We start from the raw sequence: 144,179 nt of genomic DNA, 5'->3' as shown, positions 1-144,179 counted from the left end.
CTATTCAAATACTATCATCCTACGGCATTCTAGGACTTGAGAGAAGCAGCCACTGAAGAAACAGCTATGGCACCAGTGCCATAGAAACACTGAAAACTAATAACTGTTGAATGAGTCAGGCAGTTAAAGGAGTACATTTTCCCAGTACAAAAGGAAAGGGATGACATACAATTAGAATGAAGGGAGGTCTACAAGAGACAATGACAAACAGAAGAAGTAGCTTGCATTTTATAAAATAAGAACAATTACATCGGGCCACATCTATAGTACCATCTTGCAGGAAAAAAAAGACTTAATAATACTGTTGACCCAGTAGTTACACTGGTAGATCAACACTTCATCTGGATAGATATTATTTCAAGTATAAATACAAATAAATCACAATCCAAGCTGCTGAAATGGAAAAAAAAATATATATTTTTTTTAATACAAATCCTGAGTGTTCACCATTTTCACTGCTGGTTTGAGGAAATTATGCCTCCACCGTGCTGTGTTTAACAGCCACTTGCAAACATGGGCCCAGCACTGACCCCACAGCAGTGTCAATACAAAACGGCATGGTGTAGAAGAAATTCTGCAGTGATTTGAAGTAGCATAAGCTTGGAGAATACCTAGAATCAGATGGTTCAAAAGGAGAGTAAGTCCAAAGCTTTCTTCCTGACCAAAGCCATTTTAAGGTTTTGCTAGATCTTTCCAAGGTCCCTACACTCTCAAAGCCTAACTTTCCACCACAGAAGCTCCCGTTTTTACCTTCTGAGCCTCTGCAACTGAACAGAACAGATGCAATTACCTTTTCTGCATCCTCCTCCCCTGGCTTTATATTCTCCTGCTCTGCCTGTGGGTAAAGAAAGGAATGGGCTAACCGTGAGACCAAACATTTCTGGCTAGTGGATTTTGTAAGGCTCAACAAAAGCCAGGGCTACCCAAGTCCAGCCAGCTTTGCTGATGCTGTGCTGTGTCCACACGTTGATCTGTCCCTAACAGCAAGCACTGACTGCACACAAAAGGCGAGGAAGCCCTTTCAGCTGAGCTCCTGTCTCAGGCACAAAGCAGTTAAACTATCACTACTAGCAACAGTTAGCTCTCAGAGAAAGGTGACCTATTTGGGGAAAGGAGTGATCGGTTATTTAAATCCTTTCCTGCACAGTATAACAAAACACATTTCAACAGAACAACTAGGTTATGGATTTGACAGGTTTTCTGGTACACCACAAGTCTCTCACTGTTCATCAGTTCTCTACCCGTAATACTTATAATCAGTTTTTCTCATGAAAACGTGGATCAAAAGAAGTTGAAATGAGGCATGCAGTAAGGTGTTGAACATAATAAGTAGGCTAAAGTAATTAAAGCTTTAGCTAAATATTTTTCATTTCTATCAGTTCACTGTATGTGGAGAAAAGTAACTTACAAAAGAAGGAAAATATTTCATGTGCCACAGGAGAAAGCTCGTAACCTGAAAAATGACAAAGCAAAAGATTCAGACTCCTGCAAACACTGCTCCCTGTGATGGACTCCCCTCCGTCACCAGAGTTCACGCTCAGGCACCCCCGCTCAGGATCGGCATCTCTGAAGTTCGGAACAGCAACAACTTCTTTCACCAACTTCAGACATTTGTGATTGAGATTTTTGGCCATGCGCTCTATATAAACGCATAATTGAATGACAAAGTTCCGCGGTAATAAATGACTCCTTGCAATGGTGAATGCTAGAGAGCAGATTGCTTATTTCTAGAAGTGAAATGTATAGTACTCTTTCAAGGATAATCTGATAATAGATCACAAGGGTTTTCAATGCTGCAAAAGACTAAGCAGAACCTTGGGATTTCAGTGAGAAGGGGAACATAACTAACCTACCATAATCTACTGATGAAGAATTAGAGATTCACTGCAAGCTGATATACTCAGCTATACAACCTTCCCTTGTCCCCCACATCCTAATGAACTGCAACATCTTCCACAGTGGGCCATAAAAACTCTGATTTCACATCCAGCAAAAGCCAACAGGTTCTACTTGTAGGAAAGAAATCTGCACACGCGCTCTCAGGCTCAGAAAACAGACCCCTTCTTCAAACTATAAATTAATGCACCAACAGGAATTTACTGTGTCCTACATAGGTAAATATTCCTCATTAAACTCTGCAATAACAAGTGCATAACCAGAGAAGATTGTAATGTACCCTAGCAAAGTATCAGTTCTAACCTGTTATTTTATTCAGTATCACGTATTTGTTTGGAGGGGTACGGGGCAGATTTGCCAGGGGAGGCAAGGCTGCTGGGGCAGCAAAGTCCCCAGAGCAAAAACCTTTTATATGAGCTATTTCAGAGCAGAACAGACTATCCCGAGTTGGAAGGGAACTCTTGTTCCGTTGGCAAAACTGAGTTAATGGTTGATGGATTTGGGTCAATGATACTGGTTGTACTAAATACATTGATCTCTCTCCCTAGAGTGGTTTGCAGTGTATGAGAAATGTACTCCACAACTTGCTTTCTTACACACATTGGCTAAATGATACATGAGAAAAGGTAAAAAGGTGCAAGTCTTTGAATCACTGGAAAAAAGAATCTGAGGCAGCTTTCTGGATGTTCCAAAATATTCAGCATATGAGCAGTTGATGGAGATACACAATTTTAAATAAGAACAAACAAAGAAAATAAAGCCCTACTAAATATAGAGAAAAGCTGAAGTGCTATACACACAGAAAGTTCTCAAAAGAAAAAAAAAGCATATATTACATTTTTTCCCCTTTCTCCACAGAGGCCTGCAACGTCATTCCATAACGAGCAATAGAAAAGCAGAAAGTTCAAATTGATATAAAACAGTAAGTATCAACATGCTGGCCTGGACAGCTTTTTCTTTCTGCTCCTGAGAACATGTGTTGGCATTAGGTAAAACCTGCATGACAGTTTATTCAAGACAAGCAAATTTGTGTTACACTTTCATAAAATCTTTTATCTTTTGCACATTTACCAGAAAGAGTCTATAACCTCAGACTGATAGATGAGCTTTTTAAAACTATGTTCCTGGCACTGTCACCAATCCAAATCATAAGTGACAGAGTTTTCCAAGATCTAGCTGAGTATTATAAAACTTTTGTATCGGGGGCAGAAGGTTTTTGGTGTGATGTCACCCAGGAGGTTTCTGTAATAGCCACTCTCTCCCCTGCCCTACAAAGTAGAAAACAACTGGGATTATGGATTTAATTCAAACTTGCTTCTTCCCATCTGTTAACCTGCTTCAGAGTTTAGAAGGATTAACTGTATGAATTTTGCTATGGGATCTTAAATGGAAAAAATACTTGTACCTATTATTTTCATCCAAGTATTTTCATCCAACAGAAGTAGTTTAGTTTTACATTCTTCCCCTCCTTTTCCCTGATCAAATATAACTTCATGTGATTTTACAGGCTAAGAGAGAAGGAAGAATCCAAAGAGTTTTAATGATTGAGGAATTGTTCAAATAGCTGTTTCTACTGCAACACATTAATGAAGTTTGCCTATGATATTTTTTTCACTACACTAATTGTTAATCTAACAGCTTGCTTGTTAATTTAAATAGCTCATTCTGCTTTGTAACACTGAGAGTCCCAAATCCTCTTTTACTATGTTCTTCTAGAATTACTTACCAGCAATGCTGTAAAGTTTCAAACATAAAGTTCATTACCATCTAAAGTAGAGAACCTTAGGTAGTTAGAAGTGATTTATGACATAAGTCAAGCAATTTTAGCAAAGATTAAGGAAAGAGAATTTTTGAAGTACTATAATTTTCATGAAAATTCCCTGTATTTGTAGGAGATATTGTATGTGGCTGAGATATACTCTTCATACAATCTTCTTCACTTGCTCGAGAGGCTGTGCCTTATTCATTTATGATAATAGGCCACTTTATATAAAGAGTCTTATTATTCTGAGTGAGTAATTTTGAAGGAGAGCATTTCCAATGACCTAGCAAACCGCGAGTTCAGAATTTGAGAATTAGAGAGGAAATTTTTGTTGAAAATATTTCTTAACTAAAAGAAAAGTCTTAAGCACTACTTTGAGAACTTCTTTGATTACCAAGTTCTCAGCTCGGCAGCGCACCCGGCTTGATGACTAACTCTAAGCCCAAATAGTCTGACTGACATCTCATGTGCTTAATGCTAAAACAGCACTGACGTGCTTTAAACCAGGACCTAAATATTTCATACAGATATGATCAGAAGCATGTATTCATCTTGAACAGGGAATCAGTTACATTTACATACCTCCTTGTCTTTGAGAATGTGGTCTGAAATTCAGAGCCTTAAAATATCACGTTGATTTCAAAGGGCACCAGATCTGGCATTAATTAGTAACTCTAGCTGCAATAATATTTGAAAATATTTAATTAATCTCCTAAAACTCCTTGGGATACTAAAGCAATTTTCAGTCCAATGTGACTGAGCTCAATGGCAAAACTTTGTAAAAGTGATGGAACGAGTCCTTACAGAGCTGAAATTAGAAGGCTTGATGGCACAACCCTTACTGCAAGAAAATAAAGCACCAAACTGTATCCACTTTGTCTCTGCAGAGACGTTGCTTTCATTCCGGTGTTATGACTTATCTTGAACACAGTCAATGAATTTGCTGCCTAGGAAGCAAATAACAGCAATAAGCAACACTGGCACACTACTGCAAGTTTTCAAAGCTAATTGAATCAGCATATAAAAATGTTTTCCCTGTGTAATAAATCTCATTATAATCAACCTCTCTATGGCAGACACTTCCCTATGATATGCAAATTCCAATTATTTATTTAGGATATATTTAGCATTTCCATGTGACTCCAATTTCTATTTAAAAAACCTTAGAGTTGTATTAAATGCCCACTCTCCTTTGGAAGCTGTTATTAGTAACAATGTGTGCCAGTAAAACAACCAAGCTTTTCAATATTTGGACCACTAACATAATTTTGAATGTGAAGAAAGGTTTTCACTCAAACTCATTTTAGGAGTTTCTTGACTAAGTCAATTGTGCTGACTTCTTTACTACATGGAACATGAAAGAGATCAAGGTATATTAGCTAGATGAAGGCATTTACAGACATCTTACCAATTCTTCCCTCAAACATGACAGCATAAACTTCACAATATAACCACCCTGTATTTTCACAAGGAAGTTCAGTTCAGTCTCAAACTCATGCTGGATTTCCAAGTCTAAAAAAATATCCTACAGCAACATCTATTGAGGAAGAAATACAGACTGCTGACAAAAATACACTGACGTGATCTACTGATGCTATGAATCTGTCTCAGACAGAATTGTTAAACATTTTTGAGAACAGCTAGCTGATGTTTGACATTCTTTAAATCCTAGCACACACAAACAAAGACCTTATTCAATTAAAAAAAAAAAAAAAAGAAAGAAAGAAAGAAAGAAAGAAAGAAAGAAAGAAAGAAAGAAAGAAAGAAAGAAAGAAAGAAAAAGGTTCATTGCTTGCGAAAGTACTAAAATAATGACCTGACCTGGGAAAATCCAAGCAGGCAGTGTCTCTTGACATTTGTAAACCCTCTGGCCTAAACATACCCCTTCATTTTGCTCTTCTGGGAGCAAGCAGAAGTGGAAGCATAAGAAAACAGGTATTGTCTAGTGGAACCCTTTCACTGTGTACTGAGTTTCTTATTTGTTTCCAGCAAGACATGAAGAACGTGGCAAAAAAAGTCACATATAAACCACACACCGAGATTAAAAGTTAAAGAGAGGTGGAGATGTTCTTATTCCCTCAGTAACAAAAGCTTCCCTTACATCACAGTCACTGCGAACACAGAACAACAAGATGAGACCAGGAACAATAAGATGACACTAGAATTTGTCCCGTGGATAATTACTATTTCATTCTGCAAAAAGCAGCTTCTCAGACATGATTCTCATCATGTAATCTGCCAGAGGCACTGGGAACTAAAGCCCTTCTGTGATGATGGCCATCTCTCAAGATGGCAAAAGCCCACTTACATAGCCATGTGAATTTCTATTTGTCTTCCTTTTTATTTCTTTTGCAGAACATTTTGTAGAATAATACATTGCTCCAACACAGACTAGACTGTCACTAATAATGATTTCCAAAGAAACAATAACATTTAATAAATACTTAATGCTTGTTTGTTTTGGGGGATTCACACGGAAAAGTTAAAGTCATATGAAAGAAAGAACTGAAATATATGTATCACAGGGCCAAAGAACTGATCAGTAAAACATACAGGATAATATAATGTCAGCAGGGAAACTAGTATTCATAATTAAAAGTATATCAAACCATACGTTCCACTGAAACGAGGCCAGGAATTAAGAACTTACACAGAAAGCTTGTATATAGTGTCTGCTGGATAAAGCATCTCTAGGTATCAGAGGAAGTTTTGATTATATGATGAAACCTGAACTGTGATAGAAAGATATATCATAAAAAGATACTTGAAGGTCCCTACATAAACCCAGGCTAAGAACTTCTAGGTTCCAATATCTGACTGTTGATGAACTAAGGTTGCATCCATCCTAGGTGAATTCCCATACCAGATATTTCTCCTCTTTTTTTCTTTTTCTTCACGGATCCCTGAATATTTGCTTACTTCAGCCAAAACATAAGAAATTCAAAAGTAAAGAAAGAGGCAATGTAATCACAGAAAACCCATATGACAAATACAGCAGATACATAGAGAATATAAATTTAAATCTCTGTTTTATACGACAAGCTGAGGTCAAATAAGCAATTGCAGAAAAGTAGAGAGCCTGTTAAGAAGATAAAACAGCTTCTGAAGTTGCTTAAGTATATTCATATCTTCAGCATTTGCTATTAACTGAATGTAATTGCCCTCTGCTCTCTGGATCCCATTCTCATGCACCTAACTCTTCCTGTGTACAGTATAAGGAAACAAAGAAGAGATGGAGGTTTTAGACATAATGACTGGGTTTGAGCATAGTCACTACCATAATGTCATGCTGCTCAAATGCCTTTTGGATACAAACCTGCGTGCCTCCCTTGGAAATATGTATAATATAAAACTGGTACCACAATTCAGCCGTAAGCATGAGGATACTGACACTCTTCTCTTGACCTAGCCCTAACAAACTACTTCCAGAAAAATAAAAATGTTCAAATCTAACTGCTATGAGTACTAATGTAAGAGCGTTAATGGGCAGGTAGTGTTAGTAGGTTACATCTTTCTTAATGGACAGATGCCGAGAGGAACTTCTGATTGTTGCTGAGATATTCCGGCAATATTGACTGAGCTCTTAACTATTGTGAAATGTCTCACAAACTATTTCTGAACACTATCCCTATGTTCAATTTGACAAAGACAAAAATACACTCAGGATTCTAGTTTAGGCTTATAATACCTCTTTCTTTGCAGATCAAAGTGCTGTCTGTGCTTTTTGCTTTTGTAGAGCAAGGGAAGTGATCGGTTATTCTTGCTGTGCAGCTCTGGGGTCTGCCTGCTTTCTTTCAAAACTAATAAATAAAATAGAATAAAAGTGCTCTGGAAAGCATGAGTCCTGAGAGAGACATAATCTGACTTTAAAAGAGAAAAAAAGGCTGCATTAGGATGATAAATGACAGAATATAATTAATTAATTAATTAATTGTTTTTACAATAAAGTATTGGAAGTAGATGCCTTGACCCATGGTTTTATCAGATAAATTATACTCCATCAAAACCCACAGTCAGCAGATATTTATTATGTAAAGTTCCAAATTGGATCTTCTACTTCTGAATTAATTTGGATCCTAAGTATTTTGCATTTGTATTGCCAGCCAAAAGGATTCTTGTAAAAATCATGTTTAAAAAAGGGATATACAATATTTACAGTAGGAACATGCTTGACTTTCTATGATATTAAAAAAAGCTTAGTGAAAGGGAACAATGCTCATCATCTAAATGTCTAGTCTGGAAAAAATTACTCCTGGGATAATTTTAGGATGCTGCTCTCCCTGGATTCAATTTATGTTCTGCATCTACAATAAAGGGCAAATGTCTCTGCAGTTCCCTGCTGAAATCAGCGTTGGGCTTGTACTGACTTCTCAGTCTCACAGCTTGGAAGAAGGCCATTACAAAGAAGCACGGAGAAGGGAAATGAGCCACCACAGAGAAAGTCAAGAGTGAAGATATACTTCAAATCAGTTTTGGCATGAAGTTGAGTTCTTGTTATGTCTGGTAGGAATGGATTTTAACAAATAGGAGAGAATAACCTTAGGGCTACTCTTCTCCTAATCATACATACATACATATATATATATTTGCTGAAAATACCTAAATATTATAGATTTTAAGAAGTATTTTATTATTTTAAATTATTTTAAGGGTGCTAAATGTATAATGAAATCTCAGAAAACTGTTTCTGTGGTTCTGTCATGCCAAAAGACATTATTTGCCCTATGCTGAATACATTCATAAAGTGGGTCTGTGTTATTCTGTCGTGCTGCCATGTTCTTATGTAAGCTCTTTCCCAAAAATGTTGGAGAAAGAGACAAAAAGAGTGTCGGTCTGATGACATATTAGAAAGAAATCTGAAATGCTATTTTACAGCTTATCAGATAAAGGGCAGAATTCAAGCATTCAGTATTATTTAAAAGACTAAATCGTTTTAAATCCCACTAAAATATGTATTTATAAATACCGTCCCAATGCACAGAACAGAAATTGAGGAATAACATTTCCAAATAGCTGAAAAATCAGAGGGTGCTCATAAACACTCTAAGGCTTTTTTTACTATTAACTGAAATATAGGTCATAAGTCTCAGAAAAATCCAGTTTCAGATACTTACCATAAATCCATCACTACAGTTGCACACATCAGCATCTTTGAGTTCAGCTTGCAGCAGCATACATTTAGAGTTAGGTATAGTTGGGAAAAAGAGAAAGCTATGTTTGTTGCTACAAATTCTTGGAGTACCTCTAAACTGTCCTGGTCCAGACTGTAGCTTAGAGCAACTCCCTGGTCAGTTATGTATTTGGAGTCTGTTATTGTTTGGATAAGCATGATAGATAAGATCTTAACTACTGTCTTCTAAATATACACAAGTTTGCTCACACTCGGTACAGTGCTGTACTGATTCTTATCTGTGTGATATTCTTCCAGGCTAATTCACTAACAAAATGGTCACAACAAACATACACAAAGAGAATGAGCTTACAGACATTGAGACAGTACCCCCTCAAAAAAAGGGTATTTTTATAACTGAAAATTGTGCGGGGTTGTTTGTGGTTTAGGTACATTGCCAGAAGAGTTTTCAGTGAATTGCCACTTCTTCACATTGCAACAGCTCTCAAATTCACTTCGTCTATTTGAAGAGATAACATTTATGCTATCAAAATAAATAATATAGGACCACTGAAACATCTCAAAGATTTTGCTGTTCAGAATGACATCAGCTCCTGCCAGGGAAGCACACTCAGCACTAGCCACACTTCAGCTTTCAGCCATCTATTTTTGACATAAATAAAAATGCCTTTCCTCCGACTACATGGCTTCTCTTCCTCTCTTACGTCAGTCTACAAGCCATAGAGGGTAAAAGATGTATGAGCCTGTTCAGAATGAGAAAGCCTGCAACTTATTCAGTATATATATATATATATATTTTGAGTATTTAATACCTCCTGACTGTGGTGGATTTAGTGTTCTTGAAAGTTAATGCTGGAATATTCGGTCTACCACTGTGCCAGGGACAGTGACTGCTGAGACAGGACACACAGTCAAAATTTTTGCTTGCCCTACTTTTAAATACATCATTAAAGAGGAAGGGTATTTTCTTCCCCAAAAAACTTCACACATCAGGCAGTGCCGCTGTGACTCATGCATTGCTGCTTACTAGACGTGGCTCCGTAACCACAGCTGCTCACACTCCTTTGTGCATGCCTACAGCTTGCAGACTGAACATCTGAAAATGAAGAGGTAAAAAAAAATAAGGATTACAGATGATCTGACTGGATTCAGCCTGAAGAGTCTGAGGCAGCTGCTTAAAGCTTGTGTAGGAGCTATCTAACTAAACCGAAAGGATTAATGCATGACTGTTCATAGATAACCTATCAATGAAAGCATTAACTAGGAGTTTGTAATGCAAGTAAAAGCATTCACCACTTCTACTTCTGCAGGTTTTAAAATTGCAGCCAGGCACCATCGGACTGCATACTGACATCAGATCAGTCCTTTCTAAAGATCTATACAAAACTGCATGGTTTCCTGCAAATCAGCAGTCTGGGGGCAAATTCTATGAATCCCAATGACCTTGTCTTTCATCAAATAAAATGTGAAGCACTGGTGAACTGAATGGAGATTTTAACCAAGCTGAATAATAGCTTAAGCATGCCATGCTGGGATATGCAAAAGAACAGGCTATTCTGTAAAAGTACAAGCAGCCATAGAGTAGATTAGATTGTCTGCACCAGCATCTCTGAAATTCAATCCTTTCTTATATCATTTCAAAGGCAGATGGACAATGTTTTGCCAAGTCTGCAGTTTGGTGGTGATGGAATTGCCTCGTGAATGTGATGGGAGTTAGATGACTACTTAGAATTTCATATATTTGTGAGAGAACAGAGGAAGAATTATCTGAGGTCTTCTAAACTGCAAGAAAAGAGAGGAAATTGGCTACAAGCTGAAGCATCGGCAAAAGGACAAGCTGAATCTGTTTATAAGAATGCTGGCGAAAGATTAAGTGCCTTACAATTTCAAATCAAAGGCCTGCTAGTGGAGAAAAGCTGGAGAGCACAAAGAGAAATCTGCTAATACATTTATACTTTGCTTCTGATATGAGATTGGAAATAGGAACAGAGGAATTAAGAGAGGGAAAAGAAATTAAGGAAATTTTTACAGGTAAGTGTTTCTGAGCTCTAAAGTTGAGAAAGGATAGGAGATACTGGGCATAAAAATAATATAGTAAATACTGGTATTTGAAAGAATCATCTCACATAAATTTTACAACTATTGTGTCTTGTATGATAGCAAGAATATCCAAATGCCTAACAGACAGATTCTGTTTTCACGTGTTCGAATACATGCAGTATAAGCTGCGCACACTGCTTGCAGCTCACTTTGCTGTGGTACGTTTCAGTTATTTCCTGTGTTGTACTTAAAAGGGGGGGTTATAACTCATTTCCCTATGCTTGTTTTTCCTTGATATAGAGTGCATACGTGCAAAATATCACAATATTGGTAGAAAACATATTAAAAATGTACCCCTACCTACACTGCAATATGGAAGTATTGTTAACTCACGCTATGCTATGTCTCCTTTCTACAGCAGGGACAGAAAGGCAGGACATCTCTAGCCACCTCCCCGTTCAGAACACCAACATCCCCACAGTCACTGAACGTTAATACGGGAATCCAACAACGGCAGCTCTGTTCTGCGAGGGATGAAGAGAAAAGGCCGAAGTATGTCTGTAAAAGGACTCAGACCTCTAAACCTGGCACAGCTTTGGACACCTGACTGCAACCATGTGATCCAAGTAACTTCTGCTCATTCTCTCCCTGAAGAAGAAGGTTTTGCAGACACTTAATGCCTGGTTTTGATCTGAAGCTTCTTTTTACATTTACTTGTTCAAGTTTTGCCCCATTTAAGCCAGAACACAATACAGAAAACGGGCAGGATGGTATTTAGGACTTCAGGTTCTCATTCCAGTGTGTGCTCAGGGCACATTCATACACATGTTCATGGCATGTTTAATCCACTGATAATTCTCTTTAAAAGGCAGTCTCAGGTGGTTTACTGGACTCTCATCTTATATAATATTCTCTAAATGAAATATGCAGGTTCAGATCCACTTGAGCCTCATCATAAGGAAGTCAACCCCTAACTTCTCTCTACTATGCCTTAGCCAGAAAGTAGGGCAGGATCAGAGTAGTAGAGATGAGCATGGGAAAGCCGTGATTCAGTCTGTCCTGCAGTACCTGGGCCTGGAGATTTTCATCCTCCTCAGGAGGCAGAAGGACCTCTGTCTGGTGATTCAAGAAAGATCTATGACGTTTTTAGAACTCCTTTCAGTCCTCTCCATTTGCTTTCATCACAAATTTTGTCTTTTCCTCCGTGCTATTTACTTTCATTTTTTCAGTCACAAATCTGGAACAATAATTCCAGCTTTTGCTAGCATTTGTTCTTATACCCTCTTTTAATCTTTGCCTTACTTTCCCATCACAGTAAAAACATGTTTGCCTCCCCCCCACCTTGCCTTTTAACTACCATTTCTCCTGTCTCTTTTCTCTTTGTACATTCAGGAACAGCACTCCGTATCCTGCCTTGAACTGCCAATGCCAATAAACACAACTAAGTTGGCTTCTCTAACTCTGTGTGCTACAATCATTTTTATGGAGGGTTCCCCCCTATTCTTCTCCCTATTCCTCCCCTCCCAAATCCTCCAGATTTTATTGCAGTTCCTGGTGGGAAATCCGAAATACAGAGAACTGAAAAGGGTAAAATTCATGGGCTGAGACAAAGGCAGTTTAATAAGAAAGAAAGAAAAAAGAAGAAAAAAAAAGGAATACACAAGACAAGCGATGCACAGCACCATAGCTCACCAGCCAGGCGACGCCCAGCCAGCCCCAGCAGCAGCAGCCCCCTGAGCAGCTCGCCCAGCTGTCATTGCAGAGCACAGCGCCATGTGGTACGGGATGTCCACTGGCAAGCCTGGGCCAGCTGTCCTGGCTGTGTCCCCTCCCAGCTCCTGGGGCACCCCCAGCCTCCTCGCTGGCCGGGCAGCACAAGGAGCTGGAAAGGCTTGGCCCTGGGTGAGCACTGCCCTGCAACAGCTAACACATCCCCATGCTACCACCACTAGTCTCATCAACAACCCAAAGCACAATATCATACCAGCTACCAGGAAGAAAATTAACTCTACTCCAGCCACAATGAGGACACCTTCTCTCCCACCTTTAAATTATCTAAGGATACTCGTACCTGCAAACTTAGATTTAACTACCATCTTAAAGCAACTCACAGTCCCAACTCAGCATCTCAGACCTATCACCTTCTCTTCTCAGCCTCTTTGACATCTTCTTATGAGTTATTAGCTATCATTTTTTCAAGTGAAAGAAAAAGTTAAAAGAGGCATCTCGATATCACCTTGCAACATTCTTCCGCTGTTAATCTCTCTGGATATCACTCTATCACTCCAGCTACAATCCCAAGGTAGTTTTTTAATTCCACCTTTCATTAACACCTCTCAATCTGGGAATAAGTCTTGCAAATTCTTCTATTTACCATCTCCTAGCAATGCTGCTCCTCTCTCTCACAGCAATTCCTTTTCTAGCTCTGATGAGCCACTATTTCACTAGCACACGTATTTAGAATTACAAGATATATTCAGTCTCTCCCCATTACTCAAAATGCTGCAGCAAAGACAGCTCTTCCACTATGATGTTCTGTCCATGTTACCCATCTCTTTCCATTCTTCCACTATTAGGTCACTTCTTGTAGGAAATGCAACGTGTTTGTCGTTTTTCACAGCTCAGTACAGCATCCCATCCTCGTAAATTCAAGTAATTCAACAGCAGGAACTCCAAAAGACTCATCAGCTCAGCCTGCACATTTCAGCTGTTACTTTCACACTTTTTCTTTCATTGTACTTCTCACACGACAGAGGACAATGAAAGCATCTTCCTACTGTGAAAGTAGGAAGACAGTGAAACCCTTTCCGGCTCATAGAAGGGCTCCTAGCTAGAAGTTACTTTGCTCTTCCCCTTTGCTCTTCTCACTGTCCTGGGCTTGCAAAGGTGAATTGCTCTGAAAGCAGAGGTCATGCTCAGGTTTAAACCGATGAAAAGAACTTTCTATAACACCAAATGATTCCTTATAACTAAACAGCAACAAGAGAGATGAGCTAATGTTCCTATTTCTGTTCTACAGATGTGGTCATGGAAATTAGTTTATTTTAATGGTTTTATTCTAAACTGATGTTCATATCAGTACTGCTCCTGATACTGCAAGCAATTACAGAATCCGTTCAATTCTCATCAGTGTAGCTTTGATTCTTTTCAGTTGGATTTACCATACCAATTTTACCTCCTATTGCTGTCTATTTTGAACTAAAAGCTTAAGGTATTTTTATTATTCCTCACGAAGCAGTATTTGTGGTGCCATTTTGGTACATGGTAAAACAGTAGAAATATCTCACATAGGAAGCAAGTGTGTTTATACTGAATTACCTGATTTCCGTCTTTTGCAATTCTGCATATTTAGCATCATCTTGTTTAGGATTAGAGACCAGCAGAAATGACTGATAAAGAATTATAAGTATACTTCATCCTATTTTATACTAATGTCTTTACTGAATTATGTATTTTAAGTTACACTCACATGAAGTGCAGGGAAAGGCACACTGAACTGGTCTTATATAGCAATTAAAAGCCTTCTTCAAATGCTAATCATTTATAATTAGTCTACTTCAATTAGTAATGAAACCAGAAATTGCTCTCTCCAAGAAAACAGAATATGTTCCATGCAATGATTAAAAGGGAACAGGGATCTTCAAATTGTGAGGCAAGTGATTGATGTGAAGCAAAACTCTCTCACAATGTTGTTCTTTTAACTCTTTGATGAACTGATCAACAAAGACAAGTTTCCCAAAAGTCTCAGAAGCATTATTATCAATTCACATAAAGAAAAGCACATCTGCGTTCACAGTTTAAATACATCTTTCCTTTAGAGTTATTTCATGCCATCTACTACACAGTTGTTACCTTCCCTCTGGGAATCAGATTTTAATTGGCTACCTCCTAATGTGCAATAAAATCAAGAAGCAACTGGCTGGTTGGCAGCTGTTAAACTTTGTTAGGCAATGGCCCCAAAAAGGCTTTGGATGGGAAAAGGTGTCCTGTTAAATTAGTTAATTTAGCCTTGAAGGCTAAAGAGTGGTACTCTGTGTCACTGAGGACAGTGATATTTCTGAGAAAACACCAAAGCTGAATTTTGATACAAGACTTAACTGAGTTCCATCCTGGATATTCACCTACTCAGCGTCAACATGCTCAATGGCCAAGAACTGTGTTTACTGGAAGAGTGGGTTTAATCAGTGATAACGTACACATTCTCCAGGCACTGGGGTACTTCATGCTCGAGCAGATGCACATAAACAGTATTGAATCAGCTATAATGAAACAGGGCAGGGACAAGGGAAAGAAAATTAGATAATTAATTCAGAAAGTAAGTTTCTGCTTTCTATTGATATCCCAACTGGTAGATTACAGAAAATCAATTTTCTGTTCTTTATGTTCTGTTATTAGATGTTTTGTTTTCAGATGTTTGGAGGGGTTTTGCATAACTGGTGTTTGGCTCATTGTTTTTGATGGCATTTTTATTTTTTTTCAGGAGCGTGGGGGGGATATTAAGTGAAAATATACCGGATATTATATCTGTCCCATTAAGAAAAACAGAGAAAAGCTACATCACTCACATGAGCGTGTAGGCGACTGCAGTAGGGGTGGTAAGCAATATATTAACAAAAAAAAATTGCAAATGGAAAAATGTGGACTTGACAAAATGAGATAAAATTTTGTCAACAGCAAATCTGTCTCAACAAGAGCAGCTGACCTAGGTATAGTGCTTCTCTAATAAAATTAATGGAATTTAGCAGAGATTTCCAGGAGCTCATTTTAGCTTTACACTCATTTCAGAAATGAAAACTTCTACGTAATTCTTCCTGTAAGGGCCCGCAGTGTGGTCTCTGAGGTCCTCCTCCATGGGCACTTCTTTTGGGGAGGCAGAGGAAGGCATAGAAGCATAGCTTGGAAACAGGTATAAAATGTAAATTATCCCAATATCATACCATCATTTGAAAAGATGTAGACCTGCATAATTGTAATTACTCCCCTGTATTTGTAAATAAGGAAAGGGACTGTCTTCTTATGTTACATAAATAAATATGGTTATTGCACTGATTAATTTCCTGATTAAGTCTATAAATAGCTTTGTGAAATAATTAGGAATAGCTTCATAAATTATTAACCAAAGTATCTAGAATTCAGACAGTAAACCCCAGTTGCTCTAAGAAAATGGCTGCTTCCCCTGTTAGCCTGTTTCTTCATTCGCCATCAACCACATTAATAATATTATGGTGAGCTTACAGCAATTCCGTAAATGTTCCATCAGATCTGAAGAATCACCATTATCCCATAAAACATCAATGCAAGTATCTGTTTGATTTCACACACTTAACACTTTGTCTGAGTTCAGCTGACAACCTGCTGGTTCTGGAAAAGTTATTTATTGTGTATAACAAAGAGAAAATTTCAGAGAATTTGCCGTTTGATTGCAAATGATCTCTTGACCCTATTAAGATGATTGGAGCACTATGATCAGAACTATCTTCTTTTATTTTTCTTTCTTTCAGACACACTGCAGCAGTAAAATGCCAATAAAACATTGTACACAACACCCATAAACTAGCTAAGTGAGAAAATAAAAGTATAGCATCTATTTGTACTTTGTTATGTGGCATAATTTACAGAATCACTGTTTATTAAGGGATTATTCAGGAGATTAGTTAGAGATAGCTTATGGGTCAAGTGCCTTGGTTTTCTCACACTGAGTTACTTTTAACTTCATCCCTAGAATTATATCTGACTTTTCTGAAGGAGAAAGTTGATGAATTAATGCTGTTAGGAAAATAAGATGGGTATGTGTCACTGTGTTACCTCCTCCTTTTTTTGAAACACAACAATGAAATTAGGAACTGCGGATATAATGCATTTAAAGAAATAAATCTATACTGTTCTTAGGACTTGCCTTCTCTCTGGCCTTCTGATGTGCATATTGTTTTGTTTGACAGAAAATGTAGCATTATCATTAGACTATTGATGGATCTTCAGAATTATCAATATTACTAATTCTGCAGAAATGAAAAATAATTTCCCAGGAGTCACTCAATTTACCATTTATAACGGACAAAGGACTCTGAATAGAAAAAGGAAAAAATTCTTTACAAAACAGAGGTTTATCATAAAAATTAAATACTGCCTTTAATTAAGGGCTTTTCATCTAAGAAAAGCTCTCACAGCACCAGCTTCAGAATCCACACCTTGTTTCATGAAAAAATATAAAGAATATTAACTGTGCATACACAAAATACCCATTAGACACTGGGTTTGTATGTTCTGTGAACATAAATCAGGAAAGAGACATAATCCAAAGAATTAGTAAAAGAATATGTGGGTGAAACAGTGAACAGGCTGCCTGGGAACTCAAGTTGAAACTCAGAATAGATTTACAGCTGATCAAGCTTATATTCAGCTAGCAATGGATACAAGTAGCAGGAGATGGTGGTACATGCACTCCAGCCACACATAACTTAATCAGCTGTTTAAGCAGTGCCCTGTTGTAGGGAACATCCTTATGGAATCCTTTTTGGGTTCTTCCTGCTGCAAAACATCACAGAATACCATAACACAGCTGAAAAATGTCCTTGTATCTGAACCGCAAAGAAGTACACAATTAAGGAAATTGTAAGAATGTAATACAAATTGCCAGCAGCTGGATTTTTGTAGAGGGCAGAAAACAGGACCGCAAAGAGAAATATTATTTATTTGGGAATGATAACCCAAAATTACAGCTAAGTAGAGTGAAAAGAAAGTGAAAACACAGAGAAGAAATTTTCTCTGATAATGAGTTCTTCTGGCTTATGGGATGTGACTTTGATGGAAGCCACAACTCTTGGTATTTAGACAAAACACTATAAAATCCACTGTAGGAAATACTGATCAACTGGCAAGAACAGGAGCTGGAAGAACTGTTAGGATTTCTCCTCTTCTTTCAGACTTCTCTACCCTTAGCATTGACAGCATCAAGTATTTCTAATATTTTTGTCATCTCTTCTACAAAAGGAAAGAGTAAGTTAATTCCAGATTTTTTAGTGAAGGGACTCATATAATTTCTACAGTAAGATTTTGCAGTGAGCTAACAGATACAAGCAAGGTGAGAACTACCACCATTTAGCTGAACATCTACTTAAGAGCTATCTGTGCAGTGCCACTTTATACACAGTAGAGGCAAGCACTCATAGAGCACCCATCATTTTATCTTGCCAACAGCTTATGTTCAAGTTAGCTCCTAAGAGGTCAACAGAATAGCTCACAGGCAGAGAGGATAAACAATAAGTAAAAGTTGTACAGGCTAGAATATGAGTTATAAGGTTATTAGGATGCAACAAAGTTAAACGGGCATCAATTGCTTAGCTCCTGGGCGGATGACAGGGTGCTTTGGTGTTGGTGGTTTTGGGGCTGGGGTTTGTTTTTTGGAGTAAGGCAAAGGGATGAAGCAGAACGTAGTGATGGACAAACAGGTGACTGGAGAACCTGAAAGGATCCTTCTGCCTTCGCACAAACCAACATCATTGTCAGCAGCAACAGGGATCTCTAGAGAAGTTCAGAGACAAGAGAGAATCTTTCAAAAGACACAGGAGCTGTCTTAAAGAACTGCGCTTCTCAGATGAAGGTACTTTGTACCTCCTATTCTCTTCTTAATAGTCTGTGATTTGGAGCATATTTCTGCTGGGATATTTCCAGTTACTTCAAGAATCAAACTTCCTAATTTGTCTCCTACTTGTTCTTCAGCTATACCCAGCTGTGTAACAGACGAACAAGCAGGCTCCATCATAAAGGAACTGTCTGTTCTCTGCATAAACTGGGATTGATGATTCCTAATAAACCTGTGTTTTGAATCGTACACATTCAAATTCAAAAACGTATACGCAGCTAAGACTGCTGACTGTGAGCCCATCATACAGCAATCTGCTTGTGTTCTGCTAGCAAGACATTTTATGTAGTTATCTCTTCTTGTCACAAGAAAAACTGAATATGTAAAGTAAGCAAGTATAAGATACTGAAGCTTCACTGATTTTTTTTGCAGCACTCAAAACTCTTGATTACACAGCAATGAATGTAGGTATCTTACTGAATACATGAGGACAAGTACGGCCAGTCTTTGAGGCAGGCAGGGTCTGATTTGCCCCTTGAACTGAGCTGCATCAGCCTTGAGGCTGCTGTTACCTATTCTGAAAGCTGCATATTCTTAGGATACATTTTGTAGCCCCAGATTCAGAGAATCAAGCTCTTTTTCCCAGAATATTTATTCTTACCTTTTCATCATATAAAGTATTTTTCACCTGATGTTTTTCTGGTTATGTGTATTATCGGACATCAGCTAAGGTATATGGTTCTTTAAACGAAAATAAATGTCTTTTCTTTACAGAAACCTGCACTAAAAAAATGAGTTCTATATTTATGGAAAACAACAGCTAACTCCTTCCAACTACATATTTCAAGTCAATATCATTAAGCTCAAGATGCAAAAGCAAGTCCCAGTTTACCGGTGTGAACCACCACAAGAACTAAGCTCATTGGCATTGCTCCAGATTATCTCGGATCCCAAATGCCTTGCGTTCCTCCAACATAAGGAACGAGGCCAAGCAAAATGAGGTGGACCCCCGTGGATGTGGATGCCCTGTGACTCCCAGCAGAGTGGCCGGGGCCATGTGCAGCCAGACACCATGCAGGGCAGACTTCGCCCAGCTCTGCTTCCAGCCTGCACCTGGGATCTGGCTGGAGCCCAGCCAGCACCAGGACTGAGGCCATGACAAGCTCTTTTTGCTCGCGGTCCCTTTTGTTGCTGTTGTTTTGCCAAATAAAGCTTGCACACCAACTCTTCCATTGATGTCCCTGCTCCTACCCGTACCAGTAGCTCCGCAGGCTGGTCAGAGGACATCCACTCATGGCAGACACCTTGTGGATGGGCAGAGCGCAGGGAGGCAAGGCGAGGCAGCCCTGCTGCCTCCAACCCATCCGGCAAGCTACACAGTGCTCCTGCCTTCCTTCCCTGGGGAACCAAGCAGGGAAGCAGCGTGCATGAATCTCCAACTCACCTTCAGGTTGAGCGCAGCGGGGTGCAGAGGGGCACTGCCAAGCGGGGATTGCTCGTGTGCTGCTGCTGAGATGTAGCCACAGAGATCCCACCTGGCAAAGCTACATGGACAGGGTACATGTTTCCCCTTTGAAAATCTAGAGTTTCTACAGCTAGAAGGAACAAAATAATAGCAAGCCCAAAGGAAAGAACAGAGCTCATGTTTAAGGTACGGTTTTCGCTTTCCTAATGGGGAGGTATTTATAATTTACCAACCCTGCGATGATAACGAGGATAACCTGACAAAGCAAAGCAATCTGACTTCCCTGCTTAGTCTTGCTTTCTCAGGTAAGCGAGCAGGTTTTCATTTCTCAGTGGCTACCTAACAGCACAAGCAGGCTGCTTGGCAGAAGACATTTGCTCTGTGGGAGTTCCTCCGCACCAAGGCAGGCTCGGAGCTGCACAGCCCAGAGCTAACCAGGCTCCAGGCCCACGTGGAGGATGGAAAGCAGCTATGAAGAAGAAACCAACAAATGTTTAGGTCAGAAACAGCCTAAACAGATAGAGCCACAAAATGCGACACTTAAAGACCAAAGAGTGTTTTTTTGGAGGGTGGGAATTTCATCCTGTGCGTGTGTGCAATTACACAGGATAATCCGGCATTTCACACCAATATATGAGAATTACTGAAAACAATCATTCAGTGTCTTGATGCGCATGTTATTTTCCCTGCATTTAAAACAGAAAATAAGCCTCTGGTCTTATCTGGACAATACTTCTAAGATTTCCTTCCCACTGTGCCCAAACAACCAGCGTTCCTGTAATAATTAGTGCCTTGATATTAACTAAATCTCCAAGGTATCTTTTCATGAAGTTTTCATAGCATGGGCTGATTTATTTAATTGATGAATAGCTTTGTATGTGCTTATTTTTAATCCTACCCATTTATCTTATGAATAATTGCTATGTTTGTAATTATTCCAAAGAAATAATACCAATATTTTTAATGATGATAATGAACGACAAGGCTTTAGTGAGCTTTTTTTAATGTTTGTAAAACAATACTCTGATTAGTTAGAATGAAATATTTGCTCAGTTAATACATGAGTGTGATTTTTTTACTTGATCTCAAGTCAATACAATGCATCCAACAAGCTGAGTTACTCTTTGAAATCCATGACCAGATTTTTTAATCACACACCCATACTTCAAAATCTGCAGAACACTCTTGAAGATCAGTACATTACTGGTTAAAGAACGGGAAATAGGAGTAAAAAAGAACCCCTATAACATTGTACCTGCTTTCTCATCTTCTGTATCCAACTGTTGTGTCATGGTGAGAATTTAAATCGCCTTTGTGCCCAGGGAGGGGCTTGTTCCACCTAGCCGAATGGTGCCATTGTCCATAGCAAAGGTTCTTCATGGTAACGCACTACAAAGAATGCTTATAATTTAATGAATACCTATCGTCTCCAGGATGGTTCGCTCAGGTTTTCATTGTAAGTTATATTTTCTAAGGTTATATTAAAAGTTACAGGAATAACTAACCCCTTGTTCACTAAAGAGAACAGAAGTTTTTACTACTTAAGCAAAGAGCGTGCATAAATACGATCCAGAGCCGCAGTCTGATGAGTTCTTAAAAATAGCACGGAATCCATCTTTGGGTGCCTGGCCTTCAGTCTTGGCCTGTGACCCAAAACTCATTTTTAGGCCCTTAAATAGGCAGAGGAGTTTATAAAACTGCTCATTATCTAGTCACAACATCCAAGTCACTGCCTGCCAGTGAAATCCATCAGCCCCATGTCACTGATTTCTCTTTTGCCAAGTTCCCAGACTACGGAGGCTACATTTGGTAATAGCAGGCCTTCAGGTGTTTCTATTTTGACGTCTTTTCAGAAGACTTCTGAAGACTTTCAGAAAGTATTCAATCTTAAATACGAATGGAGCCCCCCACCAGTTGAATCCCATTCTCCCCTTTTTCCCTTTTGTTTCTTACAGAAAAACTTAAATGAGATTTGCATTTTCAAAATTTAAGAGAGGATGAAACGCATGCTTTTAACCAGTTCATTTTGAATCAGCCCAGTTAATATTTACAATACTTTAGCTTATGAAATGAAGCATTTTCTACATTCAACACTTCTCAGAAATTACCAAGAAAAAATAATCACAGCACTTATGAATTTCAACAAACTTTTTATTTTCCCAAGTTTGGAAAAGTTCTTCTGCTTCACTACCCCCATCCTCCTTGCCAGATCAGTGAAAGCACTTTGCTGCTCATTAAGGAGATGATCGTTAACCCTGCATCTGATATCTTTTTCATTAATGTCACAACGGAGGCTTTTCTGAGCAAGCCATACACTTTGTATCAGTTTTGCTTAAAAAAAGCAAACAAGGACGAAGCACATTTATTGTTGAATTTTATCTCTCTGTCGCATACATGTCATGTGCAAACTCAGAGCAAGAAGTGAGGTGGTCTGAATATCACCACATACTAACAACTGATAAAACCAGTATGGAAGTTCTTTCAGACTGTGGAAAAGCATTAAGCAAATAGCTCATTGTGAGAGAGCACTGTAAATTTTGCCTCAAGTTTTCAAAGACCTTGCATGCTTCGGAGCTTTGCTTCCTTGCTTTCTGTTGTCTTGCTTTTACTGTGTACGTACACAAAAGCAGAGAACACAGGGTGTGTTTGGCTTAAACAGAACAGCAACTTTAAGCAAGTTATTTCAGTTTAAACACTCCAAGTTTTCAGATTATCATGTCTATCAAGCTAAACCCCACCTAAATTTTGCTTACTCTAAGCTTTGTACCTAAATGCACCTTCTCATAAAAGCTTTTAGGTGGAAATACCAGTACTTTATCTCCTAGGTTATATGAACTTCTTCCTGCCTCTCCCATTAAAAAAGAAAAGACTGAAAAGCCATAACTATTCATCAAATTCACTGTGCTGATAATCCCCTAAATTCCAATTTCAGTGAGGTTTTTATTGGTTAAAAACTTACTTAAGCTCTACTCATGAATTATTTATTTGAGAATTGAGGACAGACGGTATCTTATGATCTATAATTACAAATCAAGTCTCATAGAAGAGTCTCTTCCTATATCATTCTGCTATTCTCTCAGCAATATAAGTATAGCTTCGTTCACGTTTTGTACCTCTAATATTAGTTCTTTATTTCCCTAGGGATTGCATGTTGCTAACCAAAAATCAATCAGAATATTTTCACAACAAACTCAAGCTGACACAGCTGCGAACACCTCCCTGTAGATACAAAGCCATGGCTTCTTTAGGGTAAATAATGCCCTTATTATTGTTCTGATAAAGGCTATACTCTCTGTCCCTTCTCAAGGCTAGAGTTTCATCTCCTCTTATACTCAGGTGTTCATACAAGTTGTTACATGGCAGCTCTATGAAACTTAATACTGCACCTAGCACATCAAGAGATCCACTAAAGGGTCAAGTGGTGAAGGCATCTCCAAGCCTGTTGGGTTTCAGTCTGTACTGCTCAGAGTTACAGCCTGCCTCTTCAAAACGCACAAAATGAGATTACACCCCTACGTTCAAGTCCTTACTCACAAACCAGTGACAGAACACAGAAAAGTTTCCTACATTTGAAGTTCACGTTTCAGCTGAAAATCTGTCTGTGGGGAACATTTTGAGAAAAACAACTGAAAGAATGAGGAGGAGGCATGGAGAGAGAACAAGGCAGCGGCAAGAGCAATGGGAAAGCATCGGGATTAAGCACTGGCCATAGGCTCAGCAACGCTGTACCATGAAAATACAGTGCATCTGCCCTCAGAGCTTTTACGCATTTAGGAGTTCTCTCTTTAGGGATTATGAGGCGTCTGATCCAAATAATCTCCAGCTTCAGTGCTGAGCACCTGCCTGCTCCAGACCTTGTCACTCTCATTATTGCTAAGCTCCAATTTTGCGACAGAATTTTTTTCCAATTTTTCTCCAATTTTTTTCAGACAGAAGGGAATTCCTGGGGGCCTGTGCGGTCTCCAGCATCTGTTTGACACAATGTCTCTTGCAATTTTTTTTTATTATTATTTTTAACAAATAAATAAATTAAATCCAATATCAGATCCTAAAATCAGGCCAGTGCTCCAAGAACATCCCCAAACTCTCTTTCATCTTACATTTTTTTCATTGCCATATAATGTTATTCACCACTTCCTATGTCTAAACAGTGCCGCAACTTAAGAGGTCAGACAAGTAACTAATTACCCTCTCTTCATGAGTGATTTCAGTTCTTTTATAGGTAAAGCCCGAAGCCAGAGAAAATACATCCTCAATGTCATGTACAAATAACCTATTATACAATAATGTATTCTTTATAGGAGTCTAACATGTTTCTCTTTGCATGCAGAGTGATTTCTCAAAGGAGTTTATAACACTACAGTTCTGTAGAAATCTATATGCCTGGCTCTTGTACTAGTGCTGTGTTTACTCCTTGTTTGAATAAACACAGCAGTCCCTGCTCAAAATTAATTACTGTAACTAGACAAATAACTAAAAAATCTGAATGTATATTTCCATTATCTTTACATGTCATTTACTTTAGAATCCTCCACAGCCTTTGGATATGTGGAGAGAAAATGAATGCAAGCCTGCTGTTATTTTTAGATATATATTATCATGATGATTGAGGGCATTTATGGCTGTTTCAAACTAGAAAGCTCATCTCAACCTTCCAAATCTGCGAAAAGCGACTAAAAGGTGTCTGACAATGTTAAAGGTAAATATATGATTTTTAGGGGGAAAAGTTTTGAATATTAATGAACACTCACTACAAATATATTAAAACCTTATGAAATGATAACTCAAATCACAACATTAACAAATTTGTTTGAGTTCTCAGTAATGATAAGAAAGTAGTAATTCCATCAAAGGCTTTCAGTAAAAGAGAAGAAACAGACATACTCTCTAACCCCAACGTAAAACTACTGTGATGCCACTCCGGATCAACGTATTCTTAGATAACAAAATACCAACGAAGCATGAGATTTGCATCTTCACTTCAGATTTCTCGCACAAGAACTTCTCTCCGCCTTATCAATGCGGCAAGCACAATGCTGAGTGGCAGCGCTCACTGGAGTTCTGCTGGAAAACTTAATTGTTCCTGCCCATTTCGAGCAGCAAGTCACGCCTGCAGACTTGTGATAAATTCAACTGCAGAACATGAAAAAAATGGGGATATATGCAAATAAAATATTAACCTACATCTGTAAGAATTAATGTGCCAAATTATATTACCCATATTACACACGTAACTTAATTTTATTTACACTTTAAATCAAATGGCCTGATCAAAAGGAGAAATACACTACCTGCACTTCAAGCAATATGGGTCAGTTTAAACATGCTTAATGTTACCGTGTCCTTAGCAAATTTATTTCTGTCATTTAGATCAAAGGCATGTATTTGCAGCATTTTCTATGCCTCCTCTATAGAGATACAGATACATTACTTTCATAAGAACCTGGTACTAATGCAATTGTAATTGTTCAGAAAAATACTAAAATCACAGAATTTAATTTCGTGAAAGATTCTCTTTAATAAAATATTGCTGTTTTTTTTCCTTACAACTATGTCATTATTTATTCTTTTCATGCAGTTCATTTCTGAAGTTTCAAAGTGTCTGACAACAACAAAAAAAATCAATTAAAAGCCCAAAGACAACACTGCAGTAACATGAAAAGAAATATAATAAAATTAAATACAAAGTTCTAAATTATTCTAATTAAATTTTTTATAGGTGTCCATAAAAAAAATAAAAAATAATAAAAAGCCTTCAAAGGAAGAAGAAAGGCAACAAAGGGTTTGAAGACTGATATTTGTTTTAATATCTGTAATTAGCTTAATAATTTGGCAATACTTTTGCCTTGCAGGATAATGGCAGCTGTCTATAGAAATTAAGTATGAACTTGCTTAAAACCCCCTTTATTCTTTTAACTATCTGTGCACCAGTTTACAGACCCTTCCCTCTGAAACCGCATTAGCACAGAAATATTTTGTGCTTTTGTGATGCCTTTGATCTATGAATCTCAAATCAAGGTGAACAATCACAATATTCTGCAAAATTAATATTGGTTTTACTTTATAACTGGGGAAACTGAGGCACCACGGTTCCTGTCTTCAGACTTTTGTATATTCCTGAATAAGAATTAGCAGCCAAAGCCGCAGAGGAGCCAAACACCCATAATGGCAGTGATGTATGTATGAGCTATGAAGTCTCGCTATGTCAGCAGCATCAGTCAAGCTGCCCTCACTTCAGCTCCAAAGCCTGCACCTGCCATTCCTCGCTTGGGGTGCCCGCGTTTATAAATGTTAGGCTGCAAGATTTATTCCCTGATTACGTATTATGGCACAGTATCCAGAAACCCGTGCTATGGAGAATTCTTCCATCTCATCTGATGGCCTTCACCGTGACACAAGCTGGGAATCTCACAGATGGTGCATTTGCCATCATTACTTCTAGTGACAGCATCTCAATTTTACAGACCAAGGACCTAAGAACAAAAGAATTAAAGGCTGAACGTAGGACTTATCTATATTCACCTGGCTCAAGATGATGCACTACCCCAGAGATTATGCAGGAATTAGCATAATGAAGCAAAAAAACGCTTCAGAGTCATAACTTCCCCTCCAATGCCTCTACAACACTTCCTTTGCTCTGCTGAGTGCTAATACCATCTCAGGGCTGCTGACAAGCGAGCGATAAAGGAAGAGAATAAAACTCTGTCGTAGCATTGCCCGTTCCCTTCACGATCTCTACACACATGATCCCGGGCACAGGGAAACCGGCTGCCTTCCTGGGCTCAGCCAACATGGTTAAACCCTGCCTTGCCTACAGCTGCAGCCAGTACCTGCAGGAGACACCACGTAAGGGTGACTGAGCCTTCACATCAAATACCACCACTTCTGGCAGTCACAGCTGGGAGGATTTCCCCACTTGTCTCTTCTCCATGAAGAACCCATTCACCCGACACCGAGTTCCACAGTTTTGTTATGAATTTTATGAAAAGAATGCTTGGTTTTGACCTGCTGCTTGAAAACAGAGACGTGGGCTCTCTTCTTTCCCAAGTAAACTGTTGTTCACCCTCACCTGAACGCCCACCTCCTTAATGACATGGTTTTACCGATCTCCTGCTGTGATCCCTCCATTTCTGGTACCCTCCACGTCCTCTGTCTCACAGAACAGGCACATCCCCATCTATTTGTAACATCCCCCTACGGTAAAACTCTCCGTAAACCTCTGCCTCACCTTTAAACCTGCCATTAATTGCCACAACTGATAATTACCGTGATTCAGAAACACTGAGACTTGAGCAAAAACATCCTCTCTCCTTTCCTAACAGTTCAGCTTCCTCACAGACCTGCCAGAGTTTCCAGCCCCAAGCTCCCCAGCAAGCCCAGCACGCCAAGGTGCCGGGGAAGAGAACCACTCGCAAGATCCCGTCCTGCTTTATTGCACCAGGGACATGGGCCTTGCCACCCCATCGGCCGTGCAGCACTCGGGGTTGGGGCCATCTGACCGTGGATGCCCATGGACAGCTCGGATGCAGCCCCTCCTTCGGCTGCTGGGGGGTTTTAATAACATGGACGGGGCCCTGTTGGCCCCGGGGCCGGTGAGTACGCACTGGCACTGCTCGGTGCACTGCCACAGATACAGGCCGCATCTACACCATTACCAAAAGGGAGCACTGGGCAGGATTTCCTTTCACGTTGACCCCCACTTGTTGGAGTGGTTGTAGACAATAAAAGCACAGCCCCACGCAAATGAAACCCCAGATTTGGGGTATTCCTGAGGGAAGCTCTCACAACCTTCTGTGGTCACCCAGCTCAAACACGTGCTATCTGTCGACACTTAACATGCAGAGCCACAACCTGAAAATGCACCACAAAATGAGAGCAGCTTTCCTCCACCTCAGCCCACTGTCAGAATCACATCTTTCCTCTGTTTTGGGCTTAAGGCACTCTACAAATTTTATGTCTCTGTTGTTTTGTTTGTTTTGTTAAATTAAACAACCTATTTAATTATAGTTTAGAAGTTCTACTGGTAGAATGCTCATCCATGTGATAAATCCTACCTTATTTCTTATTAAAGATTATGATACTATAATTTCTTAATTTGCATCCTTTGTTCCAGGAAACAGGTCATCACAGACAAGCTATTTCTTCTACTTCTGAACATGAAAATGTAAAATCGCAACCTTTTCCTATGTGTTGTCTTCCCAGGTAACCCTTCATTAAAGCCATGTTTTAGCTCGGCATACGTCCTCACACTTCCTTGCTTATTTGTTAATACTACCTGGCTGATTATCAGGTTTTCAGCTGTTTTCTCAAGTCACACAATGCCTCGTGTGGTTGAATTGAACCGAGAGCTCATTGAATAATGACACTGTGGGTCTTCTGATCAAGCATCATTATAACTTAGCCAGGTTCCATTTAGGAAAGCTAATCATTTTCTCGTTGAAACTTGGGCTTTCGTGAGGTTTTTATGTATTAGTCAGTGTGAACTTTACCCCTATTAGCACGTTTACATTTTCCTTTGTGTTTTTTCCATGCTCGTTGGTTCTTTGCAGGGTTTGATGGCTGCATTGCTCCAACTAGTGGGAAAAGCACCCATCCTGTTAACCTCTGCAGAAAGAACACTTGTTCAATTTAACTTCAGGCAAGATTTATCTCAATAACTTTGGATAGCTACAACATTGCCATCTGAGTTTGCATTGGTCGGTGGACAGAAAAAGGTACTTCTCAGTCCCTGCAGTCTAATGAAACCACAAGAATAATGCCAAGATCCAGCCACTCAAAATGTAGCCACCTGAAGTTAGCTGGTATCATTCCACTTCATTTACATGTTTTTTAAGACCACTTTCCTCATAAGTTAATGAGGAGATCTAATTCTTTGTCCTGAGCAGCAATGGAGGGATAGCAGCGGGGAGCACAATGTACTGCAGTTTCCCCAGTGCTTACCAACTCAAGAGCGCCAACCTGCAAGCACAAACCAGACTCAATCACTATTCCTTTAGTGTAGACAACAGAAGCATGCTTGCTTGCAGAGGTTTGGTGTGTCATTCTGTCTGTTTCAATGATTTTTCCAGAACATACCATATACTAATGAAAATCTTCCACAGACTTAATTTATAGTGTGGTCTAAAGCATAAAATTGTCCTCTCCGATGAGTTATGATCAAATACGTTGTCAGCCTAAGACAGAGTGAATTGAAGCAGCAGCGTGCTTACTCGAGCCACGAAGATGGAAGTGGTAATAAGAGATAGCGAGGTTTATTATGTGCTCTGGTTCACTGTGCTCAAGTTCAAACAAACATTTAACTCTTCTGTGACTCGATTTACCTTGCTGTAGAAATGAGTATTCACATTTTAAAAAAAAAAGGTTTGGGGAGCTTCACAGCTTGGAATTAAACTTTGCTTTCAAAAGCACAAGAGCTGCTGTTCAGTTCACATCTGGAACTGAAATCAGAGCTCAGCCCTCAAGGTCCATGTAAATAACTCGAGACCCTCAGCTAAAATGAGCTAGGAAAATGCGCATTAATATTTAAACTTGCTGCGTGAGGCATTTTCTGGGACATATTTTCTAATTATTGACATTATCCAAACACACCACATTTCCTCTTTAACAAGGTTTTACTGTGGGATTATCTTGATGGATATGGATAACAGCACTGCTGTGAAGAGTGGTCTTTTAGGCATGCATTCCAGTTCCTGTAAACAACCATAAAGCTCAGGGGTTTATACAACAGGTATTAACTGACTTTGCCTGTTATTAATCAGTGAGGTCAGTATTTTGCTTTATATTTTGTTCAGGAAGGCTTTATGTTTAATTATTCAAAATGTACACCTATTTTATGACTCTGCATTCTTTCTCTTGTTCAAGTTATTGTTGGACAAGCTTACTTAAGTCTTTGTTCACCTTTTCATATTTGAGGAATTCAAAAAATCTTCAGGCTCCAAGAAGGTGAACAGATGATATCTCTACTATAAGGATGAATGTAAGATGCATTTCCAAGTTATTTTTGTGACTAAAAGCTTTCCAGTGAAGTCACCGACTTTATTAAAATAATTTGAAAAATTATATATGTCACATCTTGGACATAGCCCTCACCGGGCTCAAAAGCAGCCATTCACAGCTGCACATATGTTTAATGCTGTGAACAACACTGTGTGACAGAAGGAAAGGTAAGCGTCACTCTCAAATAAATGACCACAGACAATCCCAAGATTTAAAACATCTTGTACCTTGAGTCCCAGTTTATAACATTCCTCTCACCCCTCTTTCCCCAAAGACCTCTATGAAGGGTATTTTTATTTTTATTTTTTGCATTTGTCAGAAAGCTCAGAAACCTTTTGTACACTTGTCTGGAAGCAAATGTTTCCCAGCACCTTCCCCTACTGTCTAGGCATTTGAAATTTAATGGTACACAGATATTTTTCTTCATGATGACAGAAATATCAGAGGGTTAAAATGAAAAATTTAGAGCTATAACATTAGGCTGAAATAACAGTATTCACTCTGCTTCAAAGCCTGGAGCTTCCAAAAAAACTTGGTGTTTGCATGATAAAAGGAATGAATGCTCAAATGAGAAATTTTACATGTAAATAGGTTTCTTACAAATCACATATGTATATAGCTTATAAAGCATCCCAGAATCTTTATGGTTGTAAAATGTTTAGCTGTTGACCTCACTTCATTCTTCCTAAGGAGAAACAGATGGCTGTAATTGAAATTATATGTGATTTTAAAGTTGTGCCTAATGTATAGACTTTGATACAGCGCTTCATCATTATACAAAAAAAGCTTGGTATTTTTTTCCTCCTTCCTTCCTTCTTTTATTTTTTATTTAAATATATATATGTATTTAAAGTCTGGCCATTGCTACAGGCAAGTGCTTTATTTTGGCACCAATCTTTGCTCTGGATTATGTCCATGCTGCGCTTGGCCCCAACACAGCCCAATGACACTGTCTGCAACCGAGCCGACAACTAACCCCGCACCTGGGCTGCACGTCCCTCTCTCACCTGGGAGCTCCATGACCCAGCTCAGCTCCGCCCCAAGCCAGCCCCGGGCTGAGCCACCCAGCCCCTTGGGCAAAGCGCAATGAGACTCAGTGCCACCATCACCCAGGTCTTAGCTCAGACCAGAGCCGCTCAGCTGGGTCGAACCCAGCCACCGTGACTGCCCTGCTACCATGCTTGAATACGCTGGGGCAGGAGGGTGCCCCTGATATGCTAACTAGAACTGCACAAGTGTTATTTCAGAAGCGCGTTTCCTTCACACAAAGGCAGGGAAACATTTGCTGCTGATGCATTATTACGTGCTCCTGCTTTAAGCTACGTAAATCATTCGAGCCTGTTTGGCAATTAATTAAGAACGCAGCTTGCTTTCACAATGTAAAGAACAGTTAAATAATATCCAGTCAGCACAACTTTTATTAGATTCCTCTACAGGTGATAAATTTCCTTGCTATACCTGGAGAAGAAAACTCTTTCCCATGTGATTAAATCTCGCCTGTCTGTCCCATTCATATTGACCTGTGCTCTACAGGATAAGTAAACTCAACAGAAAAATCGTCTTTGACCATATTACACCATCTTTTTTGGAAGATCCTTCCTTGTACCCTACTGTACTAACACTCTGGCAAGTCTCAGGATATGCTTTAAGATAAGGTTAAACCCTCGGAAATCTTACCTAATCTACTGAGCATTTGCAAATAGCAACATGCACAAAGACAAAAAAAGACCTACCAAGTATGGGAGAAGATATATTTAGCAGAACAAAGTACAGTTCTTGAAAATTAGAGACAAAATTGGAAGTAGCAACATACATTTGATCACTTAAACTCATTTTTAGATGACCCTGTTCATAAGGTTACCATAAGATCATGCGTCTGGGGTGAACAGTATGTTTTAATAATATCTAAAGAAAATTAACAAGCTTTCCTCTACTTTCCTGCTCAGAAAGCAACTGAAATTTAACCCATGTGTCCTTAATCACATTACTGGGGTACAGGCAGAGCTGCCAGAAATGTTGTTCTCATGTGAACTGCTAGGCTTCTCCTCCCTGTGAGCTTTCTGTAAGGGAGGAAGAAGATTTGGGACCTTTGGGACCAGTTGGGCAACCTGACTCAAAAGAGGAAGTCCTTAAATTCTTCAAATGTTTTAAAGTTATTTTTAACTCAGTACAACTGCATAGGAACCTTCCCCTGCTCCGCTCAAAACCAAACACGGCACTGCAAGCGAAGGAACACTCACAATTATACTTCCCTCTACACCCGATACCTTGCAAGGGTAAATTTTGCTTATGCAGCCTTGGAAAAACACAGCCAGAGAATTACGCAGAGTTGCTGTTATTAGATTTCTATAGCAAGAGTGAGAGAGCTGCTTGTGACTTCACGTCAGAGGCCACCCACATGAAAAGGCTGAGAAAATTATCCTAGAACATGACCACAAAATTTAAATGAAGTGTTACACAAGGGAAAACTGTCCAAACACTTATATAGCATTGAGTTTAAGCACTTCTACACACATTCTCTTAAACATCTCCTGCACTGAATACTGCACTCAAACTGAAAATAACAGCAAGGCAATAAAATTTTCCATTGCCCTTTTTGAGAGAGCCAAATGGAGGAGTTTTGCTTTGAATTCTTTCTTCTGCTGCTGAAGTGACAGCCTTTCCTTTTGAGAATCCCCCTTTGAAATTTTCAGGCAATCCTAATATACAGCATGGTAAATACCTACCTCCTACCTGTCCCAATGCTTATCAAAACCATGAGTTTGTCCACTGACCTCATCACATTACAACAGACTACTCGATAGGTTAACACTTGGCACTGACTTTCCTCAGCAAAGGAATGGATAAAATAGTAATGCTTTTGTATGATCAATTATATTGTTATCTTTAGTTATCAGGTTTACTTTCGGGAATATTTTCAGGAGCTAATTCTCGAAATTTTACTACGACTTACTTTAAGAAATATGTGCCCACTTACTGCATTTAAAAGTGAAAATGGGTCCAAAAGTGCAGCACAGAATTCTGCATAAATTAAAAACTGCAGCACCATAAATTTACAATAATGCAGAAAAAATGTCATTTTCCTGACCAAAGAAACTTTCAGATACACTAAGCTCCTAAACTGGAAGGTATACTTATTTTGCTGTGTAAACTCAAGAAAAAAGAAGACCAACACAAGTCTCCACAAAGCCTTTTACACTTTTGGTCAAACAGCAGTCGTCTTTGCATACGTGCCCTGATTAATGGACACAGTTAGGCCTTCTCATAAAACGCTGCAGGTTTACAGTGCCACGCTGCATGCCGCAAATAGCGGCAGACATCTGAGATTGAGAGATACAGAGTAAATGATAATGCATGGCGAGACTCTCATGACAGCACAAACAAGCGCAGTGCATTCAGAACAGGGGTGGCTGTGTCATACGATGTGATATTTTCCTCAGCTCAGATCATTTCCTCTGGGTTGCCTCAATGCTTGAGCAGATTTTTATCTGAATTAGGGAAAGAAATGCCACTTGTTCTGGCTATGACCCTTCCCTTTTTTGCCAGGTTTTGATGTCCCTTCTGCAAGGATACTAACTGCAGCGGACTCCCTGCCTTAGGACACAGAGAAGAGAGGTGAAATATGACAAGAAAGATGCCTACATCCTCACCCACAGGAAGTGATGCTCTCACTTCAGCCTGGTAAAAACTCTTCTGCTTGACTGCAGATTTATGGCTTTGCATAATAGATCTTGGAATAAAGGGCAAAACGTGTCTGTTAGGTTTGGCTTAATTGTTTCAAAGGTAGCTACTTTGAAAATACAGTTTGGGAGTAGTCACACTGCATTCCTAACTTCAGTGAAATAGTAAATAAATAAATAAATAAATAAATAAATAAATAAATAAATAAATAAATAAATAAATAAAAGCCCTAATCATGCCGGTAACTTCCTGTTTTTAAAGTGGCTACTTCTTATTTTTCCACATCATTTTTACTGTTTTTAGTTTCACAATACTTCACATGAAAAGAAGCTTTCTCCCTTTGCAGCCCAGCAATTACAGTGGGCTGTAAGAGGCTCAGATTCAAATCTAATCTCTCCCTGAATTAAAACAAGCATTTAGGAAAATACCTTCCACACAAAGCAATAAAGTATTGTGTGCTGGGGCCCCCTCAGTCTCTCATTTTTTCTATTAGGCACTTAAACATTCATTAATGCAGGAACCTGGGCATCCCCAGAGAGCGTTCTAAGCAGCGGGCTACAGAGTTACTTTTTGTGTTGCTGACCAAAATAGATGCTTAAGCATTTTATACATAGTGGAGCTGTTCCAACAGAAAAGCATGACATTCTGTAATAGCACAGAGCTCCACAGTTAGGCCACTTTCTTCCAAGTTAGGGGAGAAAAAAAAAGCACATCTTAAAACCGGTAGAGATTTGTACTGGTCCTGATCCAACACACATAAGAAAGCTGCAGCACCTGTTCTGCGATAGCAGCTCTACCCTCCTGCAAATCTAGCTTTTGCTTTTATCTAAAATGTCTGCAAATGCAGTTTTGGTTGAAAAAAGCACGTTTCTTTGATTAGCTGGAAAAAAGGGGGAAGGAAGGGAAGAGATCTGTTTCTTGTCAACTGGAACCATTTTTATTTATGTTTTAGTTGGTCACTGAACTGACAAATCAATTTATCGTGCAGCCCAAGTGCAGATATCCTGCCCTGAAGTCAAAGCAAGCTGCACACATGTGGGCAAAATTTGGCCTTTGCTTTTTTTGCTGGGGAGTCTGGCTGCTATTGTAGGCAGGGAGGATTCCATGGCAGAGAATGCCAATGGGCAAATGAAAAAGAGAGAAGCTTTATACAGATTAACAGATTACAGTTTCTCTGCAAGATATAATTAAAAGAGAAGGAAGCTTAACTTCTCTAATTCCTAAAATGGAATAAATCAGAGCAAAATATCTTGTATTTTTATTTTCATAAAAGTAAGTATATGTGTTTCACAAAGCATTGTATTAGTACCCATTTATTCCAGCAGTAACAAAGCAGATGTATCCATTAACAAACACCTGCTGAGATAAGCACTTTGCACTGTACTAATTCATACCGCTATCTATTATATATTGCTTTTTATAATTTCATCTAACTTCTTAATTCATAATCATGCAACAATTAAGAGGTAATGTAACCAAGAGGTGGAAATGTGGTAATTTTCTGCAACCTAAAGCAAAACATAAATCCCTGTAGCAGATTTACTTCTTCGCCATGTTACTGCGACCAGTCTGAACCTATACAGAATTACTACTAGGTACTTCCTGGTGGTAAGTAGGAAAAATTTTCTGCTTGCTATTTAAATCCCCTATCATAACTGACCAAAACTGGAGGTTTCTGGGGAGCACGTGGACTGCTTCTGGATTAAGCTTCTCTGAACGTGTTGAATAAAAGGATGCAACAGAAGTAGCACCAGTAATGCAGAGAAGCCCCTATCCACTGGGATACCTTGGGGCTGGACAGCATTATCACGTGGCCACAGTGCTTGATGGACCAAAGATCTCTGGAAGGTTTTTGGGAAACCACTGGCACACACTCTTGGTAAACGCAGCTTGGTATCACCCCTGAAGCAACACAGTGCATACATGATCAAATCTACAAGCTTCCCACCTCTCTCCAGCTGAGGAATCCTTGGCGGGGCTGTGAGGGCAGCCTCTGCCTCCATCTCTCCTGGAGCCCTTGGGTTTAGTGACCCAGTGGCCACATCTATCTGTCGCATTGGACTCGAAGAGTTCTTGCACTGCAGGATTTCAACAATCAAAAGGCAAGAAAGTACAAGTACATTCACCTAGCCTGACCTCCACTCTGTAAAATTCCCCTAAATTCTGCAAATTTCTGCATCAAACCAAGATATTCCAGTTCAACTGCTGTGTCTTTTAGGGGGATATGCAGACTTAATTCCAGGGTTCCAGTGACAAATAACCAACCACCACCTTTTAAGACATATTCTTTCAAATATGAATTAGGCTCATTTAAATACATATAACTTATTTTTACCTGATTTTTTTCTACCAAACGTAAAATCTACCCAGTCCACTCATAGTATAGTTCATTTGAATACAACCTACTCTTCCATTTGAATGAAAAGATAAATCACACAGAGAAGAAAAAAAAAAAAGTAAATTAAATAAGAACATGACCAATTCCTTTCTTTGGAACCGGCTGAACACTCTGTCCTCCACTGATCCTCACCTATTTTTAAACATGAATTTTGTGAGGAGTCAATCTGACACTAGAAGTTATTTTTGTATCCCTAGAGTGGAGGAATTGTAAATATTCAAGAAAAAATTATCAGGAATCATCAGTAAGATAATCTAACCACAGAGTTTGAAATCTGCATCTAGCTGTAGGTTTGATTTCTCAGAAACTGAAGAGGTACAGATATGACTTTCTATTTTAGATCCACTGATCATATACAGAGAGAGGTTTAAGAGCTAATATTCTTGGCTCATTTCTGCTCAAACATTCACTGCAGAAAAAGATGAAAACAGGAACCATCAGACCATCCTTCACCTTCCTGCTCTTGACCCTGAACTTTCTTGCAAGGAATAGGACCTGTAGGATGTTTCTCTCTCACCACTCCAAAGCAGTTTAACCTGTGTTTAGTTAAGAAGACCATTTGAGACTCTACAGAACAAAGCAACTGGTGCTGATGTGGTGACCACACGGCTGCCAAAGGTTTTCACGTGGGCCATTTTTCCATTTGGCAGCCACCCCTCATGTTCTTCATGCACCATTTTTCCAGCTCTCCCTCTTCTCTACTCACCGTGCCCTCTCTTTTTACAGTCCTTCTCTTCCCCTTATTATGACTAATGAATCCTCCTTGAAAAATTTATGAAAACTTTTTAAAAAACTGAAAACTCCCTAATCCCTGAAAGACATCTTCCCCAGTAAAGAGGAGAATAAAACACCGCACTATAGATAACAAAGTCCCAGGGTACAATTATAATATCTGTGCTCAATGTATTTGTCTTTCCTTTTCGTTCCGTCCCTGCCTTCATACTCCGTTCACACTGCTTAGTTAGATACTATTGCTTTGTCGTCTTACTGTATAAGGGTAGTTCTTGTTCCCCATCTATCCTTAAAACACATCTATAGTGATTAAATAAATAAGCAAGTATATTAAATAAAACATATCTTTTGAATTCTGTCTCTATCCCTGTGTTAACCCCCATGCTATGCATATCCTTATCCTATCAAAATTTGTGAAAAAATTCATGTATAAGACCAAATGAGTGCTTCCACTATGGATATAAATCAATTTATGTAATTCCATTGCAGGGTTTAATTTTATGGTAAATTTGAACTCTATAATAAAGAATGTTAAACTCGATATTTCTTTTTTCACCTCATGCTTCCATCAGTAATAAAAATCTGTTTCATAACAAGTAATTATGAACAGAGCATATGCATAGAAGACATTCCATCTATAGCAAAAAATACTGATGTTTGCAAAACCAGAACATCACATTTGGGGAAAAAAATCACCACACTGTAACCAAGACCCTTGCATGACATTCCCATGCTTAGGTTCAAACACCTTCATTAAGTGACTGCAATCTTCTATGTTGCTGTAACAGTGAAATCCAAATACCTGAACTACCACACTTGATAATGCTGTCATGCATATGTAAAAATGCAAGAATGGTCAAAAGAAAAGAAGCTGAAACTCAAAGCTCTACCAGAACTTCATTTCACCCAAAGTGACCAGTATCTGCTGCTCCTGGGGGATCCCATCAAAAGCAGAGGCCCACAGACATGATCAAGCACTGGAGTGGGGTGGCTGGAGCACTGATGGCTGGTGCTTAGCGCAGCTGATGCTGGAGCTCCAGCGACCAAGGAAAATCAGCAGGGAGCTCACCTGATGGGCAGTTCATAGCAAAACTCACAGGTAGCTGCACTGAAGCAAAAGCAGCAGGGGATGAGCACAAAACAAAGATGCTATAATCTGCAATCAACCAGAAAAATGTGGCAACAAACAAGAGCAGTTTTAGAAACAAGCCTAAAGCCGAAGCAGACAACACATTATGGAACAGCACAAAGCACAGGCGGCTCCTCACACCCCACAAGGCAGGCAGGAGCTAGCGGCGGGTTTCAAGCAGCTGGTTACAAACAAACCAAAATGTAGAACCCATTCAGCAAATAGAAATTTTCTTTTGGAAGGAGCCCTATTTCTTTCCTTTAGTCATATATTTTACACTTGTCCTAGTACTGTCGGATGGAGATTGAAAATTGTCAAACTCCTTCTCTCTCCAACAGAGGAAATGACAGAACCAAGCTGGTGAGTGCAGCTGCCCCGTTTGGCAAAACGGAATTGGAGTTAACTAACGAGGAATGGGGAATTCAAGCCCCTGCCTATATGAAGAGGCATATCCATTGGAGGCATTCCCCATTCTCCCTATGGACACTCTGAAACTGCAGAGAGCAATGCTCAGCTGGGGCAGCTGCAGCACTTTGGCCACCTTAGCCAGAAAGGGAGCATGGAATCCCTGATCCAAAAGCTGACATGAGAGCTGAGGCTGTCCTTAACGCAGAGACTGGAACCCTCACGTGAAGGCAAAGCATTAAACCTCGTGTTCGCATATATTTTCTCTCTGGCCCACTGAATCACAAATTATTTCCTATCTAAAACAACCAAGATATATGAGGTTAAGGAAACTCCTTGTATGTCAGAAGAGATTCTGAATTAGCTCAGGTCCAAAGTAATGTGGGTGAATGCTTTAACTGTAAAGCAAGTGCATGCACAGGGAAAATTTCATATCGTCAGCCCTTTAGCTTACTTCCTTAAATCTAAGGATTTTTTTATTTTTTTTTAATCAACCTCTATTGAGTGTTCTTGAGACCAGCAAGCTAGGCAGAACATGAAGGAGAGGAGGTGGTGTTCTGCTTCTCAGATATCTGCCATGACACGTGGCAGAGGAGAGGTGGCTATTTCACCCCACACGTACATGACAGCCGGGCTCACCCCTTCCTGCATGTCTCCAGGAACAGAGAAAAGACCTGAGGGAAGTGGAGACACTGCTACTGCTGGCCTTTAACTTAGGCCTCGGCATTGCTCCCTCCTTATCTGAACAGACAAGTCTTTATGAAGGCAGAGCTCACACATATCTCTGGGATCTGAAAGACGCTGTTCCTATATGGCAAAATTTGCCAGTTACCTTGTTATCTTTGACATAAAAGTACACATTTTTACCTTACATATGGGATGTTCTACCATCAACAGTGAGCTAGGAAGAGCCGTTAATGAGGTCTCTGTAATCAATAAGCTGCCTGCATGCAACACTTCATCGCACCATTGCAAGCTCAGGGAGCACCTTAATCAGAAGTTAACTCTCTGCTTCGAATCTTCTATGGGACAAGAAGAATCAGTTTAAGCTTCTGGACTCTTCCCAAGGCACAGCAGTAGACTGAGGATGGAGAGTGAATATCACCTGTGCATACTCCAGGGCCATCAGTGCCCCGTGGGAATTCAGAGAGCACGGCTGGGCAGCCTGGGCCATGGCTTCTCACTGAGGAAGAATTACTGAAAAAAAAAAAGAATCTGATTTTTTGCATTTAACCATGTTATGATGATTTTTATGCCAGATTCTTTCTGTGTTAACCACAGCAGCGTGCTATGTATGCTATCCACGCTGAATTTCTTAATATGTTTTGAATACAGAGATTCCACTTACTACTTCAAAAAATTAACTGTTAGTAGTGGTTATTCTGTAACAAACTGCCAAGTGACGCAATTAAAGAGAATTTCACTGCGGCATCATCTCTCCTTTAAAAAAAAAGTGTGGGGTGAGAGAGAAAGAGAGATGCCGTAAGTTCAGAAGCAAAACACTGTTATTATTCTGAAGCGGGAATGACATCCTTGCATTAACACAGTATGAAATCATAGTAGCAATTTTCATGCCATATTATTTCGTTTTTGTCAGGTCACTGATTTTCAATTTCATCAATACTACATAAAACTAAGGAAGATAATAGAATAAAAAGCATCCATTTGGACTCCACTACTGAAGCAAGAACCTGCTGCTGCTTCTGTGAATTTAAACCAACTGATCCACCCACAGAAAATATGGGTTACTGTTGTCCTGGGATAACAAGTAAATCAAACTCAGAGGTTACAGAAAAGGCAATATACCAAAGAAAAACTGATATAATTCTGAGTAAGTGTACCTTACCACAGTTTATAAATTCATCTTTACATTCTTCTAATACGTAACAAAGTAACCCAGAGAACATATGAAGCAAAAAACCAGAGTGCAATTTGTTTACACAGTCATCTGAACCCATGTTCTTAACTTTTCCCAAAAACTATTCATCTAAAGTGAAATTAAATCTGGGGTGATTTAAGTGATAATGTACTGATTCCAATCTTTCAGCTGCCTTTCTGTGTTTTCACTATATCATCACAACTGACCTAAGGGCTCCCAGTCCACGAGATACAACAACATACTGAAGATATACATAAGCCATTGTCAAAGTAATCCTGCAAAGACACCACTGGGGAGGACTATAGCTCAAGAGGAAAAGCTCATAAGACTGCACCTGGGTAGTAAAAAAGCCACTGGAGATGCACCTCTCCAGTCAGAGGCATTTAGGCTGGAGAGGGAAGAAGGAAGAACAAAGAAAGAGCAGCCATTGCTTACAAAATACCCAAGCAAGCTTGAAGTTGGGCACCTTGGATGTGAAGTACGTCAACGTTTGCTTCTGTATCTCATGGCTGCGCCACCACTCTCCTTGTCTGAAGCTCTACACATTGCCTCAACCCAACCAAGAGAACCGTTCTCATACAAAGTAACCAGACCTCCAGGTTTCCTCTCGGGCATACGCCTGTGCAGATCAGAGATGCCCTTGCAAGGACAAATGCCCGACTTGTTTCTTCAGAGCTGACTGGAAGCCCCTACAGACTTCCAGCAGTGGCGGGTAGCAGTGGCAGCGGGAGGGATGCAGCCAGTCCTCCTGCCTTTATTCTCTGTTTGCATCCACAGCAGGTGTCCCTCACTGACTCTAAGATGTGGGGTTTGGGTGTCCTTCCCAAATCTCTCACCCAGCTAATACTTTGGCCACATGGAGTCCGTGGGGAACGTCACCTGGTGCTCTCATGCCCCAATACGCTTGTTTAGGAACAAAAGAGACTGAAATAGGTTGGCTGGAAAGGACCTAAAGCTCAGTCTGGCCAAGCCCCTCACCTGGATGTGTGAAGAACCAGGCCACGCTACACAACCTACCCACCCACAGTTTAGGTAAGCTCCCAGGATGACAACAATACGTCTATTTTCCTCTGTAAGAGTTTACACATGGGCAAATGCTGTTATGTGCTCCATTGCCCTGCCAATACAGGCAGTCATGTATTTGCCTGTGAAAATACTGTGGATTAAAATGGACACTCCATGATTTTTTATAAAGCTTGATTCTTCCCATCTCTATTTGAAAATAATTAGTCCTTCTCCAACTCTGGATGATTAAAATGTAACTAACACCACACTTATTTTACATGATCAATGTCGGTATAATGAATAGCACATGAATTAATAATGTCTAGCCACTTTTTCTAATTGTTTCCTAATGTTCTGTTATTATATATTCATTTGATATTCACTGTAATGCTAGTTATCACCATTTTTTTCATTTGTTCCATAAAATCATGTAGTTTGCCTTTACTTTCTGCAAAAGAATTACAACAGTGAAGAACAGTCACCTGATTTCTCTATCATTCTCATGTTTCCAGAAGATGCACAGTCACTCACAGACGGTGTTTGTTTGAAAACAAACCAGCAAGCAAACAGCACTTTGCACAGGGTAAATGCTCACTTGGGGAACCGGGTCTCTTGAACAGGATGGTCAGTCACTGCCCAGAGGTCTAAAGGAGTCTCTATTACAGCATCTTCAACCAGATTGGGTTAGATTCCCCTAAAAAACCCTTCTCTACATCTCTTATAATCTATCTGGCTGCTGGGCTTGTGCGACCACTCCAGGACAGGCATTATCCATCACTGCTGGTTGTCTCAACACACAAAACGTATCCTGTCTACCTTAACTAGACAAAACCACTGTTCTACGTAGCCATTTCTGCATCCACAGGAACAGTTTCTACTGACTGCTCCCAAGGGTCTCATCTACATGTAATGTTTGACCCTGCAGGAGGAACCCCCAGGAAGCCGGCTGGAGCAGCCCAGTTCCCACCCAGCACGCAGGCAGAGCCCGTCCAAAGGTCCAGGCACAGTCAGAGGTACAGGATGGTCCAAAATTCCCGACCAGAGCCCTCCTACACCACACCAAGTACTTCAATGGGGGGTCTGGGAGTTCAATCAGTCACCTTGCCTCAAGCTGACCCATCATCCCAATTCTGCTGGGCACGGAAGGGAAGCTCCTGTGGCACCCAGGGAAATGGCGACTCCACTGCCCCGAGGGGGCACGCAGCACCGTGCTGACACCCAGCCACACCACAGCCACCACCACGGTTCAAAGTTGAATTTCATCCCTACATCCCACTTGTAACTTCAGTACCATAAGCTCTTGTCACAAACCTCTCAAATCTGGAAATCTGGTATTCACTCTTTGATGCTTTTTTTTTTTCCTGGATATACTGAAACTAACAGCTGAACGCCCCACATCTGCATTAGGAATTTACTGTCATCGCTGATCTCTGGTTAACATCCCTGAAGCCTCTCTTTCCTGTTGGCAAGCAATGAGCAGTATAACGTCACCGAGAGAGACTAAATGAGCACATACTTCTGGTGCAAATGTACAGATATCCTATCCTGCACCATCATCGCCCATTCCCAGAGAATCTTGAAAGCCATTATTTGAGTCAAAATCAAAAACCACGCCAATTCCAGTGCATCTGTTCACAACTGCTTATGTCCCTGAGAACTGACTTTTTCTCACTCCCATGGCGTCCCAATTTTCTAGGTTGCATCAGCCTTCTTCTTATGAGGTTCCTCTACTCATCTGTTCTTTGATTGGGAGGAGCCATCAAAAGGAAATCATATTAGATTGGTCACAGATTCACAAACTTGCCATTAAGCAAGACAAAACATTCTAATTACATGTATTACTATACACACACACAGGAGAAAAAACGAAATGTGCCGTGTAGGAACACATTCTTTTAAAGCATGGCACCTGAATGTGGTGGCAGTAAGCAGTGCTGTATTCAAAGGAGTGTGTACGAGTACTGGTTTCAGTTGTTATTAGGTTTTGTTTGGCTTGATCGTAATTCCAAGCACAGAATCAACTAAGACAGACTGCTCGAGACAATACCACAGACTATTTTCTTATTATACACAAGAAAAAAAAATGCATTTTGTGGCTATTAACACTCAGTGAAAAAGCTCACAAAATATAAAATATGATGCAGGATGACTCTAGACTTGGTTTTGTGCCCTCATCTATGTCTCCAAAACATCTTATCATGCAAAATAAGAAAAGTACTTCACATCAATATTTTATTGAAATTCTTTCAGAGAAGACTTATATACATTATATTTTCAAGATGAGATGCAGACTATTTTAGTAGCAGGAGAGAGCAATATATTGGATAATAGCTGACATTTGACTCCCAGGGATTTTGTTTTATGAATCAAAATTCATTTAGTGATAGTAAAGTAGAGGAGTGTGGCTAAGAAATCGATAGAAATGTTCTGTATTCTAGTTATGGAACATAGAGATAACCCTAAGTCAACATTAATGATGCTGGGCTGTGTAAACATTGACAAAGCCAAAGAAATGATTTTAAATAATAGACTTCAACAAGCAGATATCAACAAGCTGTATTAATGGAGATTGCTGCCATACTTTATGATGGCTTTAATTTATTCAGAATGTGGAAATGATCAGTGGCATCCAATTGATAGCTGTAGCATGATGTAATTTGAACAAATTTTTCAAATGACTTTACAATGGTCATCTCCTCCTTTCCTCTAACAGCTGTGAAGTAACAAAATCTCTTTTTAAATGCATAACATTTATTTACTGGCTCACCCCAGCTCATGCCAGTTGCCAAAGATGGCTTTGTTTTTTATTTTCCTTATTACCAATGAACACACTAAGATGACACTACTGAATTTAAGCATCCCATGCATTAATAAATCAGGTAAACATCCAAAAAAGAAGTAGAGCAGGGATCTTGTATTTCCTGACTATCCTTAATGTGGCTGCTACTGGAGGAGACTGTTTATGTTCAAAGAAAGAAACATCAAAACAGAAAAGAGGGATGAAGATGTGAGCTGTCTATTCTATATACGTCTGATTTAACCCATCTTCTCAGCTCAGAAAGAACTGCCAGTCACGACTGACCCAAGGAAAGAGGTAAAACAAAAGGAGGGGAAAAGAGTCTTTAACAAATATATCTCCAGCAGAAACAAAGAAGCAATATCAAAAGTAATGCGGATAAAGAGCAGGATACATTCCAAGTAAATATATCAAATATTAATTCTAGGAACAACTATTCTTCAATTTAAACATTTTTGTTTCTGAACCCCAGAAGCCTAATCCAACTCTTTGATTAGGCTTCAAATACAAACAACAACAAGAAATAATCTATTGCTGTTCTGTTTTTACTTTAGGGAGTTTATTTTTATTAACTCTTCACCTCTTTGGATATCACAACTAATTTTTCCCTGATTTAACTAGCTGCTTGAAATCAGAGGCATTCGTGAGATCTGTGAGCTAACGCTTTAGAGCATCCCCCTAATTTTCAGTTTATTCAAAAACAATTCCATTTTACTGCTCTAAACGATCGAGTGTACAGCAAAGAAAGCTGTCAGATATACCTACAAATATGCAGTGCAGGACTCTGCAATATACGTCTTTTTTCCTTAAATCTAGCAGAAATCAAAGGTTAATAGTGAATCGTTTGTAAAATGTGGCAAAAAAAGCCATTACTACAGTGCATGACAGTAACTATGTGAAATTAATTAGAAGTTTCAGCCAATGTCACAAAGGCAAGAATAAATACACATTTTGGGTCATAATTTATTTACTGAATCTTCCAATACTTGTGAGCAAGCATTACTAACAAGGCCCTAGCTCCTACACTTCTGAGGGAGGAGCTGGAGGGGGGGAGCAGATATCTACCTCTCATGGTTATAAAGACAGGCTCAAACATGCAACTTTAATGTGCCTCCAAAGACACAAATGAGAAAGAAAATAAAGAAAAGACATTCTGGATTCTTTTTTATTTCATCTTTTAAGCAAAACTCCTGATTCCTGTACGTTTAACGTAAGCAATACCGTATATTCAAAGTGTCAGTAAGGAAAATCTTTGCCAGCAGGATCAACACAAGGAGAATAAAGAATAAAAACACCCTGACAAAAGAAGGTGTCTTCTCTCCCCTTAGTTTGATTTCTTACTAAGAAATCAAAATATGCTTATTACTGTCTATTGGGAAATGCATATCAGTTCCACCTTTATTTTATTAATATTTACTTAGCTGAATACCTAGCACTGCTAATCCATATTTTATGAATATCCGTACACACACACACGGAAATTGTTTCCCTTGTAACACAAAAGAACTTTTTCTCTTGGTGAGCATCTGTGGTTTTTTTTTTGGACAGGGAGAATGAGTGAAAGTGGAGAAGTTCTTAAGACTGCTTGCAAGCCATGGATTTTTTTTTTCATCGCATACCGTTTGAGCAGAAAAGGAGAGAAACTTTTCCTTTTGTCCTTCATTATGCCCTTACCTACGTTATCTTTACTGAATAGTAATACATTCCATAAAGATAACCTAATTGTTTTTAGGAGAATAAGCAGCAAAAAACCTCAGCAACCATGAATAAAAATGCTTCCATATTCACAACCATCATCGTCAGGTATTTTTACATCTGCTATTTTCCTTTGCAAGGGTGTGGGGAGAAGCATTGGGAGTATTTTCTGTTCACTTCGGAGAGAATAACTCAATATATGTGTTTCAGAAACCATTTCTCAGGATCTTTCAATTCTATTTATTTCAAATACCAGTGCCTCAAGAGTAATAAATATACAACTGCCTGGGGACAAAACAAAGTGTTTAATCTTGATGCAAGAGGTTGCACAGTTGTTAAACAACAGAACCTTAGAATTTGTTTCTTTTAGACACAAGGAGAGAAGAATTTGATTCAGGATACTTTCTGATACCCAGATGAATTAAGAAACTTAGGCTGATTTTAGCAGTAAAGACAGATTAAATGAATGTTTTGTGCATTTTTGTATGCTGACCTTACAAACAGTTATTCAGCAAAAGGCAGATCATACAGGAAAAATCAGTCTATTTTGCAATAGGGCTATGCATAGACACTAACGTTCACATTTTTTCACTCTAGTTTGGGAAAATATGAACATTAATAGTTCCTTTACAAAAGCCTGATTACTAAACCGTTGCAGTGTACCAACACCATAAGCAAATCTAGATGTTCTTGCTTTGTTCAGCTCAAAGAAACATGCTGCTTTTTGAATTGTTGCTTAGTTCTGCCTTATTTGTATTCATGTATTCAGGATTACCCTAAAGTAAGTAATTCTTTCTGGAGTATTATAGTGATTTAAACAAAACATATCTTTGATCTTCATTGGAAGTGAGATCATTCATCTTCAAATGGAGAAGACCGTTTCACAAGACAGGACAAGCACCTATGCTTTGGCTTAAGAGATGTCTTTAGAAGCGTTAACATTATGTCTAGTCATCTCAGAAGACAACTTTGGTCTCAATAAAATAGCTATGCTAACCACAGATAGCAAAGGCATTAAACATTACTAAAATGGCAACATTATAGTTTGGCTGGGTAGAAACATCTCAAATGATTTCTCTAATTGTATTCTGGGCATCTGAACAATCTGTAGAACTTTTTTTTCTCTATGGGAAGCAGATTTCAACCCTACTTTTTCTGATTCACTGCTTTAACTGTAGATAACACACTATTTGGTATAGCAAGACAGCAGTGCCCAAGCCTGATAGAAACGATGGCCTGTAAGATCCTGCACAACGATACCAGACAGTCAGGCATCCCTGCTCTGTGTCCAGCCCACAAACTGGAAACCCAGGTTCTGTCCAGCAGACAAAGAAGTCAGCAACTACCTCATCTGGGAAAAAAACTGTACTGATAAAATCCAATAAATTTATTTCAATGTGACATAATGAGTCACAAGAAGATACTTTGTTTTTAAACAGAAATATGTTTTGTTTTGTGTTTTTTTCCCCTAGTAAGGATGCCTAATTGCAACACTTACGCAACTAAAGCTAAAAAGAACATTCATTATGATGTTCCTAACATAAGGCTTTTATATTCAAGCCAATCTTAGGTTTTCAATTCAGCCATTACAAAAAATGGTACAGAACCTCTGATGAGACAACAGGGAGGCTATACATAATCCTTTAAAGACAGATTAATGAATTCCATCGTAATGGTAATGTAGGCTTACAGAAATGAAAATAAATAAATAAAATAAAATAGAAACCTGAGAGCTTCAACTTCAGCGTGCAAAGACAAGAATAGTTTACAAGCATTTCTAGTTAAAGAAGACAGTATGACACAAGGCACCTAAATACTAGGACTGAGTATTCCTTACCTCCCTTACAGACAAAGATTTGGTCTTCATGTTATAGTGCACTGCTGAATGAGTACAGAAAACAAAGCTTCTCATTCATATGAAATATACTCCCAGGACCAAAATGGGAATATAGCAGTACAAAGACTCTGGTTTTGTTCTACATCCACCTAAACTGTAACTATTTGTTAGAAAATTTCTGTATAAAAAGACTGGTATTAGATAGTGCAGTTTTGGAAAACTATTATTATGAAACAAAAAGTTTTCCTTTTGTAACAATGTGTGTGTGTCTATCTATATATAGTAGAGAAGAAAGTCATCAAAATGGCCTTTTATTTTATATTGGTAAAAAAAATCAAAAAAAATTTAAAAACTCCTCTGGAAGTCAAAGGTAGATGATAAATAACCTTTAGAATAAGGACAAGTTGTAGATTGTGAAACTACCATGATCCAGGGGAAAACAAGCAAACAAAAAAAAAAAAAACAACATGCAGCACAAGATATTTTTTTACAGGGTAGCAGCACTACTACTAGCACAGTATCAGCATCTCCATCCAGTCCAGAAGAAAATCAGCAGATGATCTTTAGCAGTAACACAGGCATGTATAGACTGTCAAAGAGCAAGTACAACTGCATTACGTCACGAAACAATGATAGAAACTGGTCTTACTTGGAAGTGATGCAAGTGTAAATCCAGACTTACCCTCAGTTTTTCAAGCTATGACATTCTCAGCATCATATAACCACCAAGCACTCAAATCCTAGAATAATTTCTGATATTGTGCTAGGTCCATATCAGCAGTGAAATACATAATTATATCGCACTTTCTACATTTTCAATGTAAGAGGTAACATGAGAGAACATCTGGACAGAGACTTTACATACATGAACTCGAATTCCCTGTGACTGTGCACCAGCAGGACTGGCACTACTCCAGATTACAGCCTTTGCACAGCTGTGTAGGCTTTTCTGCACCACCACAAGAAGGAACCACCAGGCACCCTCCTCTGCATAAAATTCACCCACTGCTGTGAGCACACATTCACCCCGCTGCATTTGCTTGATGACATCAGCCTCAGTCCCGAACTGACAAACCTCCCACCTGGCTTGCCTGTTGCCTTATGCAAAATCCAGCACAAGTCGAGCAGCCAAGCAGAGAAACCTGTCCAGGAAGGGACCCTTGCAGCCCAGCCACGGGGGGTACCCTTACACGCAGTGCCCACCAGGCTCCTCTGAGTGCCTGCTGCTCCCGCAACAAGCCTCAGGGAACACTTCTTCAGCACAGAGCAGAGAACCGTAACCCTTAAAGGTGTTTACTTGTACCCCTATTCACTTAATCCTGCCTGGGCAAGAGCTTCCAGCCACCTCGGTCAGACCTGCATGCACCTGCAGGCACTGTTCACTTATGTGCCTACAGTTCGATGCCATTTTCTAGGCCGCGCATCTCACTCCTGCCCTGCGCGATGTCCGCTTTGCTCTTCCCTGCTCTTCTCTCCCTAAACGGGGATTTCCTCTCTGGTGACTGCCGTGTGGCAGTGGTTGAGTCAACTTTCCTAGACGTAAAGCTTTTCTGTATGTTTTGTGTGACCAAAAAGAAGCTACAGGCATTGGGATGGATAATAAACACAGAAGTCTTTCTCCTGCTTCAGCTCCAAGGCAGCTACTGATCTGCAGATATTCAGACATTTCCCTATAGAAGGGCTCTATAAATATCTCTGCTGGTGATTTCTAACTTCCTTTGAAGTGTCAGACACTTGACATTACCAGAGATTCCTCTGCATTAGGGAGACAGATGTGATATAACATATTAATCCCAAGAGGTATCTTGCCATATCCCCTCCTGGCACTCGCCTAAAATTCATCAGAGAATAGCAAATTTAAAGCAAACTGCTTTGAAGAAGTTTGTTGTCACTTTATCCATTTAGAAAAACAGTGTCAAAGGCAAATACCATATCAACAGAATCTGCAGAACAGCCTACAACAGCACTAAAATGCTATTTCTTCTGCATTGTGCGGTAATTCAAAGGCCTTTGAGCAAGAATAGGTCAGGACCATGACACATTAGATCCCAGTACCTTTATTTAGGAGGGAATGCTTCATATACTCAGGATCAAGACCCTGCTGTGTAACATACCACCACAACCAAGGGGTGACCCAGGCCAGAAAAGCCTTCATTACAGGTAAAGGATCTGTGGTCCTCTTGCTGTGGAGAGAGACGGAGTATTCAATTGTACAAGGTCCCCAAAAAGGAGCTGGGAAAGGGGCAAGACAAATGACTGTTTACCAGAGAAGAAAGCCTTCCTCGCTGTGGTTGTAGTATACTTCCACAGAATATCTGCTAAGGCATAGCTAGGTGAGACAGGAGGGTAGGAAGGACAAGAAGTTCCCTCCACACCAAACCCATCCTTGCCTGCTAACACAGACAAGGAACATAGCATGCCAAGTGGAGATCACCAGGGACCCAGTGAGAGGGATTCACCGGCTTTTGACCACTATTATTTGTGGAAGTAATATACAGTTTTGTGCTACAACCGCAGACAAAATTCTAGCAGACTCTAGCAGACTCCATTGAATTGTAACCACTATACTGAAAGAGCATCTGTTTATAAAATACAAATTATATAAGGCCTTTGTCTCTCTTTTTTTTTTTTCCTTGAGATATGAAGAGCCACTTAAGCCCATATCTCCAAAGGTGTTTCTGTCTTGTATATGTCACTTAACTCCCACTGAACTTGGTACTTAACTGCCTTGGAGAAGCTGACATTTAGGTTTTATCTAGACAGTTTTTGAAAATACCTTCAACTCCCAGGGAAGTAAAGGAGCAAACATTAGCAGCATCTCTTAAAAATGGAGATTATTTGAGGAAGTCATGAATAATCACAAGCAGTCGAGCCTTGAGCAAGGTTTGCAGAATGATGCCCTTTTAAGGTACCAAGAAGACTTTAAGTAGTACAGAGATATGATCAAACCAACCTAGAAAATGAAAACAACAACAGGTGAGCTCACCTTATTTAAAATTTAGCCTGGCTATATATTTTGATTTTGGCTATCCACACAAAGCAGCTGTAGTCTATTTTTTATATTTTAATTTTCTAGTGATACTTAAAAACACATATAATTTTATTATCTTGATCTACAGAAACAAAGTAGAATTTAAAATGTCATAGTCAATTTCCAAAGGTCTTCACAGCTGTTTTTAAATACCTTTCTATTCATATTTCATTTTATGAATCATTTTTGACACTTCATCAACTCTGTTTTGTACTAATAAAAAAAAAAAGGGTAAGTGCCAAGTTTGTGTCACACAGCATCAGATGCATCTAACTCTGTTAACTTGCATGCAATTGAGTTCAGTCCCTATGACCTTCTGTCCTTCAGTTTTAACCAGGATAGCACAGCTCGTTCCCCACAAGTCACCTTTACAAGACATTCAAAATGCTTATGAAACAGATATCCCTCTCCCCTACTCCTCCTCATCCTTGTTTGGAAATTATTTATAACAAACTTTCCTCAATACATGCGTGTGATGGGAAGACAGGAGGAAACAGACTCAAGTAACCACAGGAAATGTCATTCATCAGTTAATCAGACATTATCACCTCCCAAATTAAAATAACCCTTAAGTTGTTCCAAGGAACAACTTTGTTTTTCCTGATTTTCAATAATAATAAGAATAAATTATAATGTTCTTCCGCCAAGCAAAATACTCCCCCAAACCTGTCGCTTTACAAGTGATCACTACCACAGAGAATAGTGTGCCCTTACGTACTCTGCTGCCAATTTTTGGCTTTGTCCATGGACCCTGTTTTTGGAATATAACAGGCAGGATTGGTATCAGTTGTATGTATCAAAACCTGATGTTGTCTACTTTGTTATGCTGAAACAACATGAGGAATTTGACCTCTTCATCTCTTTTTTCTAACAGGCATTCAAAAATGAGCAAGAAAAATGTTACACAGTCCCTCAGTTCATCATGGGAAAATAAATAAATAAATAAATAACAGCACTAGTTTCCTAAGGTTGAAAGTTATTTCATGTTAGATTTATCAAACATTAGAGGAGACAAGAAGTCCTTGTGAACGGATCAGTAAACTCATTCCAAAAATTCAAATCACTTCTACAAATGTCAAGTTTTAGAAAACAAGAGCCTGTGCAGAATACACCTATACAATTTTACTTAAAAAATATGCTTCAGAACACAATCCTCTCATCCTGTTTTTATTAAAACCACGGCACTAGCAACCACTGCCAATAAACACTGCTGATTTGAAGGCTGCAGCTGTATGAAGCAGTACCTTTAACAGAGAAGAGGAACTTTTATTAATAAAAAGTGCTACAAAACCTTATGATGTTTTAGAAGGAAAGCTGCATATCTTCTTAGAGACAACAACCCTAATCCTACTGAGGAACATTAATCTGTGCAGCTGAACTATCCACACGAGGCTGGTAAAATATTTGACTAAATTCTCACAGTTCTTTATTTCCAGGCAAAACTCTTCTGTAAACTGTTCTTAATGTTATCCAGGTGTCTAGAAGCAGATGAAAACCCTTCTGAAGAGTCCTTTTAATATAAGTTTAAAAGTAAACAATCATTCTGAAGTACAAAATAAAGAGGGTTTTCCTTCCCCCCTAAAGCAGAGCTCTGTGCTACTCAGAAGCTGCACTGAATTAAGGAATTCAGGGTTGGGGTGGGCATTGCAGTTGTATTCAAAAACAATTTAGACTACTGATACATTGATGGGAGTGGTCTTTTAAGAGAGGTATATATTTTAATTGTGAACTGCAGAAATTAATTTTTTTTTTAATATTTTTTTATGCGAACCTAAAATGCTCCCATGCCCAACAATGCAAGTTATACTCAAAGCATTCAAAGCACAGAAGAAATACAGCTCTCAGAGTCTAGGATTACACAGGACAAAATAAAATACGTAAACTATTTTTCAAGCACTAATAACAAAAATTTCTGGCTTCGAGCCCAGCCACAGATGTGCAGAGTGCAAAAGCCTCATGCACCCAAAGCAGGGGGACCAAATTCCCCTAAAGACTCCTGGTAATTCATGGCCTGTACCCTTCAGGAGCAAGGCTGGCTCCTCCTATTCCTCCCTATCTCTCCAGAGGGACACAGCTCCTCGTGCACTTTCTAACCTCTTGTGTCATCAACCTGTAAGGTCAGTTATGCTTCAGATGTATTTGAAAATACCTGCCTCTATTTGTTTCCAACTTCTTAATTATGACAGGCCTCTTAATGGGGTTTTCTAAAGAATCTTTTACTCGTTTGCTTTAATTTTTGGATTTAGTATAATCCAAACAGAAACGTACCTAAGTATATTGCGCTGTATGCTTTATTTAAATAAAACCTTTTCACATCTTGAACCAGCCAGCCAGAACAAATATGGCTTCCAATTTAAGCAGGGAAGCCTTTTTCTTGTTCACTGGCTTACTTATGACTATACAATTTAATTAACATTTTTGTAATACCTTTTTTGCCAGATAACGACTTCTTTCTTCAACTTTGCCTTTCAAGCACGCTATATAATAAATCACGAGGGAAAAATCTTTATTTTTAATATTTCCATTTATGTATTTAATGAACATTATTGAATTTTTGCCAAGTACTTATTGGAAACTTAGAATAAATATCTGAACTACTATTTCATTTCTGTCTGTGAGGATGAAGTGTTCTGCTGACACTAGAATTTTAATAATAATTAGCTCCTTTATTAGAAATCTGCTCTTCATTTTCAGTAACATTGTAAAAGGCTGACTTTTAAACTAAACTAGAAATCAAAATGCTTCTTTTATTGAAGATTTTCCATCCTCTGAATACAAGTTTTGAGGAAATCTTCAAAAACAAACACAGACTGCAGAATACCAGGCTGTGCCCAGCTCCGGTAGCAGCCAGCACTGAATGTGGAGTTTTCAGCAACGAACACCAGCCTGCCCTTTGGAGCTGGCATAGCTCTGCCTGCAGCTCTCTCCGAAACACAGGCTGTGCTGGTCAACTTGTTGCATCTTTATGTGCAGCTTGTTACATCTTTCCAAACTTTTCTACCAGGAGACCTCATTTCCCAGCTGGCTCTTTGTAGGTGCACCAGTGGTCCCATCTCCCACCTTTGCCAAGGATTCAACAGTCTTTGAAGCCTCTGTTCTCATTTGTTAACCTACTTCTCTCTAAAAAAAATTGTTCATTTGCTTCCATTTACAGATATGCATTTCCTGAAGATAGCAAAAAGTGAAATGCCAGTACAAACACCAGAAATCTTATAAAAATTTGGCATCGAGTATTGTGTCATACACCCATGGAACAATTACTGTCAGTAAGTTCACAGGGGTGCACTGAGTGACAAATGGGATCTCCTTTGTTGCAGATCTAGCTCTAAGGAATGGGATCTATTGTTTAATTATGAAATATAACAAGCTTTCTTTAGAAAAGTGACTTTCCCAAGAAACTGTGTTATCCTCAGTATTTCAACTGTAGTGTGAAATAGAACTCAATATTTAGACGTAATATTTCTTGCATGTGGATGCTTTGACAGGATCAGGTCCTTTAAAATAGAACTTTTAGTGCACAGTCCTTTATGTCTCTGTGTAAACTACCATAGTTATCTGAAGTTTTCACACTTATAATATATCTGAAGCATCAATTATAAATCAAAGCATTCAATGTTCAGTCACTTTCAAATTATGAATGCTCTTGATCATATTTCCTCTTACAGCTTTTTTGACAAACTATAAGACAAAAGATTTTTTTAAGCCTAATCTTTACTAAATAATTGGGTATGTAATTGTTATGTTTTTGCATTTATAAAAAGGAACCATATATTTTCATTCTGAACTCTTTTTAGGCTAAGGGATCAACAAAACCAAACAAAAATCTTTTTGAGACCAGACTGTGTATCTCTCCTGTTAGCAAAGATCCTTCTCACAATATCCACAGATTCATCAGAGACAAAAGTTAAATGAAATATGTCAACACAGAGACATTATTAAAAAATTACAATTTGGGATACACGGCATATATGAAATTTAATGTACCAGAAGAACTGTAATGGGAAATTACAGTTTGGCAAGTACCGATGCCATTCTGATTCGATACACAGTCCTTGCTAGTGTTTTAAGAAGCCATATTATTTCCTTTTCTAGCCATTAAAAAATTCCTGATTCAATAGGTGAATATTGACTATGACTAAGCTGTAGGCCAATATTTATATGAGTGAAAAATAAATCTTGATAAGGAGTAAAATAAATGTCAGTATTTGGTACAAGTCTGTGCATATACACATACCCTTTGGCTTTAAATCAAGGTAGATGCTTCCCTGCCTCAGAACTGCTCTGTACCTCCCTGCAGTACGTTTCATCAATGCAGACCCACGATGAAGACCCAGTATGAAATACTATCCTCCCTTCTGCAACCAGAAGGAATAGAAATTGTGGCACATTCCTGTAACAACGCACTCCTGTGATTCATTAGCAGCAACGGCATAACAAGCAAGATGACTTGTTCAAGAAATGTGTTCTTCATACATAGTTCATGCAGAGGCCGTTCTTCACTTTTATCGACCAACCATAATTAACTCTGGATTTCTTCATCTCTAAGATAAATAATAACTAATCCCCAAGAAGCCTCCTCTTCTGGACTGCTTTCCTACAATTAGTTCATTTTTTTTTTGCTACAAAGAGCGATGCTTTTACCAAGATGTTCCCTGTCTCTCCCAGTCTGGGAGAGATAGTTACAACAGTTACTATATTTTTATGCCATTCTCAGCTGTGGAAATCTTGGACAAGATTCACTGTTTACTGAAGTAAGTGGACAGCCTGCCATTGATCTCAACAGATAAAGTATCTGACCTTTTATGTGCAAGTTTTTGTTCCTAAAGAAAATCCAAGAATGACTAGAAAAGAACTATTGGAGGTTACCAAGAGCTAGTGCAGTCAATTTTTTCACTTGTGACTTTTTTCCTTTCCTCATATCCTGGTAACTTTCTAGATTTGTGGGAAATTCTTGAATTTGAAGACAGAACCTTCTACTATTTTTGTAAGAGACAGGCATGAAAACACAACCAATTTTTCGTACAGAGCTCTCCTGCAGCGTGAATGTAGAGGACAGCATGGCAGAGAGAGATGATGAAGGACACTTGGCAGAAAAGGTGTCTTTTCAGGAGATGCACTTTCTTCACCCTGTTTTGTTTCTTCCTTCTTCCTGCACTGTGTAAGAACTATAGAACAGATTTCAATATAATAATGAATATTGTAATAAACCTTTTTAAAAAACTTTTACTTTTCCAAACATTAATATTTACCCACTATAAGTGATATTCTGGTTTATCTTTGTTGGTCACTGGAAAATTCCATAATCATGGTTTTGTAATTACACGCTGTATCTTCTCATGGCACACCTTAATTGTTGCACTTCCTAAAAGTAAGTATTGATTTCACAACCTTTTTCAATATAATGATAAAAGCATATACGTCTATGGGATTGCATATAGTTTGCTGGAAAAGTGAAAACCACAGTATACAGAAAAAAAACAAGTAATTTGCACATAAGATTTAATTATAGCTCAGACATGTAACCTCAAGCATTCTCCAGTTTATCTGCTATATCCTAGCTAAAAAATACTTATCACATGTAAACAATGAGTTAAATACCATTAATTAAGGAATTGGCACTAACTATACCTTTTAAAGCTTAGGGTTGGAGTATAGAAATATACCTTCTCTTGCATTTATGCAAGAAAGAATAGCACTCTTCATACTTAATGGAAATACATACAAAATTTAGTGACCTTTTAAGTCTCCGATGATGCTGGCATGTGATATTGTCACACATTTAACATGAGAAGCTGTGTCTAATTATTATGCTTCCTAATTCCACATGTGCGACTGATGTTGAAAGCGTGTAATATTTCTAACTCATCATCTGATCAGTGAAATAAAAGTGGTACTAAACATGAAGAAATGTTGAATACCACTATAATGAAAAGGTTTAATTGCACCAGATGACCATTTGCACTGTTTCAAGCTGTAAAACACTATTTCATACGCAGGAGAGAGACATTTCATCATCACAAGATTTGATAACCATAATATTAGTAACAAAGTTATGAGTGATAACAAGCAGGTCATCCAAAACAGAAATTTTCATTTGCCACAGTTTTGAATACACTCTAAGTTCTTCTGTTCTTCTCTCATCTAAAGAGCCATGATGTCACTGCAGCTCCCCAGAAGTGACTCCACATGAACCTGGGGGATTAAGATCCATCATCATCACAACTCAGAGGAAATCAACACAAGCTGGAACTGGAATAAGCTCATCTCTTCACCCCCAAATATATTTTACATGCACGCACACTGCAAGTTCACTTCACTTAGCCGGTGATATGATCCCCCTAATGTTTTCCTGTGGTATTTTAAATTATATTATGAGCAGTGAAATCATTAAGGAACAGACCAAAACGGGCTGAAAGGTAGAAAAGGGTGAGTTTTCTTGTTTTGTTTTCATCTACATTAGTGGCTATATGCACTGAGTAATCTTTGTGCACACAATGTAAATGCTCAGGACCATACCTCATGTTCCAGCAGAGAGGACCAGGGAACCCAGCAGACAAGGACCACACTACCTGTCAAGTTATCAATGCGCTAACACAGCCCAGTGAAAGAGCCCTCTCCCGTGGCTGCAGTCATCCAGAAAGAAAAACTGAACTATAACACAATACACCTATCAAATATTATTGGACAAGTTCAGTATGGGCATGTATGTACAAAACTAGTTCTCTTTGAAGATTTGGTTTATTTGTAAATAGGTATGTGGCTGTAGTCAGCCATTAAGTTTCAATTCCACTAAATACATCTTCACAGAAGTTGTGAATCAAAGCCAGCATTACACTCTGAATTTAGATGTAACTTCAGTGCAGTAATTAAAACCTAAAAGATTTAGGCATAAACATGTAGCAAATGATGAAACCCTACACTGAAACTAGACCTTCACATATTTGATCCACATAAATAGCCCACAAATATTTTAATTCAGCAAGGCTAAAGACTGTGGGAACAAGCTGAGGGGAGAAGGTTTGACTGTCGTTTTCTGAAGAGCAAAGTTAACTGTTCCACAAAGCTAAAATCTAAATCTGATAATTCATCATCATTTTACAACACCAGAATTAAACTGAGTTTCTCTAACACTGAACCCATGCAATGGAACGAAAAATCCAGATTCAAAGCTTACAACAACACAAAGCATGAAAAACCTTCAAATTGTTTTTGCCTTATAGAGCTGAAGAAACATACTAATTTTGATAACTTTCCTTATGATTTAGCAAACACAGAAGTACGTTTGCATGCTGAACAAGTTAATTTGGATTTTTCCTTAATCCCAAGATTTCAGGGAAAAGAAAAATCACCCTTCACCCTTTCCTTACTCCTGTTGCCTTCAAAGATGACCAAAGTTACTGAATAAGTCAGACTCATAGGTTGGAATAGTAGGAGATACTACACTCTTTTCACTACTTGTTCATAGAGAAGGCTCAAATTAAAATGCCAAGATTTGAAAATTAGAAATGAATGGAAAGCGTAATCCTCAATAAGAACTCTCTCTAGTTGTTAGAAAAAGTAGATATAAAACCGAGCAGGCTAGTAGACAGTAGATTTATACTTTATTGTCAGTAAAGCTGTACGTTAGAACAGCCGGTGGGGTGGAATCATTTCCCACGGATCATGAATCAGTTGCTTTTCAACAGCATGCAATGTTCAACTTGATACTACAACCAAGACTAATGCCACACTACCTTCTAATTGAAGTCAATTTGCATTGTATTTTGGAATTGGACTGATTTCCAGCTCACTTGTTTTGGGAACTAACCAGATCATCAGGAAAAAAACAGATAAAAAATATTGGAGTGACATTACATAACGAATGGGAACTCATTACACATCACTGAAGGTCTGATCCTTCTAATTCCCATAAGCAACGCTTAATGAAATGCCCATTCCTGTTCACGTGCAGAACAAGGATTCATGAGCAAAGATTATTCACTTAAGTATTTACAAGATGAGATCTTCTCTTTAATCTTCTAATTACATTATCACATACACTTATAAGTCACAGTGTTAATAGCCTTATTTTATGGCATTATATTTATATTCTCTCCGTATTTTAAAAAAATATAAACTCATATAGCAATAATTATTTTCTTTGCTTACCCTGCTAAGGCTTTAAATGTCATTTCTGAAAACTTTCACTGCAGCATTAACTCAAGTTTCTATGAATACAATCTGATCCTAGTAGGATTGCCAGTGTTAGTTAAGGATTAAGTAATGACTGAAAGGTTTTTTGTTGTTATTGCTGAAGTCAAATGAATAAATGTTTGCAGGATGAGACCCTAAATCAAACCATAATCCTGGCTGCCTAATATAGTTAAAATTAGATTTTTAAGTAAGGTCAAAGAGATTGTTATTCACGCTGCTTGTTTATTCTTAAATATTTCATTTATCTGTGCTAATATACAATAGCAAATCTTTGTTGATCTAAAACACTGCTCTGTAATATACAATAATCATTTAGTATTTGACAACAATGCACAGTATGTTAGGTTTTGCAGACAGCATGGAATAAATAGTATGAAAACTGCAACTTGCAGGTATGATTTAAGAGATCATCTCTACTTTGTTCAGTTAGGGAGGAAGAGAAGAAGTATCACTTATGGAATGGCTTGAGCATTTTGTCCCTTGGAAACTAAACAAAACTGTAGAAAACAATTTTTATTCAAAGGCAATAAGCAAAACCAGATAGCAGGTAACAGTTCCTGACAATGAGATGACAGGGACATTGCACCTTGCCCCCATGGAGATGTGCACCCCTCACAGAACCACTACAATATCCCAGCACTAAGGTGAGTGGTCTGCAAAATAGATCTTAAAGCCCTTTTTCCATAGTACTCCTCATAATTAAAGCAGCAAAATGGCTAACTTTCTTGCCTATATTATGTAGCCAAGAATTTTGTAATTCTGTTTGTAATTTCATTTTAGTTTTCTACCTCCTTAAAGCCTTAGAAACTCTACGGCCCTTCCCATCCAACGACGACAGCAGCAGCCCATATTGCAGCCCACTGCAGCGAATGAAGCTGGGAAAAAGAAAGAGCCAGAGATCTGTTTCTGAATCTAAGCCCTGAGCAGCCTTGTTTACCAATGTCATTGATGACAAACTTGGTAATTTCATTTCTTCATAAATATTTGAATGCTACATTTTGCTAGGTGGATATCTGCTCATTTGATCTAATGGCTGTCCTTTCGAAAATGTCATAGAAAGCCATTAGCATAGCTTCACCAGTGTTAAATGGGTAGACATAAATGGTGATTGCTGAGAACAATATCCTTTGCCCACAGCATAGTGATGCAAGGGTTGGATAATTTTATTACCTTTAATAGCATTTGCAGCTATGCAAGCTAAGCCAATGATATGGGTAATCAAATCTCAGGCTTGTAAGTTGACCACCTGTGGCTATCAGGAAAGGAATCCCCACTACCATAGGCCCAGGCACAGAGGTGAGGGAGAAGGATGAGAAAATTGCTGTGGATGGCACACAAACTTAGTTTTCATCAGAACTAATCTGAACCATTGCTCATTCTTAGAGGATCTTATGTGCTCAGTGTGGGAAACCTCTGAAATCTCCCTCTTGCCTCTGCACCTTCCAGATAGCCAGCCCACTGCTTTGGCAGTGCTCACATCTGTCTGTAATAGGGAGGTGTGCTGGCCTGCCAAGAAGGGTGAATGTGGCCCCATGAATAGCAGATATGTTATGTTCAGCATTGCTCTGGGACTGGAAAAGACTGGAAGTGCAAAGTTTTCCATTGGAAGTGGTGGTCCTCGTGCCATCAGTAACTGCCCTGGAAGAAGCAGCACAAAGAATGTGGGAAGGGCTTCAAGGCACGTTCTGTTCGCTTAAGACCATCTCGCTTCCTGAACTGCTGACTAATTGTGCAGGTTAATCAGAATTTAACTGGGAATAGAGAAAGTAGCGACCTCAAAACTAGTAAAGCAAAACTGAGGTTGTCAATATTTTCCAACTTACATAGCAGTTTGTTATTTCTCAGCCTGTTTTTTCTGTGGTCTCATCTCTGCAGACCTCGGCTCCTCCCTGAACGCAGCACAGTGCTGCACTTCTGGAGTACAGGTTCAGAGGGACTTTATGCCTCTACACTGAAACTGCATAAATACACTGCAGATAATACAGCTCATACATGAAAAGATGGAACATGAAATACTTAGTCCTGATCTACTGCATATTTGAGGTAAGATCTATTCTATGTCAGCTACCTTGGCTACTAGACCTTGAACTTGAGACACGGGGATATGCTAAACCAGGTAAACAACAAAATATTTTTCGAACAGGTAAATGACAAGGCAGAAATATCTCATCGGAAATCAGCAAACATGAAGGTAATTTTATTTTTGGTGATGTACTCCCTTCCAAGAACACTGCATTGCAGAAAGCATTTAGCTTGTCATGTTCTTCTATTATTTTATTTTACACTTCATTCGTTTCTATTACATACTCTTGCACTTTATTATTAGGGTGTTCTGTTGTTGCAAACAGGCACACTGAATTCTGATTCAGTTATTCCAGTGGAAATTTTTTTGTGTGTCAGCCTTTAAAGTGAAACAAATGAATGACTGTGATACTCAACAGCTTTAATAATATATGTTGACTCTTGGGTATTCATGGCCTTTAGATGCCTAAAAATAATAATGCTTTTATATTAAAAAATGAATATTGATTAATGAGCTGTATTTTTTTTTTTTTTAAGTAGAGAAGCCAGTAGCTATACTTGTCATAAAATTTGTTACGAATCACCTGATGTATATACCAAGCAAAGAGATACCAAGCAAATTGAATTCTTCCACTACAAAATGCCTTCCTGTCATAAGCATATGTCCTCTGTTGTCCTTACCATGGAGGACACATTCAGAAGTACTGACAAACCAACTATCCTCCCTGGTGTACTTAAATTTATGCATATGTAATTTCCAGAAAAGGTTCAGCAATATAGTTGCCACCTGTGAAAACAGCAAGCTTCTACTTTAGCTAATATCCCATCCACATAAGAGTTGCTTTATCGGCCGCTGCTATTATTGGAAAATATTAGTCATCTTCAAGAGCTGAAGATATGCTTATTAATTATTTGCAGATATATAGTTTTTCAAGCAAAATACACACTAAACTATCATCACTGTATTGAAACAACCTAAAGCATTGCCAAACCAGCAAAACCCTCAGTATCCTCAAATTTGACTGTACAATCAACTTCAGATCAAACGGAAGAAATATGCACAAACTGATCCTTTCATGTGATCGAAGAAACAACAAAAGGAAGCTTACATCAAAATGCGCAATACCCTGAACAAGACAGATGTGAACAATAACAAAGCAGGATATTCAACACGAAGATATTACCTAATACTAGAGTTAAGTTAAAGTACATTTCTGTAGATAAACTATACACACAAGACCTGTTGAATAAAAAGAAATGTAATTCCATACTACCTTATTTTCACATTCATCAAACCAAAGGATTTCTCTGGACTTTGAAAAGAATCACCATGCAGCTGGGGGCCGAGCACACAGATGCAGGGCCAGGTAACATGCTGCTGGTACTAGCCACTCACCTGAAGAGCACCCCCAAACATTTTGATGAGATTATTTTCCCCACATGGAGTTGCTGCTCTTTAAATGAAAGGATCTAGAGAATCGTGCTTTATTTATTTTTAAAGCATTACCCTTTTATTGCTCCATCACGTTTCATTAACTATAACTTAAGATTATTGCAGTTACTCCCATAGTACTCAAAACCAATCAAGATGACATGATCTGGTTATATCTTGCTTCTGTAATCTCTCCCTCCAAAATTTAACTTGTTTCACCATAGTTAAAAAAATCCACTAAGAGTGGATGTAATAAATCTGCAGGTAATAAGCATGGAGAATTTTACTTAGAGGCTTCTAGAAAACCCATCATGTCTTTTCATACTGAAATGTATTCTCTGGGAACAAAGTTTATCTTCTCACTGTGTTTCACATGAAAATTTTCCTCAGTCATACACATCATGATTTTCTACACTTTCTCTCATAACTCCTCGTGGAACACTTTTGATTCAGAAATACTCTAAGTAGCCTATTGCTAACACAATGACTTCTTTCAATAACATGTAAAATATGGGCACTTCCATCAGTCTCAGGTATTTTTCCCTAATCTTTCAGATGAAAGAAAATTATGTTATTCTGGAGAAAAAACACAGATTTTTATCTGAGAAGCAACAATCCAGTGCTGCAGTAACGCAATTTATTTCTGTATTTCTCAATCTTTGTCGCAAGAAGCAACTTGTTCTTTTCACTCACCAGATCTACCACAAAAGAGTGGCTTACAGCAGAAGTCAGCCTAATGCAAGGCATACGACACAGCATTCCTTAAATCTAGAGGTAGCAACAAGCTGTTCCTTCCCAGTGATCTGTTTGCGAATAAATACTTTTACCGGTATGCCTGGTAGCACTTAGGACAACCATCTACAGATCTAAAAAGGCATTTTTCCTTGAACAGATCTCTTATCTTGTAGAAAAGCATTTGTTATTTAAAATTTATTTTCAGGGAGCCAAAACAGTTAAAGTTATAAGGGAAATAGAATTCATAATTATGCAAATGATCCTGATTTATTTACATATATTGACAACCAATACAAACTATGATCTTATTAGGAGGCAGTAATTGGAACCAGTCACCAAAAACCTTACAAAAAAAAGCCAAAAAGCCATGCTGTTCTTCAGTATCCATTCTGTCTCTGCTTGTAAACATTCAATTATATCTATTTGCAAAAATAAAGTCTATCCCATTTAGCTCAAGGAGAATACAGCTTTATAACCCTATTTCAGATTGTGCCATCCCAGCATTTTTCACAAATGTACAAATTTGATTATAAATTTTCTGTAGAATACAGATGTATATAAGAAAAACAAAAAACATTTCCATTGTCAGAATGATCAAGATTTCAAAAAATAATAATACTTGGTAACTGAACCTATGTGGTAAATTTAGGCAGCAGATTTACCAAGTTGCACCTTGCAGATGAAGAAATCTTAAACAGCTGTGGAAACACTGGACATTTTCCAGCAGGGGAAAAAAGCTGAATATTCAGAGATCTCTGAAAAACAAATTATAATAATACTTTGCATGCCGAGTCAATTTTGAAATAATGTTTTGTTTATTACCACATCTTTAAACTACCAAGTTTAGGAAGACTTGTAGGACAAAACACTCAGCATTAACCCCTCCAAGGAAAAAAAAAAAGTACTTATGTAGGATTAATATATTACAGTATGTGGAAACACACTGTATAAATTAGAAATAATTTTCTACAGACATACAACTCACAAGCCCTCAACACTTTTCCTAAATTCAGGTTAATTTAATCATGGATTTCTTTTATAACCTCTGAAATGCAGGACTTCCTCCTCCTTATATGATGTTAACACTCAAAAAGCAACCTTTAGAAGCTCTACAAAGACATTAAATTTCAAATTGCCAACAAACTCTCTCTGGAAGGAAATTCTTTTCAAGTCATTTTTCATTTGTCCCAGATGGAATTAAATGCACCACAGAATATAAAGCTGCTGCAATTTTATGTTATAAGAACAGTGAAGAATGAGGAGGTAAGGTCTGAATGACTGTGGATTGTACACCCCAGGAAAAAGAACCACTACAGAAACCGCAGAGATATTGCAGCTCAGTGTTACACCAAATGCTTTTAATGTATATTTAGTTCACCAGTTATTGCATGGCAATGCAAAAACAGTGATTTATTTTGTTTGTAATTAAAAGTAAAGTAGACAAATAAAATGAAGAAAATTTACCTTTTTCCTACAGAGTGTTATTCGGGACTATCAGCAGACAGACTCAAACATTTCACTGATCTGGTCAAGTGTCAGTGCTTCCAATTTCTAATTTCCCTGGGTCTACACAGATAGTTTTATTATTGCCAACTTCAGTCATGAGATGGATGAGTGCATTTAAGACCCAGAAACAGTAGGAAAAGCTTAATGCAGGGTGGCTCCACAGCTAACTCCCTTTGTAATGCCCTTTGCAAAGAGACTTTCTAATGTAGCTATTAAATATGTTATCTCAGCTTTCCAGTCTGATGTTTTGTAAACTTCAAAACTACTTGAGTAAGAAAACAGTCAGCTCTGTCATTCAGTTAAAACCATTCCCTGAAAAACAGTCCTAATATAGGCTAATGAAGGAGATGTGATTTGCTCTCCATTAATTTTTGCTTAGGAACATCAATGTACATTGGCAACCAATATCTTCATGCATTTTTTTTTTCCTTCAAGAGAAGGAATCAGTGGGGGGTCTGTAATTAGCTTTCCCCCCAGGTTTCAATATAGACATTAGCACAGGACAACTACTCTCCAAAAATGTCCATTTTCCTTTTGTGGAAGAGGATGCACTCATTACCTGCCTCTCTCCTAGCACGAGGAAACAAGGAGTGCAATCTCTGAGGCTCTTGACGGAATCAAAGGCAGAGGAGCAAAATAAAACAAAACAAAACCTGTCCAGCTGAAGGTTTAAAAGAAAGGGGAACGCCACCAGCCAGCACATCCTGCTGAGACTCTAATGCACGCAGCCTCTAAATATGCCTCGTAGGACTGGAATAAGGAAACTGTGTAAGAAGAGCAGATGGGAAAAAGTCTAAAAATAAGTACATAGTGTGGAACAGAGAGGTTGCATGTTCTAGTAGGAAGAAAAGAGAAGCTTGAAGTAAACTGTTGTATAAATAGACTTTAAAGAAAGCAAGCATGACCTCACTAAAATGCTTCCTAATGACGTGGTTTCAAGATAGACACAATCTAGTCTCTTCGTGATAAAATGCATTAATCAGCAGAATGACAACAGCTTCTAAAGCAAAGCTTCTAAAAATAACACACAAAACTGAATAATCCCAAGTCACATTGTCATCAATAATTGAAAATTTAGCCAATAAAAAGTTATTGCTGAAAATTTATTAGTGTAATTGAAAAACGGAAACATGCCAAAAATTAAATCTCATTTTAGCTGGGGGGGGGGGGGGGGGGGGGGAAAGGTATTTTCATATTTTCATTCTTATTTTAAAAGAAGCATTCCCCTTCCTGCTTTCTGCAAGCGCTCTCAATACAGAAGTGAATCCAAGACTTACAACCCCCTTCTTAGACCTGCTTCAATCTTTGGAGCAAAAGGACTTCCACAGATTGGATGCAACAAGTCATCCTGGGATAAAAGCTGACTGCACTTAAAAATCAGAGGATTAAATTAAAGAATTAAACCAAGATACATGTGTGAAACCATAAGATGTCCAGTCATCAAGCACTGAAGCACTAGAGAAGTAACATTCTATTTGCATTTAAACCATTTGAGATAGTAACAACTAATTAGTGCAATTAAACTTCTTGTTAACTATTTTACTTTTGATCACTGGATAATAAGGAGTAGCAAGTCTTGATTTGGTAGCATATTACCTGCTATATATACAGTGCGAAACATCCCATTTGCTTGTCTGAAAGGGCAGATGCTCACTTCTGCACTGATAAGAAGAAGATACTATCCTTTATTTTTCTCCTGGTACAATCTCCATATACAGAACACATGCAAATAGTATTCAGCTCCTGCGTTACGGACCTAACCACCTCACTATCTTCAAGATACTTGGTGTAAAATTTAAAGAGAAAATTACTTCTCCTTATAGACCAAATATTTTTCTCAGGGACTCTTCAGTCTGTTTGTGTACACATTAGGATTTTATTCCAAGAGGCAGCTTCATCGGCAGGAAACAACAGTCTATAACAATGCAATGCGCAGCCAAATTTTAGCTGGTAATAATCCTCAGCTAAACACATTTTTAAAAAGTGCTTATGACTTTTGCTCAAATCAACTGCCTAAGCACTGACATTTCTGAAATCTGCATAATTTTTGTGTTTGTTTACAAATACGTTAAGTGCGTCATCATCATTGCTAAGCGCATGTGGGATAACAAGAAAAAAAATAGAATAAATTTATATATTTAGCATATAAAGTATATTTAGTCGTTTTTGTGTAACAAGCATTTTCTGTGGAAGAAATGAGAACTCTGGAGATAGGTATGGCTCATAAATTACTGAACATACTGACATTTCTCAGCATATTTCAGTTAATTTGAAGATTCCTCGCAGCATAAACAGGTTGACTTGTTTTAAAATGCAGAATATAACATATCCATTGTGCTTCCAGTCATACTTTTTAACAACCTTTTTTTTTTAATGTCTTCTTGGCATATAATGTAATCGTATTCTATTAAATATTAGCTCAAGACAGTATTCCATTATTTATTTATAGGCCTATGACCACACAAACAAGAATAGCTAGAGGGGGACGAAGAAAGATGCATACGATCTCTATTTAATCCTACTTCTTTACCTGTTCTAGTCATTCAGTGTGAGTCTCACTGCATGCAACAAAAAAGCAACACCTGCTGTATGATTCATTTTGTAGGTTTTAGGCCTAAACTAAGCCAAGACATGTATGTGTAAAATACAGTAGTGCTATTTTTTCCCAATGTCATCATTAAAGAAAGAAGTAAACAACATACTCCCAGCTGAAGTCCTGCCTACCTTCCATGAGAGCGCTGTACCAGCGTACCACACTCATCGGGACACGGACTGAAGAAGGACATGACATTGCTTTGATCAGGGACACGTAGGGGGTATTCCTGCTCACCCATGAGAGCTACTGCATGCCCCACAAGACAGACCACCACCAAATGGCCAGCCTCAAATGCAGCATTCTTTGGGCAGAGTCTTTCCATACTGCTTGTAATTATTGACCTGTAGCTCTTTCCCAGCTCTTTCCCAAGAAAGGAGCTACTGGAAGAAAGTGAAGCGATTTTACATCAGCTTTATACTTCGTCATCTGCTGGGCACCACTGCACAGCTACGCAGCAGCTTCACTGTTGCTATTGGTGGAAGCAAGTAAAAAACATTCAAAAAAAGACAAGATAAACAGGAGTTTGCATAAGTTTGCTTCAGTGTGGTCTATTGAAGTTGTTTCCCTTCAACTGAACAAAAACAAAAACAAAAAGTAAAAAAAAAAAACACTAAACAGTGTAATTCGTGAGTATGGTGAAAAGGTATCTAAATCAATTTTTCTGATAAGAGGTGATATTTGACATTATGCAATTAATATGAGACTGACTATCCTGAGGATGCTCTTTAAATTATTTTCACATAAACATTTCTGATATGAATAAAAGGTGCATGTCTGAAAGTTCTGCTCAATGAGCCTTTAAAAAAATACCCACATCTAAAAAAAACATAAAATGAAGGGCGAAGTTTTGTTTGCACTTTACAGAACATATTTGAACTATGTGTTCTAAAAACATCATTACACAAAAATAATGTTACTTAGAAAGAATATCTATTTAAATTATCTTCTTTTCATCAGTAGATAATATGATTACTCAAAGAATTTTTCCTATGTTTTCTATCCATTAGAAAATAACTCTCCAGTTATTCAAGTTCTCAAGTATAAAGAAATATAGGCAACTTATTATGACTATCAGAAGACTGGAAAATGAGAAAGAAAAAAATACTACAAAGTAACATTCCAACTGAAGCCGGAGAATAGTAGAGACTGTATATTAAAGGTTACATGCCTTTAGTACAATTAGGCAGAACAAAAGAAAACTGATGTATTACACTGTATATGTTTGTTCAGTTTTTCCATCATGATGATATTTCCTTTGATTCTACTTTTTCCTTTTGAAGTATTGCCTTAACATTTAGCTTGCAAACTAATGTGCATATTAGCATAAACCTGTGCTTAACATTTATTCTATAGGCCTCTAGACAAAAGCCTGAGTTAGTGTATAAGGTCAGAAAAATAGGCTTTGTAAATGTTACAACAGTAAACCTCAAGGTTCAGCAGAATATTAAATTGTGTAAAATTTTTTAATTTACCCGAATCAAGGCTACTATATATAAACTCTAACAAAAACTAGGAAAAAAAACAATAAGCAATATTTAAACATATGTGAAGTGCATACAGAGAGGGAATAATTTATAAAAAGTAATAAAGTGGTTAAATTTAAGATTTTAGAACCCCAAAATGCATGTAAATCCAGGCAACATCAGTAGTCTTGATATCCCTGATGTAACTAATTTTCTAGTGGTTTAGCTGAGAACACCATTTAGAAGTTACCTGTGATTAGTCCAAGCAGTTTACCACTCTAACAATATGGTCATCAGATGAATTCATAACATTGTTACAGACATGCAGGAAAAGTCGCACAGAGGACTACAGAAAAAAACAATTTCTCATAAATACATCTGGATAGGATGACAGCAGATGGAGATTGCAATAGGTCTCTGGCAACTGGAGAGAACTGGATGTTTAAGAAAGTTTCTTATTTTGAAGTTCACTGGCAAGTCATTCTACAGCAGACAAAAGAGGCACTGAAGTGATTAAAAAAATAAAACAAAATAAAATTCTTGTACCATGATTCAAGACAAAATACCTGAAGTCTCTGAAAGCCCCTGTTCATGGGGGCAGGTTCACAGCTGAGAATCTCCAGCTGCATCTGGGAAATAGCTCAAAGGCATAGAAAATTAAATTCCCAGTACAAACCTGGCTCAAGTACCCACACTGAAAACCCATCAGAATGGAAGAAAAAGGCCTATATAGACAATCCTTATGCACGCCTTATACCTGCCTACTCTCTGCATACTACCGGTCTGTTTGAATGCTATTTGATTGCTTCAGCGCTAAGCAATTACACAGTGTTTGGGGAGAGCATCACGGGGGTTAAACATTATAACCAGTCAAGAAAGCCACCTACGGACCAGAGAAGTAACAAATGTAAATGAAAATAAATTCAGCACTTGAAGGCAAATTGGTTATTGTTCACATATTATGAGTTATCCTTGAGGACAAGAAAAAAAAAAAGGTAATAGCCTTGGGAGATTTCTTTCAGTATCTTCTGAGACAAGGTTAAAGCTAGAGAATTAGGGAAAGATTTATATTTAGCATACAGGGGATAAAGCAACAGATGACAGTAGGCACTGAACTGCCATTTAAATGACAGAACAATCATAATTTTGTAGGCTTTTTTTCAGCTGATACCTAGACCTAATACTCTGCAGTATCTTCCACAAAGTACTGATGCACTCCCATGCTGATAATAGAGTTGCTCAGTCATAACCAGCATGGTTCGTGCTTGCTGGAAAACTATTTCATCTGGATCTGAGATGCTTGGTAATGCCAGGTCAAAGGATTTAAACTCAGATGAGGACTCTACCTTTACCTGCTAATGTCAACTTCTGTTCCATGTTGTCCCAGAAGTTCCTCTGCATATGCTGTTACCAGGGGAATTTAGGCAAATTTTAAAAGAGATTTATAATATACGAATGGAGAAACCCTCATATGTCAGAGCATGGGCACAGTTTCTGTTATCCAACACCCAATAATGGCTATTCATAGGTGTTTAAGGAACAAGCATAACTATCAGGACACACAGTAACGTTGGGGGAAAGATCCTTCCAGGCAACACCACACAAGCACCAGGCAGTCACTGCTTTGGGGAAGATGGTTAATAGTCACCAACAGATGCAGGATTCTCCAGAACTTTTTCCAATTCTCTTGGCCTCCCTACCCCTGCAAGCAGTAAGCTTAAATCACTAACTTTTTCTTTCAGAGGAACATTATTTTCTATGTTAGAGCTGCTGCTTGAATAATGTCATTGGGTGCCTCTTAGAACTGGTATTGTCAGAAATAGTGAGCAATCACTCCCTATTCACCTTTTCTATACTCCCATGATTTATAAAAATCTCCATCGCATTTCGCTTCTCCTGTAAATTTTTTCTTCCTAATTTGAAGAGTCAGTTTGTTTCATTGTTCTTTTAAGACTCTCCTCTTCCACACCTCCGGTCTTTCCTACTCTGGGCCTATTCTGGGCCTCTAACGTAATTCCACTTTCTTTCCTAAGTGCTGAGAATTTCTTTCCTAAGTGTTGAGAACTAAATTAGAGCCAAACATCGCATATATGTTGATGCAGCTGTTTTATCTTGTCCTTAAGTGCATTACTTTGCATTTATGAATACTGTAGTTCTGCACGCCTTTCAGTCACATCATAGGAGCATTCTTCAGAAAGTCAAATATAAAGCTGACTGAACAGCTGTGTACTTAACTGTCATGTTATTATTTAGCCCTTTTTCCCCAGATTATATATAAAGGTTTTCCAGCACATGTTCTCTGAGATTTCAACAGGAACCATACCCTATTGCACAGCATCAGAACAAAGAGCCATATAGCACTTAGTGCCTTTTATTTCTTTGATATCACAGCTGATTTAGTGGAAAGTTATCCTTCACCACTGTTTGCTCAGCCACTTCATTTCTTAACTTCACAAGGACTCTTAGGTAATTCTATACTCACCATAGGCTTGTAACAGTACGTTTCCTTATTTAGTTTAGAAGTCCTACTATTGATACCTCAGTTTGAGACTGCTGCTCAGGCTTCTTCCCTGAGACGCTTCAGAGCTGAGCTAATCTTCTCTGGAACAAGCACAGCAGCACATAGCTAGCTTTGCCCGTTTGCTACAGCTACTCATTCTCAGAGCTCCTTCAGTCACCTCACTTCTCTGCTCCTCAGTCTGTTAGCCAGCCCCACAATTTACCAGCATGCTTGACCATCTTCCCATTTAGTAGAGGCTCATGACCTACCTCACACAGACTGAAATCCAAACCCACCAGAACCTCTCCTAATGATGTGACAGAGCTTAAAAGGAAATAGCTTCACCAAACTCATATTCTTTCTTTCAAAATCAAGAGCAGAATTATTCATCATCTGGTTTCTCAAGGCAAATAAACCACCCTAGTACAGTTGACTGTAATTGACTTCCTACAGCTTCTAGTGATCTGGATAATGACTTCAGAGAAGTACGTTCAACATCACTAGCATGGCAGATCAAGCCCTTAGTTGTCATTTTGATATATTCTATTCCCACAAGCAAAGGACTTAAGTTTCTAATCAGGGGACAAAGGACTCTATTTTAAAATTTTCATATGAATAATATGAAGTGACAGGAACTACTTTTAAGAAGAAAAATTGAGTGGTTTTATTTTTCCTAAACTAGGAATATAGGTTACATGTGTTTTATTTGTGGTTCAGGTTCACTCTCCTTGCTCTGTGGGATGGTAATAACCACTTTTAAAGTACCTGAGGACCTGCAAACTCTCAGTCCTGTCAGTTGTAGCTGACATCTAATACTGAAGTGGATTTCTGAAGTTCATACAGCAACAGGTATTCCCTTTGAATTCACAGGAAACATTCTATAACTCAAGTGAAGCTGATGGGACCACTACTGGAGCAAAGCACTCGTCAGATGTCACTACCTAGCTTTTGAAAAATACTTTGCCAAAACAGTTAAGATGCCATCACGTAACAGCTGTTGCTGTGATATCACAAAATAAATTTTACAGATGTTATTTTTAGCTGAAGCTATTTTTTAATTAACTACCCATCTCTTCTTATATTGATTGCAGGGCATCTGTTCACTTGTAAGATTATGACTCATTATGACTTCAGTTCTCTACTTCCCTTCATATCCTATTCATTCACTTACCTATCCTACCTTTATGGCAAAGTTTTTTTCTGATATGTTCTATGCTCTTCCTCCTTCTGCTGGAGACCGTCCATCTTAATGGAGTTGCTTTAAGGTCATGAAGTATGAATTGATAATTCTTTCAAGTCAGTATAAATTTATGTCAGTATAAATATCCAAATAGCATAGGACACTGTAATAGCATAGGCACTGTAATAATTTGCATGACTGCTACAATGTGTTGGACAATTAAAAACTTAGAAAATAAATTAGCAAGATTCTGAAAACCAAAAATCTAAATCGTATTCTGCTGATGTAAGCAAGCCATTCTGATGACCTCATTGGACCTACTAAAATTTCTGTCTCATAATACCATTTAAAAAAGGGGGGGGGGACAAAATTCCAGACATCATCTCTAAAGAAACAGAAATGTTTAAAAGAAAGGCTGCTCATCTGTCCAAGGCAGGTGCAGGTAAGTGCTGCCATCTGTCTTATGATGTAATATCGCTACAATTGCCTTATATTTATGTTTGTAATTCAGTCCACCTCTAAGAAAACTGAGCTGGCCCGAGATGAAATGCAGGTATTTAGCAGCTGTTCTTTATAATACTGAATCTACCTCCCCCCCCCCCCCCCCCCCAAGATTCAAATGCAATAGATTAGGACAAAAAAGTCTATTCTTTTTTGTTCAACTATTCAACTGCCAACATCTATTAAGGAAAAATTTAATCAAGATATATATATATTCCATTTGCTTCTATATTCGTGATATTTTTAAACTTTACACTGACACAGTACTTAACATATATTAAATATATGAGTTTCCTGTGAGTTAAAGCAAAAGTCTGTTTTGCTTTTAAAAATAAAATTCAATTATTTTTTGTTAGTTGTCTCTCAGCTATTGGACAAAATCATCTATTTCAAAATTCCTTGTGGTAAAGCCATTTCTTAATTAATAACCACTAGTAATTATAGAAGTTAATGTCAAAATACCACTTGAGAAATCACATGTGATGTCAAAGAATCCATTTTGCTTAGTTTTTCTCTTTATCATCTTGCATAGAAGATGAGAATAAGGACAGCAAATAACATCTGAGCATCAGCTGTATTGCTGTATTATCAAACCATAACTGCAAAATATACATTTATATTCTTTGGGGAAATAAACAGTCTCAGATTATTTTAGAACCTCCACCAGGGAGTGTAATATCAGGGCTTGGTTTGGGTTGTGTTTTTTTTGTTTGGTTGGTTTTATTATTTTTTTTTTGGAGCAAATGTTTTGTCAAATTTATTTAATAAAAAGGAATGAGCCAAAACAAACACAAAAAAAGCACAAAACAATTGATATTGAGGGATCTCTGTTTCAGTAGTAAAGAAAAAGTAAAATCAAATTCCCAGGAACGTAGGGAGTCCATAAGTAATGCTCAGGATCCCAAGTCACAAAGTTGTTTTTTTTTTTACTTCTGTATTTCTCTGCTTTGCATAATCAACATTTCCTTCTCCTACCCTTATTTCTATTGTCACTTATTTCATCCTCTGATTTTTAACTGGCAATTTGTGCTCTCTCATCACTGACTTTCCTTCAAAGCAGGGTCTGCAGTTTGGTTCCACATAAGATTTTCATGAAAAAACTATCAAAACTATTTATGCAGTCTGCCATGTTTTCAGGGATGAAAAAGAATACCAACAGCTTTGTACTTATTGTAAACGTGTGACCCTCCTCCCAGACTGCCAAAATGCAAATACATAGCTGCGTTCAGTTTTGATGAAATTCTCACAGCACAGTAATGCATCTTGAGCTTTGTGGTTCAGAAAGAAAAGCACCAGAAATTGAGTGCAGATGTAAGTAAACTGTGAAAATAGTATTGTTCTTGCAACACGGGCTGTCTGACAGCATTGAAGGAAAACATACATTTTTAACTGCTTTGCATTAACCATATTTTTTATTCATTTTCCATTTTCATTATGTATGCAAATAGAAAGCATTCAGGATTTTAAACAAACAAACAAATCACTCAACCTTTTTGGTAAGCTGAGGTACAGTAAGACTTCACTTATGTTCACATCATTGCTACATCATATTACCTGGCCCTGATGTTTCACCTTATCAGCTTCTTTATTACTTATGAATTTCATTATATCTTGAAAGATTATTAAAGATATTGCCTAATTCTGTAGATCACATAGCCATAAGATCAAGATAAAAAATATAAAACAAGTTACTTACCTCCTTTTCCAAAAGCTTAGTCCTTTTACTCAGTTTTCAGCAAAGGAACATTTCCTACAGTATCACACTAGAGAATAATAAAAAAAAATAGTTTCACTCATTAAGAAACAAAAAATATAGATTGCAATAGATCAAGGTTTTGTCCCCTGTGAAGTATGAAAGCATGCATTATTTTAAGTTATGCAATTTAAAATATTTAAAGTACGTTCCACTTAATCATTTACATCTTACAGCACTATTTTATTAAATAATGAAATATTTATAGCCTCTAAGGCTCTAATTAAAATGTTTTCTCAAAATTATTTTGCTGATTTCATATGAAGACTTAACATATGAAAACAGACAACCCAGTAAATATTTAAAAGGAAGTGATCTATGAATATTCACTCGCGAACAGCAGAGCGACAAAGAACAGGCACACAAAAGCAACTCCAGACTTAATCCTCTCCACACCGGCAAAGCATAACCAGATCCAACTCACGTGGCTAAAACAACTTCTATTTTCTGCCTCTTGAAAATGCTTTGATTAGGAATATAGATCTGGAAAAAGTTCCCCAGGAAAGCCATTTTAGACTGTGATGATAGCACTACATAGGCCATTTTGGTCTCTGTGGCCGCACGAGCATTAGAATGGCACTACCACAGGGTCGCTACCACTGAGCCATCCCACCAGCAACCTACACCTTTCCACAAATCTTTCTTCTCTTCATATTTTTCCTTTCCTGAAGTTGAAAACTTAACTATATCTCTATTGATAAAAACTGCCTTTAGGCCTTCTGCTGCCACAGGGAAGGTCTTTCACCTGTTACTCCTGGCAAAGAGCAGGGAGCACCACCGCCAGCAGTGTTCACCTGGCTGCTCTCCCGACTTGCTCTGCCACAGTACGCCTCATCTGCACAGTCCTGCCCATCTGTCACGGACAAGCACTTGAAAATGAAGGCCCTCTGGCAGTTTGGGTACTTCAGGCAGTTTGGGTACAGGACACCAAACCAGCATGGCCTTCACAGGCTCCAGTGCAACATGGGCATCCATCGGCCTTAGGCTGAGGCAGAAATCCCACTCAGCCAGCACCTCCAAGCATCTGTGTAACTGAGGGGTCTTTGCTTTGTTTTATTTAAAGGCTGATGTGTTACAAGATCCCTAAATAACTACATACTATTCATCAGTTGCACCAGCAATTCGCTGACTTTTGCTGTCCAGATGATTTCAGCTTAGTTAGCTTGGGTTAGTATATGCACAGGGCCAAAATATTTACCAAATCTAAATTCTTCAACAATTATTACATTGCTAACCCAGGTGATGCAATAAAATTTTTTACTCTTTAATTTTTCATTATAATTATTATTGCTGTTTAAAAAAAGGGTGAAAAAAAATCTGATTTCAAGCAAGTTGACATTTTAAAGCCTTATTTAAAATGCTGAAAGCATCTTATTTGTCATTTATAGGAAAAAAACCACCCTTTTCATTTCCCTCTGAAATGGAAGTGGCATATGGTCGGCATCATTCTTGTTAACTTGCTCCACATCTTCAGCAGTAGGTTTTTCATTTGTTTTTAAAATCAAGGTATAGATGGGCTCACATACAGCTGCAATTCCCCAACATCAGGCCTTTTCATTCCCTTGCCCCTCTTAATTATCTCTTTTTTTTTTTTCCCTGTGCTATTTCTCTTCCAACAAGAGCAGATGAAAAGTATCAGACAGAAAGAGAGGAGAGATGCAGCACCAGACAGACACTCTCCAGCTCTTTTTTCCATTTTCAGTTTTGTGTGTTCTTACTATTAACAGAAATCTACGTTAAAAAGTGCATTCAATCCCCCAGTTACAAAGAAACACCTAAATTCCAGTATTAAATTTTAGATTCTGTACAATGCATGCAGTCTTTAAATGTGTACTCAAATTAGTACAACCTTAGTTTCAACTCTTCTGACATTATTTAATAAGTGTGTAAATAATTACAAGCATCTCAGGTATGACCAAACCCTTGACACCATAGAAGACGGAGAAAGATGTGCACTGCTTTGCTGTTTGAGGTATTCAACAAGAAGCTTGAAATACACAATACTAAAGGATAAGTATTTTAACCCCTGCTTTTCTTTAAGCTTAGGGCTTAATTTCTTCTATCAAATTTCTTTTATCACAATGACAGAAGAATTGAACTGTCTCAAATAACAGGCCATTAGTCAACAATATATTGTAAGCTTTGAAATATTACACTGAAGTGATAACTGATTAGTATTCTCATGTCCAGATCATGCCAACATATTGGCAACACCATTAGAAGGAAAGGAGCCTGAAGTTAAGCAAACAACACAAATGAGATAAGATACAAATCACTAAGGGTCATTTTCATTCCACGCAAAATCATAAAAATCAGAATTCAGCGCTTTGAAATGGGCACACTCCAAAAAAAACTTGAATTTGTTATCTTTTGATAAAAAACAGAAGTCCTGTGCTCATGCAATAATAAGAGTTGTGGTATTAGCCTTACAGCAAATATATTCCTGTAAGACATGTTATAGGCTTGTTTAGTAGCAAAACTACATCAGTTTTCTATTTTCTATTCCCTGCTAAATACCAAATCAGTCGTGCAAATTTGACAGTCGTGCAAAAGAAATACTAATAAAACTGATCTACTCCACAGCAGTGTGGCTTCACAGAAAATATTTATAGAGACAACTTGCCTGAAGCTTAATCTTTAGATTCTAAGCTAAATTATGTCTCCGAAACTGCAAAAGAGGAGTTGGCAGCCTTTAAAAAGAAAATCTTATCAATAGATCAAGCTTGATACACTTGAACACAATTAACCTTAATCCTCCAATATGCTTCTATGGAGTTGATCTAAACCTCAACATCTTCAATTTTGTATGTGTGCATCTTCAAATACTGAGGGAATTTTTGCAAACTAAACCGGCTATTTTTCTACTACCATCATTTGCACATATTATAAAGGAAAGGAAAATACTACAGATGACAATATACTCCTCCATCCTCCTTTGAAATGGTTGAGAAGGTTTGTGGCTGTTACAGAGCATGCTCTGGAAGCTCACTCCAGCAGTAAGACTGTGGCTACTCAGTGTTAAACGTGAAACCCATCATTGCTTGAGGAGGGGAAAATGTCAGCTCACTAAATAAATCCTGGCTGGCAGTCAATTAGTTATTACTTTTACCACCTGCCCACACACCTGTTGTTAAGTTAACGCTTTTGCATCCACTCTCCCTACAGACCAGTAGAACTTTATGAAATAAAGTGACGCAAAACTCTGACACAGTCCTTGTTACAAAATATGCCTCGAATAGCTATTAATCAAAGGATGCCATGAGCTCAACAGAGCCTTCAATAAATACTATGAGACTGAACATCTACAGCTATTGTTTCAGCCGTAGATCTTGTAAATGCTTTTTACTGTAGCAACAAACTGCTAATAAATTCAACTTGCATTACCAGAAACATATAAAGGACAGGATACACTTCATGATGTTTTCTCAATGCCCTCCCCAAGCCTATGCACTCAGGCATTTTGTTTCCAGAACTATTTTATAGTTAGCAGTGACACGCTGTTCCCTCTACACTCTCCCATGACTGATGAGGGAGAGCAGCAACCGAATGCCATTGCCAGCACTGTGCCCCTCTCACCCAGCAGAGTGGGTAGGCTTTCTGCTTCCAGCTCACAGCAGCTTTAGCAGCAATTAGCAACATTAATTGTACATGTTGCATTGGGCAAATAGAGTCTTAAAAAAAAAAAAAAAAACACCAAAACCAACAACAGCAGAAGTGCTGTCCCTGCTACTGTGCAAAAGTGGCAGTTTTCCACTATTCTAGAGCATATATTCAATAAATGGGAGTGATAAACCAGGCATAACACAGGTTACTCAGTGAACGGCCTGAAGTTTTCAAAGTACTTCAAACACTTACTGAATAAAGAAGCACAAAGATAGGAACCTCTCATCTATGTTCATTTTGTTTCAATTAAGAAGCAATTCCTCCAGTGAGATTTATGGAAGCATTCACATTCCATACAGCTTTAATCCCTATAAACTACAGCAAAGGTCACCGGCTTGTTTTTACTTTCTCCTCGTATTACCGCATTTTCTTCTCAGTAAGGACATAATAGATCTAAAGAGATAAAGCGAGAGAAACAGATGTCGTTTGACATCAACCAAAAAGCTGGACTAAACAAAAGATCACAACCCCTACGTATCAAATCTAGAAATCCCTCTCAGCATTATGCTGGTTGGGATTCAGACTGAGCCAGGCTGAATGTACGTGGCTGCTGAGCAAGCTGTGCTCCAAGGCACACAGCAGTTAAACACTGACAACAGCCTAAACCAGCTGGGAGGGGGAAAAGTGTTCAGACAGATCCAGCCAGCCAGGTGTTTCCTCTCCATGTAGTTCATTGCACTTTCGATATTCTTGATCAACTTGTTCTTTGTTTGCCCCTTCATTTCTTTGAGGTTTGAAACCCACTAGCACCTGCAATCTTTCAGAAATGTAAGGCAGATCAAGCGCAAAGGATTAGCATGAGATATTGAAAATCCCCCCCTCCAATTCCTCACCTATGTACTAACAAAACCAGAAGAAGCAAGTAAAGGAGAACTGCTCCACAGAAAAACAATTTGTTGCCCCCGTAGCCCAGTGAGAGGGGTTAAGGACAACACCATAACCATTTCTCAGCCCATTACTCTTATAATGCAGTTCAGCATAACCTTTAAAGTTGCAGCCTTCCCTGACTTACAAGTTTACCCCAGAGACATGTAATCTCTGTTTCCTGGGATCTTTACATCCAATCTGCTGTACTGGTGTTTCCCCAGCCGGTTGCCTGTTCTCTGGAAGCAGAGTCACCTGAAACTACGGGGCAATAACACCATGGTAGACTCCCACTACTGTGGACAGGGACAGACAGATTTCAGTATGGAAAAGGGGAAGAGGAACAGGAGAAAAGGAAGAGAACTCCCTCATATAAAACTAATTTCAAGAAGACAGTTCATTTCACCAAAATTTTACAAATTTACTTTTATAGCAATAATTGCCACTGTGAAGGGTACCAGAGTTCAGAGGACAATTGGTTCATTTTGCAAACTCAAAAGAGTGACTGGTACGTGTCACATGGCACACACCAGCAGCACTGGTATGTAAGAAAGAGACTTCGTACATGAAACTCTTCTGTTAGTAACCTTCCCCAAAAAAATCATCTGTATGGAAACAGTTTCAGTTGTGCTTTTACTCTATTAAGTTCAAAAAGAGCAGGAAGTACCTTCAACTGCAAGAAAAACATCAGAATCTGTACATGACGTGGTTTTCCAGACAACTTTTTAGTAGCTTTTATTCGGTTAAAGAAATGGAGGTAGAAGTTTCTGGAGCAACTGAAAACATCTGCATTGCAGCACCAGCGCACAAAAGATTTGATTGCCTTCTGCTTGGAGACTAAGCCAGCAACTGTAAGAAGATACCCAGCTGTAAAAGATGCTACCACTGATGTTTTGCTAGTTGGCATTTACTAACAGAGCCCAAAACAGGTACATAGGTTTGGTTCAGGGCAGTTTAAGGGAAAGCTGCTTATTCTTTTACAAACTAATCCCTCTTCCCTTGTGTTCAGCCACATAATAGTCTGAAGTTCACAAGTACCAAATAGCAGCTAGCATTGTAAAGATGGAATCAATAGTATAATCCTATTAAATTCTGCAAAGCAGGCTACTTTTCAGATATGTACTGGAATCCTCTTAAGTTTCTTTTTTTTTTTTTCTTATATAAAAGGTAGGGTTATGTGAGACTCTAGCCAGAAACCTAAAAACACTGTGTACGTAATGCTCATAGGTAGCAGCGCAGTCTGCTTTCCTCTGGCTAACATGCAACTGTGACACTTTACTAGACAGTATTCCAGAGTAAAACCAAAGTTTCCTTTGCTTTTGTAACCAAAAGCAATGAAATAATTGATGAGCTGACTCACACAAAAAGACTTTAATGAGAACTGACACTTCCATTTGTATGGGAGCTACTGACACCTATTGCAGAAATTCTTCCATTCACACGATCAGATTGTTCTTACTGATATTGAAAGCTGGTGTTATCATTTGCATGACCGTCATTCCAGATATTAGCTCTTGTACAAACAGTTTACTCCATTCCTAGCTTCATCTGCTTATATTTGAAGATTGCTGTATCTCTAAATACATTTTGAACAATTACCATGTTTGAAGCTATAGGAAGATTTAATCTATTTAGCTCACATAGCAGGAGGATAAGAAATACCTGCGGCACTAGCTACCTGAATGTTACATCAACAAAAAATGAATGCTGTTATCTATCCCAGTCCACATGCTGGCTGCTGCAGCTAAGCAGTATGAGCTATGTAGATACTTGCTGATGTGGACAGACCTATATTCCCAGTTCAGTCGCAGCATCCATCCAGAAAGTTACACTGCAGTCTGCACGTGCTCCAAGACAGCCTGGCATTTTTCTCATGTCTTTCAGAGAAAAGAAGCTACACACAAAAAATTAAGAAATTCTTTCTCTGCTCCTAGAAAACATCTTTAATTGTCCTCCTTCTTATCTTTCCCTGTTCTACCAATGCTTCCCAGTTGTGCAGCCACCCCAAATCATGAGGTATTAGCAAACATATTTTAAAAAAAGTCAGGGCCTTTACAGTAACTCAACTAAATTTTGAGGTATATAAAAATCTACAACTACAATTCACAATTCGGAAAATCATTGCAACTCTACGATAAGAATGATTCACCGACATTGCTTAAAATGACAGATTTCTCTTTTCACCAAACTATAAGTGTATGTACTTGATGTTTTCTAGATTAATTTGATGCATTTTGTGGATTAACTTTTATTGTTAGCATCATACCAGCTTCTATATCCACAAACCAGCAGCAGCACCCCTCACACGTAAAGCACTGGCCAGATGCCTCCTTCTCCGAAATGGGGCAGTTGGAAAGGAGCTGAAGGCCGGGTTGGGACCCTGCCCGGCCCCCTGGCACAAGAGGGCAGTAAGGGAGTTGGGGAGAGAATGGGAAGAGAAGCCACAGCTCCAGCGTTCCCACCCTGCCTTTGCCCCATCCACCTCTCACGTTTTAAATTAATCTCTCAATAGATCGCAACGTGTTATAAAGGTTTGGGATTGACAGGGGAAAAAAGGCATAAGTGTGGCAGCCTCATTAGCATTCTGCTCTCAAAGGCTCCACACAGCTTTGTCTTTTGAACTGTAAAAGCTGCTTAACAAGTCAGCAATAGCTCCGTTCCCCCTAGAACAGCTATGGTAACAGTCTTCATTTCACAAACACGTTTCTTGAACTACTTTCCCAAGTCCCTGCTAATACGAACCTGTGGAGTGAAATAAATGCAAGACAGCTCTTTTGTTTCCCAGCTTCTTTAAAAAAAACTTCACTTGACAAGTATATCACTCCTGTTTCCTGTCTTTTCCCTTCTGTTACAAATAATTCACCGGAATACACATTTCTGAAGATAGAGATAGATAGTTTGTGGGACTAGAAATCCACAAAATCAACTGTCATAACCACGGCCAAAGTTAGTCTCACATTTCTGAGGATTTCTGACAACGAGGAATCAATTGGCAGCGTGCTTTAAGGTGTGCCTGTCCAAGCATTTGAGGAAACCTTTGAGGTTTAAGACTGCTTTGGGGTGATTACGTAATTATGCTAAACAGAGGATCACAACAAAACTAGTTTACCTACTACTAAAGGTAGTAGTAGATCCTCTTATTTTGAGATAAGCCTGCATAAGTGTTGATTTTCAAAACATTTCTCTCACGATCCGGACGCAGGCCTCTCCCAGAAGACGAGCTGTCCCACTCATGAGCACTGAGGTGCCACAGCTGCCTCAGAGGGATGAGAAGGCACGTTCCTATTGCAGGCCGGACACCTTGTGGCTACTTCATCTAGACTGAAGAATTCACGTTGAAATAGCGTGGCTAGGTAAATAAATCACTAAAGCACTGCCGTATAGATATCTGATTTTTAAAACTTTATGGACTGCTGTTTTTTCATGGGGCATGAAGCCTGAGGAAAAAGCTGCAGTTTGGCACAAGTGAGGGGTGTGGGACAGGCTATGCCAGGCACTTTTTCAGAAGCTGGTCAAATGGTTTATCTAATCCTTTATGAGTGTTTGATCATTTCTGCTCAACTTTCAGCCACCATTGAATTGTTCATTGAATGTTCCATTACAAACATGGCAAAGGTATCAAACACTTGCCTTTAAAACCTCTCTACCATACCGTGCTCTTCTGAAATATGAAACCTGGACATAGAGAGAAAAAAGCATGCGTTTATTAATATGTAAAATGCAAATGCTTTCCTGATTAATAAATCAAAGCTGCAATATTAATCTCAAGAGTAAACGAATGAAAACCACAAAGCAGAGGTCAGTTTTTAATTTGAGGTTGCTACTGATAAAATCTGTGTTAGCTATAACGGGAAGTCTGTTGTCCCAGTCCCTACGCACACCCAAGTTTCTACACAGCAGCCTCACAGTCAGAAGGAAGAGAAGGACTTAGAAGTTGGTACACATTTACTTCATACACAGCCCTAAACCCAGGAGGCAAATCTAGCCTTCTTTGATGTAGAAGAGTTGCTAATGCTGCTATTGTTTTTCTTCTCCCTGCTCCAACCATCCCTTTGCATTTATGAAAGATTTGAATTGCAGAAACAGAAACCATAGCCTACTCCCAAAAGTATACCGCTGATACATCCAAGACAGCCTGTGTATGTAGAAGCACTCCTTTTATTTATAAAGGATAGGCAATCCAAAGCATTTTCTCATTGTGAGAATGTGTTAAAGTCAAATAAATATAAATATTTAGGGTACCATAAGCAGTGCAGCGTTCATTCAGATGTTCAGAAACAGAACACTTCAAGAAGTCTACAAACTTCTAAAACACATCAGACTGCCCTTTGGATAGACACACACAGATGAGCTCACGGCAGAAAGTCTTTCCACACCCACAGAAGGTAGAGGAGCGTTTAAAAATGGGCCTTGGAACACCCTGATACAGGACATCACAATAACACTGATTTCCCTGAACAGCATACAGTTCTTTTAAAAGGAATAAAACGTTAATAATTCATATTTTTCATGATTCTGAAAACTATCAGTTAAAATTTAGTAAATGTAGAGGCCTGTACACCCCAGGAGTGAGAATACACTGATGCATAAAAATCTTCATTGAAAGGACAACATAGTTCTGATTAAAATAAATAATAAAAATAAATTCTTTCTTCCTTTCTCTTTACTTTAAGCAGGAATAAAAAAAAAATCTAACCGAAAACAACAACGTGTTTTCTAACAGGCACTGACAAATTGACAAGGAAGAGAAAACAGTCAACACATTTCTAAGATCACTTTGTGTTATTTTTACACATACAAGAGGAATATCAGTGATCCAGAAGCATTATACAGAATATGACTTCTGATTTAGCTGGCGTTACCGAGGCAAAGATGATGAAATACGCCTTGCATGTTCAGTGATTCAATCCAGATACAAGTAATAGAGAAAACAGAAAAAATATGCATAGAAGATGAAGTAAGAAGCAGGTGTGGGAATCAAAAGAGACAGTGCTCAAACAGGACACGCAGTGCTTATGAAGACCCACCAGGGTGAATAAAAAGAGGAAAAGGTCTCATTCAGTGCTTCTGAAGAGCCTGACAGGGCATGAGCTGTGAAGGGCTTTGGCCAAACTTTCTTAGCTGCTGAGCAGTGCAGGAGAGCAGTTGCAGGACTGTGGTGGTATCAGCCAGCAAATCTAGACAGGCAGAAATGAGAGCAAAACACACCCACACCTGAAATCATTGGGATGAATTAACTAGGTAGAAGCGTGTCTGTGTAGGTATGAATATGACAAGTATTTTCAGTAGAATATTTCTGATATTTAAGAAAGGAAAAACTAAAAGAAAAGGAAAAAGTGTTCCTGCAAAGAGACATTTTTGCAAGTGCTGAAGTTTTTATCTTCAGAATAATATCCCAGAAGTCTCCCTAGGTTATTTTATATATACATATATAGCTTGAGTTATTGAAATACATATAAAAGTGTATATGTGTATATATACACACATACATATAACTACACCTGATCTGATACATTTTCCTATTTGATGATTCATTAACATGAATCCAATCATAAGCATATTTCACTCTAAATTATATCTATTTATATTTCATCTCTACGTACTTAAAAACAGATCTTTAACAGTTACAGCGTCTAGCACATTTTTCCCCTGACTCACACAGAAGAAAAACACTCATATCATCCACAAATGATGTGCCTTTTGTCATCAAAAAAATTTCAGCTAATTGCCAAATACAGAAGCATTTATTCAGATTTTAGCAAGTCTAAATAAGCGAGGACAAGAGAGGAGTTTAGTTTTGTAAGGGTCGGTTTCACATTCTTCTGAACACAGATCTGTGCACAGAAAGTGATTTACTTGAGTAAAGGACTTCAAAATACAGCCTTTGAGTGGCACAGTGAAATAGCTATAAAATAAGTTATGCTGTCAAAATTTTGTTTGGAGAAAACCCGAAAGCCTCAGTTGTTTACGCAATTCAAATAAGGAAGATTTAGTTAATTACCACATGCAACTCGAACTTCTGACATTTTCAATACGCTGCTCACATACGCTACAAAACCCAATCTTAGTCACGCATCCCTAACTGATTTCCTACTGCCCCCCTAATCTGTCTTGCTAATGTTAAAAACTGTCTTGGGAGAACTCTTTGCACAGTTTAGCAGTCTCGATTTTGTATTTGTCATGCAATGAGTCGAAGATGACTTATGCTGTAGTCTACATCATTCTTCAGCTGTTTTTTTGTTTTTTTCTTTACTTGTTTTCTTTGCATAATTAATAACTATTTGTAGCAAGTTCACAGACCGTAACCCCAAACAAGTAGAGGTTGTGCATGCTCCCCCATCTACCCAGCCAAAAAGGACAAACACGTTCAAGCAAACTTCAAGTTAGCCCAAAGATCAACGCTGGAACATTTGGCAGGTTGCTTCCTTGAACAATCAAAAACCCTACTCCAAATAGTTTGCTTTGCAGGGGGAATATGTTTGATTAGATGCCTGATGCTCATTATAAGAAAAGAGGCCATAAATGCAAAAGGCAGCCTAGCTATCAAAAACAGGCAGAGAGTATTTTCTTTACAAATAACTTATTATTATTATTATTTATCTTAAAAGCTTTTATAACTCAGAACTCCTGCTGCAGGACTGGACTCTACCTTCCATGGAAGCCTGCTCTGCAGACAGCTGCTCTCCCTGCTGAGGGTGGGAAGAAGTGATCTCCAGAGGAACGCCAGGACAACAACTGTCCCTTCATTCTCCTTCGCCACAGTGGTCTGCTTCTACTGATAGGAAAATCCTTTTCAACACCAGTAACACACCAAGAGTTATGTTTTGCAACAGATATCGTTGCAATGAAGCTAAAGCTGTATAGACCGAGGACAAAAATTATTTTTGAACCACACCGAAACACGTCATTTTTTCCCCCCATTTGCTCTCCATTTCTGCAGCAGTTTTATATCATCTGCTTTTTTTTTTTTTCTTAACAGCTTGGCTTTCCCCATTCCAACTGCCCTCCTTTATAAAATATTCAAACTCAGCAAGAATGTTAAATAAAGTATTTTTAAGAGCTTGACTAGCGTAAAGATATGCTCAGAAATTCATGGGAAATGATGAAATTGTACTGGTAATTTCCTTAGTTCAACTGCACTAACACAGAGGAAAGATTTCCATCCTTTCTTAGCTCTAGCATGTTACATACTCCTAGACCTGATTTTTTTCTCTGTTAGTAAACCTAAGATTTTTTTGCCTGTCTCATGGCAAACAGGGTCAAGTAAAAACAGCTCTCCCGTACCACTGCCTCCTCCCCACTGCCACAAGACACCAGCCTCAGCCTGCTCCAGAAACGACACGTTATCGGAGCATCTTCGCCTTCGATAATGAAGCTAGTTAATAAGCAGGTCCTTCATAGGGCAGCGCAGTGTGGGTGAGCGTAGCTCACTACTCTCCCATTTCAAATTACACATGCAACAGACTACATTTAGTTTCATTTCACAGTTTTCCCCTCTTCCATTCTTGTTTCAACTCAGAATTATAATCGAGTCCATTTACGTGCACATCTCCAAAACATTGTAATGAGGAAGGGTAGCTAGTAAATTATCAAAAGGTTACAGAAACTGTTCCTGGCTCTTTTCTGTCTCTCATACCCACATCTGGGTTCAAAGGCCAAGGTCTCTCTCCAGTACACGTGCTTACGACTGTTCCACAACTTCCCCTATGCATGTTTATGGGAAGAGGCTCCACATCCAGCTGCCTACTGACAGACCAAAAGAACCATCCGCATCCTCGTTAGGATTTTCTGTACTTTAAGACTTTGACAATAACCCTGTAAGTACTGACTGCTCCCTAGCCTCTCATTAGGGAGCTCGGTAGCAGGAAGATGCACATTTTTGATGCTGACTAGTCATTTGGAGAGGTCTTATTTTTAAATTAATTTGAGACACTTTAAAACAAATCAAACCATAGAAGAATTCTTTCCTTGAGAGTGATTTGAAGCAGCTCTCCAAACACTAAGGCATAAATTTACTGGTCAACTCCGACAATTTACAACAATAAATTTTGCTGTTTTGTAGCTCATTTAAATTATTCCATGGGGTACAACTTATCAACATTAATTTTTTTTTTAAAGAAAAATCAATATTATAATATATTGCTGGGCCATAGAGATATCTTCCATGGTAACCGCTTCAAAGAAGCAGAAGTTACTAGGTTAAGACTAAAGGAGAAGACAGCTCTTCCTGGAACATATTTTACATTTAATCTGAAGAGATGTATAGAACCGTCCATGTATTTAGACTGAACCACTGCGCTGTGCACTGAGATGCATATTCCATCCTAATCGTTAATTATTCTGCTTTTACATTTTTTTCTGTTTTTTTCTTTAGCTCCTGTCATCCTGCTAGGTCCCCCTAATTACACATTCCTGAGATTTAGCAAATGCCTAGAGAACTCTGAAACCCTTAGGGAATAGCTTCCATGGAATTAATGGATTAGGCACACCAATTTTTCCTCTATTAGTTTACTCTTATACTGACAGAAGTAAAACTGTTCTGTGTTCCTACCAGAAGTCACTAATACATTGCCCCAGTAAGTATGCCAGCTCCAACATATTAACAGAGTCTTATGGTTAGCTGCTGTTTTTAACTGGCATTCCTGGGAGCTGCAACATAGCTACTGTGTGCCAAATTCAATGCAGCACAGCTGCTATTTGAAGTTATCTTGTAGGTGTAGCTCTCCTGTATGAAACATGCAATATATTTATCTTTACAAAAAGACACTGTTCAGCAAATGACGAGCATTGGCACCTAGCAGAGAAACAGTGCACCATTAAGTACTGTAGTGGGTATTGGGAGGAGGAGGGAAAGAGGAACTGACCACCTGTACTAAGAACAAGGATGTTATTAGGTATGGACTAATTCCCAAATCTAAACTATGCAGAAGGAATATAACAAGTAGCCAATTTAAAAAATAATAATATTTTTAGACTTCATCAGTAAAAGCAGAATCAATTCTTGCTAAAAGCAGGCCTGATATCCAAACATGCTCAGTAGTAGCACTATTAATTTGTGAATGAAGATACCGCTTACAACAGCAGCCCAAAGAGATGCCCACAAAGATTGAGCATTCTCACAAAATGCTCGTGTGTGGCTTCCAGTGTTTATACTGGCACATTTTAGATATCTAATTGTATGGCTTCATCTAATTATCATGATTCTCCTGACACTGTAGTTTTAAAGGTCAAGTAGGGTATTTCTAAGCAGTTCAGTGTTTGAAGCAAACTAAGAAGAAATTAAAACGTAGGGAAGGAGTAGGGGTTCATGATCTTCTTTTGAACTCAGCCATGTGGAATTCAGTGATTAGAACTGAATTAGTATACTGAAGAATAAATTAAGCTCAAGTTTATTTGCAAGTAGTTCAAATGATGCACATCTCTGTCTTAAAATAACTTTGAACAGCTTACATATTTACAGACATCTTTACATTAAAGGAAACATACAGAAAAAACAGAATGCAAAAGCAAATGCATTGCTACTTTACTAAACTCCTGCATGTCTCCACTCTAGCCTTAAATTATATGTTCCTCCCAATTCCTCCTTATTCCTATTCTTTTCCAACATATTTCTGAGATAGAAAAGTACATTGTTTAAGGATTGGAGGATCAAGGGCACTGCTCATAAACTTATTAGCAATTGCATCAATAGAAAAAGTTGTGAGACAAAATGGTATTTTTTTTCCCAAGTGTTTCTAGTACAGCACCTGTATTCTAAAAAATATGGTTTGTATAGATAATTGCTTGTTTTTATGTCCTTGCCAGGAAGTACTGGAAATTTATATTTGACATGACAGAAAAGAACAGCTTTGTTGATATTAGCCATTTTTCGATGTAGTCTCATTAGGATACATTCTTAATCTACTGAAAATATAGCCATATCAACAGTCACCGATTAAATTACAAGTAAGGTAAAATTACATTGCATGACTTTCTTCTACAGCCTTTTAAAGTTATTAAGACTGCAACAATCACGGCTGTTCAGCGTCAAACATCTTCCAGTTATTTTTGAATTAGGTCTTAGGCAAAACTCCTTTCCTGTGGATGTTGCTATTTTGCAGGGAAAGTCGTGTTATCCCTTAGAGACACGCTCCTCCTTCCAAACCTGGCACCCTCAGATTACTAATCAAAACTACATCTGGGTAGCAGTGATCAGCCAAGAGCTAATTAACAACGCTTTTTTATTTTGTCTAAATATTTCTGTCATTTGTGTATCTTAATGTAAACATGCATACAGACATTCACAGGTGGACCCCAAGATTCAAGCACTTCCCACTTGAGCATCCAACAGACTTGTTCTGGGCAGTGTGGGGTGGAAAGCCCCCCCCAAAAATTATTCTTCATTACTGGAAGTTGCCTCCGCTCTGGTGAAGCAGTATTTGCACCTTCAAAGAAGCATGTTAGTCCTTTGTTTATCAGAAGTTTCAAGCAACTCTCACTCCAATAAGATGAGGAAACCTCTGAGGAAGGAGTTTAATTTGTACCTGAAGATAACTTCAAGCGAGTTCCTGAAGATGCTGGTGAGGTTCTATGCTCTCGCTGGGAGACGCACCCTACAGCTCCAGGCTGCCAGGAGAAGTTGGGGATTAAACAACAAGCATGCACATCCCACGTGCAGGAGATAAATGGGTAATAAGGTGTGCTTCCTCAAAAGCAGTGTATAACAATATGAGAATTAGTATAGCAAAACTTCATTATTTTAACACATTATTACTACAAAGGAAGCATCTTACAAAAGAAAACGATGTCATGGAGCTCTTTGGATTTACAGGGTAGCAAACCTTGCAGTATTGGGGGTTTAGCTTTGCTTTTGCTTATTTCTAAAGGAGTTTATATCAACTTCCTTTAAGGAAATGAATATTGTGCTCACCTAGTCCTCCTCAGAGTGGTTTCTACCTTCATACCGCTAGCTGCAACACACCCAGTCTAACTTTCGACAAGCAAATGAAAATTGGCTTAAAGTAAAATAGCTAATGCAGAGCTAGTCCTCGGATCAATCTGATGCTGCCCAAGTATCAGGATGTATCAAGAGGCAGCTATGAACTTCAAACATCACCCACTGCAATCAGGCCACCGCCATCCCATTGAATCCTCCCCCAAATAAGGCTCAAGAAACCACTTAAAAAAAATCAATGTAGAAAAAATTGAGGGTTATTTCTAGCCTCCACTGAAATGGATAAAATCTCTTCCACAAAGGCATTCCTTGATCTGCCCATAAGCACTGCCATAATTATTTATGTTTAAGAACACTGTATGGAATTGATTAGGAGTTCAATAATAGAAAGTCAATCTTGTCCTTAGGAACAAGGACCACTTAAAAATAGTAGGGGAATTTGGAAGTTTAATACCTGCATTTTGTCATGACAACGTTTTAGTAAACAACCTGGAATTTGAAGAAATGAATGCCTTTGGTACCATTTAAAAAAGGCACCAATTTTCAAGTAGAAAGATGATTAATTAATAGAACAGACTGAAATCTACTAAAGGGTTATCTATCTTCAGATCCTGTTGCCAAGGCATACACTACAATTTAGTCAAACATTACTCAGATCAACCCACGCATTCAACAACTGTAGAGAAATTCAAAATAGTATAGATGATTCACTACGGACTTAATCGCTGAATTTATGTATTAAGGGTTTAAGGAAATATCTTACCAGCTATTACTTAAGTGGCTCCCTGCATATGCTGAAAACAAATATGCTTGGTTGGTTGCCCCAGCAGAACAGGTCACCAGCCTGCCAGCTGAGGGACAACACCTGCATTGCAGGTGGGGACAGAACAGCAGGAACACATCCACCTGCCTAGCGGTCAGCTCACGGACTGTCACCGCTGTCCAGTGCTTTTACAGCCCAGCATAGCAGGCTTCGTAATTATGCAGCTTACCTTACTAGAAGCGTACCCTTGTATTCTAACAGAAATTACTTTAAAAGGAAAGGTAAAATAAGTTTAGTCCTAGGACTTCAGAAAGTTTTAGCTCTTTCATTTCAATGATGTTCTTCCAAGGTCCAACCACTGTTGCAAACTAACCATATATGTCAACATCAGACAACCAGGAAAAAAACAGCAGATAGCCTATTCCATTTTTTTTCTACCTATATTTATATTTTTGTCCTTCCCTTCCCCCCATATCAGCATGCACCAACTTTAATGGGACCAAATTAGATACCAGCTGTTGAGAAGGCTGTTGACTAGTCCATCGTCCTCCTCTTCTGCACTAATAAGGATTTTGTTACCATTTCAGTAGTAACTCCTTAGTTAAATGGTTTCAAAAGGTAGAGTTACCTGTTAATTCTTTTTTGCAGAAATTAAACAGGCTTGGTTAACACTAGTATAATAGCCTCATAGGATTAAAAAAATCATATAACATGTTAAAAGATACCATAGGATAGATTTACCTCAGTAGAACTCAAGAAAAATTTAATGATTGCTAATGCAACTGATCCTGATTCCCAGTATGCAAATATAAGTAACTTTTGTTTTGATCTAGTTTTTATCTACTGTATATAAACATTTTCCAGACTTTCAAGGAAATCACAATTGTTAATGCATGGATGTGTAACTCTTGGCTACACCAATTACATGCATCTTTTATCGGCATTTATGGTGCTGCAGTGATACTAAAAACATGAATTTGCTCCAGACTACAGCCTAAAAATAACCTAACCAAGTTGTATCCTCCCCACCCCCCCCCCCCCAAAAAAAAAAAACTAATTTCCTAAGAGGTAGATCTCTACAATCTTTCAGATAATAATTCAGCTATTGTGTGACAACATTTGTAATGCAGTTCACCTCTATGAAGCCAATTTCTCAGACTTGACCTTTTGCTAATTACATTTCCCTGAGTCAAGACACCTTTTAGGGGCTGATAAGACTTTGGGTCAAGCACGTAAGCTATCTTAAGCTCATCCTGAATACTTTATTTACTTGCTTAAAGGAAAGTCCAGTAATATAGTCGGGATTTATATTCCTGGTTTAAAATTTATGGTATTTACTACTTTTTTCAGTAGGGTACTAACACTATTTTGAGGTTTCTTTTAAAGCTTATTTTATTATCCTCCAATACATAGCTCAAGAGACTTTTTGTAGATAACTTTGTTGGGAGCAAGCAGCATTTGCACCGATTGTCATGAGTTGATGCTTTAAACAGCTGTAGACAGCCATGGCCTTTTGCATAAACCCCTGCTGGTTTGCAGATTTGAATGATGTTCTTCATCAATATTTCTCTACTCTACTTTGTGACAGTAAGAAACTTACTGAGTAGTAAAAAGCATATTTACTTCCTTAATGTGAACAACCAGTGACAACCACAAAATCATTTTGACATTTGGAGAGTTGTTAACATGCTCACATTCTCTTTAGCATCTTGAACATGCTAATTACAAATTTCATTACGGGGGGAAAAAGCAGTAAGCTCAAAGCTTGAATCCTGCTGCATTTTCTTCTCACTGCATGATCACATTAGAATGATGAATTTTGGATAAAATAAGGTACTGGCTTATGGCACTTGAGAGCACTACTACATTTAGGAAATAACAGTCTTGCTAAAAATTACACAAAACTACTTTTCGTAGAACGAAGTCACTGACATTCAGGTAGCAAATGGCATGATGGTTCTCAGAGCCAGAGGTAACGAGCACCTTTCATCAGCTACACACAAAGCGGTGATATCTCAGTGAAACAGGAGCGGTAAGACCTGGCACTGGACACACGCACGCCCCAGCCTTTACGCACAAAGCACTGGACAGAAGCACAGACTCAACTCCTGAACTCCCAGCATGCTGCACCACTACTGCAGATAAAGCCTCTGCCAAAAAAAGTCCTGCATTTCCCCATATTCTGCTAGGCACTCCCTAAACAGGACATATTTTTCCTCTTTGCAGTTGCCCAAAAGAAGCTGTAACTGAACACCACACCATTAAGTCATCAGTTCATAGCAACACTCGTAGATGGTGCTTTCTGTGAACATGCGGAAGGCCACCCTAAAACAGATGAAACTGATAATCTTAACACATGCTACAGAAATTTCCCTCAGTAGGACAGCTATTTATATGAAAGCTTCCTTATCAAAAGTACTTCTTCCTACATACGCATGTGACCATATATATGTGGGGGGGTGAGTGTATATATTTTATATGTATATATATGGAAAGCTGACTTCTTTCTGCCATACATTCAATATACATAAAAATATCTTCCCTAGATTAAAACACTAGAGAAAAAGCTATAGCATGATGCAGCTTTTTAAGCCAAGAGACAGACATGCACAGAACTACGCTGTTACCACGGGGTCACCACTGCTCCAGCGAGGCAAGGTCCGGAGGGCACAAACTGAAGGAACTGACGTAGCTCAACGAACAGCCTTCCAAGCACATTGGCCCTTCTTGGGGCCTAAAGCTAGAAGAGCCCGCTCAAATTCCCTTGTGCTCACCTCCAGGAATGGCAAGTTGAAGTTACTGATTCTGCTTCAGACCTGAGAAGCCCTGCATGGCTCTGGGAAGGTACAACTGCTCAGCTTTGCTCACTGAGAACAGCCATTAAATTAAAGCATGTACATGAGTGTCCCTACCCCTCACTTAGGCAGGTGGCACTGTAAGGCAAACAAGACCAAACATAAAACAAGACTCAGTCCTCTATTTGAAACTGGGTGCTTTTTTGAAGCAGAGTTTTGACAGTCTCCTACTAACATAGCTAGTAAGATATGTCTCCCCTTCAGATGCAAGCCATTACTTCTAACAAATAACCACGGAGAAAACAACATTTTAATGCTGCATCATTAAATGAAGGCCCAATACCAGCTCCAGTGCTGCCTGTGTGCCATCGCAGCTGGACTCGAGCCTGTGCAGGAAAAGGAAATCTTGTGCTCCCTCTCTTTTTTAAATCCAGCTTTACTACATATCCAGTATATAGAGCTGGCTGTTATTTCTTCTAATCTGCTAATTGCCACAGACTGTGATGATCTATTTATATCTTCAGAAATATTCTGAAAAAGCACAAAATACTCATCATAGGATTTAGAGGCCAGAAGTAATCAATCATTTGGCAGATACTGTATTTTTCTGCAGTCAGCAAATTACATTGCTGTTTCCCATTTAAAAAAAAAGTCACAGTTCATGTGGAGAAAAATGATGAACTGAATAACAAAATCTTTGTTTCTAAATCTGACAGAAGTGAACTGTAACCAGTCTGCAGATTTTTAATAGTTTTGTCTGCATGTGGTAGGCATGCACATTTTCTTGATACCTGTTTCTAGAGGACTCGTCTTTGGAGGGGCTATTGCTTTCATTCTGAAAGAATGCATCTCAGCCTTGCAAAGCGGTAAACCATGATCAGACTGCAATCCAACACAGACACAGAGCTGGCTGTGAGCAACCCATCCTGAAGCACCTCCACTGAGGGCAAAAGCCCCCGAGAGGTCACCCGAGCTGCTCTGGCACACCAGTGGAGCGGCCTCCCACCTCCTTTGCCCACACTGTTACAAGCCATTCAGCTTGTCCTCTGCTAAGCATATGTGACAAGACTTTATTCCTTCTGCTTCAAGCTACCTTGGTAAGTAATAAGTTGCACAGTCAGGTGCTGGCATCCGAGCATGACATCAGGGCAAGCACCCTTCCCTTCCACCCCTGAAGAGGGAGGGGAGGATTTGTTACGCAGAAGGGATCACTCCTCAGCAGCTGCGCTGCTCGAGCCTTCCTGAACTTATGGGTTATGAAACAAGCAAAATGTGAGTTACTAAGATTGCCATCATGAGCATTTCTTTGCTTTTTCTTAGTTCCTCCCTCAGAAGGGCCTGCTAGTTGTCTTACTCTTTCTGTCACTTTTAATTGGTATCTGCCAAACTTCTCCACTCACAGGAGTGGCAAACACTTGACTTTAATGAGGAAGCCATTAAAGTCAAACCTGATGTTCATAAGGTTTGTAAGCTAAATAGCACTAGTATCTACTTAACTGGCAGCAGCTTCATATCCACTATCCAGACAGAAAGAGGTCTGGTATCCCATTTTATATACTATCGTTTTCTTTTTTTAGTAACAATAAGGTTACAGTGAACACTTGTAGAGCTTGTCAATGAGAGAAGAACTGCGAGAGAATAGGGCCTCTAAGGAGGTCAGCAGTTCAAAACTCACCTAAAGCACACGACACAGGTAACTGGTAGGCTGCTGCCATTGCTCATGTGGACTGGCTCCTACTCTAGAGGAGATAGGACGTGTAAGAGACAAAACATGCACAACTAAAACGAGCATAAAGACAACTATTTTGAAGATGCAAAAGGCACAGAATACTGATGCATTTCTATTACTGAAGCTTTAATTAAAGCTATACCTCTCACACCATAGGGCTTAAGAATTACCTATTGACTTTTCATCCTCAGAAACAGTCTTAGCAGCTTAATTGCTAACATGAAAAAAATGGACATTAGAGTTCTGAGCCATTTTGTCCAAACGAGATAATATAAATGCTAACGCAAAATATGCCTCTCTACCAACAACTCTTCAAAGCTCAAAGGTGATTAATGCAGCTACATTTCACATTGGTGTTGTCAAGATCCTTCTGCACATATTCTAGCAAAGATGAGATTTTAAAAGTATGTATTATTTACTCTGAAAGCAAAGGGCCTTTGCACATGACAAGATGAGGTCTTTGCCTAGGAGCTGGTTTTGATAGCAGAAATCAGAGAGTCCTTCTCACTTTTTGTTCCACACTCATTAGCACTGTCAGAAATAGCGGTAGGTGAGAAGTCATATTATTCTCCCCCTCCTCCCTTGGGAGGACAGTGATTCTTATGATTGACTGACATGATCCATTTTCCAGATCTATTAAATTTCCTCTTGCTTTATAAAATGCATTTTTTTAACGTTATATCATCTCCACTGCACTGTGATGTTACTCATCTCTCTTCCACAATTCAGCCCTTTCTTGTCTATTTCATCTATATAAGAGGAAAAAAATCCTTATTAATCCACACAAGGTTTGTTTATTTATAATTAATTTGGATATGCATTCCTACATGTACTGCATCTGGCCAGGATGGAGTTGACTTGCTTCATAGCAAGCCCCACGGTACTGTGTTTTGGGTTTGTGCCTAAAAGTACTGGTACCATGGCATTATTGTGGCTGTTACTGAACAGTGCTCACAGAGCACCAAGGCTTCCTCTTTTTCCCACTCTACCCCCTCCCACACCAAGTCAGCTGGGGGTGAAAAGCACCGGAAGAGGACACAGGTGGGGAAGGTGACCTGAACTGACCAAAGGCACATCCCAAACCATCTAACGTCATGCTGAAATACAAATTGGGATAGAAGACAGCGGGGTGCTCCTCCAGGGGTAAGAGAAGGAGACAGTGAGCAGGCAGCTGCTTGGGTGCTTAGCTGCTGACGGGGTCAACCCACAACGCCATCCTTTCTTCCTAAATTTCAGCTCGAAAATTGTTCCTGTCCTATATACAACATGAAACTGAGGAATTGGGGTTCTCTAACCACCAGCACCGTGCATTTCTTCATTAAATATACATTCCTCCATTCATAAACCCAAATCTAACAAATACCAGTGTATGGCACTATAGAAGGTTAGGCAGAACATCATTAATTTACATAATCTGGATGAAGGAGGCAGAGATTCCACTCGTTATATTTTCAGTCTAGAGCCGCGACGTTTTCAGGTGTGATATTCATAGAAGTTAAGGTAATAATTTTCCTCTGGTAGGCAGAAGGGATTATTGGGCACTTCATGACAAGAAGCCAAAAGTTAATGGTTCTCCCCTCATTCCACATCAGGAATTATCCATAGAAGCATCCAGTCTACCATATGACCCATCTCTCCTCACCTTTGGTGACAGCAATGGTGCTCACTAGTTCCAACAGAGACCTGGAACACAACGAGTTCAAGGCTTGCACAGCAGAATCTGTGTGGAAATGTGGTTTTTTTTTTTGGTCTGCTTTTCATCATAACCCAAACTGATCCTTAATCACCATCACCAGAATTAATAACTAAGTTTTTCCATGTGTTCCTCTTGTACCTCTCTGCGTCAGTGTGCTGCTGCCTGGGAAAATTTGCTTCAGACCCACAGGCACCAAAGCAACATATGAGGAATTTTTAAAAGGGAAAAAAAGGAGACTAAAGAATAAGAATTACTTCAGATTATAAAGCTATAACTCAGCACCTGAAGATATCGTACCTTTTGCAGTGTTCAGCCATTTGCATTGGCAATAGTAACAACTGACAAAGTCCACCAAGACCACAGAATTGCTTCTGGTGGAAAAAAAAAAACCTGAAGATTATCGATAGTGACACAGGTTTTTGGTTCTGAGGCATGGCTTCTACCTCTGAGTTTGATTGCCTAGTATTTACCCTGCTGTGATTATTACACAAGGCAAGCTTTATGGAGATGCTTTTACTACAGTGAAAGGATTTTTAGAAGATAAGGTATGAAAAAAACACTTGATTTGGAAAAGTAGTTTGACAATTCTTGGCTTTGTGATCATCAGATGGCAGAGTAAGTCATCCTTGTCAGGTTCTTCATAACAAAAACAAGGTCATTTAAAAGGAAAAATGCCATTCTAATGTTATCTGCACAATCATATACACAATTAGAAACTATATTTTAAACTGTATCAAGATCAATGGCAAAACTAACAGAGTATAGGAAAGAAAGTTCACAACCATCTGCTGATACGTGGTTTGATAGATTCTTGGGGACTCTTAAGGAGAAATCTCCCTAGATACTACAGCACATATCCATTATACAGCACATATCCATTAAGCTCTAAACCCGTTTCCAACTCAATTTTGGGGAAATTCCTTAAGTTCACACAATATATGCATTCAATCTAGCAAACTAATTCTTCCCCCCAGTCGAAATGTTTTTATTTTTCCCTTTATGATCTCAAGCAATCTGCAATCATTTGTCTGAGAAAATTATTCAACTCAACTTAAAAAAAAAAAGCCTCTCTCCTTCTCATTTGGGCTTTCTCACATCTGACTGCTGCCAGATGTTACAGGTAGAGGCAGACAGAACATGCCATCTGCACTGCTGCATGTCTCAGGCATAGCCAAACAGGCTCTTGGCTTCATCTGAACATTAATGGCCGGTGGCAGCACAGCAGGTGCAGTGGAGGACCAGTGGGAAATGCAGTGAGAAGCCCAAAATGGGCACAGCACTTACGTGCCAGACGAAAACCAGAGTTATAAAACAAAACAAAGTATCCCCATGCACTACGCCTTGAAAAAATTTAAAATTTTTGAGAATACTGTTTCAATGGTGACTTTCATTCCCAAACACTATATAATTTTAAAAGGAAACTATCTTAAAGAACTGTCCTAACCAACCATATTTCAAAGTAGGAAATCAGAAACAATTAAGATATTTATAAACTGAAGTGTATTTTAATAGCTTGCTTGATATGTTGCAAAAAGGTCAAACAGTATACGTTTCAGCTTCATCTATATAATTGTCAGGTAACAAGAGACACATATATACCTATATACATATAGAAGTACAGACTTACTCCTTCGTTGGTTTTAAAATCAGAGTTATCAGATATAAAGGGCAATAGCACATTATTTGCTACTCCTACACAGTTTACACACGAGTGCACTGGACCCTATCCCTGAATTCTTCCAACACCATGAAAAAACAAAAGCTGGGCTGTCTAATCGCAAGCAACACAGCAAACATTTCTTCTGAGTTTGTATCACAAGGTGAGAAGTTCAACAAGAGCAAAGTACTTTATTATTGCGGTACTGAAGTTAATTTCTGTTATTTCTATTCTTCAGTTCCTCTGTAACTAATACAATTCGTTACTTTCCTTTGCAAGAGTTTCTACCGCTCTGGGATTTGCACTGAATTATTTCACAAGATTAGAGAAACAGCTAGAAACTTCGTTTACTCTCACTCAAGTTTGCTCCAAGATTTTTTTCAGTGTAAGATGTCCAATACATATGGTAAATCACATCTGAACTTTGACATATCGCTGAAGCTTTCTCGTGATACCCTGTCAGTATACTAGTAACTAATGTGAATTAAGTGTCTTTAGAGACTAACTAAAGCTAATCCCACAGAAAGGTTCTGTTAAATGCCCAAGTTGGTTCACCATCTCTGTACTGATATGGAGGAAACCCAACTAATTTGATTGGTATGGTAACTTTACCAGCAATTGAACCAGTATCTGCTCATATCACATAGGCAAAACAGTTGGTTAGGTTTATTTTGTTTGTTTATAGATAACTGTAATTAGTTTCCTTTAAAGCCTGAAGTCACCGTACCTCCCTATCTGGTCTCCAACATGAGGAGTATTTGTCATAGCTGTAAGAAAATAAGTTGACAGCAGAGCCATATTTCTGAAGGTCTTTGTATGCCCACAAACCTAAAACAATAGTAATGTGGAGGGGCAGAACACCACACAAACAAAGCAAACACGATTAGGTAAATCTGACAATGAAAGCGATGTGTGATCGTTTCTGCTCATTAAAAATTTAATGACTACCACTGCTTCTTAGTCCCTAAATTCAGTTCAGGTCTCTCTCTGCACACTGGAAAAATTCTACTTCAGGTTAAAAACTTCCTGCTGCTTCATGGGGCTAGGGAAGAGATCCCATTGCTGCGCAGGCTGCCTGTGGGTACTTGGGAACTTTTCTGATGAGCAGCTAGACTTGTACACCCATTTCAGCTCTTACCACAACCACCTTCAGACCAATCGCTGGGACAGGTCAGCAGCGTAAAACTCAGTGTAAAACTACCTAGTTATCTTGGTTTGCTGAAGGGAACAGGAAGATGATGCCATACTGCATCTATCCTGCCTTGCCTGACTGTGTTGTCAATAAGCACAGTGTTAGCAGGCAGGAGGACACGCTTGTTTCTGCAGGTCAGATTGACCCAACTGGGGTGCAGGACCCTAGGATTTCATTGCAATAGCTAAAGGGTTTTGTAGTAGTTGTTTGCTTCCACCATTCAGGATTTAGTTTAAGCCCTGACCAACACCTTAAATTACATTCCATGTTCCACTGCATCTGCCAAGTGCAAATAAGGGCTGGCATTAGCCAGAAAGGTAGGGTTTGTTTCCCAGTTACAGGACATCCTAAATGCTCTCCAACCTGAAGACAGCAAACCTCTGGCTTCTTGTCTGTTTGTAACTCAAACAAAATCAAAACAAACTAAAAAAAGCCACTCATGCTTCCAACTGCTTTAAATATTTAATTTACTAGACTAAGGCTTTAGTTGCCTAGGCGCCTGTTCTTTCTTAACATCTAATTGGGTAGCACACAAATTGAGAGGACAAATTGTTAATTCTTTAATTCACACAATTAGCTCTACTCATGCCAATAACCCCATTAGAGCCAATGGAAGCATTCCTCCCAGGAAAGGTTTGCAAGCTAGTTCATGTTTTTTCTTATTTACTTTTCTTTTAGGCAGAGAAGGGTGAAACAACAGAGTAAGTTCATTAACTTCAAAATAGCTCCATAGGGTGTCAGTGGTACGAAGCTGATCCATTGTTTAACATTACATTTTCTGACGCTTTCCTTTATTATCCTTTGAATAATTAAAGCCCTTGAATGCCTGTACCATTAAACAACTAACTTTTATCTCATTTGTTGCTCCAGTAGTTGAAAGGCCAAACACAATATGAGCTATATGTAGTTTTGAAGAAACTGTTCATTTCCTTCTGTTAAATGACACCCACAAATCCTGTCAACATAGACCCTTACAGCCAACATTACTGAACAGCAGCTTCTACAGAACATACATACAGTATTAATAGTCACAGCTGAGTTCAGTAGCAAAAAACCACTGCTATTAATCATAATCTGATACTAAATTAAGGGATATTAAGCTCTTAAAAATTTAAGATTTTTAACTTAACCACATTCACTCCATTTCTTCCCACATGCTCAACTTATAGGATCCTTTTAATTTACCAGAAGTAGAGGTAATAATTTTCCTCAGATCGAATCAATAGTAAGGCAGGTATCAGTTATCTTACAAAGAGAATTGTTGGGCACAAATACAAAACAGGAATTGGCTCTTACCAGTGAACAGGGTCAAATAGGAACTGTATTACTCCTTCCTTCTTCCCTAGAAAGCCTTATAGTCCATATATCATCATTAAAAAGGGTACCAAAAATATCATCCCATGACTTTTTTATATGATTAAAGAAAGTATCACATAAGCATTATTCATTCAAAAACTGTCTCATTTTCAAAAGCCTAGGGCTAAAGGGAGATACAGATGGGAGGAAGTTAGCAGCACAATCTACAGAGAGGAACTTGTCATGTAAAGCACGATTTCAAAGGAAATAGAGAATAGAGGAAAAAGCATTCTGCACTTCCTCCACTGCTAAATGTAAGCTAGAACACAGCTATTTAAATGTATTTACTACTATTTATATGGACATGTATGCCAGTTACAGCTGTAAATTAGTTTCCAAATCAAGCTGCTTTGTAGGACCATACTTCCCCTTGAAAAAAAGGGAACAGAAGTTTCCAGTATTGCATTTTCTGTCCTCTAATGATTTATTTAAACAGTACAAGTTACTGGATCTTTTTTCTGTGTGTTAGTTATAAATATTCTTTAACAATTTGTTTTATGGATTTATGAACTGTTGCAACATCGTTGAATATTTATCACAGCAGCAAGGATGTAGCTTTTGAAAACAGAGCTACATGACACCTTGACCATAACAGTAGCACATTAATCATGCCATCCTTCCAAGTTCAATGCATCCAAACATAGCCTAGAAAGAACCTAAAAACAGTAGGAACCAACGTTGAAAAGTAATATTTCAGAGTAAAATATTCCATACATAAGATGCATTTCACTATTACAACTCTGAGAGATCAATCCCCTATTGCTGGCAGAGAAGAGACTATCACAAAATGCTGAAGATCCATGGCAATTGTTTTTTGCAGAATGATGAAGAAAAATAAGGATTCTTTTGTTGTCCTCTTCAACGCCATCCATTCCAGCCACACCAAAAACACTTAAACTCTGGTTTGCATGGGCCTCCACGCACTGGCCTCTTGTTCACGAGGCTGGAGAGGAAACAAGCCTCCCATGATCTTAAACTTTTTCCTCTTCCACATGAGCCTGAAACTACAAAGAGATCACCCTAACCAGAGAAGGGTTTCCCCCTCCATGTACTACCATAGATGGTTTCTTAAAACGCTGAGGCCCCGACATTTCATGCTGTTATCTTCTTGGTGAGATCCAGCCCCAGAGCTCTGGGTCCAAGCCCGAACCCAACTCAGAGACCCACCCACCTGCATCGTGACCTCGAATTGCTGGCGGCTCTCCGAAAGCGCTTTCAGATAACATTTCACTGATGCTATTAAATCATTCAGATAGATTATAGTAAATGCTGTGAAATAACAGTAAAGCAAACTTGTGATACCCATACATACAGAAGAAAAAAAAAAAAGGAAAAGCTGGACTTATTCACTCAGGAGGAAAACCAGCCTCTGTTGTGGCTTTTTGACCACTCCACTGTGTATCGCAGCAGGGCTGCCGGCATTAAATGCCGAGAGCAGACTGATAGTATCTGAAGCCTGTAATAGCTTTCACTGTGCTCAAAACAGTTAAATGCTAGCACTCTTAAGTAACCCTGTACTAAATAGCTTCCTTGCACAGTTTTCTTCTTCTCTTGACCCTGAAAGTTAATTGTGGTGTCACTTTTCTAATACCAGTGCATTCTTACTCCATGGTGTATTAAAAAAACTTCACACAAGCAAAACTGTTCCATATCTTTTAAGTATGACGAGGGTACTGGATGTTGTGAGAGTAAATTTAAAATGTAACTGCACAACTGAAAACCAGGTATCATGGCACAGACAAAGCTCCCCTCCACCCGCTTCCAATGCCATGGTCAGGAGAGACCCTGTCCGGCTGTGCAGAAGAGGCTGCAGCCTGCATGTTATCAGCAAGCATCAGAAGAGCTGCTTGGCACGGTCTGCCCACGTTCATACACCAGAAAACACCAACCCTAAGACTCAAAACACTGCTGCCTTCTGTTGTGGCTCCAACACTTTCCAGTCATCTGAGTTTTAAGATTACATTTTATTGCTCAGCTCCCCTTGATAGACCAGGGCAGCTACAGACTACAGAGTGCCTTAAGGGCAGAGCTTTCCCCTCAAAAGCATTAGATCCTTTATATCCTTTACTGTTTTTGGCAATGCACAACATGGCAACTTGAAGCACGTTACCCACTGGAATATAGCACAGCAGAGCAGCACGAGGTAGAATTCCCTCACAGGGGCACTGAAATAGCTGTGCTGAAGAAGGAAGCGGGCAGTAGGAGATTAAATACACACTCCAGTTTCCAAGGAAAGCATGTTAATGTGGGGAGGGGGGGAATAGTTAAAAAAAATAAGAGAAAAATGTATCTATTATAAAAATGTTGCTTAAGTGCTGCTAGGGGAAGATCAGCAAGACCTGTGGTGATGTGCTGGCTAAATGCCGGTCATGCAAGCTGAAACCGCCCAAGAGCAGCTTTCAGTGACATATCCAATTTCAGCGTTTACAATGCATGAACTATTAAACTCAACCAGTATGACTCTTCACGGCAGCCGTTTTCAGAGCTATGTGCTGACTAACACTTTAATACAGAAAACTATTTTGTTTGCTTTTCAGAACTTACTTCTCAAGGAAAGTGCTAGCTTGTAGTACAGGCCAACTGAGATTCTGATGGCAAGAAGAAAATAACCCCAAACAAACTCAGCCTACATCAAGATTGCTAGTGACCAGCTGTCTGCAGACCAACGTGGCTCCTTTTTTGTGGTGTCTTCTTTGAGAAATAGGGACAGCAATGTTAATAATTAAAACTAGCAAATGCAGTTTGACTTTTTTTTTTTTAAATACAGAATCCAAGTTGTCTCAACAATGAACAGTGACATTATTAAGGGGCCAAGATTAAGAATAAATATTCGTCTGTCTAAATAAATGTTTACTTAAATACTTCAGGCTTTGTGCATGCCTTTAACAAAATAATTGTATTGTTATTTTGATTTACACCTTGTAGCGTTACAGATCTATCATAGGTTAAAGGCAAGCTAAAAGCACTGCTCAAATAAATGTGACCTTGACTACAGCTGCTGTCAGAGTGAGGGTCCAGGTCCCTCAGGACCATGGTGTCAGCCCAAACTGGACAGGAGGCTAACAGGAGGAGAAAAGGAGAAATCACCATTCATCCCCTGTACCCTTCGCATTCAGTACATACTTTTTCAGTTAAGTGGTGGTGTTCTATTGTCTCAGCCATCTACCCCAATCCCATGTAACAACTGTTCTTCCAGAAGATATTTTAAGGATAAAATGGTGCTAAAACTAACTTAACTTCTCACCAGCTTAACTTCTCACCAGCAACCTAGACAACAACTATAGTGGAAAGAAAGGGAAAACAACAGCAGAGAACAGCAAAGTTCATTCTCTTGGTTCAGTTTTCAGTCTTTCTACGTCATTTGATGCATTGGCAAGAATTGCAAGAAGGTATTACAGACACTGAATTTTATGCAAGAAGGTATTACAGACACTGAATTTTAAGTTACACATTGATACAAACTGTTTGCCACATCTGGGGAACCAGGTTGCAGTCCCACTAGCATTTTACTGCACTTGTGTTAACCACACAAGGTTAAATGTTCAATCCGTGTGGAATTTAACGGCAGAAGCACAACAGATTTCAACAGGGTCCGTATTCCTCTTAGAGGATAGACATTGCATGAGCGTAACCATCAACACGTAGAAGAGCAAGGCCTAGATTCCACCCCCCTTTTTTTTAAAAAAAAAAAAAAGCTACATTGGTACCATCATTACTGGTTAAGATTGGAAGTGTGATTTCCTCAGATGGTCAAATTGGTTTAAGCATGGTCTCTGTGACCAAGTCTGTTTACCCTTTTTTGGGTGGCATTGTTTTCAGCTGTATCAGCACCTTGTGTAGGTCACTGGGCCATTATACAAGCACTAGCAACACTATTAGGAATGCAGATATGGAAAGCACACAGTTTGTGGGCAAGACTTCACAGGACAGATTTACATCCAGATTTTAACAAGGTTCCTAATATTCTTGTTATCCAAAAACCTATTTGCACATTGGATGTATGTAAGTCCAAGACAAAAATGCAGAAAGTCTAGCATTATTGATCTGCTCAGCTATGGTGCAGAGTACTCCCAAACCCCCACAAAAGTCACAGAATTATTCAAGTCCTGTACAGACAGCACAGTACTGAAAATGGCCCTTCATTTGGCCCTATATACGCAGAAATATTTAGCAGCCGTTTTTTAATGGATGGTTCCGTGACTCGCGTAAGGATTAACTGGGTTTTAATTCTGAGAAGGAATGGAACTAAGCACGAGTAAGGATGAGGAAGAGCCACCAGGACCGGCACAACAAGTCCTTCCCCAGAGCACTGCCCTCTAGGCCAAAGGCAGGCCATCCACGTCTTGCTGATTTTTGCTTCAGAAAATTCAGCAATTCTCCTACAGGTTTACTTATTGAGAGACCAAATATTTTCCCAAGCATCTAGCACCGTATTATTTTGTACTTGTCAATATTTAAAAAAAAAAAAAAAAAAAAACTTTTCTATTATCTACAGACCTAAATAAAACATTACTGAGCAGGGAATGCCTTGGGTCCTTTCAAGATATATTTGGTAGGTTTTCTCTTTGTGCTCCCCCTCCACAGCAGGGATCAGTAATTATCAGCAGCACATTTGTTCTTACTTTACAGCATGTGCTCTGATGAATGAGGAGTTGTGTAAATATATTACATTACCCAAACACCTGCTATGACATTAAGCCTGACAGAAGTTCAACAGTTAGACTCCATCATTATTTAATCCAGCAGACTGATTTCTCTTCCTGCTTCTACCTATCTTACTATGGTAACCTTTAACTTAAATACTTTAGAAATGATTTTTCCCCTATTTACAGTGCATTAAAATCCAGATTTTATATAATCATGTATTTACTCTCAATGTCCTTCAGCTTAATCAAATAAATACTCAAGCGAAATCCTGTATTATTCAAGATGAGGAAACCAGGAGACCACAGTTACATTTCAAATCTCATCAGATTCAGACAGCAAGATAAATTTGAATAAGATCTACAAAACAGAGTGTTACTGTTACCCCGCCCCCTCAGTGGGCAGTGCAGAATTAAACATTCATCTATTCAACTGATGGCCAAAATGACAGCAAGAAAGGAGCAGCAATAATTTATAAAGATTCCCCGTGCATATGCAAAGGCCTTTTCTTCCAAGTTCTTCTGTCACCCCCAGTCTTTTCAGTCCAAACTGCAACCAAGGAAAAAAAAATAGTTGTACTGTCACTATTGTCACTATATGACCATTTTACAAATGTCTGGAACCGTTCCAAGATCTTCCCTCTTTCCAACTTTCAGAAAGCATTACCAGCCAGCAAGCCTCGTCGAGTCTGCTGACACCGAGTAAAGTTACATACAAGTTTGTATGCAGCAGTTTTACATCTCTAAAAGAGAGTCGTATGACTAATACTAACAACTAGAACGTTCTAGCACTTCTGGCATTTGTCTACACCGAGATTAAGGTACTCATGCAGATGGTCCTCACAAAGCAGTAGCACACTGGAGCATCTCCGAGATACTTGGACATCAAGGCACTGATCAGGCAACATGTGACGTTAGCTAATGCCAGCGCTAAAATAACGCCGCTTCATCAAGTGGCACAGATGGAGACACACACTATCGCTGCGCTAGGTGGGTGTGCAGTCACCCTACGGGAAGAACAGACAAATCACTCGGATCCCGCCGTGCCACTCACTCAGCATGGTGGCACCCAACACTCCCGCTTTCTTCGCGGGTACACGGTAATCACATCTTGTTCGGTCGTGCTGCTAACGAGGATGCCTGCATTTAGCTCGTAACTATTTGGAGTATGAAGCTGAAATTGAAGCTGAAATCAGCATCCACAAACAGAGCATAGAATTCACCCAGTATTTTTATCATCCAATCCATATATTCAGCTACTTGAATGCATTAAAAACAAAAGAGCCTGGAGCGTTAGCATATTTGGCTTTTGTTACAAATAGCTTTTTTTTTTTTTTTAAATATCAAAGCTATCTAGTTATACTAACATTTTTTTCCCCTAAAATGTTACTTCATGGGCTTGGAATAAAAAAAGAAGTTAACGTCTGTGCTTCTTAGTGTATTTACCACTGAACCTCCACCAAAAGTCAACCTTTACCCACTTCTGAAAGGTTTCTCTAATTTCTCCTATGGACTGCACATTGGCAAGTCCTCCAATTTGTACAATGAAGCCATGGGATATCTACCCTGTCCAACTGAGAAATACTGTCTTTGACCATATTGTTTATGGAATACAAGAAAGCAAATTCAAGTCCAACTGCATTTATTATGTTCTGCATAAAATCAGAAGACTTAAGGTTCATAGTAATTGCAGAAGGAAGAGTTGTGTTCCCCCCTGCTTTTAATAGAAATAATACATTAAGGCTTTAGGAATGTCATTCCCAGGGAACTGAACCACAGTTTCTTAATTTACTTCAAATACACATCATCACTTAGGATTACTACAGGATATGCCTACCAATTGAAAAAAAAAATCTTTACTGTTTATGAAAGGTAAACTCTGAATTTTATTCATAGCAAACAATGAGAACTACCATGAAATTGTTAAAAGGTTTGCCAAATTGACTTGTTTGTGAGTGAGAATAAGCATGAAGAAAAGACTGTTTCCCCCCTTTTATGAAAACTGAAAGTCAACCACAAGAGTCTCAGGAGGTGCTCTAAAGAATTATGATTTTGAAAACTTAACTCAGCACAATGTTCAGCTAAAAAAGCAGCCAGAGTATCTTGAGAAGTGTTAATAGACATATCCCTCCCTTGAAATCCTAACCCACACCTTTAAACATCCATAGTAAAAGAGAATTTTACTTCTCTTTTGGGCTTCTCCATGATAAGTATTTAGCATATTTTGGCAGAATTTGTTTTTGCATATAATCACTTATCCTTAATGAGAGGTACACACAAACTTTCTGTAATCTTTCCGCTTAAACACTCTCAGCCAGCCTGGATCCCATCCCTATTGTTGCTGATTCAGCAACATAACTATTCATGCCAAAGGCTAAAACAATTAGATATGAACTTGATGAAATAGCTACACTTTCCATTTACTAAATGATGTTGAAGTGATTTCATATCTGTGCGTTTGTACAGCAGGTGCCCTGTACATTAGCCCTAGTGTTCTCCTCTGCCACCCTGACTTGTAACCATGAATACAAGGAACAGATTATAACCTTGATAGCCTGATTATCTCTGTTGTCACGCTTCTCCATGGTGCTGTATAATTGTTCCACTGACAAGTAACATTGATGCCTTAATGCCCGCAACAGAATGCATTTCTGCTGAACTGCCTAAACATTAGCTGTTCCACAGAGAGGAAAGAGAGGTCCTGAGGGTCAAAACATAAGGAAGACAAGTTATCAAATACTTAGCAGCAGCAGGCAATAGGCAATGAAGGAACATCATGCATGCAGACCATACACAATGCCTTTCTTTTCAATACCATGTATTAGTTTTATTTCATTGATAAAGGTAGAATTTCATTCCAACTTTGAATACAGCTAAGAAAACAACTCAAGTTTCTCTTCATACAACATTCAGCGATGAGGAGAAAAATACAGCAGGCTTGGAGAAATCACAACAGAACAGAAAAGAAAATCTTCTCATGACAGCAAAAGGCAGGACTGAGGATCCTGCGCTTAGATGTGGAGCATCTTATCGAGGTCAGTTAGTTTCTCTCAAACATACGGCAAGGATTTTGGTCTCTGGAAAACCCAGGTGAGGGAAAATTATTTAAAGAATTCAACCTTCTCATGCTAGGTCACGTTAGGTCTGCGTCCATACTCAGAATTCCCAACTACTAATCGTTTCCTCTCAAAAGTATACATAGTACTTCATGCCCTCAAATCCACTTGCAAACAAGGTCCCTGAGCAGGCAAAGATACGGAGCAGGTGCAAAGGTACATACCATGGACCTTTTTGTTTTATCTTTGGAGATGACTTACCTACCATTTCTGCTGTGGAAGCAGTAGATTTTATTTTTTAGTGAAATAGTGATTTGTCTTCAGTGTATAAAACACAGACTTGAAAAGGAAGATATGAATACTGCCAAAGAACATTTCAACACCGAGTAGCATCCAAGAAAACAAAAAGCTTTGGGAACCGAGTGAATTTAGCATTGTTCCTTCTCTTGTCTGCAGAGGTTGTAAGAGGTGAACTGCAGGAAACAGAAATAGAGAAAGAAACAGATGATTTATAATTAAATATGAAGACAAATGAAGAGGTGCATAAAGACATTTGGAATTAAATTCTAATCACTTTGCCATCCATTTAAGCGTTTAAGAAGTGGTGTATCTATAAAAGAAAATGAAAAGCTATGGAAGGCATACCTGACGGGCATCCTTGTAGAACAATCCAGGTTATTATCCCAATGCTTCTTCAGAGAAACAACAGTTACCTGCAGTTCAATTAGTAGACTAAGAGATATTCAGCCAAGACCAAAAGCAACAGAATGGTGTTCAGTCTGCCGGAATAAGAAAATAGAAGTGTGATTGCCAGATTGAGTAGGCTGGCAAGTATCTGGTGTTGATGTATGCTGACATCACACAGACCTCCACAGATGACAGAAGAATTCCGAGATCCTTACTTTGACTTTATTTTTACTGCAAAGGGAAGAGTCTTCACAAAGAAACTCTTCCCGTGAGAAAAACAAATCAGGAAAAAAATGAAAGCAAGTAGTTGAGCACTGAGTATAAATAGGTAGAATATTGGAATAGTCATTAAGTTCTGATTAAGTTTAACTTCAAGAAGAAAGTTCTCCCTAAAAACACTTCATATTATGGCCAGATGTTGAATGACAAGAGAAGTATTGTATTTGCTGGATTTTGATGTATTAGTACATCTGTAAATAGATGTATTTGATATAATCTGCACTGTTGGTGAGGTAAGTCATATGACATCTTAACAGTGTTGAACTCCTTGATTACAGCTAGTTTGAGAAGGACCAAGGAGACAAAAATGAAGAAATGGGAAAGCTACTTCGTGGCACTGAACATTAAAGAAAGTATAGCTTGAGTCTTTGATCACACAGAAACAGACATACATCACATATATACACAGAGACCAAGATACTTTAAATCTAGTAGGATATTTTCATGTGTGATCACCAAGTACTAGGTAGCAGAGATGCTAAAAAGATTCTGAAGAAACTTCTATGTAAGAGAAGCTGCCTTGCTGCAAGGAAAGCACACAGCTGTAATGTACCAGGAGACCAAAGCTCTTTGTGAGCCTATTACAAAAGAGTAGGCTAAGGAGACACTTGCTCTACTCTTCTACACCAGGAGAGCTGTCAGCCGTGAAATAGGGGTGCTAAGGCCCAGACCCACATCGTAATGCTGACCTAAGCTTCTACACAGCCTCTTCCCACAGCCTGCCATGTCACTGCTGCCCCATGGCACAACCAGCACCTCAGCCCCAGTGCTTCACCACGCAGCTTGGTGTCATAAATCCGTGGTTGCTCACGGATCTGGGCCCACACTCAAAGCAGCTGACGTACAAGAAGTACACTCAATTTGGGGCAGACAGCTGGGACAGAGTGCATACCTGGGCAGCACAGCTAGGCCTTGCGAGCATCATCCACCACAGCTCTTGTGTTGTGGACCTACACAGAGAGGGCTTTGCTGAGAGAGCTCCGTATCTGAGGACAGACCCCTAGCGTTTCAGCCATATGCTAGCTTAAACATTTCATACTCCTTTTGTTGAGGCTGAGCCATCCGGCAGAAAGAAACCACACTGCAAAATATTCACCTAACAGCAAAAGCAAACATAACCAAGAAGGAGCAGGATTCTGCAAGTCAGCAAAGGCTCAGGCCTCTTCTCCCAGGGCCAGTTTTGTATTTTCCCCAACTGTCCTTCACTGTGAACATGCACATGAAATTAGAGTTGGAGTTCTTGTTCTGATTTTCTGGTAAAGGAAATGATGACTTTTTTAAACAGCAAAACAAACCAAAATGTGGATTTGCATATCAAAGATGATCTGACATTAAGGAAAAAAATATGGTAATTAATCTCTCTATGAATGAGAAAAGTAGTTTTTTTAGGATAAGGTCAGCAGTATGCTATTTATATGTTCAAGCTTATAAAGCAAGAGAACAACACAAGCACCCAACACTGGTGAGTAATAAGGACAACTGGAAAAAAAGTATTTTCAGAAGTCCTCCCAGATCTCTTGCAGGTGTCTGATGCTCCAAAGAACAACAAAAATCAGGATGCTTGAAAGAGGAAGATGTTTCCAAATCTCAGGAAAAAAAGTGCTTTTTTAGCAGTCTTTTAAGCTCAGGCATCTGGTTGTATTGACGTCAAAGAAGGAAGAGAAAAATTTAAATAAAAAAAAAAAGTCCCACACTTCCTATCTTTTCCTACAAAATGAGCTCTGCCCAAAGGCTGTCAGTGAAAAATTGAGATACCACTTCAAGGAGAATCTTCCAAGTACCTGAATCATCATTGCAGTATAACTTCATCTGAACTTGGTTACTTTACAGTCTCCTGGAAGAGCAAAGAAGCACATCAGATGCCTCACTCTGGACCTTTTTGACTGATGAAGAAAGGTCTCAGCTATAATGTTAAACTGTTCTTTCAAGCATTCAAGACAGCCTTACAGGAAACACACAAACAGGAACTTGTAGCAGCGATTTATTAGGAAAAACACACATTTTAACAAGTCCACACTTACACTGACCTACAAGTTCATTTAGAACCACCTTGATCAAGTACCCACAACGAAAAACTGCACTTTGTATAGCTCGCCAATACAACTGTGTCAAAGATCCTGACGACTGATTACAAGTAGCATATTTTATTCGTTTGTTCCTGTTGGTTAAAGAACAGAATGCAAAGTATTGTGAATTTTTCAGAAAAAAACATATTCCTATACTTCTGGAGCTTACATTCCTCTTTAATGCCGCTGCTGCTTCTACACTTCAATATTTTCCTTACAGCCATTAATTAGCACACCAAAGTGTAGCAAAATTGACAGGTAAATTATCCTTTAAGAGCATTAAAAACCATTTTCCAGATAAACAATTATATTAAAATATGTTAAAGCAATGATTTTTGCTGTACTAGGTCATGAAAAATATTTCTAAAAATCCACACTGGCAATTTTCATTCCACCTTAAGTTGTTTGTAATTTTTTTTCACATAATATACCTTTTAGAGTAATAGCCTCTTTGCCTCCCTCCCCATATGCTGCCCTTTTCACTCCAGCAGTACCAAAAGCATCAGCTGCTGCCTGTACCTGACAGGAATAGCTGTCCTTTATCAGGTTCTCTCCTGTGATTATTCACTCCTCCCTCCCCCTCATCTGGCACCCAAGGCAAGCCTGCATTAGGATGCCAAGATCCTTCTTTACAGAGTTGGGCTTTATACCCATGCAAACACTCATTCGGATCTGTGGTAAAAAAGTGTACACATACAGCACGCATCTACTTCATTTTGCCTTGAATGCCAAGATAAAACTAATAAAAGCATATATTGGGAAGTTGTTAGACTTCCCAAATTAACAGTCATGATATTCCTACAAAGTGGTAACGAAAGCAGAACAGATTTTCTTTAAAACCTATAAAGCATGATAATTTAGCCTGCATACAGCTCTTTTCCACTCCTAAACTTTTAGGTACACAATATAGCATGTGTGAAAGCTAGTTTGATTATTTCTACATTGCACTGTACCTTAAAAAGGGGAAATATGACCAAGCTCCGCCAGGATCTAAACCAAGCATGCCAGTTACAGGTACTGAATAAAGTTATTGTTAAATCGAGGAAGCAATTTCAAGTGCCTTAGCTTTCAGCTTCCCGATTTAAAACTACAGTTTCAAAAAAGAAATAGAAAAATAAGCCAGCTCCCACATATCACCAACCCTTAAGTTCCTTCAAAACAGGGCAGACAAAAGTCCTCACATGTCTGGAAACCAAAGGAACATCACTAACACACAGCTTCAGAGGTACTCTGTTACCCATTATAGCTGGAGCTGCTATGTCAAAGACACGTAAAATTGCAGTAAATCGACAGGTGCCCATTGAAACACACTCATGCACCATTCTGGACAGTTGGATGTGTCACAAACACACCCTTACCAAACATCTCTCTAGGGAACCCCATTAAATGGGCATCTGTCCAGGATCTTCTCTTTCCAGATGTATTTTACAGGAGCGTGCTATCTAACCTGCCTATTACGAGAGGATCCAAGCAAGTCAGTAGAAGCCCTGCATAGTGAGATGTCTTTTTTGTTTTGTTTTCATTACACCAAGGGGAAAGCAGAGTTTAAATGAAAAAGAGTTGCTAAATAACATAGATAAATATAGGACCATTAAACAGAAGAAAAAATGATACTGACAATAAGTGACCACTACATGCACACATACCTAGCTGGGCCAGATGATGTTACCACAGAAAACAACAAATTTAGCGTCTCAAAGTCCCCTCTTGAAATTGTTCCACAGAACAATGTTTACAAAGGGAAAAAGAAAAGACTAACTTAACAGTTAGGAAGACAGAACTACTGTAGCTATGGCTACAGGCTGCTGCTGCATCTTGCAATATATTTAAAAAAAAAAAAAAACAACTCAGTTCTTCACCTTACAGATTTTATTTGCATAGGAGGAATATTTCCCTATAGCTTAGCTTACTGACTGGCAATCTAGAGGGTTGAGCAGCATTGCAACTTACGTGCTGGGCTAAAAATCTTTCACCAGGGTTCTCCATGAGCATTACACAAGATGTCCAGGTGCCTCACCCAGAGGGTCTGACCAGACTCCAGCTATTTAGATGCAGGCTTTGCAATCAATATGCCTTGTCACAACACCTATGTCTCCTCTCTAGATTTAATTTGACATTTACACCTACCTTCTTTGTGAAAGAATGCAGTACACACACGAATTAATCATTTCTACTGTTCTCAAATTGCTTTCTGAGATCCAATACACACAGCTTCTTTGCTGCTCTGTTGTGTTGTGAATAACTCAGAGTAACTAAGAAAAAGCCTCTCTTAAGGCTAGTTCATACACTGGACAACTGACCAAAAACCAGTACCTTCTCCCCTCTTTCGAATCTCTTCCAGACAACTGCAGCCACAAATGACATCCAGCTCCACAACACTGCTCTATACATTGGAATCCATGCTGCAAATACAGAGCAATCAATGCAAGCACTTATTTGGTGTAGTAATAAATGAAGAATAAGGGGTGAACAATTTGCCACGCAGAACTACACACAAGTATTTCCAGTATAAACAACCAGCTAACACTGAGTTGTATGCAGGTTTAGGTTCAGTTGACATTATGCTTTTATCTTTCAGGGACTAAAGTTGTCTCCGATAAGATTATGGCTCTGCAACATTATTAAGCAGGACACTGACAGAAACCATGTAGCTTTCAACAAGTATTTATTCTATCCATTCATCCCTTCCATCAGAGGATGTAATTTCAGTCTACTTCAGACAGTATTCCGAATTGGAAAAATACTCATTTCATAAATAGCCCAATGGCCTGCTCCTTTCCATCCACAGTCTTAGAGAATATCAAAAATATCCAGTGTATTCGTAATGCACATGTAGTTACCTGACTTGAAAGCACTTGAGCTATGCTGTTGGAGAACTACAAAGGGACTTTGAATTCTGTCTGTAAAGAAGCATTCTTTGATACCACCCTAACAAACTTTCTGGAAGACAGGAGGGCCCATACAGTTACTGCTTCTTTTTCTTCCAGCATTCTTAATTTATGGTGTATTAGTACCATAACATAGGACCATAACTTGGAGACAAACGTGGACCATCTGCACAATGCAAAGATTAAATCATTTGCATTTGTTTCTTAGATGACTTTCGTATTCAGAGATCGACAAAATAAAGCTAGTTTCAAAAAAAAAAAAAAAAGTTGTTCACAATATAGTCACAGTTTGTCTTTTCCACCTGCACACATTGGGATAGAGGGGGAATATAAGAAAAACCCTGATGTCAGGTCCCACAAACCCAATCAGGCCCAGAATTCATTCATTCTCATGTGTAGTTTAGGAAGAGAGAAGAGTTGAGAGATATTGAAGCCTTTTCCTATGAGAATAAACTCTGCCTCACCTGAAAAGTAAACAAATAGCAAAGTCCCTTTGATGAGGGAATAACATGTTGCAAGACTCTAAAGACAAACATAAAAACACACAGCTTCACAACTACCAATCCAATCCCAAGTGCACTTCCACGTCCCACAGACTGAGCTTTTCAGAAAGAACATAGTACTGCATGTGAGCTTCTGCTGTACCAAAAAGAAGAGTTAAAATATTAGAGCTGAAGGCTCTTCATGTCTATCTGACCTGATAGCTGCCTGCCTTCTCACTAGCCACACCAAGTACTCCCACAGTGACAAAACAAGTCCCAGAAAAGGCATTTCTGTGGAAGCAAAGAAAAAGAAACAACAGTATTTCCAAACTCAATTTTATCCAGCATTCATATTTATTAATTGTCACCTTATTTCCAGTAAGGCTAGAAGTGTTTTGTATTTTCTATGAGTACAGTTCCTTACGTGTGCCCAGCATCAGGCTGAACTCCAGCCTCAGGCCACTCACACATGAATTTGTAGGGCAGGGTCTTTTTAAACAAAAAAGTTTAACAAAAAAGTTGCTCTGTCTGAGCAACTCCCCAATCTTCAGTCATGAAGTTAGTCCTCTCACGTCAAGTATGTATGCAAAAACATTGAAATCCGGAGGTTTATTTCTTTTCTCCATAATCAATAAAAGCTTTTCTTCTTTAGTCTCCTCTTTTTATTGAGGCCATTGTGTACAGAAGTGCTCGGTGCACCATTTAGTAGAAGCTGAAGAGCTGTATGGAAAGTCTAAATAAGCCCAAACAATTGCCATAAATAATTGAGAAATTAAGTCAGCTCCTCCCACCCCCCCCCAGTCATGTTACTGGGGGCTGTGAGAAGGAAAAATGAAAGAAGAGAGGAAAAACATATGTATCTGCATCAGATAAAACCTACTAAATGAGCTTTTCCCTGTATTTTTTTAATGTGAGTTGTTTTTTTTTTTTTCAGAATCCAAAACAAGCTCAGTCTTTGAAAGTAACTCAAAATTTCAGTAAGTTCTAAGACAGTTTTTAAACACGGTAATTTTAACACCTTCATGATGCTTGTAGTCAGCTTACTGTGGAGATATTAATTTTAAGTCAAAAAATACTTTACGTGCAGCAAAACAATCACTTCAGACCCCTGAGTGTCCTAGTCCTTACCATGCAGGAGTGCTTTGTGCCCAGTTCTGGGCCTCTTTCATTCCCACAGTCCTTCTTGCAACAGCCCAAACAGCCACTTATGAGGCAGCTGATAATTGCCCAAGTAGTTGGTTTATTCAGGCGAATAAAGCTTGAGGGTACTTCATGCAGAAGCATTCAGCAGCCATCCCGTAACATACTGTGATCCTTACTGACAAGCTCTGGTAAATTTAACTCCAAAAGTTTAGCATTGATAAACCTCAGCTCCCACACCCTCCCTGTTGTTCATCTACCACAGAAAAGAACAACTGAAAAGCTTCACTTCAGACTCCAGCTTCCTTGCATGAGCCAGCCTAATTGATAGTTTAAAATAATCCTCCAGACGTTGTAATGAAGCAGATACATTACAACTTCTCTTCATTATGCTCTGGAGAGCAGATCGACAAAAGGAATCAAGTGGGAAGGCTAATGTTAGCCTCTCCAGCAAGACTCTCCAGGGCTCACCAGTTAGCAGCCACAGTCAGAAGTATTTCTTGCAGCCAAAACGAGAAAATTGTTCTGATTAACATGGAATTCTAGTTGTCAAATTTTATTTTATTTTAATAATAACAAAAACAAACATACATGAGAGTTCTGCATGCAAAAGAGGCAAGCCCCATCCCCAAAGACCTGAGCATAGTTGATTTCCAAAAGCGAATTATAAAGGAGACACAAACAGCTATGGTAGGATGCTTCTCAATCTGCTAAAAACCATTTCCCTTCTCTTTAAGTCATTCTCAATTTAAGCAAAGAATACTTTCACTACCCTTCCGACAGCATGAAGAACCAAAATAGGATGTGTGACTAAATAAAGAGCATGGAGTTTTACTGGTATCAACATACTATCCAGCTCAGAGGAACCTGAAACTCAGTCAATTCCCTGCTTGATCCAAGTACTTTACACAGCCAAACTCCAGTTCAGCTGCATACTGCTTCTTCTCAAAAGGATTTAAGACACCTGGGCTTGAATTAGCCACAGGGAAATCTGCCTAATAAACATGGCTTCCTCCTAGGTTGTACTTGCATCAGAGCATCTTTGCACCATGTTTAAGTCCCACTTAAGTCTGTACAACACATAGAGTTGGCCACTAGACATACATACAGCCTAGCCATGCTAGTGGACGGGCCCCATGAATTCAGCAGCAGCATGGCGCTACAGTGATATATTGCCTCTACTCTGATCACGCTCATGTAGCATTTTACGTCACCTTTACCAGAGATTAAATAGTGAAGAGCAAGAGGAAGCCTCAAACCAAGTTCCTCTGTTCTTCAGCTGAGTGAAGGAACAAGTAAGTTGGGAAAGACAGTAAGAGAATTCACTCGTGCTGCTCCACCATTCTGCAAGCAGGTTTTGTAGGTGACAAGTTATATCTGCAAAGGGGAGTGAGAGGTGAAGAAACGACTACTCAATTCAAGTTCTTCTCATGCAACTTGACCCGCTACTGGAGTTTATCATCAGTTTCAATGAACTGGAAAAAAAACCTTTGAAATCCTACCACAAATTGTTTCTGCCTGCTCGTGAAACGATAGACAGAAAACAGTTAAGTCAGATAGAAAAATACCATAAAGGCTTTTCCTGTTGTCTTATAGGAAGGTCTTGAAGACACAGAAAAAGTTAACAGCATCTTAAGAGAAGTCATTTCCAGCTTCTTCATTTATTGCATGTAGTTTCCAAAAACCTAGGAATTAACCTTTCAGAAATCTTGCCACTGATTGTGGAAGATTGAGAAGCAGAACTTATGAGGGACTGCATCTGACCTTGACTTTACTCCTTGCAATGCAGACTTTCATTTCATCTCTACAGATGGTCTTGATTAATTCTTTTAGAATTAACCACCAAATTACCATTTCTAAATCACTTCTGCTATGGTGAAGAGGTGCACACCAGCTAAGACATGGTATCACACTGCTAAACGCATTGGCTGCCTTTCCCATTTGACACCCCCACTTGAAATGCAAAGCAAGCTTCAAATGGCAGAATCACATCTCTACAGAGATCTCCTCGCACATCTACAGATCCAGCAAGGGAGGCTGACAAAGATATTTATGCCCTTGCTCTTCCATGGAGCTTTTTCCAGTAATCACAGCTGTGCACATCAGGACTTGGCAGGTTTCTACCTGAAGACACCGTATGTAGACATGAAACAGCCATCAGATTTTGAAGTACAAAGTCTCTCTTATCAAGACCCTACGCAAGGTAGAATTTTAAATTAAGCTTCGCTTATGCAAATTGCTTACATCTTTCATAGATAGAATCAGACAATAAGCAAGCACAGTAAGATACAGTAGCATTGAGTGAAGTACTTCACTTCAAGGGAGAAAGTTGATTCAGGAGCCAGATAACACTTCAGTGAAGCAACTGCTGTCACAGCGGAGCTGGCAATCCCTTCTGTAGCACTTCTCTCTTGGTGTGCACAAAAAAGTGTTCCCGTTAAGCTTGTCCTTAGAAATATAAATTAAAACATTCCAGGAATCTTATTTTCCAAGCAGCATAATAAACAATGTTATTTCTTTGTTAGAAGTCACTTTAATGTAAATTCCAGCCTCTCTTTTGACAATTCAACGACAACTCAAGAGTTAAACTTATTAATAGACCTGATGGCCTTTATTCAAAAGTAGTTGTTTTCATGAAACTTGGTTTGAGTAAAATTATTACTTGCTCCTACAAAGTCCAAGATAATTAATGTAATTTCCGCCAGATGTAATAGGAACAGTTTCAATTACCCTACTTTTCAATTATTCTCCATAATATCCTTTATTTTAGAAAGACTAGAGTGTCTTTATTAATAAAGTGTTAAACTGATAATGATGACTGGGGAAGTCAGGGGAAAGAGGGGAGGAACTGTCTACACAGGAAAAATTGTATCATATATTATTTACCCTAGTTCACTCAAACTCCAAAGAAAAGGAAAAGACAGAATAAGTGACTTAATGTGAAGGTCTGAATTGGACACACAGATGAGTTATAAGGATTAAGGTCAAAGGATAGATAAAGGACATAAATCTGCTCAACGTCCATTAAGATGCAGATGTTTTATTTAAAGACACTCCTAATTCAGACCAACTTCAAAAAGTCATCTGCGAGACCAGTACTGCCAAATTTCTACTAAAGCGAGCTCCCTCTGAATCGCTGCACAAGACTTAAGGTCGTGGCACAAGAAATGTAATTACAGAAAGCTCCTTTTTGATGAGGTGCTCAGATCCCATTTTGAAGTGCTATAAATGGAGAGGTGGGATGGAAAACTCTACACAATATATCAATCCTTTACAGTTGAAGTTACTATTTACTGAAACAACTTCCTTACCTGACATACTGCCTGATTTACCACGTATTCACATCCACGCATCTGCGTTGTGCCTGCATGAGCAATGTCATGCTCTGTTCTGCATGCAAGGAGCTCTCTGAACAAAGGTAACACAAAGAACGCAAACACGCATTCTGGCGGTGTCCTGCTTATTTTAGTGAAGGCCTTTCCAACCATTAGGTGCTAGAAGGCGGTAGGGCTTTTTAATCTTAAAAAAGATAAAAGTAAGAGGTGTCTGTACTTCCAGTTCTGCTATTAAAAGTGCTCTCCAGGGCTCTACAAGCTGTGAAGTACACATTTGTTTATTCTGTAAAAACTTTCTCGTTGTGAATGTTTTCGCATTCACAAAAATACAGGGGTTTAATATGCAAAGATCACTATGCATTGTTATTTTTTTTCCTTTTATTTCATCAAATCTTCCCTTTCAATATTTTAGAATGCACGCTGCTTAGCCTGCTTGCCATTCTAGAAAAAATAACCATCACCTTAAAAACATTAAGTACCTTTTTGTGCTAGACTTGATATTTACAAAGATGTCAAGACAATTTTATGGACTGGACATGGCTGTTTGAGTGATATTAATTCATACTATGCTATCAAACAAATACTGATAATACAGTAGACACGTAAAGCATAAACACTATCAAAGGGCAAGAACTGGGCTATAACTGCATGTTATGTTTAAACAAGTAACACAGTTATGAAGATAATATATTATCTGTGGTACCTTGAAAACATGCTATAGATTCAAATGTCTCTTCCTCTTTCCATTATAAATCCTGTTCTGTAGCAATTAAAGACTTATCAAAGTTGATTTCCATCAGCGTGAAGCCCAGCATTAGAATTCTCCACTTAGATGCATGTCCTCCCTTCTAATTTTGAAAAACATTTGATGTAAATCATTCCAGACCTTTTCATTATTAGATGAGCTCACCACCTTATTGCTTTTCTAACCAAGTACAAAAGCCTAATAAAGAGCTGATATAATCAGTTGATTCATGCCATATTAAGCTTTTTTTTTTTTTAATGTAAGAGTTATCTCCAAGACCTCCATTTCCAAAACCTCTTTAAAATGGCCTCCCAAGGATTATACTCCAAACAGCATTGTGTATGTAGGATCAAAAGGGACACATCAGCCACACAAAGCATAAATAAAGCCATAAGCAGGTCCAGTATGAACCTTCTTACTCAGGCAAAACTGACTTTACTTAATTTGCATTTTAGGCAGCTGCAAGGCAGTCTACAATCACTACATCACCAGCAGATGTATAACAGCCACACACTTACAGCAAGTCACAGGGTGGTGGTTTTTTTTGGTTTTTTTTTTTTTTTTTTGGTAAGGTCCATAACAAGACTTGGTTCCAGATTTGAGATGAGTCCTTATCTCACTCCGGGTACACAGGTGTCCCTACACTGAGAACCTATCAATGACATTGGAAAGCATTGTCCAGAGCCATCCTTTCAGACCCCAGAAGAACAGAACCAAAAGGTATTAAAGCCCTTCTCAGAGTTCCTCCAAAATCTATCCTTCCTTGCCAAGAGCTGAGGCAGATCTTAAAACAGTATCCTTGAGAGCACCAGGTACAGCTACTGCAACATTTCAGGATTAGCATCTTCAAACATGCACGTTTACACTTCACTTTGCACAGTGGAGAGGACATTGGGGTCTCTTCAGACGAAGCTAAGTAGCCCTTGTACTCCACTCAGAAGCAAAGTTCATGGAATCGGATTAAAATTAACCCAAAATTTAAAAAATTAAGTGTTGATATGCTTTGAATATGCACATGAAGCACTCAGCTACTCCCAGCTCTCACTACACATCCACTCCTGCTGGTTCACACTACTTTGTAAGGTCAGCAAAGCCAGGGACCATTCAGTAAAATATGATACTTAAAGCAGAACACAGCGGAAGAACTCGTACTGTGAGGGAGCTGAATTCCACTTCCACCATGGACATCTCATAAATCCAGAAGGTGTAAGATATGACTAACAACTTGCATTAGTCACAGTAATGAAACAATGCCTTTTACCATTGATAACAAAGAAATTCCTCATTGCCAATATAATAACCAAATCTGTAACTTAAATAAATAAATAAAACCCAGCACAGCAACAGTGATGGTATATACCACCAGCAGCAGCAGAAGTCCATGGCTTCTAGACCCTACCAAAGAAAATTAATGAATCCTGTTCTCATGGGAACAGCCTTTGTAGTAAAAAAGGCTATTTTTAAAAACATTTTACAAGTAAGAAGAAAAATGCAGGTGTAAGGTGGGGAGAGAGCACTCCAGGAAAGCAAGCTAATTATTTGTCCTTTTACCTTCTGAACCTTGGAGGGCTGGAGGAAAAAGCCCTGTCCCGTGTATGAGCCTTCCCTCATTTGCTGGAAGCAATGGTTCTCATTTAAATCCAGCCAAAGCTTTACTAAATTGCTCTGTATTTTCAAGATACACACAGGAAAAGATTATGCCAACCTGCAACAGCCAGCAACCAGACATCTGGTATCGCAACACAGTCCCTCACAGCCATTCAGTCCCAGTTTTTAATGCCAATTTAAGGGCTGAATTGGAATTCCTGATCCAGTTATTGTGAGAACATTTTAGAACAAGCTGATGAAATAAACACACAACAAAAATGACTGGGACAGTCACTCAAAGGTTCAACCAAGTGGTCCCAAGGGAATCTGCTACAAAGATGCTCAATAACTGTGGCCTATAAAACTTACCACTTCTATCAGCACATATGCAGAAGGAATAGTGAATGCTTGCCACTTAAAAACCTTTAAGAATCATTTCACGAGATCAGTAAATTTCAATCCATCACTTGTGTGCAAAGCAAAAAGTAAAACCCATGAACAAATGAAAATTGAAAATGAAAAGACAAGTGAACACAAACCAGGAGAAGAGGAGGGATTTGTTTAGGATAAGAAGTCATTTCTCACAACTCTACCTGAAGCCCTTTGAAGGGGACAGGGAACACACAGATAATTCTGTCAATAAAGTATACTCACGGTTCCTAACAGCTTTTGTCACAAATCCTCATTAAAGGCTCTTAAAGAAAATGAACTGTAACTAGATGAGAGAAGATCCTACCCTTCATTTTCTATCCTTTGATCACTTATTAATTCATGAAAAAGGTAAACTGTCCTTTCTAAGCAGTTGCTAAGATATTTCTTGAACCATACACTGGGTTCTTCACTGTTCAATACACTTAAATAATCGAGATGGAGCAGAGGGGAAGAAGACACATGAAGAAGAATAAGAGTAGGATGTGGAGTATACAGATGCAAGAGCTGAGGATTACTGTGACAGGTTGTAAGTATATTAAGCAGGTAAGCGAAAACAAAGATGAATGGAAAGATGCATATGGAGAAAATAAAGTTGTTCTTTCTCTTCCACCAGCACTTAAGGTAGGAGAGTTACCACTCAGAAAAGATACTAGATTTAACTCATTATTCAGAAACAGATAAATAGAAGCTTTGAAATTCTTAGGAAATGAACAGCAAACCAGAAAGCATTGTGATCTCTCTCCAAAAGAGCACATGCCCATTTATGAATTCACACTGCATGCAGTGCTTAATCCCATTTCAAAAAGGAGGTATAAGAACTGGAAAAGATACAGAATATTGCGAGGACAATCAAAGGTATGGGAAAATCTTCTCTATAAAGGTATTAAGTAGATTAGCTTGGCATTTGAAGAGAAAACTAAGGGAGAGGAATAGTGGTAATCTACAAAATTATGCATAACATAAAGAAGCTCTGCATAAGGAGAGTATGCTCTTCTATGGCAGGGGAAGTGAACTAGGTAGCTCTCAGTAGAGTCATCAGAGAAGAAGTTTAAAATGAAATTAAAAGTAATTCTGCTAATTATGCAAGCTTTCATTAAAGTTTTGGAACTGTAAATCTAGGATGAAGCCAATTTTCAGGGAGTTGGTCCCATGTGTAACCCTTACAACATGACTGCCCAGATACAGCTTCCAGATGGCTAAATGCTGGTGACACGTAGCAGCGTGAAGCCCAGGTGATACATACTTTGTACTCCTTACAACTCCCCGGTAAATGTTGCAAGCTCTCAGGCAGCAGGGTAGAAAGATCCTTACTTGGATCTGGTACAGGGACCAGTTAGATCCAATGGAAAGACAATCACGTCTTTCTTAGTCAGCCTTGTTAATGACTGACTGGAGCAAAGAGCCCTCAATCCTTTCTTAAACTCCATTATTCATGCACTATGCACTGTATCTCTAGTTCTGCAAGGAGTCGGTGTGTACACAAGCACGCAGTCTGTACAAGTATCATTTTTATTTATTTTACATACCTGTCAAGTAATGTTTGTTTGGGGTGGGTTTTTTTGGTTTGTTGTTTTTTTTTTTTTTTCCCTCCCTCCAGGGGAACACCTTCATTTGGCTAATTCTTGTGTAACACACAGAGTCCTAGTCTACATCATGTTCCAAGGAGGATGGTAGAGGAATTATTTTTCTGCTCAACTTGAATCTTTCCAAAAGCTTTAACTGAAATTAATTTCAGCATAAGACTTATCTGATCACTGCAAATGTTAAGTTAAACTGCCAGAAAAAAAAAAAAAAGAGAAGTGGTCATCGGCAAATATTTCATTCCTTGCACTTACAGAACAGGTGTTTATTTTCTATGAAGTCCATGTGTTCAGAAGTACTGACAGTCCTCCAAGCCCATTTTCCCTTCCTGCTACCCTCATGAGAGGCAGCAGAGAGAACAGGAGGCAGCTTTGTTTTTTTTCTCACCCAGAGCCCCTTTTCCTTTGTTGTGAAATAGCTCTCTGCCGGAGTGAATTAAGCTTCCACTGAAACCACAAAGACAAATGCCCGCATACCTAGTCATATATTTGTGGTTTTGCCCATGCATTTCCTGCACGATGCAAAAATTCATTTAACTTTGATCCTAACTACATCAGCTAAATAAGGGTAGCTGGAAAAGAAAAGCCTTACAGATGGGCAGAATACGCTCTATTTTGTAACACAGTAACTTAAGTGCTGAAATTAGTCCAACAGCTGCCTAAAGAAGCCTTCCAATTTTACCCACGTTTAACTACAGGATACAAAAAAAAAAGTAAAGAAAGAAAGAAAAAGAACACAGTAAATTACCTGTCAGGCAATTAGCAATTGCTGGACAGGTTTCCTAGTAAAGGACCAGCCAGGGCCTTCCTTAGTGTGGTTGTAAAAAAAAAATGCCAAGTCCACAAAGGGGTAGCTGATCAGGAACAGGCATTTGAGCTCCTATTAATCTGTAGATATCTGCAATACAATTACTGCAGTGGCTTTTTTTGCTCTTTGTGTTTGTTTGCTTGTTTTTTATTTTGTAGTTCTGGAGTGCAATAGTTTGTCTTCCTTCCCACTGACAGCTATTTTTAAAAACGAAGGCTACTTGGTACAAGTTTGCATAATGTATTGATTTGAGAGGTACTGCAACAATTTGTTAAAAATACTGTGAAATATTTTCATATACTAAACAGGAAGATATTGAAAAGATTAAAGATCAGGGACCCACTGTTTCATATAAGGGGATTCCCCCTCCGATTTTATTTTTTTTTATTCAGTGTCAAAATAAAGAGTTTTGTTCCCCACTACTCTTGTTACACTGAACAACTTTTACCTCTCCTTAGGAAAACAGAACTGAGAGAAGCATACCTTTCTGCCCAGGAAGAAGATTATATATGAAGACCAAGCTGTAGCTTGACCTTTATCTTTATAAGTGATAACTCTCAAAAGTGACCAAAAGGTTAACTAAACTCTAAAAAGGTCATCTGTCTTTAATCTGACTATATAGATCCTTTTCTGATGTTCAATAATACACAGCTACTGTTCATTAAATATCATCCATCCATTCTGTACTTCCACCTTCAGTTTTCAGCAGCAGGTGCATTTTTGTTCTGTCACACTAAATAAATTGCAACTTCTTTCAATCCAGCGCATCTTCTGGGATAGAAAGCATTTTAGAACTAAGTACATTCCTAATTGTTCTGCAACGTTAGATATTTACACTAGTTCTGCGCACATTAGTGCTTTCCTCTTTGTCCCAGTATGAGGCTTTCATACTCTTAAGCTATAGTAATCATTTATTTCTCTCTTCAGAAGTGATGCAGTTCAAAACATATTCAGCTAAAACACATTTCAAAACTATGTAATTCAAAATTGTATCAGAAACGAAACACTGAACTCCAAATGCAATATACACAGTGATAGTATGAGGGTTCAGGTTCTTCAGATGCCTCAAGAGTTAAGAACAAACTGAATGAATACATGGCATCAGGATTGCTTCCTCCCCCCAACACAATAGCATTGCTTATGTGCAAATACATTCTGAAATTGTGTAATTGAGACCGTGTACACTTTACTCTTAGCTCTCTTATTTCTTGACTTTTAACTATTTTGTGAGCCCTGCTAGTTACAGTTCATATCCCCACTGCAGGGAATGAAGCTCACCACTTCTTTTTTTCTCCTCCCTTCAAGGACAACATTCTGAAGGTTTAGTTCCTTCCACTAAGCATTAATCAAGATTCAGCTGATTAAGCAGACAAGTGTTATCTTCTCATTTTTCATCAAATATGTAACAAAATCCATGGAAAAAAGAGACTTTATCAAGCACTCATCTGGTTAGCTTTCATGTCTTCTGTAGATATCCATTGGAGTCAGTCCGGAACACTCACTGAGAGGAGCTTCACTTTTCCACTTGTTTTATAAAATTTATTTTCCAAAACTAAGAGTTTTGAAAGATTAACTAGCACTGAAAGCAAGCTATATTAAAAAAAAAAAAAAAAAGATATTGTCCAAACTGCCACCATCAAGCTGAACAGAAGCTACGTATCAGGTCAATCAAAGAACATGCTGGATGAGCTTCTTCACTTGACTTGTTCTGGGATTATGACAAAGGACACAAGGGATCCACAGCCAGGCATTATTTGTCTGCTTAACCTATAGTGTTGCAGGGGAAAATGGGATGTAATTTCCCATCTAGACTAACAATTTTTCTTCCAGCTCTCCCCCATCCATAAGATAATTGTTGTTTAATTATCATATTTATTGCAGAGCTCAGAAGCAATTCACAGAATCAGAGAATCATTTCGGTTGGAAAAGACCTCCAAGATCACCTACTCATTCATTCTAATTCTTCACTGTCATGCCCAAATTTGCATATGAAAAGTCATTTCACATCCATCTCTTCACAGAAAGAAGAAAACAGCAACCGTCATCCAACCACGCACCAGTCTGAGTGCTAGGGGAGTGAGCTAGGAGAAGGCAGGCGCTCAAAGGAGTGACATCCCTCAAACCACCACAGGCAGACATATGCGAGACTCAAGAAGGCAGGGTATGATTTAATCCCCGGCAGTCACAAAGCACAAGACAGGGCTGCTTGCCCTGGATGCTGACAAAACAAATCCATGTAACTCTATCCTTCCCAGACACAAAGCGTGTAATGGCTCCATGATTTTTCAGAGTCAGGGTTCTTCACAAAGAGGAGTGGTGCTAATCCAAATGGCTGTAGTCTCTCATGTTCTCAGAGCTGTAGAGATTTTAGGGATCTTCTAATTTATTATGCAGCATTTTATTTCTGCTTCTTCAAGGTAGAGCTACATGTGAAACCTCAAAGTATGTTTCTCTCACTTGGCATGCAAATGCACTTAAGTTTCTTCACAGGGTCTTAGTCCAGGATCTGCATCACTGAATACCACAGCTCACCTACCGAGATGCCTAAATCAACAGAACACTTCCCAACCTGCTGAAGGGTGAAACAAAGCAAGTTGTGGACATTTGACAACCCTGTACGTTTCTCAGCAAATCTGCAGAGGCTATTTTCTTAACCTATACAGTGACACATGCAAATAGGAGGAAAAAAAAAGTGGAGGTCTGGTTTGTGGATCAATGGATGCCTTCTGATTCTTGCCTCTCACTACAGACACAGCTCCCGTGTCAAACCTAATCACTCCTTACAAGTCAAACAAAAACGAAGCATGTTTTGCAATATTCTGCCAAAAGCAAAAGAGGATAAGAGAGATGAAAGGAACTTAATGGGAGGGGGGTTCAAGACCCCAGATTTAGATATAAGCTTATTGTTGTTAAAGAACAGTGAGAAGAGATCAGAATGGATGGGGGCACAATTTGTGAGTTTGCATATCTATTTTTTCTGTCTATGTAAGTCAGTCTAATAATAGTAAAATTATGAGGGTATTACTTCAGTCCTCAAAATCCAGCCTCTTCTGATTTATACTATAGCGTCTGCAAGAAACGGAAAGTTCAAGGGATGAACAGCACAGCATGTGCTACAGGCCAGCATCCTAAATTTTAGGAATGCTTGAGACATTGGGACAAGGTCTGAAAGTTGCTTGGTGACTTGTTATGAAATTAGTTAGAATCATAGAATCATTTCAGCTGCAAAAAGACCTGCAAGATCACTAAGTTCAACGATCAACCTGACCTACTGAGTCCCATCATTAAACCACATCCCCTAGTGCCATGTCCAGACGTCTCAAATACATCCAAGGATGGGGACTCTACCACTTCCCAGGGCAGCCTTTTCCAATGCTTGTCTGCCCTTTCCATGAATAAGTTCTCCAAATATCCAACCTAAACCTCCCTGGAGCAATTTTAGACAGTTTCTTTACAGAAGCTTGTCCCACGAGAAAAGAGACCAACACTCCCTGCTGGGACCTCCTTGCAGGTAGTTGGGAGAGAGCAATGAGGTCTCTCCTGAGCCTCCTCTTCTCCACACCAACAATCCCCAGCTCCCTCAGCTGTTCCTCATAAGCCTTGTTTTCTAGTCCCTTCACCAGCTCCATTGCTCTTCTGTGCACAGCCCAAGCGACTCAATATCCTTCTTGAGGATATTGTGAGGAGCCCAAAACTGAATAATGTTTGAGATGTGGTCTCCCCAGTGCCACATACAAGGGGAAAAATCACGTCCCTAGTCCTGCTGGCCCCACTATTTCTGGTACAGGCAGATTACTGGCATTCCCCAGAACTCAGACCACCAGTGTTCATACCCACAGATATCACACTGCAAGTGGTCCTTACCAGCTCTTAGTTTAATTTCTTGTAAAAGGACAATTAATTAAGAGTTTTAAGTCTTAGTATCTACCTTCTTTTCTTCATGGTCATTTCTTAAGCATGGGTTTTCAAAGAAATACTGTAAAGAATACTGCACAGAAATTACTGTATAGTGAGATGCAACCTACACAACCAGCAGTATATCATCCACCAAACAAGTCTAAAATAAAGCAGTCTCAACAACCTGAAGGGGGATAAGAGTTGTAACCACTAAATCACTTCTTGAATCTTCCAAAGACATGTTTGTTTGTAATATAAATATTACATGTAAAAATATACAAAATATATACATTAGGCAAAAGGAGTATTAGAAGAATTACTTTCTCCCCAGTATGATTAAAGGAGTGTTCACAGAAAAAGACTTGCAGACAGTTGGTTTATTGTATGCAACAACAATAACTAGGCACTATAAAAACAGCAGTATGGAATACAATTTATTTCAAATTGAGCGAGGTTACTTTGATCAGACAAGTTCAGACACCTTACCCTCTATGAATTAAATAGACTGATTTGGAAGAGACAACTCCGCACGCATTCTTAACTAAAGAAAAAAGATTTCTATGCATCAGAAGACAACACAAAAACCCTGTATCAAGAACTAAATGGTCAAGCATTTTCAACTTTGAAGTTTAAAAGTTGACATTTCTTATTCAAAGAAATTGTCTTCTGCCTCTTCTCCTTCATTCAAATTTATTCTCTATTACTACTTTAAATGAAGGAGTTCAGGTTGAAACAAAGTTTAGAATCATACTGAGACTTCAGCTCAACAAGTCTTGGAAGGGTGACTGACTGATCTTTTTATGCCTCTTCTTCAAAGAGAACAGGCTTACAGTCTCAGACAGTGTTTTATTAGAATGCTCTACAACATAATTTTGCAAGATGTGCATAAACAGAGAAATCTTAAATCCAGTGGGTGATCAGATTAAAAAAAAATCTGCTGACGGAGGATGGATGTCACCCTCCCACTGCTCACATCTCAAATACGGGAAGGGGTCCCTCCCATTCCTGGCTGCCAGTCCAACAGCTTTCAGCACTTCCCCAGGTTGAGCAAACATCAGACAACCCTCTCTTGGGTCTCCGTAAAATCTTTCATCACTCCTGAAGTCAGGCTTGGCCAGCAGTTCCCTGCTGAAAGCAGGATCTCTCCTTGCTGCACATCTCACTGGTTCACTACTTCATTGTTCTCACCAGAACCTTCCTCAGCCTGAGCATGCTAGGAAAGCAGCAATTTCTGCCTCTTTTCCTTTCCAGATGAAGTCGAACACAACAAATCATACCGCAGCAGCCAGGATATTGTAACTGTTCCTCTTCCCCATCCAGCCACAACTTAACATAGGCTGTTCGGCTCACCTGATCAGCTAAACACACCACACCACCCTGAATGCGTTACCACTGAGCCTTCACTTAAACTGTTCTTTGCATATTTAGCCTCGTACTATCTACAACACTACCTGAACACTTGATGCCAGCTTGTCATATAATTGCCCAAATCAGAACTTTGTTTTCCAGGTTTCCTAAGTAATGAATAAAAGTTAAATTATGAACCCCAAAATGAGATTCACATACACACTGACACACAAAAATTCTGCAGTGATATATTCAACTAAACACGAACAGAGAACACTACTGCCTGAGGGATGACCTAACGTTGGAGGCATCTGCAACTCTCTCATCCCAGCTAGCTCAAGGACTTCCCACACTGCGCTGCATTAAAGCGTGGATATGCATTATCTCCCCTTTTTTGAGTTTAGCCATTTGAAGTACACATTGGACACAAGATAAATTCTCCATGAGGTTACAGGACCAATAAGCTGATGAACATGTCATTATTCCTAAATACTGATAAACGTATCATCTTCATGTGATAGGATATACAACGTTATTGCATGCCTGCCTGTTGAGAGCAAGGACTCGCTTTCAGAATGAGAATATATGTCCTGCTGCTTTCTCATTTCCTTGAGGATTTTCATGTAATTTTCTGAAGATGTGGACTAAGGACAACTTTTGTTTTTTAAATTATTTCCTTCACTAAAAGCAAAAAGACAATCCCACTGCCTACACCAAGTAATTTTTAAGATAGAAGATCTTATCAGCTAAATCAGACTTCTCATTAAGTTCCCTCTTGCTTCCCACTGCCTGAAATTTGGCCGTTATAGAGAAGAAAATGAATTGTTCATACTGACGTTCTCATCACTTTTTTCCACTGCTGAAAAGCTTTCACTTGAGAAACGAACTACAACATAAAAAAAGACAGTGGAACATATGCATGAACTTCAATATACAAATTTGTGTCTGATTTCCCATAAATTAATAGGTCTTGATCTCCAGATCCTGTCAAAAGCTTTAAATATCCAAGTTCTCAGCTACTGCTGCTATTTAAGAACTTCATTAAAACTTTCTCAGCTTTCTCAAAACTTGAACTCTGGAAGCAGTTGCAAGATAATAACCATAGCAAAGGGTATCAGCAAAGGGTATAACTAAGTTCATTAAGTATCTCCACAGCTCAGCCAAATTCAGTTCTCACTGCCAGGGTATTTGAATTAGGATATTTAACCTCATGAAACTGATAACCTAGTGAAGAATTTGAATACAGAGAAAGGGTGAAGGAAAAAGAGGATGTTTGAAATAGAACAATGAACTCTACAGTAGTAAGAACTCTTGCTTCAAGTGACATTATCGCTTACTTTTACCATACTCCCAAAGTTGGTTTCTTTAGTCAGTCAACTATAAAGATGCTGTAAACCAGTGGTCTCCAAAGTGGGTTATGCAGAGCCCTGGGAGTGGGCAAGACAATCCACCAGGATGCAGCAGAAAAATATTTTTGATCCATTACTAAATGAAGTAAGTAGTGTTTAGTGCACCATCATCTCATCTTCTTCCTATTTTATTTTTTATAATGTACGTAACACATTAGTATGTAGCAAATGTATGTAGCTCATAAATAGGTATACAAATATTGGAAGTTTGTGCTCAAAACATTTTTAAATGACAGGAGTGTGCAATCAAAACAGTTTGGTGAGCTACTCTACACAGCATATCTATCATAGAGTAGCATTCTGAATATTTGTAACATTTCTAAACCTCTCAAACATCTGTAACTACTACAGTTCTCTTCAAGACATACAAAACTAACAGAAAATCCAGTTACTGTTAAACACATCTAGCTATTATATAACCAAATGCTAATATACATAAAGTTTTCTCTTTTTTCGCTTTATAACCTCTGAACACAAATAGTCCATTTTCACATACTGAAAGAAAATTAAGGTTTTCAGCTGGCCTATCCATTAAAGTTTTCAAACTGGCTAGCTAGGACAAGGTAGAGATTTTTAATTGAGGTAGAATGGAAAAAAAAAAAGGGGGGGACAGGAGGAATATTTCCTAAATTATTTGCACACAGCTGCCCCCGCCACTTGACTGGTGCAGAGCAAGGTTCTGAAATGGTTTCATTCGGTGCTTCGTCAAAACAAATCTACCATTGTTTCACTCTTTTAAAAAAAAAAAAAAAAAAAAGCTTTCATCAGGATATACAAATAATTTCAAGATTCAGAAAGTATTATCTCCAAAGTATGTATTGTTTTTACTCAGCTCTACTTCATTATTTATTATGCCTCTATTTTCAGTGTAATATCAATAAGAACAGAACAGAGATAGGTTTCTGCCAATCAACCAAAAAAAAAAAAAATACTGAGGTCCAATTCCCGGTACAGGCTTGAAGGTAAATGCATCTACAGTAACATTCAGAAACAGCCCTACAGCACTCCAAGCCCATCCCCTGCCCCTTAATGCAGTACATCATCATCTGGGTTTTTTTTGCTTTGTTTGTTTTGACTTTTTTTTTTTTTGACTCTCTCCTAAGGACAGGGTTTTCCTTGAGGCCTTTGGAGTATATTAGCTAATCTGCATTTACAGCCCCCTGAGAGCCTCCCCCCAACACCTTATTTTCAGCACATGAGGTCAGCCCGGCTGAAGCAGTTTGCCTTGACCTAACATGCGTTAGGCCAGACTGTTTTTACTGTCTAACCTATTTTTATTTAAAACAAAGCCACCTCGTGTAAAAGCCAAAGGCTTCAGCAACAAAGCCAGGTCCCACTCACCTGCAGCAGACACATGCAGTGGCAGCACTGTCCCAAACCGAAACCTGCAGCCCATAAGACTTTTCCGGTCTCACAAAACTCCACACACCAAACAGGGACATCGTACTCCTTCCTGACCCTTTCCTCCCCCAAATTTAACACCCCCTCAACGCGCTTTCACCCTTTTGCAAAACAGCCCTGAGGGCTCACATCCGCCCCGGCGGCGCTGCCCATGCTGCAGCCCCCCCCCCCCTCCTACCGCCGGGCCGGGCCGGGCCGCTCCTCCGTGCCTTGCAGCAGCACCGGCTAATCGCCAACACCTGCCTGAGAGGAGTTTTTGCTACGTTAGAGGAGCCCTGGCTCGATGGCAGCCTTTTCACCCCTTCAACAGCTTCCCCGCAGCCCCCCTGCTCCTCCTGGCCACGCCACTTCCCTGCCCGGGAGCTAGGTGAGGACTCGGGGTGTCCTGGTGAAAACAGGAGAGCCCGGGAGGTTCAGGATGATCCCCACACTTTGTATTTCTGTACGACTCAACGAATTAATTTTAAAAAGCCTTCAAGTGTTGTTTTCAAGGATCTGAATGCAAATCCCTCCTACGTGCACATGAATGAAAAAAAAAAAAGAAAAAGAAGAAAACCACCAATTCTGTAGACAATGCATTTTAAACAAAAATGGAATATATATGCACATAATTTAGCTGGCTGCATTAAAATATACACACAAGAAAACACTTTACATATAAAAGAACCTGCTGTATTTCCATTCACAGGAAAAATATTGCATGACTTTTCAATAACGGATCGGTAACTACTTTTCCAATGTAATATTTATTTATTTTAACGCTGATAAAATAACGGCACCTGGAATAGTTTTGTGTACATTTCCCATTCCTCTTGCCCTGCTGCCTCAGCCCTGGGCATGCCAGGAAGACCACCACGGTGTGTGGAAAACAGAGGCCCACACTATCATTTGCAGGATCACTCAATCTTAGATAAATTAATAAAAAAGTCAACACATGGCTGTGGGCTTTATGGCAGGTGAAGCGGTGATGAAGATGAGCAAAGGCAGCACAGGGGTGTGGAGGAGCTGGTGCAGCCATGGTGACGGGCTGGCAGCCCCCATGTGGGCCCTCCATGGAGGGCAGCTGGGAGCTGCTCCTGCAGAGCAGGCCAGGCCCCTGGGCCCCTCACACTTTCCTGCAAACCCCATCTCACCTAGCAAGGAGGCAGGGTCTGCTTTATTGGCTTCCCACATCTTCTTCCCAAGGGAAAAGCGCGCTGAGGGGCCCATGTCTGAGCCCCAGCTGTTCCTTGGCCCCTTACCACCAGGCTTGTCCAGCCACAGTGGGGACCGCCTGGCCTCAGGCCCTGGGCCTCATGGGGCTCTCTCTCTTTATACTTTAATTATATCACAAATATTGTGTTTCTGTTTTTCTCTTCAGGAGCCGTGAGGCAGTACTGGTCAGCAGTGGGGAGGATGACAGCTTCCACAGCGGCCTGTTCCTCCCACCGTGTGTAGCACTGATTCACCTTTTGGTATTAAAAAGAAAAATATAAGCTGATAAGCTATCCCCAGGCAGCACTTTCATGCTACCCAAGACAGCCTCCGTGGCTGCAGAGATCCTTCAATAAGCTGTCAAGAGCTGGCGTCCCTGTGTAAAGAGCTGTTCGTCCCTATATCTCATTTTAGATTGATGTACGTGCCACTTTCATATCCTTCAGCTCAGCGTAACATTTGCCCTTTCATGTTCTCAGTTTAAGCCACTGGGAATTGAAAGCTATTTCAAAGCATAATTATAGCAATCTGCATATAAAAGGCTATATGTCCTACAGAGGATTCCGCAGAAAAAAGCAAACTCCTCGAAAGAAGAAAATTAGAAGTAAATCCCACAACTTAGATTCAGTAGTTAATACATTTTTCATCTGATGTGAACAGTCTGTGGATTTGTAAAGCCAATGGAAAATTGTCTAAGCCACTGTACTGAATCAGTCTTCACCTATGAAACAACGTAGCTGTTACAAGGGGCCCACATCTTCAAAGCTTGCTCTCTCCTGGTGTGCTATCCTGCACCTTATTGACCTAAAGGCATGCTGCAAGGCCCACTTGTTTAAGTGAGCTTTGAAGGGCTGGAGAGCTTCCCCACCTTCCTCCCTGTGGGCTGCTGCCAGCTCTTGAGGAAGGAGCGGTCTGTAGAAACATCACTTGCTAAAAACATCATGAAAGAGATATAGAAGAGGCCTTTTAAATAGGTAAATCTATCAAGAGGTCTTCAGAAAAAAAAAAAAAAAAAGAAAAAAAAGAAATCGCTATAAATTGATAATGAACTGCATAAAATTGTTTTGCTTTGACTGCATCATACTGCTCTATTATACAGTAAGATTTGAGATACAGGAATTGTAGCCACAAATGTTATATATGCTGGCTCACAGAAAGCAGTTGATTCATAATATTCCTTACACTGAACATAGAGTATTAACCTCATCAAACCTCTTAAAATGCCTACAAATCATTAGAGTATTTTTAATTTACCTTACTTGCTTTACATACTTGGTTTAAAATCTCTCCGAAAAATATATTTTTTCTTTAATTTAAAGGTGAGCCTCATATAGTTACAGGACTTGAGGAAAATTATAATAAATTAAAATTTGAATATTTGCAACTTAATCGTGTACTTGTAACACTGCTTTTCTGGGATTATGTTTCAGAGGTGGTTTCCCTACCATACAGATTCATACTCTCTTCCTAGTTTTCCTGGGATTGTGTTTTCGGGGGTTATGTTTCAGAGGCGGTTTCTCTACCATATAGCTTTTCCTTCTCTCTCTTTCTCATTTTCCAGTCGTCTTCCCCTCCAACTTGTCATCATACTCTCTCTTTCATGCCACTCACTTTTTGGTTCTCCTTAAACTCAGTCTCCTTCCTCAGTTTCTTCTTTCTTCTTCATAAATTTAGACTGTATCTAGAGGTTGTTTTCAAAGTAGCATAAAGGCCCTGGGAAAACCACTCCAGATGAGCTTCCTTTATTCTCCCACAGCAACTTCTGCAAAAGCAGCCACCCCTTTCACCTTTCTTTTCATGTTATGTAGGTAACATACTGCAGACAAAGACACTCTCTTTGCTTTTCTAAGAAGAGCTTGAAACACTGGTAATTATTGGTTGTCTGAGAAAACCTTCCCAGAATGTTAAAACCAATATCATTATCATTAATTATATCAATAATTAGAGAATTTGCATCCAGGATGTTTAGAAATGCGGAGATGTATGATTTTTCTATAAAGCTATATTGTGAAGGGTCTGGACCTCAAGATTTCATTTTAATAATAGTGAGTTACAATAGTCAGGACTCTCAAAGATACTGGAACAGCTCAGGGAAATCAACACAAAAACAGGAAATATACAAGTACTGTTTCTGTATGTGTAGGCTTTTATTAATAAAATGCATGTCTGTTACTGTTTTTCAACTTTGTTTATTCTCTTCTTTGAGAAAGATACTGCATTGATTTATAAATTGTAAGAAAGCTCTTTCAATATGGATTTAGCTCTGATTAAATTTTCTAGGCCAAACTATGGTAAAATTAATAACAATGATTGTTTACTTTTAAATAAACTTCAAAACATCCCCTTGATTATAAGCAAGTCTAGTGTGAGCATGTATTGGTAAACATGTATTACAAAAAATAAAATGCTGGCAAAAAGATTATGAGTAGAAAGAGAGGATTTCTCAGAAGTTCATGAGAGTCAGCACTCAGTCCTGATTAAAAGTGTTTTCTTGCTTGTTATTTGGAAATGCAATAATTTGCTTTTATTTTAAAATCCTGTATATTTTAGAAAATGAATAACTTCAGGCTTTTAGCAGAGAAGCATTGAAGCATATGGTAATCCCAGTCCCAAACACTAAAATGTGCCTGTCTGTGCCAACTCTTAATTACCAGCTCATTAACACTCAGGTGTCAATTGCTGGTGGCAAAGGCAATACTCAGTTGGCCTGGTTTCTGTCATGCACAATGTAATTAAATTGACCTCCGCAAAAGGAGCCCAGTAGTTGCCTGATACCACTTGGACACCGATTGCTGCACTAATCACAATCGTGTAATTTAGTGAATCACACAGTGTAATGAGGGAAAGACTCTGGAGAGTACCAAATTGTACTTGCATATGTAATAATGACTTTAAGGACAATTAGGGAAATAATCGTTGCTCTGTTTTCTTCCAAGCTAATAATGAACTGCAGCAACTATTTGAGTTTGTGTTGTTGATTTAAAACTTTAGCTGCTGTCTACTATTTTAAAATAATGGTTAGCAGCAATTAAAATGTATAAAAATAAATAAATATTTTAGTACTAGTAAGAAAGCTCCAGCTTCGTTATTAATAGCCTCACAACAGGTTATAGTTTCAAGTACTACTGGCTGCCTAATTAGTATCTGAGACCTGTTTTGGATTGTGTGTCCCAAGAGAAAAGGACGATTAAATGTACTTCTCTGCTCTCCAAAATGGGCCAGTGTGCAGCCACCCCACCTCACTGCGTCGTGCGCACCTAGTGGCGATGTGAAGGAAACCCACCAGGCCCGTGAGTGGAGTGAGACCACAGGCGCACCACTTCCCAGGCACAGGCTCTGGCACCTGAACATATTGTTCAGACATAATCACTCATTTTGACCAAAGTTTTAAAAATGCAGCTCTCTCTGATCAGTGTACAGCCTCTGAAGAAGACTCTCTGCCTTGGGACTTAAGACAGAGCTCCTAGACTTGAGCCTTGAGCTTACTTTATGGATTTTTTGGCACTTAAACGAAGCATCAGAATTTGGAGCATAGTTATCTGTAGTTCCCTCTTGGCCAGGCAAGCAGCTCCAGCAGTTGTTTCAGGGCTGCTTCAATTTCAGCTCCACCCTGATAGTCTCCTCCCTTTCCCTGAGCTACTTGCCACCTTACCGCTATATCCCAATTTGCTCATAGAATCATAGAATCACAGAATCATAGAACATCCCGAGTTGGAAGGGACCCATGAGGATCATCAAGTCCAGCTCCTAGCACCGCACAGGTCTGCCCAAAAGTTTAGTCCATGTGACTAAGTGCACAGTCCAATCACTTCTTAAACTCCAACAGGCTTGGTGCCGTGACTACTTCACTGGGGAGCCTATTCCAGTGTGCAACCACCCTCTCGGAGAAGAACCTCTTCCTGATGTCCAGCCTAAACTTCCCCTGCCTCAGCTTAACACCCTTCCCGCGGGTCCTGACACTGGTGATAACAGAGAACAAGTCACCTGGCTCTCCACTCCCCCTCACGAGGAAGTTGTAGACTGCAATGAGGTCCCCCCTCAGCCTCCTCTTCTCCAGGCTGAACAGGCCAAGTGACCTCAGCTGCTCCTCAATTTCATCTCCCCCCCGACAGTATCCTCTCTTTCCCTGAGCTACTTACCACCTTACCGCTATATCCTAATTTGCTCACCTGATATCAGCATCTAATCTTGAATGGGATGGATTTGGGCTATAACATGAAAACCGCAGTTCAAACCTGTGAGCTTCCAAAAGGCCTGCTACACCTTAAAATCAGGGTTTCGTCTTCATTACTTCTGAAGGCTCTGAGTCCCCAGGCAGACCTCTGGATCTTACACAAGTACCGAAATTCTGGCCTGATATTTCTTTTGAGAAAAGCTGTAATATTCAAATTTTCTTCAACATCCCTGCTCATATTCTGCCAGCAGGCCATCTTTCTGACACACATTGGATGGGTACTAACAAATTTCACTACTGTGTAGATTAGGTTCCTGCTTCTCAGTGTTGGGTATTTACCTTTGTGGTCCTCTGTTTGAAACTCTTAAGATCTGCTCTTGACTCTCATAATTAAATTGTAAGATGAGCATGGTGAGGCCATCTTATATTAGTGTGTTTGTGCATTCCCTAAGACAAGCACGTGGTGGTGATGTGAAGGAAACCCACCAGGTTTCCTTGGGACAAGACTAAGTAAGGTCCCAGGTAAGGGCTCCGGCACCCAAATGGTATGTCAGACACAATTACTTTTTTTGAGTAACCACAAGTGGCTATGAATGGGTCTCCTATGGGATCTTGTTTTACAGATGCTGATAGATCAATAAAAATCTGATTTCCCAAACCAAGTATGAGTGAGAAAGGGTATTTCATCCATGTATTGATACACTGTACTGATATATTTTTGTTCATCAACAGATGACATACTTGCAATACGAAGCAGAATTCTTATGAAACATATAATCTTTTAACGTATACATTTTAACATATAATACAAATGACAGGTATTTTGCATGGGGATATTGGATTATGTCAATGTATAACACAATGGTAAAGCTAAAGACTGAATTTAAAACTCTGCTATAGGTATTTTGCATATAATAAAACCCCATATATTAGATTTTTGCTTTTATGCTGATGATAGCAGTAGGATGTCTGAGCCCTGAGCATATGTACGATCAATTCAATTGTCATGGTGAGTGGTTAAAAAAACAGTGCCAAAGAGTGCAAGTCATCTGATGAATAGTTACTGAGCTGGGAGAAGAACAAAGATTAAAAAAAAAAAAAAAAAAAAGTAAAAACTTTAGCTCCTTGAGAATGATGTAAACAGATTTGCTGACAAGTTTATGCAAAGCATGCAGAAGGAGAAAAATAATTTCTAGAGATGTTACAAAATCTAAAGGAAAGATGAAAGCATTTTGTTGATGGTGTGTTTATTAAAGATTGTGAATTCTGGAGAAGTGATCCATCTAACAAAGAGAAAGCAATGCTGTGCAGAGATTATGAACAAAAGGGAAGGATCTCTCTTGAAGAGTGACAGGCCATGAAGGAAAGACACTTTCTAGTCAAGTGCTAACAGCTGTAGCAGGTGAGACTTAATCGGTTGAAAGGTATCCAATCTGCAAACGAGGAATTCAATGCTATTTCATGCATAAGTTCCTACCTGCAAAACAGTGCTCAGCATGGATTGCATAAATATGCAGCTAAGGGAGGAAGAAAAATTCACTGTAGCTGCTCAGAAATTCTTAAAATCAGGCTTTGGAGATGCAGAATTAAAAAGTAAATCTGAAAGTATTTTCAGATTAAAAATACATTCAACAACTACTTTATTTTTGGTTGCAAGTTATGAAGGAACCTCTCCTCAGCCTAGGTAAGGACCAGCTGACAGTCCTGTAGGATCTGTCTGCTCTCTGGGGCTCTGCCTCCCCTGCTCATCCAAAGAAAGAGAACCACAAAGTGCCTTCATTGTGAAGCCCAAGTGAAGTGAGCTCACTGTGCTAAGGTGCAGGTGGCACAGTGCCACGGATATGACAGCTAGCTGTAACCTTCTCAGACTGCAAACTTTTGCTAATTGTAGTAACTATTGTACAGCATAAGAACATATAAACAAACGTAATAAAAACGCCTGACATTTAAAGGCATTTTCCGTTCGCTTTCTGAGAGGCAATGCACAATACAAATTTGTACAGAAGTACCAAGATATGTAAATAATGCTTATAAAGCACTTACCCTGCACTCCTTTCACAACATTGTGAGTTACTCATTCATCACCTGTATTGTCTACAACACTCCATCTGTATTTCATATTGCTTTCCTCCCCTAAGGAATCAAGCCCTCATTTGTGTGTGTGTGTGCGCTTCCCCTCCAACACCGACTTTCCCACTCTTTTTGATCATGACAGCTGCTAGTGATTTAACATACAAATGGCAGCCAGAAAGCAGAAGGCCACAGAGTGTCATTTGTTATGCCATTTTGTCTTTGACTCCAGACACTCTAAGGGGAATAAAGAGAAGGATGGTGCTGACATAATTCAAGGTGACGAGCAGATTCTTCTAACTTGAATGGGCTTCTTGTGATCTTCCATATTATTTAAGGGTTCAAAGCTTTCTGAGACGTTGATCCTTTAGGTAAGCTATTTTCTCCCATTTGAGCTTCTCTATGTGAGTGAAAGTGCAGGGGGAATAGAACAGGGTATTAAAATACAGAATCGATCCAGAGAGGGAATGTCCCCAGCAGCAAGGCAGAACAGTCACTGTTGTCCCCTTCCTTCTTCTTCAAAGACTCTAGGGGAACACCAGTCCTGGAAGCAGGATGGGAGCAGGGAGAGATTTTCACTTCTAGCAATACTGCCTAGAGGCAATATGGTCTGGGGGGGCTGCTGAAAAATTGAGGCTTCTGGTATAACCAGTTTACATAGGGAGCACAAAGGGATTAATTCAGATATACTCTTAATATTATGCAATTTCTTTTCAACCAGTTTGAGTTCTGTACTGTAACTTCTGGAGGGACAACCCAGCATCTCACTTTTTAACTCAGTTTGCATTCATTGATTTTTTTATTTATATTCACTCAACTATAAAACTGTATCTCTAACTAGATGTTTGGTATTTTGATTAATGGGTCGGTTTACCTTTTTTACAATGGACCCAGCACAGCAAGATGTCCACCTGTAGTAGACTAGAATCACACAAATACACACTGGACTGAGAACCTACTTTTATTCTCCAATTATTTAGAATAAACTGGAGTTGAAGGAGAATTTTACCTGCATACTGGAAAAAAAAAAAAGGGAAAAAAAAAAACCAGAAAAATTCTTCAAATAAATTTATTTTCATTTGTCTCCTACAGCTAAGAAATTATGTTACTTGTTCAAGCTACTGACAAGCCAAATTAAGTGTCTTGGGAGGAAGAGAAAACTGGGAAAAGGGAGAGACAGAACCGATATAGGTACAAGTTTTTTCTTTGCAAGAGCAGATCAAGACCAAGAAGAAAGAAAAAGGACCTTGAGGAACATTACTGACAACAAATGCACAGGAAATGTTTGATTTATTTGAAACAGCTATAATTCTGCAGTCTAAATACTCTAGTATTTTACAATAACACAGCAGCAAGGAAATAAAACTATCAAAATAAAACCCCATCTCAAAATGAAATATTCCTTTTCCCACCCTCTTTGGAGTATCTCTTTTACAACAGAGGCATGTAGTGCCTGGCAGCAGAACAGTCTGTAAGAACAGGTTGGATAAGCATGTATTGGTAATGGGATTGCAGAATTGGGAGCAACGGCCTCTCACTGTCTGTGCACAGAGGGGCTGAGGGCTGGGACATTGGCCCCTGGTGCAGGTCAGCATCAGGCCTGAAGTGAGGGGAACTGGGATCAGACACAGCCCTGGAATGTCTGAGGCCATCAGAGTAGTTCCAGAGAGTTGGAGGGGTGAAAAAATCCTCTTTTTATACCAGCAGTTCCATAAACCTCATTATTTTATTTTATTTTATTTTATTTTATTTTATTTTATTTTATTTTATTTTATTTTATTTTATTTTATTTTATTTTATTTTATTTTATTTTATTTTATTTTATTTATTTTATTTTATTTTATTCTTAAGTTTATGTTTATGTTTATGTTTATGTTTATATATATATATATCCAGCTTATAATGTCCAGGTACTTAGGCCAGGGAAACACTGAAGAAGAAGTGTTGTTTCCCAGCTTAACTGATACAGTAATTCTGTTGACCTCTATAGGATGACTTAGGAAAGATTTACCTTCTGGGAATGTATCCAACTGTCCAGAATCTCTGAACTTTTCAACATCCGCCAGGTAAATACCAGCTAAGTTCTTCCCAGTAATGTCTTCTGTTAGTATCAGATTTTTAGACTGCTCTTACCACCATTATGCCTTGTGTATTTTTCAATAAAACATTCATCTACATGACTAACACGTCAGATGTGGTTTGCTCTCTTGCCCTCTCCCTTAGGCAAGAGGGCAAGCTTTCTAATGGTTCTGTAATGTGCCTAGCATCACTCTGCATGCCAGCTACAAATACATATTGAGCAGAATAAAAAATTATATAAAATATTAAGTACTCATTGGAGAGCAAGCAAATGAGTCTATATTTAATGAGTGATAATCTGTAGAAGGTGCCACATATGCCTAGTTCTTGCACCAAGAAAAGTTGCTTTTGTAAAATGGAAAAGCAAAATGGGAGATAACACATTAGAAACTCTTCTAAGTTGTATTATCTGAGACAGAGGGAACTGAATACAGATTTCTCACATCCTGAAAAAATACTGAAGTCGTGTCACCTGCTCTGGAAATCTTAGGTATCTAGTCTTTAACATCATGGGTTTTCTGAAGGATCCTATTTTTAGGTATTCTGGGAAGACATATATTGAACAGAAAACTGCCAGAGAAAGAAGTGCTGATGGAGGCCCTTTTTATACCATACTGATGATAGTATTCACCCATGATGTTGGCCCCCAAGGACAAATGCTTCTTTTACACAATGGGATCTAGACCCAATTTTCTTTTCCCAGCCCTCCCTAATCATCAAATCCAGAAGGATTTAGGTTCTGAGTGGAAAGATGAAGAGCTCTTCATTGCTGTCTTTGAAGCTGTCCCATTTGCAAAGAATAATTACATATTCTTTTGACAGAGAGACCAAGGGCACCAAATTGCATATTGCTCTCTAGACTGCTAGTTAGCTCATTAACCTGCATGTGGGGAGATCTCAGTATTGTAGCACCCATGTGGGCTTACATTATTTTATATTATAATCACTGTTGGTGGTGGGTTTTCTTATTATTTTGATTTAGGAACTAGGTTCTATTCCCGCCTCTGCAATAAACTGCATTATGAAATTTCTCAGTTATGCTTCAGTAAAATAAGGATAGTGATACAGGCATCTGTTGTAACACTGGAGTATATTTTGCTTACTAATAAAGGATATAAAGCACACAGAACAGCAGTCAATAGAAATCTAACTTTGAAATTAATGTTTTTTCAACTTTCAGCTATGCATACATTTTCCACTGCTAAAGGTTATTTTTTGGATGAGAAAAGTAAGACAGATTTTTGTTTTTATATTTCCTAAAGTTTTGGATCTGTGCACATTTGCAGTGTGTGCAGTGAGTTTGTAGATTTCGTTCTGCAAACGAAGAATTAAAAACCTGACGAGTCTGCGTGTGAATGGTGCTTTCCAGCTTACTCCAGATAGAATGGAAACAGGAAAGAAATTTCCTCAGCCCAGTAAAACACCGTACAGATTTCCAATACTTTGTTATGACTTTTCATACCCTTATTGCTGAACAGTGGAGGTCTGGAAATGAGTTAGGTAAAAAGGAAAATGGTAAATTTCCTGCTTTTTCCTAGTGTAAGTGCTACTTCTTGGATCAGATTTACTACATAAAATGAAATAAACCTGAGACTGAAACACAAGACCTGACAACAGCAATTCAAAAAGCAAATTTAAACACAGCAAGCTTAATGTAAGTTTCTATATGCTTCTCTGACCTCTATCCCCCTCATTGGGCCTGATCCCGACTCCTGCCCCCAGGCCCCAGCTCATCCCTGTCCCCCAGGAGGTGCCCGGTGCTGGGGGCTGGCCCCCCGCTGCTCCCTGGCAATAGTGTAAGAAAGACTATGATATATCACCTGCAGCTATTTTTCAACTCAGCTGTGACTGTTTTAATTTAGATGTGTACATGGAGTATCAAGGAGCTGT

The 144,179-nt window shown here is 38.9% G+C and overlaps 1 long non-coding RNA gene across 1 annotated transcript; it reads right to left on the bottom strand.

The window, feature by feature from the left end:
- Positions 1-56,014: 56,014 nt before the first annotated feature.
- LOC106040981 (uncharacterized) lies at positions 56,015-133,300 on the bottom strand. Its single transcript, XR_001210193.3, has 3 exons — positions 132,713-133,300; positions 74,286-74,352; positions 56,015-56,653 (listed from the first exon to the last, which is right to left on the bottom strand). It is a non-coding gene; the product is annotated as an uncharacterized lncRNA (long non-coding RNA).
- Positions 133,301-144,179: the final 10,879 nt, after the last annotated feature.

This window comes from Anser cygnoides, chromosome 4, assembly GCF_040182565.1.
Source record: "Anser cygnoides isolate HZ-2024a breed goose chromosome 4, Taihu_goose_T2T_genome, whole genome shotgun sequence".
Classification (NCBI taxonomy): domain Eukaryota; kingdom Metazoa; phylum Chordata; class Aves; order Anseriformes; family Anatidae; genus Anser; species Anser cygnoides.
This window is presented reverse-complemented; position numbering and strand designations above follow the sequence as displayed.